Here is a 144,179-nt window from a genome sequence, read left to right on the forward strand (position 1 = left end):
ACTTGGAATTCCTTATCTTTGAATCCAGTGTTAGTTACTTTTCTGCATCACAACAAGGGTCCAGTCACTGCCAATTGATCCTGCTGAGGTAGTGGCTATCCATTGAGAGGTATTCTAAAACTTCATTGCTCGCACTAATAGAGGGAATGTTGGTCGTTCATTTGCATGGTAGGTGGAATTTTTAGATTGCCTGTTCAGATCACGAGACTTCTTTGGATACCAGATTAACATCAATGGTTCCAATACAGACTTAAAATGTCAGGTTTGTGATCTGGATGACCTCTTTGGTAAGGGAAATTGGCAGGTACTCCATTACCCAGGAACTAAAATTGAGGCAGTTGATGAAAACTACCTAGTACGGGTGTGTGGTGGAGCAAATTTTCTCATTGAAAAGTAATGAGACACTCCCACAGATATTAGGTGGAGGAAGAAGAGGGTCAGGTAAATAAAAAAGAAAATAAGTATTACCGAAAATTACATCACAAATAATATGATAAATTTAAAGGTGGACGCTCGACTTTGTGCTCTTTCACAAGCTTACCACTTTACAGTTATAATACTATCTTGTAGTTTGTTATAATGCAAATCACTTCTCCCCATATTTATTTTCAACATGCTTGATCTACTTCATGCTTTCCTAAGCATGACTGGTTATACAGGCCCTTACTTGTCAGCTCCATTTCAATCCCAAATACCCAGCATGCGCATTGATTTCATTCTGTTTACACTCTGGATTATTTGATTCTTTCAAATTGTTCACTCGTTTACTGTTTACCCCTCACTTAATGATGACGTTCATTATAGCTACATGAAATATTTGTATATATATCAGATAATATGTGTTACTCACCGATGTAAATAAACATATATCGCCGAGCTCGAGTTAGTATGTTAGTAATGTTTCGTTGAGAATCGAACACTGAGCGGCCCATTGCGGGGTAAAACAACGGACCGCTTTTTACAGATTGTTTCTATAGAATTTATAGATTGTTTTGCATGATTGTAATGCCCAAAATGACTCGTCAGATTTGGGGTTGTTTGGCGGTAACAGTAGGGATGAAAATAGGAGGAAACAAATGGTGACTTGAGGGAAGAAGGTATGGTGGGCCAGGGGAGGGCTGCAGTAGCTAAAGGGTTGGTGAACAAGCGTACAGTGTGCAGGGAAATATACAACTGGACCCTGTGAGGATGGCAGCCATAAGGGAAGGAACTTTAAATATTATGTGCATTAAATGGTATATAGCGACAGCTTAGAGACACACAAAATAATTTCTCCAATTAGCCTGGGTGATCCCCTGCATTACCATGACCCAGTGGCGGATCCAGAGCAGTCAGAGGGGGGGGGGCCCAAATTTTTGAAAAAAAAATGTAAGTAATGGCCGCGAAGCGGCCATCCCGGAGCGCTTGCGCGACGCAGGGGGGTGTCTGAGGGGGGATGTGCCCCCCTCAGAAGTTAGAAGTTTTTGGAAAATGTAGACCCATTTGAAGCCATTTGGTGGACCATTTTGTCAGTATTATTGTGTAAAATTTTAGTTTGAAAAAGCCTAAAATTTGAGAAAAACAGCCCAATTGAAGCCATTTGTGGACAAGTTTTGACTTTTATTGTGCGAATTATTGCTTTATAATTATGTACCAATAAAGTTGCAACGATGAGGGGGTGTCTGAGGGGATGTTCTCCCCCTCAGAAGTGAGAAAATTTTGTAAAATGAAGGCCTAATTGAAGCCATTTGGTGGACTATTTTGCACTATTTATTGTGTAAAATTTTATGTTTCAAAAGGCCGAAAATTTGCTAAATGAAGGCCCAATTGAAGCCATTCGTGGACAAGTTTTAACCTTTATAAATAAATTACCCGATATTGCTTTAGATGTAAACATAAAGTTGGGCACACAGGGGGGTGTCTGAGGGGGATATGCCCCCCTTAGAAGTGAGAAACTTTTGCAAAATGAAGACCTAATTGAAGCCATTTGGTGGACCATTTTACACTATCCTTGCTTTTTAAAAAAAAAAAGGGCCCGAACTCGATTTGTACAATTTTAAATGTAACACTAACACTTTATAGGGCCTAAGACTTGAGATTCATAATTAAAGCATGCATGGTGTTAAATTGAAGTCGGCTCGAGTCCGTTTTAATAGGCCTACTGACTTTGGTGACAAAATGTGACGGGCCCTACATATCGGTGGGCCCGCCGTAATTTTCACATGCTTTTAGGCAGAGGACCCGCCTTCAAGCAAAATAATCACATACCTATATAGACTGACCCGACTGCGATTTAGGCATGGGCCTACTATACGTGCAATTTAACCTTTTCCCTTCTCCTTTTCTCCCTTTTTTCTTCTTTTTTTCTCCTTTTCTCCTCTTTCTCTTCTCTTCTCTCCTTTCCTCTTTTTTTTTTGGGAGGAGGGGGGGGGCCCGGGCCCGCCGGCCCCCCCCCTGAATCCGCGCCTGCCATGACCATTTGATGAAACTGGGCAGTCGGACTGCGGCAAGTCCACAGCACTTAAAGTGTGGCATGTCTCTGTTGGGGCACACAGCCAGAATGGACAATGATGTCTTCTACTACACTCACTATCAAAGACAACAATCTCATGGGACAACCCAGAAAAGACAGATGATATAAAAGCTATTGTAATGGCCACATACTGTAGATATATGGAAAGAGAACAATGAAAAGCGCGGATGTGCCCCTCTGCACACCAATCATTATAATTAACCAGGAGATGAGTGAATCATGTCTAGAATGACCATTCCCATTCTTTACATCATTTGAGAGACTCTTTCAATTTTTTTACGTAAGAAGTGAGATTTATTTTCAGAATCTTGCAATTGTTGTTTGGAAAATTAAAAGTGAGAATGCATGCGGTGAAGAAAGCAATATCATTCATGTTGGTATCAGCAGCACCAGGTGATCGACATTTGCTATGGAAGGAAATTGAGCTCTTGCTCTATATGATTATCGGTAATTTTGGGACAAGACTTTTGTGAACACTCATTTAAGAACTGGATATACATCACCCTCCCATGTCTCACCTACAAAATCCACCATAATTGGAAAGGAATGCGGGCAAAAAGTATAGAAGGGGAGTTTTCTCCCCAGATCTGTGTCATTACCTGTATAGAATCTCATTTATCAACTAGTGTGTAGCATATCTGAAATGGCTTGCTAGAGAAATAAAAGATGGCCGTTTGGTCGTCTGAGGATTGGAATTGTATTATATGTCTGCCTTAATTTGTTTGTGTCTATTGTCCACTAACCATGTTCAACTAATACTTCATCGTAAATCAACCTGCCGGAACACTAATTTACAGCAGTACAACAAATTTTACACGTCTGGAACAGTCTTCATTTCTTCAATTCCACCGAACATTCATCATTTTACTTCACTTTTGGATCACCGATGCATGCAACATTTTAAATTCATCTTAACTTTCGGACATATTTTACTTCCCTTTTGGATACCACCAGCGCATCCAGCACGTCAAATTCATCATAACTTTGGACATATTTTATTCTACTTTTGGACATCATCAACACCTACATAACAAGAAGTGTATAAATATAACATGCCCACCTACATGATTGTATGTAGTTCACATGCTTTTCTCCACATTGCCGTTGACAGGAACAAAAGTTCAGTTTTAAATACCGAGTATGCTTTTTTTATGGGAAGAGATGTAGGGTTAAAGGCTTCTTTACTGTTGGATTGCAGCATATGTACCATCCGGTGCCAGTGTAAGAGGTACAAACCTATCAAAATAGTATTATTAGATAATCCCATAACGAGTAACTGTCCAAATACTATTAATATGTTAACATGTTTTATGTCAACAATACCTACCAACACCCATTAAGTCTCAATCAACAGGATCTTTAAGTGCTTAAGTAAACATATTTTCTCTTATCCTCCCAAAGTTACCCCATTTAAGTACTCTCTTTAATTTACTCAAGGTTGTGTTTGTATAAATGAATTCAGTTATACAAACACAGCCTCATGACTTAGCTCATCCCCTTTGTAATTATTGCGATCATGTTTGGATAACACAATCGGGTTGTCAAAACATGATCCTCATTTCTATTGTATTTTCCCTTAAAAATTGCTAAAAATACCAAAAGCCCCAAGACTTTTCACACCCGCATCCTGACCAGAACAATAGGTTCTGGAAAGGAATGCGGGCAAAAACTATAAAGGGAGTTGTCTCCCCAGATCTTGGTCAGTACTTGTACCGAATAACTAGTGTATGAATACCATTAAGATGGCTTGCTAAGGAAATAAAAGATGGCCGTTTGGCCGTCCGAGGCTTGGAACTGTTCTAAATGTCTGTGTGAATTCGTCTACGTGTATTAATATTATCTACTAACCATGTTTTAAATAGTCATCGTAAATCAACCTACAAGGGAACATAGTTTACACTGGTTCCCACACCGGGAATCGAACCCGGGCCATAATTTACACCAGTATGGACATAGATGCGGAGGAGAACACCAACAATCAAATTGTTTTCTATGTTGTTGAATGAAGCCATCGAGGAAGCAACTTGTGGAAAAGTGAGGGCTGTTAACCCAACAGGATTTGTTTGTGATGAGAATGGAGCAAACTTCAAGGGGCTACACATGTATGTATCAAAACGACAGTTTTGGGAATTTTCCATCTCCCAAGAAAAATCATGCATATGGGGCAGAAATGACACCCCATTTTATCTGGCATTGGGATCTCCTTAAAGGCTTCTTCACTGTTGGATTGCAGCATATATGTACCATCCAGTGCTTATGAAAATGGTGAGAATTGCCAGTACGGACATAGATGTGGAGGAGAACACCTCTACAATCAAATTATTTTCTATGTTGTTAAATGAAGCCATCGAGGAAGCGACTTGTGGAAAAGTGAGTGTTTTTAACCCAACAAGAGTTTGTTTGTGATGAGAATGGAGCGAACTTCATTTCATCCATATTTCAGGAGACAGTGGTCAGCAAATATGGAGATGTACATTTTGCAATGAAACAAGGGAGTTTTGTCCTTTGCAAAGCAAGGAAAATTGTTGAATTTCACAACCACCAAGTTTTAGTTAAGCATGTGGGGAAAACATATGTACAGCCATCAAGGTCCATAGTGAGGCAGAGCAATTCATAAGCCAAACCAAGGGTTGTACAGCATCAGATTTTCCTGTATGCCTTGCGCTCAGGTAAGAAGGTAACAAAGGAAATTCTTATCAACTTGGCTACAAAGTTACTTGATCCTGTTCCAATTAGGAACAAAAAAATGAAGGCAATATGGGTTCAATTCTATTTTGGTATTTAAGCAGGAAATTAGTGTGTTGGCAAATGGTGAGAATTGCCAGTATCGACATAGATGCGGTAGAAAACATCGCTACAATAAAATTATTTTCTACATTGTTGAATAGAGCCATTGCGGAAGCAACTTGTGGAAAAGTGAGGGTTTTTAACCCAACAGGATTTGTTTGTGATGAGAATGGAGCAAACTTCATGGGGCTACACATTTTTAGGCATCCATTTTGAATACATGTGATATCATAATGAGGCATCAATTTTGATATTTTGTCTTTTACTGGATATATATTGAAAGGTGTGACGATTTTAACCCGAATAACATGTGTTTTCCACTTTAAGCAATCTGTTTATCTACATACTCGTATAGATAGCAATCACATTGAGCATGCAGATGAAGAATCCACTGAATTCATCCGCCTTGCTGCTCATCAGGTTGCGGCAACTGTCCCTCAATATGACTCAACCTACCACTTGATGTGGGACTTCGTACACAGCAAGGAATACAGATTAACCTGCTGAAACATTAGCAATGTTTCAACCCATTACCGAGAAATCCTGTGCACGACTTTTGTACTTGGACATATGCCTGTGATTAATGGAGCCGTTGATTACCAATCTTTCCTAGCATTGTTTGGTCAGAAAAGCCATTCTAAACTTTACTCAAATTTGTCAGCAAAATTACTTCCAACTTGGAGTGAGAAACACGATTGTGAAACAAAAAAAGCCAAACCAAGGGTTGAGCAGCGTCAGATTTTCCTGCATGCCTTGTGCTCAGGTAAGAAGGTAACAAAGGAAATTCTTATCAACTTGGCTACAAAGTTAGTTGATCCCGTTCCAATTAGGAACAAAAAAAATATGGGTTCAATTCAATCAATTTAAATCAGAAATGGAGAGTGCTGACAAATTTTTTATTTATTATGTCAATGACAAAAAATGTAATAACATGCCCACCTATGTCTTTAAAAGTTCACATGCTCTTCTCCACATTGCAGCTGAAATGGACAGGAAAAACAGTAGGGTATTAAGGTATTAAGGCTTCCTCACTGTTGGCTTGCATATTTATGGTACATTACCATCCAGTGCTTATGAAAATTGTAAAAATTGCCAGTATGGACATAGATGCGAAGGAGAACATTTTTCTACATTGTTGAATGAAGCCATCGAGGAAGCAACTTGTGGGAAGTATGGGTTGTTAACCCAACAGGATTTGTTTGTGATGCGAATGGGGCAAACTTCAAGGGGCTACACATTTTTAGGCATCCATTTTGAATACATGTGATATCATAATGAGGCATCAATTTTGATATTTTGTCTTTTACTGGATATATATTGAAAAGGTGTGACGATTTAAACCCAGATAACATGTGTTTTCCACTTTAAGCAATCTATTCACCTAGCAATCATATACCTGGGAAATTACATTGAGCATGCAGCTGAAGAATCCACTGAATTCACCAGCCTTGCCCATCAGCTTGTCAATGCGACACCTGTCCCTCAATATGATTTGACCTATACCACTTGATGTGGGACTTTGTACACAGCAAGGAATACAGATCAAATCTGCTGAAACATTAGCCATGTTTCAACCCATTACCGAGAAATCCTGCACGCAACTTTTGTACTTGGACATATGCCTGTGATTAATGGAGCCGTTGATTACCAATCTTTCCTACTGTAGCATTGTTTTGTCATAAAAGCCATTCTAAACTTTGCTCAAATTTGACAGCAAAATTACTTCAACTTGGAGTGAGAAACACGATTGTGAAACAAACAAAAAAGAAACCCAAAAGCCAAACCAAGGGTTGAGCAGCTTCATATTTTCCTGCATGCCTTGCGCTCAGGTAAGAAGGTAACAAAGGAAATTCTTATCAACTTGGCTACAAAGTTAGTTGATCCCGTTCCAATTAGGAACAAAAAAAATGAAGGCAATATGGGTTCAATTCAATCAATTTAAATCAGAAATGGAGAGTGTTGACAAATTTTTTATTTATTATGTCAATGACAAAAGTGTAATAACATGCCCATCTATGTTTTTAAAAGTTTCCTTTTTTGGTAAGAGATGTAGGCTTGCATATGTACATTACCCATCCAGTGCTTATGAAAATTGTGAAAATTGCCAGTATGGACATAGATTCGTAGAAGAACACCTCAACAATCAAATTATTTTCTACATTGTTGAATGAAGCCATCGAGGAAGTATCTTGTGGGAAGTATGGGTTGTTAACCTAACAGGATTTGTTTGTGATGCGAATGGAGCAAACTTCAAGGGGCTACACATTTTTAGGCATCCATTTTGAATACATGTGATAGTCTGTGATATCATAATGAGGCATCAATTTTGATATTGTCTTTTACTGGATATATATTGAAAAGGTGTGACCATTTAAACCCAGATAACATGTGTTTTCCACTTTAAGCAATCTATTCACCTAGCAATCATATACCTGGGAAATTACATTGAGCATGCAGATGAAGAATCCACTGAATTAATCCACCTTGCCCATCTGCTTGTCAATGCGACAACTGTCCCTCAATATGACTTGACCTACCACTTGATGTGGGACTTTGTACACAGCAAGGAATACAGATCAAATCTGCTGAAACATTAGCCATGTTTCAACCCATTACCGAGAAATCCTGCACGCAACTTTTGTACTTGGACATATGCCTGTGATTAATGGAGCCGTTGATTACCAATCTTTCCTACTGTAGCATTGTTTTGTCATAAAAGCCATTCTAAACTTTGCTCAAATTTGACAGCAAAATTACTTCAACTTGGAGTGAGAAACACGATTGTGAAACAAACAAAAAAGAAACCCAAAAGCCAAACCAAGGGTTGAGCAGCTTCATATTTTCCTGCATGCCTTGCGCTCAGGTAAGAAGGTAACAAAGGAAATTCTTATCAACTTGGCTACAAAGTTAGTTGATCCCGTTCCAATTAGGAACAAAAAAAATGAAGGCAATATGGGTTCAATTCAATCAATTTAAATCAGAAATGGAGAGTGTTGACAAATTTTTTATTTATTATGTCAATGACAAAAAGTGTAATAACATGCCCATCTATGTTTTTAAAAGTTTCCTTTTTTGGTAAGAGATGTAGGCTTGCATATGTACATTACCCATCCAGTGCTTATGAAAATTGTGAAAATTGCCAGTATGGACATAGATGCGAAGAAGAACACCTCAACAATCAAATTATTTTCTACATTGTTGAATGAAGCCATCGAGGAAGTATCTTGTGGGAAGTATGGGTTGTTAACCTAACAGGATTTGTTTGTGATGCGAATGGAGCAAACTTCAAGGGCTACACATTTTAGGCATCCATTTTGAATACATGTGATAGTCTGTGATATCATAATGAGGCATCAATTTTGATATTGTCTTTTACTGGATATATATTGAAAAGGTGTGACCATTTAAACCCAGATAACATGTGTTTTCCACTTTAAGCAATCTATTCACCTAGCAATCATATACCTGGGAAATTACATTGAGCATGCAGATGAAGAATCCACTGAATTAATCCACCTTGCCCATCTGCTTGTCAATGCGACAACTGTCCCTCAATATGACTTGACCTACCACTTGATGTGGGACTTTGTACACAGCAAGGAATACAGATCAAATCTGCTGAAACATTAGCCATGTTTCAACCCATTACCGAGAAATCCTGCACGCAACTTTTGTACATATGCCTGTGATTAATAGAGCCGTTGATTACCAATCTTTCCTACTGTAGCATTGTTTTGTCATAAAAGCCATTCTAAACTTTGCTCAAATTCGACAGCAAAATTACTTCAACTTGGAGTGAGAAACACGATTGTGAAACAAACAAAAAAGAAACCCAAAAGCCAAACCAAGGGTTGAGCAGTGTCAGATTTTCCTGCATGCCTTGCGCTCAGGTAAGAAGGTAACAAAGGAAATTCTTATCAACTTGGCTACAAAGTTAGTTGATCCTGTTCCAATTAGGAACAAAAAAGGAAGGCAATATGGGTTCAATTCAATCAATTTAAATCAGAAATGGAGAGTGTTGACAAATTTTTTATTTATTATGTCAATGACAAAAAGTGTAATAACATGCCCACCTATGTTTTTAAAAGTTCACATGCTCTTCTCCACATTGTCGCTGATATATGGACAGAAACAGTAGTTGTTTTAAACATATGCTTTTTTATGGTAAGAGATTAAAGGCTGCCTCACCATTGGATTGCATATGTACCATCCAGTGCTTATGAAAATTGTGAAAATTGCCAGTATGGACATAGATGCGAAGGAGAACACCTCAACAATCAAATTATTTTCTACATTGTTGAATGAAGCCATCGAGGAAGCAACTTGTGGGAAGTATGGGTTGTTAACATAACAGGATTTGTTTGTGATGCGAATGGAGCAAACTTCAAGGGGCTACACATTTTTAGGCATCCATTTTGAATACATGTGATAGTCTGTGATATCATAATGAGGCATCAATTTTGATATTTTTTCTTTTACTGGATATATATTGAAAAGGTGTGACGATTTAAACCCAGATAATATGTGTTTTCCACTTTAAGCAATCTATTCACCTAGCAATCATATACCTGGGAAATTACATCGAGTATGCAGATGAAGAATCCACTGAATTAATCCACCTTGCCCATCTGCTTGTCAATGCGACAACTGTCCCTCAATATGATTTGACCTACCACTTGATGTGGGACTTCGTACACAGAAAGGAATACAGATCAACCAATTACCGAGAAATCCTGCGCACGACTTTCCTCTGAAAAAAAAAACAACCAAAAACATAATGGCCATGTTGCTCCAACTTCCCAACCGACACATTCAATTACTTCAACTTGGGAGTGAGAAACACTATTGTGAAACACAAAAATGTATCTGTGCATTCAGCAAGTTTGGCTCTTCGTCCTCTTTTATGCAAATCATTGACAATTGGGAAGAGTTTGGTAACACGGGTGCTCAGTGGCATTTCCCCTCCAATTCAATTACAACTATGCTCTACATGACTCAAAGAGCCGAAAAACAGACAGACACCTGAACAAGATATCACTTACATCAGCTCGGAAGATGAGTTACCACCGATTCCACTGGAGCCAGCAGTCATCATACAAAAGAGACCAATACAAGGGCTCAACACGCCTCCAGACCCTACACAGTTCAAAGAACCACTACCATTTTACAAAGAAAATCCGGCCTAAATCAGCACCAACAGCACGGAGAGATACCTGCAAGACGTTGCCAAAGACTTTGACCAAGCAACGACCTCAACACCAATCAGACAAGACTCTCAACCAATCGAATCACTCTCTGCACAAGAGACAAGAACAAAGACTCCACCAAAGCCAAAAAGATTCGTCAAATACAAGAAACCTGAAGACGACATTAACATACTCTCCTCTACGCCACCAACATCAATGAACGAAAGAAACAAGGAGTCAGACAGCGATGAGGATGTTTCAATCATCAGCTCTACTAGAAAGCGAGTAAGTCCACTACCCAAATCTACAATACCTACCAGCACAAAGTCTAGCCCAACTTTTCCAAAGATGCCAAGTACAAAAAGATCCACTAAACAACCTGCACTCTCACGAGCGTACATGTTCACAATACAAAGCAACATGGAAGCAAACCACCAACGACTCCAGACTGTCAAACCCAGGGAACATGATGTAGAATTCCTACACTACCAAGAAGAGGTTGGAAAGAAAGCAGGACGCACTCACTTCCAAGGTTTTGGGAAATTCACGAAACAAAAAACGCATTCTCGCCACAAGAAACCTTCTCGGCTCCCAAGCATACATCGAGGCCTGCAGGGTAGAGGAAGCAGGGAAAAAATAGCACTACCAGAAGGAAGATCTCATACCCTCGGCAAATGGTCGAGCATAAACCAAAGAAAAGGTGCAGCAAAGGCGGCAAAACGAGCAAACCAAAGCCTATTTGAATTCACAGCCAACATGTCAGCAGACGACTCAGTAACAGACGAAAGAATAAACATGCTAGCGGACGGACAGACACTAAGCCAGATCTACGAAGTCGATTCTGGGATAGCAACCTGCAAAAGCCTAAGGCAGATAGAAAGAGTAGCAAAATCGAAGAGAGAAGCACAAAGAAAACAAGAACGCAAAGACCGCGCAGAAGACCACCTGGCCCGCGGCCTGGGTCCATGGCAGAGGGAGTTGTACCAAGAACTGCAGCAGATGCCTCACCAACGTAAAATCATCTGCTACATCGATAGCAACGGAGGCGCAGGCAAAAGTTACTTCACTCATCTACTGCAGGACTTGAACCCAGTCACAACCCTCACCATGGACACAGGCAAAAGCAAAGACATGTTCCGCATCGCAAGCAAGTGCGAATCGCCGCAGCTCGTCGTTTGCGACTGCCCAAAGGCGCAACAAAGTTATATAAACCTAGGCGCCCTAGAGAAACCCAAGAACGGCAAATTCAGTAGTACAAAGTACGATTCTTCAACCATAATCTGGGACACAAGACCTCACCTTCTCATATTCACAAACAACGAGCTGCGGTGGAGCGACATGAATGCTGACCGTTGGTCGATACGAGAGATCAGTAAAAATGCCAGAAACCAATGGGTAGCACAAATTGTCACAGACAAATACATAACGAAGAAGAATTAAATTCTAATTAAAGCATATATTAATCATAATGCAATGCAAATTAATAAATGCCAAAGAACTTGAAAAGGTACATAAAGTACAAACCAAATAAAAATACTGCAAATAAAAGTGTTGATAGTTCAAGCAGAACGCATCATGAGATGCTGGTTCAAATCCAGCTCAACACCACACTTGCAGAAATAAAAATAAAGTAGAGGCCTATGATTTGATTAATTTAATGTTTTGATGTTTTGATGTGTGCATGGTTAAGCATATCTGTCTGGTTTATGATTCAATTGCTCCTAATGATTTAATGTGTTAGTATCAAGCGGCTTTATTGCCCTGCGGGGCCCTATAAAAACAAACTCGCTTACGGCGGTCCGGCGGAGATGGGAGCTACCGGCCTCAGTCCTTCGGACCTGCGGCCTTGCAGTAGAAGGTCGCCACCATCAAATACAATTGGTAATTCTAACAGAGAAACTATAAAGCTGTGGGGAAATCCAGTATGAGGTTGGCACACTCCTTGACCAAACTGATGACCAGTACTATCATGCTTCCAACAGATACGCCCACTGGGTATGCAATTGACCCAGTGTGATTGGTGCAAATGCTACAACAACTCTACTATTTCTTGCCTTACGAGGAATGGTGACGTACATGGGGTGATGGCAGAGAAGTACATTGAAGAAAAACAACATTCTATTGAAATATCTTGCATGAATAATGAAATATGCGTTTGCATAAATATAACTACTACTTCCCAAAGAACATCTTTCCCATCTAAGTTTTTACGGGCAAGACTCGAGAGAAAGATGTTCTGGTACGTGCAGGAAAACTGAATTATAATTTTAGACAATAACTTGTGTGCTCAAATAAAATATGTGCGAGACCGCCCATTCAAAGTAAATGAGAAATCACCCTATTTAGCCGCTTAACAGTACAATAGGATACCACAATGGTGGTTGGACTGTTCTAATCAAATTAGTGATTTCCATGTTATATTGCTCATTTTCCTTGATTTCAGTACATGAAATTGAGCACTTTTGAATAGTTTTGCTTCATTCAAATTGGACCTTGATCAAAATGGCAACAATGGGTCATTTTTGGAGGAAAAAAGTACTGTAGTTTTACTAGTTCAACTTTACGACATTGATATCATCTTTTCATTTCCCTCTTTTTGTGCATGTAGGTCTTTTGGAAAAGAGGTGCCGGACGCGAAAAATTGCCAAACCCCAGGGGTTTCAGCTTAAACGAATACCTGTGGAATAGGAATGAGGTGTCGAAGATGTTATGGGCCAATAAGGGCACAGCAGCCTTTGTTGCAGGAATGAACACATACCTGAAAGGGACAAGTAACCAAGATGCACAAGTGTCAGTGGAACCTTGTTTTTTCTTGTTTTTAACTTGTTTAATATTATTCATGCATTGTGGCTTGTGTCATTATTAGTTTTACTTGACTGGACTTGCATAGTGACTCAGGGTGGTGGAGTGGTCTGCAGTTTGCTGGTTCCTTATTTGTGACCGTACACCACGAATGAGCCGTAAATGTCCTCAATTGTATTCTGAGTTACATTGTAAAATGGGCATGAAGGTCTTATTCATAGGTACCTCAATTTGGTGCTACGTGTATCTCATTTAATAAGATACACGTAGCACCAAATTGAAATACTATGAATATGACCTTCATGCCCATTTTACACTGTAACTCAGAATACAATTGAGGACATTTACGGCTCATTCGTGGTGTACGGTCACTTTTGCAATCAACTTTCAATGGCCAAGTTATATTAAGGTTAAACAAAGAAATACATAATAAAGTTGTTCTCTAAAATCAAGTTTTCTCAGCAATTAAATATCGCTGTGAGAGAAATGTTGGTACGTTGGATGTAGCTTTACATTATTTTTGGGTGTTTATACAAAGTTTTAGAATCCATTTGAAAATCCTTCATTTATATCCTTTTTACGCACCATGTAAAAGACACCAAAAATGTGTTCTATGCTATTTTTTCAAATGTGTGCCCCGTATAAAACCATGCCAAGTAATTGCTTTCTCCTTTTTTGTATTGTGCTACAAACCGATCAAAGAAATAATGTCATTATTTACTGATTCAATTGTAGAAGCTCATTTTGGGGGAACATTTTGGAGAATCTTGCATGAGAAAAAAATGGTTTGTTAAATTATCGATATCATAATGACGGCACATTATTTTGACATCTAAGTACCTACATTAGTCCAAAAAATAGTTACAGTTGGGGTTTAGGGCATTTTAGGTTAGGAGAGGTCTAGAAAGACTTTCTTTCCGACAACAGTCAAAGAGTGGAACAAACTTCCTCCATCGGCAGTTAATTATACCAGTTTAGAGAGTTTCAAACATGCAGTCAAGGAGCACTACAACCAGGCCAAAAGCAAAAATTATATTGCAAGCATCATTCAGAGTTTTACGCAGTTTGAAGATGTCTTGCTGAATATACCAGATGAGATGAGATGAGAAATGTTCCCAGACGAAGAACTAATAAGTACATGTACATTGTAGAAGGGGTTTCTTGATGGGAATTCATAATAAGTTAACGAGTATCTCTATGAGTGCACACCAGAATACTGGTGCTGCCAACTGGTCCCTGTGCAAGTGGTCAAGCTTTCGTCAGATGCGTCTCTGACTTCACCAGGACTATAACTATAACTTTTAGTAAGAACTATGCATCTTGTTCAGAAGCCATGAAGTAGGTGATACATAGCATTTGTACTGTTGGAACTTGATCTTTATTACAAAAACATAATTTTTAGTTATATTTACATACATATTTTCATTATTGTTATTGCAATTTTAGTTTTTACATTATGCACAAATTTAACAATGAAAACTGAAGATATTAGGATGTTGCTGTATCTTTGGTTTGAAACCTTTTCACAGAATTTTTTGTTTGTTTTATCAAGTGGCTGAGAAAGTTCATTTTTATTCCAAGTTGTTTAGAGGCGTAAAAGGTTTCTTGCAATTTAGTTATTTAGGTCCCTACTGTACAAAATGTACACTGCCCAAATGCTCCACAAATTGATAAAGTACATGCATCACAAATTTGCATATTTTACCACGGCAACTCATGATTTTCAGTAAAACTTTGCACAACTTAAGTTATATAAAAGAATTGACAACTATATTCCGTTGTTGACTCCTCACATTTGTATGTTAACAAAGTGACAGTGAATGAGATTTAGGTGAAGATTATATAATATAAACATGATAAGTAGAATTAAGCAGTATTTGGCCGGCCCATGTCAGATTATCCATAAATGTCTTGCTGTTGCTTTTCAAACAGTTTTTGGTGGTTGCGAGTTGTAGCACAATGAAAAGTTTACATTCATTTTGATTTTGATTTTACATTCTGAGTACAGTCTCATTAGTATATCATCTTGAAAACCTAATGCCAATGTAATAATGCCAATGTAATAGGTTTGCCATAGTATACAGTAGTGCACAATGCACGTTGTGCCAAATGTAACTTGTCAGCATTTTCTACCTGTAGACTAATGAAAGCATATTACAAAAGTGTTTTACGTAACATAATTGAAGGCCAAACTGTTGATGGCCAATTATCTACCAAGATGGTTTCCAGTTTCAAAGACTGCAGTTCTAAACAGGGTTCGCAGGTTTTTGCCGCAGGTGGAAAAAACCGCGGTTTCAACTGCTTGGCAAACAGTTTTTGCCGGCAAAAATGGCAAAAACTAAAAAAAGTGATTTATAGTTCAGTTTTTTCATCTCAAAACAAATTATTAAGTTACAAATATAATTTCCTGAGTGTAACAAGCCAGATTTTGTAATTAAGTAACATGAGAAATTAAAGGCAGCGGCGTTTTCATTGCTCAAGTGCATGTAACCGAAACGTGGCATATATCAAATTCAAAACTTTTTCATTTTAAGGAATTGATGAGACAAATAATATGTTGAATGATTCATTAAAAGTTGTGTGTTACTGTTTATGAGCTTTCTGTGTTACTTTTTAATATTTGAGTGACAATATGCAAGTTTTTGCCATTTTTGCCGGTTTAAACCGGGCAAAAACTGGCAAAAACAGTTTTTGCCAGTTTTTGCCACCGAACCCTGGTTCTAAACTCCCGTCTCTCAAAAGTAATTGAAAGGTGATGAGAGTTGATGATTCTAACATAATAAAGCAGCACACCTCCTTCAACCCATCAAGTTTCATTATGTAAATCAAATCTTAACTGAATAGGGGCATATAAGTATTATTCAGCTACTGAAAACTTGAGAAGGTTCAATGTGTGATAGCACAAGGGTGAAATAACATTTAACAGCTGCATGCAAAATTCTTGCTGAACAAGTCACATCACAACAGGGAACTTAACTGCTTTTCAATATATATATGAAATTGTGCTTGAAAAAAGAAATTATAAAAATCATGATTTGTTTTCACTTAGTATGGGAGTATTTTCTCAACCTTGGTTTTTTTTATCTTGCAAAGTTCACCATTTGTGATGTGACTGGTCAACAAATTGTTTCATGTTGATGTAATACATGTAGACCATCTCAAGTTATTAATTTCACATGCAACACAATCCAGAATAAAGGGAGTATCAATATGAAAGTTAATATTTGAATTGATATCACCTAGGTTTCATTATCATTGAGGTATAGAACTTTTTATTTTTTTGGAGAAGAGCAGGTAGGGCAACTACTTGATTATATTTCTACATGTTCATACTACATACTCTGACAATTTTAGAAAATTCGCACAAGTCCGTTTTTTTTTATCACATTTTTGTTCCTAAAATGGGGGTTATAGCGCCCTCAACGGGCACTCTCTCCATAGGGCTACATGTAAAGACAAGTTATAGACAAATGGCCCTAAAATAAAACGGACTCGTGCGAATTTCCTCAAATTTTGCATATGATGTAGATTTAACATCTGGAATGTAATGCAAGTGATATCGTTGCTGCTCTTCTAAATTCATTTTTAAAATGTCCGCCCCAGACCAAGGTGTGATATATAGGGAACATATCAACATATATACATGCATGAACCTTTGGTCATGACCAAAATATAGGTAGCCGATACAGATACCCTTTGTATCAATTCAAATTTCTCATTTTGTAGTATGCTGGTCCAAACCTCATCACAACAAATTGGGCAACATTATCATCATTGTCTTCATCAAGTCCCATACAATTGGACCTTCAGTATGTTATCAATAAAAAGAACAAGCTTCATTGAAAAAACACCGTAGTGAATTATAGTACTCCATGCCAGGCCCACAAGGCCTCTGCACACCTTAAGCTGATGGTAATGGTACCTAATGCATGTATGAGCACATTATCATCCTGCAGTCACACAACAAATGAATGCTTATTTAGCACTTGTTTACAATATTAGTGTTAGTAGTAAAATGTTTAATCAACATGTTAGTGAAATTGGTCCATACTCCCTGAGTTGCCATGCTCAATTCTCTGCAGCCATGCCGCTTCTGGCGCGTATCCTCATGATCCAGTTGAAGAGCGACGGTGTTAGTACTCGTAGATAAACCGATAGTTTGTGATGTATGGGTGCCATCATGATGTCTTGTTCTTTCCCGACTATAGCCTTCAGTATCCTCCTAGCAACATAATCAGGTGACATCCCTCTGGCTGTTGTTGAGTCCATAACTGGAGAAATGAAAATAAAATTTAGTGAACACAATTTCTGAATTTCACCATATTTTTAGTCTGTGTTTGACTGTGCACATTGAAGTATACACACTGAACTTATCATAAAGGAGCAACATTGTTTGGAGAAATCAATATGAGATGTGTTCCTGCAAAACAAAAATAAAGTTACAAATGTCATTTCTGACTTGTGACAAAATTTATATTCTCCAGTTAGGCTTTAGCAAACAGAGAACTTCAGGCTCTGTCCTAAGTGTAGCCTGGACTGACAGCTGATGCAATTAATCCAAAGCACTATGTGATAAAGCAGTCTTGATGTACATATAGCCTGAACAGACACTGAGTTCAAAGGCTCCTTAGTCCGAAGGTTCGCTAATCCAAACACTTAATTTACAATTCACTAGTCCGAATTCTGAAAAAGGTTCGCTAGTTGGAATATCGGGTTCGCAAATCCGAATAATGAATAAGGTTCCTTAGTCCGAATATAGAATAAGGTTCGCTAACCCTAACCATAACCCTAAACTTGAACCCTAATGCCCCTACCAGACTTTCCTGCCACTTGCCACTGTGGCAAGCGGTATGACGTATCAACCAATGATTGCCTTGATTGCGTCCGTTTGTCTGCAATGCGCATGCATCACACATTCGCACTGCTCAGCGGCAAGCGCCATGGTAGTATGAAACCAGCATTACCCTTATTCTATATTCGGACTAGAGAAAATTCGGACGTGCAACTTACCTCCGTGTTTGGAACCATCTGCCAAGACAGCACTAAGAGACAAAGCAGTTTTGATGTAACCTGGGCTGACAACTAATACATTGATGCCCAGGTCTGCGACTTCTGCTCTCAGTGAATCAAAGAATGCTTGCATAGCAAATTTAGATGCCGTATCTGAAAAACAAACAAATAAGTATTGACATATTTAGGACAACTGGTGTTGATGTAAAGAAGTAATCGATGTAGGCACCAGAAATAAATTTGTGCGATCTTTGGATTGACCGTTGATGCTGCGTCAATGCTTGTTATTAATGAACTAATTAATCAGAATTAATGCTAAATTTAAATTTTTATAAGTTATCACAATTAATAATAATAATGGTCAATTAATTGATTTCATAAATAGTAAGTATCAACCAAGTATCGATGGTCGATCGAAAGATTGAACTAATTTGGTTCTATTGCCTTATAGTTATGATATGTGTTCAACCATATATACGAGCATGTATATATAGATGTAAGTGGTCGGGCTGACATCACACAAAAGTAGAAAGCACAGAAAATCCACTGTACACATGTGCAGTCTTGCCACGTTCCCCCATGATGCACTGGTTGTGTGCAGATTCAATCTGGTCCAAAATTAGGGTGGCCTATTTTTAGCCAACTTTGGGTTTGAGCTGGTCCAATCAGTAGCTGTGCAAGAAAGGCAGTAGTAGTGCCTATGGTGTTACTTACATGCTGTCCTGTAAGGTATGGCCATTTTTCCCTGAATGCTACTGACTGCAACAATAAATCCATTCTTTCTTGACACCATACTTGGAAGTAAAGCTGAAAGGAGATCAAAATAAATTTAAAAAAAAATTTGCATTCAATGTTTTAAGAATAGTCTTCAAATATCAGTTTGAAGTTTTCTTCCCAGTTACACAGAGATCCCAGCATTTCACAAAATATATTTTTCTGACAAATGTCGACATTCAAATGAGAAATATTTCCACTTTACCATGGGCACATTCTCTGATAAAGTGTTCAAAAAGCCAAATCTGTGTCGCCCATAGTTTCAAGTCGTATTCAGACTTGTTTCGTTAGAAAAAAATGACTTTTATTAATAGAACTAATACTTAGGAGTTGCTTCATAAAATGTGTGGAGCTTAAGGTTGTAACATGCCTAGAAAGTATAAAACAATAAAGCTGATTATGCATATCCATTGTTTTCCTCCATGTCGCCAGCCAAGGTGCGTTCCGTATAATGTGTCCCTGTTCGCTATACATGCGCGCATAATGGATTATACAGGGTGTCCAAAAAAAAAGAGGCCCCTCATTGCGCCATCTTTTTCTCCTATTTCTGACAAGTTGATTAAATATATTTGGTATGTAAAGAAACCTTTCATCGTTAGCTTTTATAAACCAAAACAATAATTTCAATCGGCTCACAACTTTTGAAGATATGCTCTTTTGAATAGAAGTACCCGTTTTGCACTCTGTCCACGGATAGCAAACAGAGTGGTTGGGATGGCTCATGCTGTGTAGTGGCCTGCACGATATCCAGACCTCACACCACTTGATCTTTTTTCCTTTGTGGCAAAATCCAAGATCTTTGCAAACGTATTACTGAATGAATTCGCAAGTATCCGGCACACAAGGATGGTACGCAACGCAATTGATGCAATGAGGACCAGGGCTGAAACCTGTATTCGCCAAGGAGGCAACCTGGTAAAGGGCAGAGCAGCACAGTAAACTCACTTCAGAAGAACCAAAGACAAACCAAACAGCCTTTTAGGGCTACCTTTTATCCTAAAAAGAGAAATGACTTATGTTGTAAATAAAAAACAGAAAGCAAGAAACAACAAAGTAAGAAAGTAAGAAACATAATAAAACAAAAAGGCCAAGAAAAATAAGTAATTGCAAGTAAAGCAAAAGAAGTCCCATTCGCATCCATTTTACCCACAAATTAATGACACTATTAACAAAATCCATTGCCCATAAACCCACCAGTAAAGCCCATTCCATAAATAAAGTTATTTTATAAAGTTATCATTAAGGAATGTTTGATATTCATGCATGGTATGTGTACTCCTTTTCAATCTTGAAGTAGCCAAACCTTCTCCGTGGACAGAGTGAAAAACGGGTACATTTCTTTAAAAAAGAGCATATCTTCAAAAGTTGTGAGCCGATTGAGATAATTGTTTTGGTTTATTAAAGCTAACAACTCAAGGTTTCTTTACATACCAAAATATATTTGATAAACTTTTCAGAAATAGGAGAAAAAGAGGGCGCAATGAGGGGCCTCTTTTTTTTGGGGACACCCTGTAGGTACTTTTCATTAGCTGGTATCATGCCTTAATTATAAAGTATAAAACATCACAACGCAGGTTATTAAATTTTTCCAACAGGTCTTTGAGACTATGTCGCCAATAATATTGTTCACAGATATGTTACCATATTTTTAATGGATAGCAATCTGTCAAAATAACTAGCTATATGAATGTTCTCATATGTGATGGATCAAGCAGGCTCCATAGTTATATTATATGTGGTACATAACACAATGGTTTCAAAGTAAAAAAAATCAGGTCTATTAATGGCAAAAAATCCTGACGTTACGTTCATGTCGTCACAGATATGTTACCTAAATTCTACTCCACTCGGAAAAAACGCTGTGATAAATGAAGCCAAATACCATAACAGACTTTAGTACATTGGGTGATGACTGATCAAGTATGGGTATTAAGTCGGTAAGTTTTTACACTTGCATGATTAAGACAAAAGTGTGAGGGGGCTTCACAGATACGTTACCACTGATACATTACCTCCAATGGGCTATTCCAGAAATTAACGGCACCTACCCTAAAGAAGACATGGGATTCCCAATAAGTTTGAGTTTTCCCATGTCTTCTTTAGGGGAAAAAGCTTTAAATCCTCAGCAATTGCGAGCACCAACATGCGAGGGGGGTATACACCCCCCCACACACACACACACTTGAACATGAGAGTCCGTGATCATTATTTTTAGAATCCAATTAAATATTCATAGCTGATTGATCATTGATTATCGGTTATCGACTATCGATTAACACCATCTCAAACGCTGCTTACCAGCGTGCTAAGGTAAGACTGTGATGAAATCCGTGAGGCATGATACTCTATGTACTACTGCTGGCTATGATCTCTCCTTTGTTTTTTTCTTATTTCATTTGTCTTATGATTTACGAGGTCAGATCTTAAAAAAGATTAAGATTTTCCCATGTCTTCTTTAGGGGGTGAGCCAAAAATATCTGGATGCGCCCAATGCGTACAAGCAATATTGCTCAAAAATTAAGTATTGTTGAAAAATCACCCATGCATTGTTTTGTGCTCTGAAACTATTAAAGTTTATTGATTCTGAATGATTTTCATGAATTCTTCGTGGTTGGAATTTTGCAATTCCAGAGAACAAACTTGAACGCTTTATCGGAGAATGTGCCCATGGTTAATAATATCGCAGTTCATTGGCTAATTTACATACATTGTACTACGAGAGAGCTTTGAAAATGACAATTGCAACAGATATGGATATACAGGTGGCTAGTAAATGTACAACCTGATTTTTTTATTCTTGAATCACCCACCATGCATTGGATGTGAAAGATTGACATTTTCTACATGCATACAAATGCTGTAAGGGGGTACTACACCCCTGGTAATTTTGTGCCTATTTTTGCATTTTTCTGAAAAATTATAGTGCATCGGTGACAAGTAAGATACATATATTATAGGGGCAAGGACTACAACTACTGCACTGAAAATTCAGCAACTCAAGGCAAGTAGTTATTGATTTATTGATCAAATATTGGTTTCCCCTCATTTTTGACTGTAACTCCACAACTGTTGTCTGTGCTGAAATAAAATTTCCAGTGCAGTAGTTGTAGTCCTTGCCCCTATAATATACATACTCTTACTTGTCACCAATGTGCTATAATTTTTGAGAAAAATGCAAAAACAGGCAGAAAATTGGTCAGGGGTGTAGTACCCTTAAGGTTATCAACTATTTTTAACTATTGCAATTTGGTAGTTCACAGCATCTTGCAAATGGTAGTGAGCTTTGGCAAAAATTACATTGATCATTTCATAGCGAGTGTGTAGAAGAATTCAAAAATCAGACATACTTTTATAAGTCTTGTGGTTCTTGAGTTATGTTGTAAAGAGGGCTGCAACAACAACACTTTTGTAAAATTTACATAACTCATTCACAACAATAAATCAAGTTTTCAAAGTATATGATTTGTAGTATTTGCAAAACACCAAAGTGTTATTTTTCAATATTATATTGATTTAGAAATTAGATAATGAAAATCATTTTTTTTTTGGCTGCTTTCGAACAACAATACCTAGTCTACCTTAAGATCAAATTGATCTTCCAATTTCAAGCCATCACCAGAAAATGCTGTGGAATGCTATTTTAGTCCCAAGGTGTGACAATCCAGTGCAAAGTTGATGGCCATTTAGATCAATATTTTCACATCTGTTTATTCCATTGAATAAGAAAGTAAATCACAAATAAAAAGTTTCCAAAAAAGCTTTCAACTCACCTTTGGTCATGGCAACAGAACCAAAATAATTAACGGTCATAAGCCTCTGGTCAACTTCCAAAGTGGTTTCCATAGCAACACCCGGTAACTGATGCCACCATTGTTGATGAGTATATCTACACTCCCATGTAAGGAGAGGGCTTCCTCCGCTTTGCCTGGTATACTATCAAGGTCTGCGAGATCTAATGGAAATACTCTGGGTGGGTAGGTCTTCGTTTTCTGAAATTGAGATTAAATGAGGAGCAGATACAATGTAAACTAATTTCCAATTACATTCTGTAATGTGGTGCTTTAGCTATAGTTAGTGCACCTCAATTGCCTACCTCTACCCAGGGGTGAAATGGGTAGTTGTTATGAATATTGTCCACTACGTGCCGCCCAAAGGTATGAGCATGCCTTCTAGACAAAAGCGGAATAAATGTACATGTAGAGCGCTTTGATACATGCGAAAGGCACTGAATAAATGCCAACATTTATTTTTTTATTATTTATTTTATCTTTTGGGGTAAATCTATTTTTATTTTATCTAGTGGTGGCAATCTTGGACATCCTGAAAAATGCCTACGCTATCCATAACCTATCCAATGAAAATCCAGTTGAGACAAGTGTATAGTTTATTAACCCTAACACCAGTAAAAACCACAAAATACCATGATGAAAAATTCATAACATGCATGCATCCCAGGGTCTGCAATGACACAATCACCCGAAGTGTGATATGCTCACGGAATTGCTGGCCGGGCAGCAATAACCCGTGCAGCTACCGGTCCGCGACCGTGTGCTTGGCATGCGAGGGGTCAAAGGTTCAAATCCCGGGGGTGCCAAGTCAAAAATTCTTCTTCTTCTTGAAAAATTCGGATCTTCTTTTGACTTCCGACACCAAAAAGCATGGGTAGGTAAGATGTATTTTTCCAGATTAGAGTGTCTTCTAACCCTAACACCAGTAAAAACCACAAAATACCATGATGAAAAATTCATAACATGCATGCATCCCAGGGTCTGCAATGACACAATCACCCGAAGTGTGATATGCTCACGGAATTGCTGGCCGGGCAGCAATAACCCGTGCAGCTACCGGTCCGCGACCGTGTGCTTGGCATGCGAGGGTCAAAGGTTCAAATCGGGGGTGCCAAGTCAAAATTCTTCTTCTTCTTGAAAAATTCGGATCTTCTTTTGACTTCCGACACCAAAAAGCATGGGTCAGTGTTAAGGTTAGGTAAGATGTATTTTTCCAGATTAGAGTGTCTTCTAACCCTAACACCAGTAAAAACCACAAAATACCATGATGAAAAATTCATAACTTGCATGCATCCCAGGGTCTGCAATGACACAATCACCCGAAGTGTGATATGCTCACGGAATTGCTGGCCGGGCAGCAATAACCCGTGCAGCTACCGGTCCGCGACCGTGTGCTTGGCATGCAGGGGGTCAAAGGTTTGAATCCCGGGGGTGCCAAGTCAAAAATTCTTCTTCTTGAAAAATTCGGATCTTCTTTGACTTCCGATACCAAAAAGCATGGGTCAGTGTTAGGGTTAAAGGAAATCTCTGGCAATCATAACATTATGCCTTATATATACAAGAAAAAAAAATTATCAAGCACGAATCACATGGTTTTATTTATAGCAACCTAATATTAACCATAAAAAGAAAGACCAAATTATAACAGCCATCTCTCAACTCGCGATATTCAATATTCCAGGGCGCAGACTGTCCAGGGCAATGTTGTCATGAAAGTTTCAGATCTTCTAAAGTTGGGATATAAGAACTGTCAAAGTCTTGAACTCTTATAACTTTATTACTAATTTTTTCTTCAATTTCATAAAGTCAAGAAGAAGAACATCGTAACAAGTCTTGGGGTATTCTTTTCAAGTGTGGAATGTGAAATTTTGCCAAGAAAATGGCAATCTCAGCATCCCCAATCCTAACCCTAACAGCAGTAATTAGTCTTGTCCTATAAGTTTGAAAGTTTAACAGTAAATTTTGCTTGGCCCAGGTAGGCCCCCTATATGCACTTTTGATTTCGTTTTTACATGCGTACTCACCGTCTTAGTAACACAGCAATCTTTTTTGACCCGTTCCAATTCATCAACTCTCCTTGCACATAGGATTACTTTACAACCAGCTTTATAGAAGGCATGAGCACAAGCTAGGTGAATAAAACAAAATTGCAAAAGTTTAAACATCTTTTGAAACACATAGCCTATACATTTGACTGAGCTCTTTTGAGATAAATAAAAAAAACTAATCCAAAAGTCAAACTAGCTCATTTTCTTAGACCCATTTTCTTAGAGAGTAGAGGTTGGAATTTGCCGAGGTTTGCAGCATCTGGACTGTCACCAAAAGACCCTATTTTTTCAAATCATACGATATGCATAAAGTTGGCAAATTGCATAAGAGATTGAAATACCACAACCAATAAACAGATAAATTAAGAAAATCCAAAAATTGTAACAGTGATAGAGGATAAAGCCTCATAATTCAAAAGATTACAATTAAAGAAATATGAAGACAAAACAAAACCAGTAACACTGACAGAACTGAGTAGGAGAGGGGGGCGATAGAAAGGTGTCACATTAATATGGACCAATGTGACATCAAATTTGTGTTCAATCCTAGGCCTTTCCTGCCTACTAAAATTATTAAGACGAGAGACAAAGAGTACGAGGGTAAATATGGCAGAGTAGGGCCCGGATGTCCTATCTTGCCAACATTAATTTTCTCTACCAGCACAGCGATACAAACAGCAAGAGTCTATATATATGCATCATGTTCAAACTTGTGTTCTGAGATGAAGAGTGTGACTACTGGAATAGGGCATTTCATTTGTCCAAATCTGCCTCCAGAAGACATGATGCTCGCATAAAGCACAAAAGAAATCCCCAGTTGAAGTGATATTGATTGACTCGTTTGCTTTGAACTTGTTCCATGCATCATGCGTGTATGACTGCATCAGGAGTGTTTTATGCAGCATCACTTCAGATTCAGATTCATGTCTTCTGAAGGCAGATTGAATTAATGACCTTTTCTGAAATTGCCCCATACACGTAGTGCATGATGGGACAGGGAAAGAGGGACATTCTACTAACCTTCTCCTACTCCAGAGCTAGCACCTGTAATAAGCACCACTTTATCCTGTAGTTTAGCAATCCCACGATGCATCATTAATCGGCGATACAGCCACAGTAGACCAAGACTGCCAAATGCAGCTGCTACTGCTACAGATGTTGTACTCATGTCTGCCATCACTCTTTATTCTGCAATCAATCAAGAAAGTAAGCAATCAATCAATAATTCACATAAAAATCAATCAATAATTATCTTTCAAAAAAATAATTGCTGGGTTGGGTTGCTCGAGAAGTTTAGCCACGAATTTGCTCACCGATGGGAGCTTCACATTTGAGGCTAGAGACCCTTGCATTTGAAATCTAGTAAGATTAGTCGACACGGTGTAAAGCAATGGAAGCTTCAGAAGTTTCACAGTTGATCATGATGGGCAATTGATCGCTTCAAAAATGTTGCTAAAATTGCACTTCAAAAAAATTTTGGACTGTTCAAAATAGGTAATCTTTACTCAAAAGATAGACTTATCAAAATAACTTTCTTCAAAATTTCAACATGGAACAGAATAAATTGTAACATCTGTTGCAAAAATTGCCACCGCTGACCGACAAAAACGATAGCAACATACTCCAGCAGTATGCGTAACTATTGTGTGCAAATTTGAAGCTAGAGTTCTCGAGTAAGGATGACCATATAATTACAAGTATACATGAAGAGCTTAGTTTCAAAACCCCTTACATCCACTTCAGAAATTTGAAAGGGATCTAGGATGAGCGTTTATTTGCGTTTCGACAGTATTTTTGAGGGACATGAGAGCACCTTCAGACCTATCGAATTGCATTCTGAATACGAAGCATGTCTTTCTGATATCAAATAATTTTCATTTTTTGAAAATCACAATATAATACAAATTTTATGACAAATTATAAAAATTTTATATTTTTCAAATTTTTGATATATAACAGTCCTTGAAGTAAATTATATAAATCTAATGATATATTCTTAAAGTGTATGTAGCTGGGAGGAAAAGCCGACGATCAATTGAAAATTTTGACCTTTCAAATTGAAGATATGGATTTTTTTCCCAAAAGACCTATTTTTTTTGGGGTTTTGGGAAAAAAAATCCATATCTCCAATCTGAAAGGTCAAAATTTTCAATTGATCGTCGGGTTTTTCATCCCACCTACATACACTTTAAGTATAAATCATCAGATTTGTAAAGTTTACTTCGAGTACTGTTAAATATCAAAAATATCAATTTTTAATGATTTGCAATAAAATGTGTATTAAATTGCGAATTTAAAAAAATCAAAATTATTTGATATCATTAGGACATTCTTCGTATTCAGAATGCAATTCGATATGTCTGATGTGCTCTAATGTCCCAAAATAAATACTGTCCAAACGTTCATACCCCAGCCCTTAATAAATCATCAAAAAAATCATTGATATAAGGGGGTATGCAACAAAAGCAGTTTTTGGCGGGATGCCTGGGTAGGATGAGCATCCGCCAAAAACTGCTTTTGTTGCAAACCTCTTATATGTATCGGTGATTTTTAGATGATTTTTTATGTTTTCTCAAAATTGCTGAAGTGGATGTAAGGGGTTTTGAATCTAAGCTCGTACATGCTGATCATTATCCAATATGATGAGGGAGGTTGGTGCCATTTTCATGATTAAACTTAGTGCCGTACTATTACGCTGACTTTCGTATTCGGTGAGGAGGACGATTTCGACCTCCTGGTTTGTTTACAAACAGAGAGGTAGACAAAAAACCGTTCAGCGTGTCCAAACACTCAAGTATCAGAAGGATGGTCCACAATAGCGTGATTCACGTAACCTGAATAGGGATTAAAAAGCTGTCACGTAGAACCATGTGCTTCTATTGTCCAATTTGCCATCAAGATTTCATATGGAAACAGTTCAGACCCAGTGCAAGATCATGTCAGAAATTAATATTTTGTACTGGGTCTGATTATTCGGACTAGATTAAACTTACATCTTCATCATTATGTACTTCATCATCCAGAGGTTTCTTGCATGCACATTTCATAATCAGGAAATTTTCCTAGACATAATCATGATGCCTCAACCATCTACATGTACTGCATACCATGTTGAGTACGGTGTCATCAGAACAGGAGCAACAAGCCTGAGTGCCTGGTCATCCCATGTATGAAGAGTGTGTGTGTGTGTACAGAGCACTGACCCACTCCCTGACTTCCCTTGTTACAACCACCTGTGTGCAGTCTTGCATGGAATTGACAAAAGCTGATAATCACTTGCCTTTTACACCTCTTGCATATTGCATATTGATCATGTAAGCAAGATCACCTTTTCATGCTATTCAACTTGCTCATGTTAGTTTGATCTGATTACATAAGAATTTCTGTAAATCTAGTTTTCAAATCTGGGCCATTATAATCAGGGACAATAAATAGCCTCTAGAGATGCTTTTATTTAGGGATGAACAACCCAATATCTCGCACATTCCACTTCCCACAATGCATTTCTTCCATTTCAAGTTATGTCCTGATTTACTATCATGGGTCGATACAGGGCTGTCAACTTTTTGGAATTGCTTGGCGTGAGACAGAGCCGTACTGGGATTTGCCGACTCCAATGGGGGTAGGAGCAACAAATTATTCATGACGATGCGTGAGATTTTACTCATTTTCCAGCTTTTTGTGTGAGATTTACTACCTCGGCATGAGATTATACTACCTTGGCGTGAGACCGTGAGAAAGTGACCCAATGCATGAGACTCACGGCCAATGCGTGAGAGTTGACAGCCCTGCGATATAGCTCTCGACAAAAAGGTGCGGGAGGGTCTTTTGAGATGCTTGCATTTCACATGAATTGTCGCTTAAATTAGGAATTATACCCTATAGTTATGAATAATACCCTATAATTATGAATTTCAGCTTAAAATTATGAATTTTTCTCCATGAATTATTGGGGGCCCTGGGTACAACACTAATTATTGGGGTCAACCTCCTACCCCCCAGCCACTGATAGATTACATTCCAGATTTCCAAAACTTGTTTAGGCCAAAAATATTGTGGTATTCCTTACTCATGTTTACTGATGCAAATGGTGCAGACAATGACAGATTTGGCACATTTTGTTTGAGACCTCCTTGCTTTCAAAGACAGTTACTCAACAATGGAATAAGTTAAGGTCACAACTTTGGTGTCATTTTTGACAGGAAAGAACAATGCTTGTATTGATATGAAACAATATGGAAATATGGAAATAGATTTCAAATAATTCTGATATAAAGCCGTTTTGGTAAGTTTCCAAACTTTTTTTGAGGAAGTTAGTTGTGAATTGGGATATAAAGCCATTTTGGTAAGTTTCCAAACTTTTTTTCAGGAGTTTAATTGTGAATTGGGATATTTCTCTACTGTATTCCCGTTCATTCATGTTTTCAAAACAATTTAGAAGTGTGTAGAAACTTTCAAAAATGTTGCAAAAAAAAAACTTTTTCTGGAATTTCCAAAATAGGGTCAGTATTCATTTGTACAGATTTTCCAGATTTGGGTCGGTCGTTGGAGTACAAGCAAACAATCTTATTTTTTTGGCCTTATTTCTTGACTATCCCCCCTATATTTAACCAGTCTATTCTCAACATGAAAACAAAGAAAAACTGTACAGTCATTTAGTGGATGAGATGATGCATCATGTTGCAAAGGATTCTGGGAAGGCTAAGGTATCTTCTCTAGTGACAAGTATTAACAAATGACCATAAAGGGATGTGTCACAAACATTGGTTGCATATTTGGCCATTGTTAAACCAAACAAAAACAAACAAATCCTAATCCTGAGCCAACAGCCCCCCTTAAAGTTGGTGTAATCATCTGTAATGCTCTTCCTTAAAATATAGTCATTTTCTAAAGGACTGGTATTTGAAGGATTTAAAGTAAATATTCTAAGATAAATGTTCATTATATTGGTTACACAAAGCCTAAACTTAGGCCAAGTAAAAAATGAAACAAGTTTCTCGTCCCCACTTTTTCAAAAAAGGAGGAGGCAGGGCTTTACTATTTTTCAATTTTTTGCTATTTTTTCCAAGATAGCCGCCATGCTAAATATGGCTGTTCAATATATTTTAATCACCGATATTGTGCTATTTGAGTATACTGATGCAATGTATGACAAACAAATGATTTGTATCATTTTAGTCCACTTGCTAAGCATGTTTCAAAATCCAAAAACAGTGAAAATGTATATTTGTTCAGCTTGACAATAGGCATATTCGATATACCCAATTTCCTGGTTTATACGGGTTTGAAATCAATGCCGAACTTAAACCGATACCGAACATTGTTTTTAATTTTTGAACATTTTTTTAAATGTTTTCCTACCAAACTCTTACACAAACTCGAAACCATCCCCAATTATACACCCACCCAAGCCAAACTAACCCAAAACCTATTCCAAAACCCTTGCCCTTACCACCAAAAGGGAACTAGGGGAGAAATTGATTTCACCTGAAAATCAGACCTATATTTAATGTTTTAAAATGCATGAATGTGTTAAAATTTTTTTAAATTACTTTATTTTGCCTTAATTCATCGAAATTGTTATTTTAATCGCTAACAAAATAAAAGAGAAACCTTTCATATTATTTTGGAAATTTAAATTTTTTTCTAAATTTCTAAAAATACCAAAATAATACATTCGAGCGCAAAAGCTTATTTCTTCTGGGTAAGAATTTTTTTTCTTACATGCAACAGCTTTTTTATTGCATGTTAGATATTTGATAAATAGGTCATCATCTACAAAATGCATGCATGGGCCTATTTATCAAATTTCTAACCAACAAGAAAAAAGCTGTTGCACTATAAGAAAAAATTCTTATCCAGAAGAAAACGCTTTTGCACTTTTGGAGTATTTTTAGAATTTTAGAATTTTTTTCAATTTCCAAAATTATGTGACAGGTTTCTCCTTCCTATAATTAGCCATAAAAAATTGTCGCTTAAATTAGGAATTATACCCTATAGTTATGAATAATACCCTATAATTATGAATTTCAGCTTAAAATTATGAATTTTTCTCCATGAATTATTGGGGGCCCTGGGGTACAACACTAATTATTGGGGTCAACCTCCTACCCCCCCCCCCAGCCACTGATAGATTACATTCCAGATTTCCAAAACTTGTTTAGGCCAAAAATATTGTGGTATTCCTTACTCATGTTTACTGATGCAAATGGTGCAGACAATGACAGATTTGGCACATTTTGTTTGAGACCTCCTTGCTTTCAAAGACAGTTACTCAACAATGGAATAAGTTAAGGTCACAACTTTGGTGTCATTTTTGACAGGAAAGAACAATGCTTGTATTGATATGAAACAATATGGAAATATGGAAATAGATTTCAAATAATTCTGATATAAAGCCGTTTTGGTAAGTTTCCAAACTTTTTTTGAGGAAGTTAGTTGTGAATTGGGATATAAAGCCATTTTGGTAAGTTTCCAAACTTTTTTTCAGGAGTTTAATTGTGAATTGGGATATTTCTCTACTGTATTCCCGTTCATTCATGTTTTCAAAACAATTTAGAAGTGTGTAGAAACTTTCAAAAATGTTGCAAAAAAAAAACTTTTTCTGGAATTTCCAAAATAGGGTCAGTATTCATTTGTACAGATTTTCCAGATTTGGGTCGGTCGTTGGAGTACAAGCAAACAATCTTATTTTTTGGCCTTATTTCTTGACTATCCCCCTATATTTAACCAGTCTATTCTCAACATGAAAACAAAGAAAACTGTACAGTCATTTAGTGGATGAGATGATGCATCATGTTGCAAAGGATTCTGGGAAGGCTAAGGTATCTTCTCTAGTGACAAGTATTAACAAATGACCATAAAGGGATGTGTCACAAACATTGGTTGCATATTTGGCCATTGTTAAACCAAACAAAAACAAACAAATCCTAATCCTGAGCCAACAGCCCCTTTTTAAAGTTGGTGTAATCATCTGTAATGCTCTTCCTTAAAATATAGTCATTTTCTAAAGGACTGGTATTTGAAGGATTTAAAGTAAATATTCTAAGATAAATGTTCATTATATTGGTTACACAAAGCCTAAACTTAGGCCAAGTAAAAAATGAAACAAGTTTCTCGTCCCCACTTTTTCAAAAAAGGAGGAGGCAGGGCTTTACTATTTTTCAATTTTTTGCTATTTTTTCCAAGATGGCCGCCATGCTAAATATGGCTGTTCAATAGTATTTTAATCACCGATATTGTGCTATTTGAGTATACTGATGCAATGTATGACAAACAAATGATTTGTATCATTTTAGTCCACTTGCTAAGCATGTTTCAAAATCCAAAAACAGTGAAAATGTATATTTGTTCAGCTTGACAATAGGCATATTCGATATACCCAATTTCCTGGTTTATACGGGTTTGAAATCAATGCCGAACTTAAACCGATATCGAACATTGTTTTTAATTTTTGAACATTTTTTTAAATGTTTTCCTACCAAACTCTTACACAAACTCGAAACCATCCCCAATTATACACCCACCCAAGCCAAACTAACCCAAAACCTATTCCAAAACCCTTGCCCTTACCACCAAAAGGGAACTAGGGGAGAAATTGATTTCACCTGAAAATCAGACCTATATTTAATGTTTTAAAATGCATGAATGTGTTAAAATTTTTTTAAATTACTTTATTTTGCCTTAATTCATCGAAATTGTTATTTTAATCGCTAACAAAATAAAAGAGAAACCTTTCATATTATTTTGGAAATTTAAATTTTTTTCTAAATTTCTAAAAATACCAAAATAATACATTCGAGCGCAAAAGCTTATTTCTTCTGGGTAAGAATTTTTTTTCTTACATGCAACAGCTTTTTTATTGCATGTTAGATATTTGATAAATAGGTCATCATATACAAAATGCATGCATGGGCCTATTTATCAAATTTCTAACCAACAAGAAAAAAGCTGTTGCACATAAGAAAAAAATTCTTATCCAGAAGAAAAACGCTTTTGCACTTTTGGAGTATTTTTAGAATTTTAGAATTTTTTTTCAATTTCCAAAATTATGTGACAGGTTTCTCCTTCCTATAATTAGCCATAAAAAATTGCCATGAGATGAGGGTAAATAAAGTAATTGAAACTATTAATATATTCATGCATTTACTAAGTTTAAAAGCTAAATATAGGTCTGATTTTGGGGTGAAATCAATTTCACCCATAATTCCCTTTTGGGGGGTTGGGTCAGAGTTTGTGCAAGGGTAAGAAAAACAGTTAAAAACTTTTTCAAAAAAACAACAACAAAAATCGATTTTTTTTTTTTTTTTTTTTGAATTTTTTTTAATAGTAAATAGTAAAAAAAGGAGGCGGCGGCCAAAAGGAGGCGGGCGGGGACGAGAAACTTGTATTTTATTTTACTTGGCCTTACAAATAAATTCAGCTTTCTGGGTGCTCAGGTGTAGCATTTACAGATGAGAGAGCTCACCCATACAATCTACTCTGACACCACCAAGTAAGGCCGAATTAAAAAAAAATACATGTTTGTTTAGCATTCTGGTTTTTAAAAAATTCGGAAGGAGGAGGGGCTTTTTCTTTTTGGAAAATCCCTAGATTTGGTCCGTTTTTGAATGCACTACGATACCTGGTAGGTTAGGCCTGGCCCTCTACTGATCACAAAACTTTACTGAAGTGTGTACATTTATAAAGCTACAGAAGGCAATAGAACTTTTCAAACAAAGTTATAACTGAAATTTTAGAAAATAAAAAGAAAATTTAAGAATCTTCAAAAAAGGAAGCGGGAGGGGACACACTAAACATATTTGTTTTTTTACTTGGCCTCTTTTTTACTTTACCGGTAATTTAAAGTTAATCTCACCATAGTACGTCCATGATCTCACAGTCCTTTCTAAAGAACTAAATAATAGAGCTGACAGTACTTGAGTAGTATAAGTTTATTTTTTTGTCTTGAATGGCATAGATTTCTTTTTGACATGGGGGTGGGTGGGTTGGACTTTTTTTTAATATGTTTATCAGCAACAGCATAAGTGTATCCATGCGTGCTGCAAAGTGCTGGGAAAATGTTGCCTTTCTTCTAAAATGGGGAAATATGATGCAAAAGTGACAAATTTGTAGAGAGGGCAAAAAATAGGCCAAATATGACTTATGAGGATAATGCAGGCATCAACTTTTTTGGGGGGTGTTATAGTGGACCATACCCCCTTGTCAAAATATTGGAGGATTTATCTCCCCCAGGACTCGTATATGCCTGAGACCGCTGTGTAATCACTGAATGAGTGATCACATCTGTCACTATAGTAACTCAGGCACACACCTTTTTGCATATTTGTTGCAGATTTATATATCTATATGTTTTGACTGGGCAGCATTGATTTTTCATTATTCATTATTTTCAAGGTTTTATTATATTTGTGACATGATCAAGGGGAATGAGTCCCATGTCGGCAATTTTCAATAAGAAGTTTTTTACATCATTTTCTGGCAGTTTACAAATGCTACATTTTGATGCAAACCCCATCAAAATTGGACATTTGGTTACCGAGTTATGAGCAGGGACAGGCGATTTGCGCGGAAAAAAATAGCAAATTGCGCGGAACTCTTTTTTCAGTGCAAATCATGTATCCCTGCCCATAGGGAAAAAAATAGCCAATTGCGCGGAATTACGCGGAAAAAAAGTTCCGCGCAAATCGCCTGTCCCTGGTTATCAATGGCTGAAAACAATATAAAACAAAAGAATTTGAACACTGTTTTTGCCAATATATCAAAAACAATATTAGTGATCATGTCACATTTATAAATAAGCAGCCTTTTTTACCATTGCTTATGCACTTTTGTTCATTCTATTTGGGTATCTCTCTAGCCCCAATATAATGTCACAAACACACATAACATTCATTAAAGTATAATTATCTTGCTTTTTGTTTTTAATCAAGTTTTAACATAATCATAATTATGTATTCCAAAGTATCAGTCTTCTTCACTCCACTTTCACTGACTTCTCTGTATACATTTGAGGGTATGGGTAATATGGGGGTGGGGTGACCCCCCCCCCCTTTGACCTGGCAAAAATCTTTGGGCCATACTATTCACCACCCTTTATAAAAGACTTGATATCATTTCCAGATTTGTTTCCCTTTTCAGTGGCATAGCATGGGTCACCATATCGGGGGGGGGGGCATCGACCATGATTGAGGGGACACCGGGTCTGATTAGGGGGCACAAGCCGGTTTTCGGTCATTTTCCTATGGGATTTTAAAAAAATTCAGATAGATTGGGGGCACATGCCCCCCCCCCCTGTACCACAGGCCTTCATCTTTGAAAATTGCGGAAGCTCTGTTAATCACTCTTCTGAGTTTTCTTAGGAGCTCAATCTTTTAATATCTGTAAAAATTAAAACAGGATTTCAAGCAGTGAGGAGCTCAGTAAATTGTACTCCTGAAATGTTGTTGAGGAGAGCTGTAGGAGCTCTGGTGCAATTGAGCTCAAAAACACCGCTCTGTGCCCCTATGACACTACGCCACTGTACCTTTTTGTTTGAAATTAAAATGAGAGGTTAAAGCTCTACTTCTAAATTCTAAACATTTGCTGGGAGTAGTATTCACTCTGCTACTTATAAGGCAAAAAAAAAAAAAAGGTTTGTCTCAAAGCTCACGAGAAATTTAAAAACAAATGCTAAATGCGATATTTTTTTTTTTAAATTGTTATTCCCGATTTTTTTTCATGGTATTTTGAGAAAAAAATCTGATTTTCGCTGATTTTTTGTGGAAAAAACAAAAAAAAATTTTTTTTTTGAAATAAAAAAATTTCTGCATTTGTTTTTTGTCAAATTGTTGGGATTTTACAAACGCGCGCGCAAGCTTTGAGACAATATGGATCAGGAGTATTACATAATAATACCCTGCTATGACAATAGCTGCACTAGGTTAATCGTATAATCTCCTTATGTGGTTAGCATGGCTGGGCCAAGAAATCCACAAGGTCAGCCAATGTATGTACATGTATTCGGTACATGTGTCATATCTTTTACAATGGGTGATAAATTTCTGGTTTGTTTTATTTCAAAACGCAACATTCGATATTCTAAAGCTTGGTCCAAATCCAAGAGAAGAACCAACTCTAGTAATTTATGTGGTTTCAAATTATATCAGACGTTGCCTTTTTGATAGAAATGGTGTTTGTTGATGTGCACAGTTTCCCATTAGATCATAACATGCTGTTGTACATCCAAGGTCAAAGGTCTTTTAATCCATATTTGGCGTTGTTCTGGGACTGATCTGGGTGGATATCTTCCAAGCCGTTGAGAATTTTGAAGACCTCGATCAAGTCACCTCTCAGTCGCCTGATCTCCAAGGGATACAGGTTCAGTTCTTCAAGTCTTTCTTGGTAGGGCTTCTCCCTCAGGCTTGGAACCATAAACGGTATTTATGACCAGCAAAAAAGGGCGCAAATCCAATCAGAAACGTCGTTATATTGTGAGTATGTATGAACATGGGTGCATTCATGAACATGCATGCATGTGTCATGAAATTAATTCAGAATTTGGTTCCACTTTCATGACATTTCAAGCATCCCGCCACTAAAAATCAAAACGCTATAGTAAAAGCCACATGTGCACAAAATAGAGAGAAAGATATACATGTATAGTATGTATATACAGAGTGTATATTTCTGAACTTACACATTAATGGGTGAAACTTGCAAGTAATTTATTATTCTTCTGCTGACTTCGTATTCGTGCCTGCTCCTCTTCAATGTAAACAAATGCGCCCCATGGCCAGGGCATCGACCCCGGAAGTTCAACTTTTTAATTGTCCGCGCGTGCGTCGTGACCATCGATCGAAATCTCGAGGTCAGCTGTTTGCTGCCCGTTGCCATATTGTACTTACAGGTTCTTGTTGTGCTAAATTAAGAGATTTTTTAATCACGCGTGCCCTTCTTCACCATGCTGTATTTTATATGTTCAGAAACTTCAACTTGTACATGATTGTAATGTTCAGAAACTTGGCAAGAAAGAAAAGTACAGAAAAAAAGAAAGAAAGAAAGAAAGAAAGAAAGAAAGAAAGAAAGAAAAAAGAAAGAAAGAAAGAAAGAAAGAAAGAAAGAAAGAAAGAAAGAAAGAAAGAAAGAAAGAAAGAAAGAAAGAAAGAAAGAAAGAAAGAAGAATGAAAGAAAGAAAGAAAGAAAGAAAGAAAGAAAGACAGAATGAAAGAAAGAAAGAAAGAAAGAAAGAAAGAAAGAGAGAAAGAAAGAAAGAAAGAAAGAAAGAAACAAACAAACAAACAAAGAAAGAAAAAAGAAAGAAAGAAAGCCAAGAAAGTCAGTATATACGATGCTACCTAGCATGTAATTTTCCTATACCATGCTATCTTCAGTAGATCAAAAAAAATCCCAATAGAAGTAAAAATAAATAACAAATACACGACAATACCATCTTCAATAGATAGCAAATTCACTACAATGCTATACCTAAACTGTAGCAAGTTCAGAAAAGTCACAACCATACTATCTTCAGTTGATTGCAAATTTATATCCATGCTATCTTCAGTAGATAGCAAATTCACAACCATGTTATATATTATCTTCAGAAGATAGCAATTTTACTACCATGCTATCTTCAGTAGATGTCAATTTCACCACTATTATTTCACTACCATGTGCCATAAAAAAATCACTATCATGCTATCATCAGTGCAAAGTAAATTCACTACCATTCACCTTCAGTAGATAACAAATTTATTGCCATGCATGCTATCTTCAATATCGTGAGATATAGCAAATTCACTACCATGCTAGGAGTCGAGTAGGTGATCTTCAGTGGATAGCAAATTCACTATCATCGCAGCAAACACATGTGTTTTTAAAACGTTAAATATTCAAAACGTTTTAATAACACTATTAAAATTGATTTGTCAATATATTAACTACTATAGTTAAATAATTTTCTGTTCGAATATTTTGCTTCACGGCAAAAATATTTTCTGAATGTTATGAAAACGTTTATACCCTTTATATCCCGAGTTTTAAACATTTTCTGTAAAATGTTGTGTGTTTGCTGGGCTACTATCTTCAGTAGCATCACCACATATGCCTATGGTATAACTACACTGTAAAAGTCATAGAACACTGACACTAGTGTTCTGTCTCTGTTTCCAAGATAAGTCATGAAAAGATGTCTGCATATCCATACTAAAATTTGCCTTAAATAGTTTCTCCTTACCTAGCACTATCACAAAAAGGAAACATTGTTACATTAATATTTGATTTTGAAAAATAAGGCAACATTTTCAAAACTTAGAACATATATGGATAACACCTTTTGAACACTTGACACTCCAGCAAACACAAAAACGTTTTAAAAACGTTTTAAATAAGTTATATTTTGGCTTTTGGTTTAGGTAAAACGTTTTAATAACATTAAAATGTCGGGTTATATAAAGGTCATGATAACGTTTTAAAACGTTTTGTATGAAAACACACTACAACAATATTTTTAAATGTTTTCAAAAAATGTTATTGTAAACTATTTTTGCAAACATTTTTGCCAAATATTGTGTCAATACTTAAATAACATTATGTTAAAATATTTGAACACAGCAAACACAGAAATGTTCTTAAAATGTTTTTTTTTCAAAACCTTTTAATAACATTTAAATGTCGGTTAAAATACAAGTCCTGAAAACGTTTTTAAAACGTTTACATTTTTCGCAAAATATTTTTTCAACCTCAAAATAACATTTTGTTTAGAATGTTTTGTATCAAGTTTTCAAGAATGTTTTTGGAATTTTATTAAAACGTTTTTATAACCTTTATATAACCCGACATTTAAACGTTTTCTGTAAAACATTTTGTTTGCTGAGCAGTAGATTATCAAACAATGTTTTTTAAGTTTATGAAAACATTTTATACTCTATACCCTTTATATAACCCGACATTTAAACGTTTTCTGATAACCTTTTATAACCTTTTGCGAATGATGTCGAAAACGTTTTGTGTTTGCTGGGACGTGTTCTTATTTCCTTATGTCTTTCTTTGTTTCATTTTAACACTGGTGTTCTTGTAGTTTGAACACTGATGTTCTGAAATATTTACGAACACGTATTACACATGTGTCATGTGTTCAACTGTATCTTATGAACACGTCTCAGGTGTTCACCCCCAGTGTTCTCTAAATAAGTTGAACACGTGTCATTTGTTTTTAAAAAAACCGTTACATTAATGAACGCGTTCCATGTGTTCTGGCCAATTGACAGTGTAGCAGATGTAGTAAAGTCACTATATACTATAAGTACTATATGCATGCTATCTTCGGTAAATAGCAAATTCACTACCATGCTACCTAGGCTGTAGCAGGTACAGAAATGTCCCTACCATACTATCTTCAGTAGATAGCAAATTAACATCCATGCTATCTTCAGTGCTTAGCAAATTCACAGCCATGCTATCTTCAGTAAATTTACTACCATCATACTACCTAGACTGTATCAGGTTCAGAAAAGTTCCTACCATTCTATCTTCAGTATAGCAAATTATTACATGTACATGCTATCTTCAGTAGATAGCAAATTCACTACCATGCTATCTTCAGTAGATAGCAAATTCACTACCATGTTATCTTCTATAGATAGCAAATTCACTACAATGCTATACCTAAACTGTAGTAAATTCAGAAAAGTCACTACCATGCTATCTTCAGTAGATAGCCAATTCACTACCATGCTATCTTTTAATTGTGCGCAAGCAAGTGCACAATGATTCGGGCCACATAATAAGCTGATTAAATGGGGCCCGGATGGAACTAGTGGAGACATTTTAATTTGGCTGTGTTTAGATATAGCAAATTCACTACCATTAAAACGTTTATTAAAAACGTTTTAATCCGGGGTTTTAATAACACTATTAAAATTATTATTTTGTCAATAGTTACATAATATTATTCTGTTAGAAAGTTTTGCATCACGTTTTCAAAACTATTTTCTGAATGTTATGAAAACGTTTATCGTCAGTAGCTTCACCACCATATGCTATAACTAGCAGATGTAGTAAAGTCACTACTATGCATGCTATCTTCAGTAAATAGCAAATAATATTCACAACAACGCTATCTTCAGTAGATAGCAAATTCACTACCATGCTACCTATAGACTGTAGCAGGTTCAGAAAAGTCCCTACCATACTATCTTCAGTAGATAGCAAATTAACATCCATGCTATCTTCAGTAGATAGCAAATTAACATCCATGCTATCTTCAGTAGATAGCAAATTAACATCCATGCTATTTTCAGTTGAGATAGCAAATGCACTACCATGCTATCGTCAGTAGATAACAAATTCACTACCATGCTATCTTCAGTACATATGTAGCAATATCTCTAGTCTGTAGCAAGTTCACGACCACGCTATAACCATAGGCGGCGGAAACGTGAGGGGCCAGTGGCAGGGGCTGGGGGCACTCCCATTTATTAACATACCCATGTGCCCATTGGCAAATCGTACACCAAAAAAAAATGACCCCGTTTTTCAGTAGCCTACACTGAATGACCCACTTTTTTGAACAATTAGCCCTCAAAATTGAAATTTCAGCGCGCCTCGCACGCATTTTGAACAAAATAAATGCGTTTTTGTCTATTTTGTACGGTACTGTAAAATTGGATAAAAATCCCATACAAAATCACCATATTTTTGACATTGCCAACACCGAATGACCCTTTTTTTCTGAAAATTTCTACAGGTTTCATTGTCGAGTGCCCCGGCCCCACTGGGAGGGGGGGGGGGGCAGGGGACATGCTATCATCGGTAGATAACAATTTCACTACCGTGCTATATAGCAAATTCCGGCACTATGTCATACTATTTTCAGAAGATAGCAACTTTACTACATGCCATAACAATTTCACCACCATGCTATCTTCAGGAGGTTCAGTAGATAGCAATTTTACTACAAATGCTACATTCAGTATAGATATCAATTTCACTATACCATGCTATCTAGGCTGTAGCAATTTCACTTCCATGCTAACTTTAGATTATATCTTCAGGACATTATAGCAAATTAACTGCCATAGTACCATACTATCTATCTTCAGTAGATAGTAATTTCACTACCGTGTTATAACATGTTCACCACCATGCTATCTTCAAGACTTCTTCAATAGAAGCATGTATAGCAAAGTCACTACCATGCGCCCGGAGGGGGGGGGGGGGATATCAATTTGTAAGCGCTCTTTATCAAATTCATCTTCTATTCTGCTATCTGCAGCTTATTGAGTCATGTAAGCTGTGAAGGACTTAAAGGTGGATTTGCATGTAGTGCATGAACATGATGAAGGAATAGCCCATGATCATAAACTGAATCATCAAAATTCAGATTTTGGTACCTTTGTCATTGTCATACATGTGCCCAGTAACATAGCCTGCTGGTGACTGCAGCCGAAATACTGACAGCATTTAAAATAGCTAAGTATATTATGTATATGGCTTCAACTTCATCAATACTGCTGTTTTCTTTTTTGCCAAATTTTTCATCATAAAATACCAAAATGACAATTTGTTTGAACCAAAAAAATGCAAGAAAAAAAAATTGTTTTTGATGTATTAAAGTTCTGGTTCTGGTTGTTTTTGATGTATTTCAGTTCTGGTATCTTTATTGCCCACACATGGTGCTTTGTGAACATGGTGCTTTTCTGTGAAAAGACTGACTCATAGGCCTAAAAATAAAACGGTAAATCTGATGATTCACTTTTTTACACAAGTGCTGCTAGACACTTTCAATAAAAAACGAATCAACTTGGTTCAAACATAAAAATAGAATCTTTGCCCACTGCATTTTTTTTACTAACCTCGTGCCCTTTAAAAATTATGTATGGTGTTAGATCACGAACGAACTCTAACATAATTTTTAAGTGTCACAAAATGTAGGCCTAACTTGGTTTACGAATAATGATTATAACATTGTTTGTTTGTTTGTTTGAACAAACAAACAGAACATTTTCAGGGATAAGATGGGACGGTAAAGAGTAAAGTGTCATTAAAATGACTGAAAATTGGATAAAAAATTGATGGGGACGACAATGAGTTGGCTATGCACTACAGCACAGTAAAAGGCTGGCTACGCCTCTGGGTTTCATATTTTTTCAGCATGCTTTTTCATCCCTTTTGTAAATCTTGATTTGAAAAAAAAAAAAAGCACCAAATGCCAAATGGCGAAAATTATGAATTATATTTTTGTGCTTTTTTATGTAGGCCTACAGCTAAACCCTCTTTAGTTCCCTAAATCGATTTTATTTGCCTTGTTTCAGTGTCATAATAAGGCACTGGCAACCCTTAAAATCACATTGTACTCAATCGAATATCGAAAATCCCCGTAAACGCTGAACCAAAATACAGCTGCGAATGGTGGTTTGTGATACAAAAAGTAGATCGTTCAAGCAAACTTTCAAGACGGGAACTGACGCTGTTTTAGAGCTGTTAGACACCCACAGAATGAGCCTTTCGGGGTGTGAACACGTGGGTGTCTTCAAGGCTCTCAAAGGAACGCAACCGTACCGTATAGTTTTAACCCATTTTGTTTGGAACAGTACGGGAGAGAGTGCAAAGAGAAAGGTAAAGCACAACTGCCCTAACGCTAAAGTCTGTAACAGCACCCCTAAAACGTCCTTTATTTATGGTTACAAAGTTACCAAGAGGGTTTTTGCATGTAAGATAAGTATTATAGAGAGTTGATTAGCTATTTCATGATTTAGGTAAGCCTTCAATGACAATGTGTAAAGTTATAAACATGAGGAGAGAGCCTCCTTTAACATTTAGGAGCTAGGAGGTCATTTAAATTTGTTTGTACCTGTATCATGTGTATGGGCCTGACCTTGTTTTCCCCTGTGCCTGTACGGCGTTGTGTGGTCATGTGTTCATGCAGGCCGGCTCACAGAGCAGCCCTGCATTCATGATTCTTGGTACAAACAATGGATGTACACTTTGTACCATGCATGCCATACTATTTTTACTTTGCTATAATATAAATAATAAAGTTCATGCATTCAACATGCACATGTGCATATTATTATTAATTAATTCTGCACATCATGCATTTGTCATTGATCAGACTGGTCATGTGTTGTGAACTCATTTGTGGAAAGCTCCCGGGAAAGCTGGGAATAAAAGTTTTCATTGCATGAATATGTTGCAAGCATGACTTCATGTTTTCATGACCATGTTTAATAATAAATCTAAATCATGAAATGCCAATTAATGAAATCTTGTCAGCAGAGATCAGTACCGGTATTCATGAAACTGCATACAACATGACATTTACATATGTGTTGCGTACCGTATATTTAGAGAATAGGAATTTTTGTTTTTACTATCCTCTAGCGTGTGATGGACGACAGGCAGGTCCAATATTTTGAGTGGTGGATGCTGGCACAGCTGAAGTATTGGACCTGCCTGTCGTCTATCGTACATGTGCAGGGTAGAGGATATAGTAAAAACCAAAATTCCTATCGTTTATTCTCATTCTTTATAGTCAGTTAAATATTATTTTAATATTAACTGTAAATTATTTTTAAAAGCAAAAACAAGGTTACCGTCATAAAAACTCCCCTTATTATAAAATGAACAAAACTTGCTTACAACTTATACACATGTCACTTGTATGACCCACCCTAGGACCCCCGGGGGATGTGCGTCATGGTTGGGTCATTTACCAACCAATTAGTGACGCAGGGTACGGTCATTTACTCAATATGTGCGTTACAACATACCCCGAGGGGTGCGTCAGTGTCAGTCACTTTACCTAGGTGCGTCAATGGTTAGGCGCATCAGTGTCAGTCAAAATACCTAAATGCCTAAAATGGTGAGTCAAATTTGCGTCATGAGGACAGTCATAATCCTTAACATGTGCGTCACAATTTTGACCAGGGGCTCAGTCATTGTCGGCAAATGTCAGTCATTGTTTAGACGCACATGTGGGTCATGGTATAGTTAAATCCGACGCACCTATGTAAAGTGACTCACCACTCCCGGGGGTCATAGGGTGGGTCATACAAGTGACATGTGTATTAACATATTCTGATGCGAGTACTGCTAGCATGTTCGCGTATCCTGCACTATTCTACACACAAGTCTACGCATACAAGCGTGTTACGTGTTATCAACGCTCATGATGACGTGGGGTCGTCTACGGCTTGATAGACGGCATTGATAGACGGCACCCGAAATCTTGCGATTGTCCAATCAGATTACCTGTATCTACGAACTAAACCACTCCCACTGACTAAGAATGGGGAATCCCGGTTTATTTTTGGTACCGGTACATTGACATTGATATCCACCAACATACCATTCAGCAAATTACTTCAGTGGTGTTAATCAGCTCTGTCTGATTATCACGTAAGAAGAACTGAAATCAAATTAAGTATTTCTTGACCAAACTGGGACATGCGCGTTGCGTCCATAAGCATGTATACTTTCTTCTGTACCGCGCTATGTGCGCGTGTGTTTATCGCGGAGCCACTAGCGTTCACAGTGTTCCAGTTTGGCCAAGAAATGGTCAATTCCAAGCAACCTCGCCCAAATTGTCAAAATTTAAAAATCAAGTCAAGTATGTGATTTTGGTCTCATATTGTGGCTAAAAAGCTATATTTTCTGAAAACATACTTTTTTAGGAGGAAATGGTGTCCATTGTTAGAAAAACATCCTAATTCGCATAAATTTGCATATTCTTGACTGGTAAAAGCAGCAAAACTAAAAACACAGCAACTGCTCTGTACTGTAAAATTTTGGAAACAAATTATGCATGTGAATATAAAGTTTATAAGTACCGTAGCTCAAAATATAAACACCAGAAATTTTCAAATTTTATAACGTGTAGCTTTGTCAGCATTGTTTGAGTACCAATTTTACGATTAAAAGCATCATTCCGCAACGCAATTTAAGTATCATTTATTACCACTGCAATTTTAAAATAAGGTTGATTTTCATTGAAACTAGAATGCAAAGCAAATTTATTCATCCCTATCCAAAGAAACAAAAATTATTTTCAAAAAGTCTAATTTATGCGGTAACGACCAATTAAAGTTGCATCATTCCGCAACGCTATGAATGATGCATAATTCATAATGTGCCCGTTTGAAAAAATATTCACAATTTTGGGTTAAAACTTTCTGAAATGCATTGCACAGAACTATCTTTACAGTAATTGATGTTTCAGCATTGTCTGAACCATTGTAAGTGACATTTCTCCACAAAACCCCCTGCATCATTCCGCAACGCCATAAGGATTCATGGATTGCAAGGATTTTTTCTTTAAATTTACTGATTATTTCTTGATAGATGGTGATAGTTGTTATGTTACATCCTATGGCTAACATCCAGTGCTAAATTTCACTTCCAAGAATTTTAGACTAGCAGAATGTTGACATAATTTTAGTTTCAAAATGTGACCATGCAACACAAGTTATCGGATTAAAAAAAATCGGTGATAAATATTTTTGGATAAATATTGATATTTGTCAGCTAACATAAGTAGCCAGCGTTCGAAATTTTGGTTGTCCGGTTGCCCGGGACAACTAAAAAAGTCGCCGGACAACCAAAAATACTGATTCGGTTGTCCCCCGGACAACCATAAATCTGTAGCCAAAACTCACCTTTGTACGTGTATGAGTACACATGTGGTTGTGGGGAACTTTGTTCCAAGTACGGACAACCAAAAACTTAGACGGACAACCAGAAATTTTAACCTGGTTGTCCGTGGGACAACCATTTATTTTTCCTTAATTCGAACACTGTAAGTAGCTAAGTATATAAAACACAGTTTACTCAAATTTATTGATATATTTATTTTTATTTTCAAACATAAACTACTTTTCATTTTCTATGGATTTTACACACAGCATCATTCCGCAACGCTCCTTGCATCATTCCGCAACGTGACCTAGTGTCGGCAAATTTGGCATAAAGAGACAATGCCCAAATTTTTTTTAAATCGATACAGACAATTGTCAGTTTACATCCTAAGCTTTACATTAAGTGGCAAATTTAATATCTCAGATTACTAAACTCACAGAGTTTGTCAAAAATGTTTTAGTGCAAAAAATACTGCTCCCGTGCGCATCATTCTGCAACGCGAACTTTGCATATGCAAATTAGGAAATTAGGGTGGTTTGGAAAAGTTTCTCCTACCTTAATCATTCACTTACCAAAAATACTTTAACATTATGCTATTCACCTTATGCTATACATATTTGGCTGCTGCATCAAAAAGAAATTTGTACGAAGGCAGTTTGCATCATTCCGCAACGCTTGGAATTGCCCAAATACCTAATTTGATGATCACATATTGCTTCACACCAGCTTGACCTGCGAATGAGGTGCTGATGTGATAATGATGTGATTCAGTTTTAACCAATCAGAACCACACTTCGGTACGTATAGTTACGCCATAAACTGCGCCAAATCCATCAGTCGTCTACAATACTGCTATGTATGTATTTGTATGCTTCGTAGCACGACAACTGATTCATAACTTACAGTTCATGCAAAACATGTAACATAATCAAAAGTAGTGTTCAAAGGGATTAGGCTAATAATGAAAGTTGATTCCAAGTTTATTGTTGACCCACATCATTTTTCATGATTAAGACAATTACCGGTACTGCTATCTGAAAATTGAGATGAAATATCAAAAGGTCAGACATGCCTTGCTGATGATTTCAGCAGTTTGTCTTAGTTTTGGGGGCAGTGATTGGATGTAGTCAATATTATTTAACTTAAGGATCCCTTGACATCATGTTCCTGGTGATTACAAAAATAGTAATCTATCAATGCCATGTAAGTTTTAAATTATGGATTAAATACTGAAAGTGAAACAACCTGCAACTAAAGGAAATGATAAAAAAAACTAATTTTACTTTTTCTTGTTTTAAATTATGTATCATATCTCTGTTCTTCCTCTGATGTTACCAGGCTTGTTGTTCCACGCTTCAGGCGTACGGCTGGTGACAAAGCATTTCATGTGGTTGGCCCATATCTTTGGAACCAGCTTCCTGTTTGCATCAGAGAGACGGCGTCCGTCCACATCTTCAAACGCCATCTCAAAACACATTTATTCCTTAAAGTTGAGGGATTTGTTTATTATATTTGTGCTTCTTTTTGATTTTTGCTTCTTGGTTTTTTTGTAATTTTGTAGATCGCCATTATAAAAGTATTTGTTAATAATAATAATAAATAAATAATATCAAACCATTGTATACATTAACTACTAGGCACAGACCTGTGTATGCTACACCTGCAGACAACATGACAATCGACTCCATTCCTGCCTGTACTGTGTGTTCTTTGGTTGCTACAACGCTAGGCATATCCACGAACATGTGCTATCAACGAGACATAATTTAGGTAAGATGAAAGGGATATCACTGCAAGTTCGGTAGTGATTGTCATTGCTTTTTCGCGGACCTTGTGCCGCAAGTGTGCTGGCAACTTTAACGTATGTGTGTGTAGGCCTACACTCTGCACGATGTGATCAGCGAATTACGCATGTACGTCGCTACCGAACTTTAGGTGAAGTTGAAGAATACATAGTCTGCCTTCCCAAAGGTCGACATGTAGTACGGGTATCTGTAAACAAGGAATGTATCAGGTACTCTTTGTTTTGCCATTTTTTAATCAATATGCTGTACTAAAGTTTGTTCGGCTTATATAAGGCGGAAATTATTCGGCTTTTGTTACTGCGCGCCTCAGTTAAGTCCCAATTCACGCTTGTGTAAATTCACATAAGTGTTTGCCAGTCACGCATTACGCAATGCACAACTAGCGTAAGTGCCATGGCAAAATTAATTAGAATTGCATGACCTCCGCAACTTGAGGTCATGCCATTCTATATCAATACACGGTGTTATAAGTCTTATTTTTTCTGCCTTATATAAACCGAAGAAACTGTAAGTACATACATGTACCAGTTGGTAAGTTCATGCGGTACCTCTGCATTGAACCATATGCTGATCACTCGCACCAGTAAGATTAGTATCTTTGAAAATACCAGTATCAGTATGCATCGTGGCTGCCCCTACCCCGGGGCTGAAGAAAATTCAATTTTGCCGCCCTTCCTCAACAGCCGAAAAGCTTGACTCACAATTTTTTCGTGGTTTGAAAAAGTGAAGAGCAAAAAAAAAAAGAAAAGAAAGGATTATCAGCGTATAGCACCCTAAAAGCAACACATTTTGTTGTATAGTACATTTTTTCCAAAATTTTTAATACTTTTTTCCGCCTTTTTTTCTTTACTAATTCTTTTTGCTCCCCTTCATTTGCCGCCTTCTTCTTCTTCCGCCCCTTCGCTTTTTGCCCTCCTGCTTTTACGGGAGGCTGGCTCCCAAAGCCCCCCAAAAAATATGCGCATGAGTATTGTATTCAATCTATGATTGCAGACATATACAGGTGATGAGTGCAACCTGCAAGTAGTGCATTCAAAAATTATTTTTACCTATTGCTACATGGTAGTTAATCTGATTATTACACCACTTCGCCAGCGTATGAGCATACCAGTTTGAAATGGTGTACCATATTTGTTCCATTAACCACCCATGCCCCTACACCCACCCAGTTCACCCACTCAAGATCATCCATCATTATATGCCACATGATCCAAGTGCAAGATCCAACTATACATTGTATCATACATGTAACCATGAAATCCATATTTAGAGCCATGTAATTATGTAAACAATATAAAAAATAATGCCCATCCAAAATGATGTAGTTAAGTGCCCTGGGATTGTTAATGGAAGGAATATGGTACCGTACATAACTAGTGGGCCTACATATTATATCAGGTAATGGTATTGATGAACATGTGATTACTAGCTACATGTATGAGTTCACATTGATCAACAGGTGCTTCATAAATAATTTGCCACTAATTAGCCATACTTAATCATGGATTTTCCTCTTTTTTTGATGTGTTTGTAGCTGTTGACCTTTCATATGGTGCCATCTACTGTTTTGCGTGTATGGACTATGTCTACGATGCAGAGTTAGAAAGAATAGCTCATGAGGAGAGGTGTAAAGCGGCCAGATACCAAGGTAGGTCCGTGAGGCCTAATTTTAAAAAGACTATTCCACATTTTACATACACAAGTGCACAAAAATGATGGCACTAAAAATGTTTGCCAGCTGTATTTAACAATTGGTGCTACCCCTTTTTCCAGCCACAGGGGCAAATCCCTAAATTGCCCACTAATTATTTCCATTTTAAAGGCATCATAAAGTATGTGTCAAAAGTATTCCTTCTAATGTGTATGCTAATACCATGATGTACACCATGTGCATTAGTTTACAGCTGCGGAGTGTCATTATTGAGTCCATTCGGTAAATGCATTCAGTGTCAGTATACAATCAGTGGTGCTGCCACAAGAATTTTGTGGTTGAGGTGCTGAAAAGCTGAAAATGTGCATAAAATCTTAAAATTGAGCATTTTCCCCCCATAAAGTGTAAATTTCCTGATTTCTTATTTTGAAAGGGCAAAAGAGGATCTTTTTACTCCCATTTTTCAATATTAATGTATGCACAAAACATTAAGTTGCTCAGACAAAATGAACCTTGTCACAGACAAATCCAGACATATGCTACACACTCGGCAGTCCACGCTTTATAATGCGTGCCGGTTCGAAATTCTGAAAATTGGTAAAAGCGTGGGGGTTTAAACTTTTTGGGTAAAAAGCGTGGACTGATATAAAGCGTGGGATTAAAATAAAAAGCGTGGCGCTTCTTCCAACTTACAGTATATTTTTATTGAATGATAAAATAATCATAGTTCCAAGAAAAATCACCAAAACTTGCACACTATGTCGCAAGATAAAATTCCATTTGATGCAGGCTCGCGCTTGTTTACGTGAATCCAGTGCAATGTACACAATATCCTCCCCGAAGCCCTGCCAAAACACCTACGTCATATGCAAATGTCCGATTTTCCATGACGTGTTATTTTTCTTTACATTGATCGATATGAGTGACGTCATTATCATGCATAATTGATTGAGCAAAGCAGCACGGAAGAAGTAGGATATAGTCGCTGAACATAGCGTACGTCAAGTTTCATGACAAGAACAACATTTGAACGCCATAAAAGTACAGTTATTCATTAAAATGCTTATTTTACAGTACAGTAGTAGTTTTTCACATATAATTTGCATTGTTCACGTAATGTATCAACTTAATGGAGAGAAAAACATCGGACTCGCACGTGCGTGTGAAATAGGTGCAGAATTCGGCGTACTTGATACTTCAAACCAAATTGCGTGTGACTTTGTCAGTTTACAAATAGCGGAAAAAGCAAAAACTGGTGGGTGTCAAGAATTTACAGTATAAAGGGTGCCTCAGTAAAAAGCGTGGGGGTCAGGAATTTTCAGTATAAAGGGTGCCTCAATAAAAAGGGTGGGGGTAAAATAAAAAGGGTGGGAGTCAAACCTCACTGCCGAGTATGGCTACATGTATGCCGATATTCTCCTAGTAATAGTCTGCAATTGATGGGAAAATGTTTAGTTCATGAGAAAACAGGTCATTGAATGAAATATTATATTCTACTTGTGCTTTCGAACATCATAATCATCAGTTGACTGCTATGCAGCCAGGCGACCACACATTTCCTCCATTTACATGAGTTCATCAATGTTGTTGGACTGGAGCAGATTATTCTGGTCTCCTAACATTATGTCTATGCAGATGCACACAAGATCATTTTCCCTGTGGGCCAGGTTTAACTTGAGATTATGGCAGACAGTACTTTTTGCAAACACCTCTATTCAAAAAGGTCAATGTTCAGTCCTAAAAAATTAATATCAAATCCAATATTTGAAGAAAAGGAATGTAAAATTTGAACATTTTGTGGTTGGTGTAAAAATACTAAATTATGCAAAATATTTTGATTAGGAATGCTTATTTCAGAATGGTCCTTGAGGCATTTTCGATGCTCAATGATATGGCATGCTGGATACACTGTACATATTACATGTATGTTGTGTGGAATTACAAGCCTTTTGAGACTTTATTTTCCACATCTGTTATTTAAAGGGATTCTTGGTGATGATGTGCTAGTTCAGAACACTCTAAGATTCATCAACCTGTTAAAGATTTATGGAACAAGCACAGCTGTGCTAATTAGTTATTGACCCATTGCATGGTCATTTCAAAATGAGGTTCTCCCCGCAAAGTGTGTGTTGTGTGTGCGTATGCCTGTCTTACGCGTGATTTAATTACTGTGTAGGCTTTGAAAAAGTATTCTGACGCATTCCAGAAAAGCGCGAAAAAATAATGCACTTTTTTGCGCATGCGTTTGCGGGGAGGACTTCGGTTTGATAGCAAGATAGCGGATCCGTGCATAAGGCGAATTAAACAAATTGATATATTATGATCAAATTGGCCTGTTTATCATTTGGTGGAGTAGTTATATACAAAATATTTTGTACGGAAATCTGATGATTTTATGTCTTTTTTCACAGGTTGCAGTATACAGTCGTTCTCATCATGGGAGGCATCACAAAGCGAGGTAGAACTCCTTCAGTTAAATCCAAAAAGAAGAAAAATTACAACAAATTCAACAATAGGTAAGAGTTACATTTATAATTGCTTGTAAAAAAAAATTTATGGATATATTTCAATATTACCCTCTAACTGGTGACACAAACACTTTTCTGTTCAGCCATCTAAATTGGCTCCCCCACACACAGTGTAATGTTTCCATAGAGGCAATAAAAAAACATCTGTCCACCTGTAGCACAGGACGGACGTATTTTGGTCGCCTATGCCAAATTTCCTACAAAAGCAGTGTAATATTTTCCATGTATTTATTTATTTAGTCAGGAAAGCGAAATTTCCCTCCCAAGTGTCCAAACATTCCAGACAGGAGCTTCCTTGAATTCCTATTTGAACTTCCAGCCCTGATGATCACTTCTTACCCAGACAAAGTGCAGAGTAGGCCCATATATGTGATGTGATCAAGCAAAATCAGTCGGAACTCGGAAATATTAGATTTTCAGTTTCTTATAGGATAGTAAAAAGCATTTATAAAGTTGGATTTTGCATGAAATTGAACAACCAGTTCCAAAGATATGAGCAATGAAAGAGTTTCCAAAACAACAGGAAACAAAAGGAAAAAGATCCTTTGTTTGGCTATATCTCAAAATCAATATTTCCGAGTTTTGACTGATTTTGCTTGATCGTATCACATATTGTGTTTGTTTGGAAGATAGACACTTTTTTCAGCTCCTGCTTTAAATTATATAGTCTTGTCCTAAAAACAAATGATGTGTTGAAAGTCGGTCAACCACAGAATGAGAACCTAGACAGATTGCGTACTAGATCACATGAACCATTGGGCTATTCCAGTTGAAATTCGTACACCACCTATGGAAGACATGCCCTTAATCTCCCACACAGGGAGTATAAAATTCAAATGGGCTTACACCTGGGTGACTCCATTTGAAATCTACACTCCCTGTGTGGAAGATTAAGGTTATGTCTTCCATAGAGGGTGTATGGATTTCAACCGGAAGAGTCCATTTTCATTCTAGTCCAATTAAACCATTTTAATGTGTTGCTGGAACTAGCAGACCATGATGATGCTGAACATTAAATGAAGAAGACATGTATAGAGCTCGTAAATAGCACACTTGATTTAGTGTAAACAGAATAATGGGTGATTTAGAATGCTAATGTTAAAGTCATAAGGGGAAAGGAGGCCATGGTGTTAAACTGAAGTGTGTTTGTTGGTAAAGTTTCAGTTGGTATCAGCTGGTGTCTTATGAAATGGGTTATTCCAGTTTTTATTCATACACCCCCTATGGAACATGTGACCTTAAAGGCCCAATCATTGATTTGCTCATCCGGACGATCGTAAAAGTCATCAAAATTCAGACGTTGGTACCTTGTCGTTGTCTTAGATGAGCTAACATAGCCTGCTAGTGGTTCAGCCAAAAAGACATTTATTTTAGACAAAATAAGGTATTTACGTGTAATCTGTAATTTAAATCTGTCAGTATATTAGCTACATGAATTTGAATGGGGCTTCAACTTCGTAATACTGCTGTTTTCTTTGTTTTTTGCCAAATTTTCATTTCAAAATACCAAATGATAATTTGAATGACTTGTCCTTCATTCAGTAAGCAATTTATGAACAATTTCATTTTTTTACCACTTGGTGCTGGGATTGGTCACTGAATGGGTCTTTAATCTCACACAGGGGGTGTTAATTTCAAATGGAGTCACCCATTTAGGTATCCATTTTGAAAATTATACTCCCTGTGTGGAAGATTTTTAAAGGCCAATGTCTTCCATAGGGGTGTATGGATCAACTGTAATAGCTCAATTATAGAATTTGAGAAGTATGGTACTATTGTGAGGAAGAGTGTGATAATGGATAGAGGGGTAAAGAATGTGGAAGGGAAGGAGGAAGGGGGAAGGATGATTGTGAATCAGATGTCGTCGCATTGAGCTCAGATACTTCGAAATAAGGAAAGTAGGCCTATACCTCTGACGAATATGGAACATACTTTCTGATTGTGATAAAACAGGGATAATTACATAGAAATGATGGCACTGTTAGTTTTCCACTCACAAATGTCCTGTAATTGGTTAGAAATTATAATCCAATGGCTGTGGGTAAGACAGTAATTTAAGTCAGACTTGGAAGATCCTTTACTGAGTAGGTGGCAGGCGAAACTCATGCTTCTCGATGAGCTTACTCATCGGACCAGTTTCTTTGGCCAAAAGAGTAAAATTATTATGTTTCCTTCAGGTGAACATTAGGCTCACCCCCATAGTGGTACATACCACCCATATTGTTCTATGGGCTACATGTGGTGAGACACATTTTGCTTATGAATTAAAAAATTAATTCAACATTTGGAATTGGATTGTTTTGGTAATGAGCACACACCAGAATGCATTTCTTCCCTGTACTGATTTGCTCTTCAGTGCAACATGGGTCGATACTGACAAAAAACACCTCATTCAGGACAGGAAAAAGTGCATTGTAGGAATTTTAGGAAAACACCATATGAAAAAAACCAGACCATGTACCTTTAATGGGCCTATATGTATACGTGAGATTTTGTTTAAATGGCTAAAATGTGTAACTTGCCCGGGGGACAAGTGCCAAATTTGAGCCCTGGGTAGGAGGTGGGAAGGACATGATGCATTGAACATTGTTGCTGGATTGAGGGATGCAATAAACCTGGCTCAAAACCTCTGTTAATCACTATATTAATTGCATTGTATCTTATGATAACAGCTTAATATTTATGTCAAGGTGCATGTTTATAATGCAGAAACTAATATTGCAGTGAGCTCAGTCAAGCTACCATAAAATGTAAATGACTGGCAAATGGCAATGATGCCCAGGCAACCAAGGGGAAAATTGGGTATTTAGAATCATTCCAATTTCCTGAATTACATTTCTGATGACAACTATTAAAGTACTGTTTTCAGAAACTCAATATGTACCATATATCAACTTATTCATGATTGCAGACAATTGAGGTTTCCCAAATAGATTTTTTTGGCGGGATTAGTCTACCAAAGAGATTAGGTCTTTTAAAAAGAATCTGAACTCGGAATAGCCAAATATTCCAGTTGAAATCCATACATCTTCAGTGACTTTAGTATCTCTTAGAAACACCTTCCTAACTTTCAACTTTGACATTAATTATGTCTACAGACTTACTTATTCAGGGCATTTTCTTACTCCGAAATTTCTTTTCAGCCCATTTTGAGGCTTTATTATATCAGTCCTTATGTTATAATTTTTCTCCAACACTGGGACTGATTTTCTTGTGATGGGGCTTGTGATCCCTCTCACTCCCAGACTGGTTAAGTGCCAGATTGTAAAAGCACTTTATTAAAACGGCAATGTCCTGTCTAAACATTTCTCATTTGAAATTGCACAGTTAAATCAAATAAGTATATTTTGACAGGTTGTGAGTCACAATTTTCTTACAGACAAGTACATGATTGTGTAGGCTCAACATAATGTACATGAATGTGGAAGTGGATGGTGAAACAATGTAATGGATTACCTTGGGTATAAAAACATCATTTCAATTGACAAGGTGGCATTTGATATACTGTGGATTAAAGCAATTATTGGACAGTATCTGACAGATCGTTTCATTAAATCAATTTGCTCACATTGTGATTAATGTTCCTCAATATAACTTCAGAAAATACACTTTAAAATTACTGGAAGAAATGTTGTCTTCAGTAGATAGCAGTCAAGTGGCAGAATATTGTAATTTGTGACCTGTCTTTTTTAATTATTTTTCATTACCAAAGAAACACAGAATCACATCAAACAAAAAAGTAAATAGACTGTACATTTAAACAAAGTGTGAAGTTTATTCTTTGATTGTGGAATACATCAAATAAATTTAAAACAAAGATCTAATTTTGGGGAATTAAAATAAAATACTATCTTCAGTAGATACATGTAGCAGTCAAATGGCATAATTTGTGTTAGTGTTGAGGAATACATGGAACAAATTTGAAACTAAAATAAAATAAAAAAATAAAAAAATTGAAATTTATGTTGAACTGTCTTGAATTTTTGTAATAAAAGTTTATTCTTTGAGGAATATATGGAACAAATTTGAAACCAAGTTATATGTAATTGCAAACAAAAAATAAAAAATTGCATGCATGGAAGAAATACTATCTTCAGTAGATAACAGTCAAATTGCAGAATTTTGTAATATGTGCTGTCTTGAATTATTGGCAAAAAGTTAATTCTTTGAGGAATACAAAGCAAATTTGAAACTAAGACATAAGTTTAAAAGAGAAAATAAAACTGCATGCAAATGCTATCTTCAGTAAATAGCAGTCAAATGGCAGAACTTTGTAATTTATGACTGTCTTTCAAGAATTATTGGTAATTATTAAGTTTATTCTTCAACCTGCATTCAACTTGAAGAAATGCTATCTTCGGTTGATAGCATTTTATTATTTGAGGAGTAGAGAGCAAATTTGTAACTAAGCTATAACCTTTGCACTCCAGATAGCAGTCAAATGACAGAATTTGTGTTCTGTCTTGAATTGTTGGTAATAAGTTTCTTTAATAAGATTCTTTAAGAAATGTATGGAGACAAGTTTGAAACTAAGATAGATATAATTGTGGGGGGGGGGGGGGACCCTGCATGGGAAAATGCTATCTTCAGTAGATAGCAGTCAAATGGCAGAACTTTGTAATTTGTGACTATCTTGAAATTATTAATTTTATTCGGTGGAGCACATGGATGGAATAAATTATAATGAAATGAAGATTATAATCATCACAAAAAACAAATAGAAGAAATGCTATCTTCAGTAGATAGCAGTCAAAAGGTGGAACTTTTTCGTAAGAAGTTTTTTCTTTGAGGAATACATGGAATAAATTTGAAATTAAAATATACCGGTACTGTAATAAAATTATAATTGATAAAATAGCATGTCTAAATTACATGCAGTACATGTACTAAAGATAGCAATGTTTGGGCAAAGTTTGATTAAAATCCCATTCTGTTTTGATAAATTTAGCTTATTCATGATAGCTGTTTGGTTATGTGAATGTTCCCTGAAGCTGCTGATTACATTGGCTGTGGTTTAATTTGCAAATTTATGTTTTTCAGTGGTTTTACTCTCAATTGTGTTCAATTATACATATTTCCATTTTGTTTGACAAAACCAAGTGAATTTTTACAACTACAATATTTCATCTTAAGTTCTTAACATCGGAGGACTTCATCAGGTATGACTGATATGGTCATCTGATTCACTTTCATGGGAAACTGGTTTCCGGTACTTCTTATAGTCTCTTTTCCAATCTTTAAAAGCGGATCGTAAATGTGGCCCAGAAAATATGTTCCCTCCTCTCTGTTCATGGTCTTGCTCTCTCTTCTTATTTCCATAGCTTCCCGCACTTCTAGACGTTTTATTTTGTAAATATGTATAAACAAACCTGATGAATCTATTCAATGGTATACAAGTATACCATTGAATAGATGGTATACAAGTATATTATATTCTCACTATGATTCATGGTGATCTTGTGCTGTTATGCATACACTGGGAATTGAATATGTGATATATTGGAAGACAATGCAATTCAATGCAAATGTGAGTGATAATCTTTGCATTGATTTTGGTGTAAATTATGAGATGGTTGATGTTCTCCATATAAATTGCTTTTGAACAGAATTTTTTTATCAGGCATAATTTTTTATCAGGCATGGGAATTTTTCTGCTCTAAAGCAGGAACTTCTACTTTTTTGTTGCTCAAATTTCTGGTTTTTTATTTATTTCAGCCAGTTTTGGAGCATTTGTGCCACACGTTACATGCTTGTTTACTGCTTTTTGAGAATTTTTCTGATTTTTTTTTCATGGAAATTTGTTTTCATGCCTGAATTATTGATGTATTAATACTGACCTTTAAATTATCAAAAATGCAATTATCACACAATTATCATCAAAAAGCAGAAAATTTTGATGTTTTTAAAATAATTTTGATAGACATGATTACCTCTAGCAAAATTATTTTTATTGGAATTAGCAAAAATAGCTCTGTGTCATTTTTTTATCTGTTTGTGGTACTCAATCTAATAGATTCTATATGACATCCTTATTTGAATCGATGACAGAAAGTAATTAAAAACTAGAGTCAACAGACTCTGTGTACAAGCCGCCGCAGTTGACCTTTGACCCCTAAACTTTGACCTTTGGGGTCATAAATATTATTATATTTTTAACATGTTTAGAATGTCGTAAGAATAATTCCTGTTGAATTTGAGCTTGATTGGACCAATTTCGAAATTTGACCTTTGACCCCTATAACTTGACCCTTGGGTCACGGATGGGGTCAACTGCTCTTGCATTGTGCTTAGGATGTCATAAGAAAGATTCCTGGTGAATTTCAGCTTAATCGGAACTTATACATGGATTTTGATTTTTTAAATTTTGATTGACCTTTTGACCCCCTTAATGACCTTTGACCTCAATGAAAAAAAAAAACCTTATGTACACCGACAAAATGCATTGTTCCAATTTTAATTAAAAAATTCTAACATGTTTAGTTCTTGAGATAAAATTCTTAAAGTTATTCAGCTAAAAACAGGAAGTGACCCCTTAATGACCTTTGCCCCCCAAAATAAAAATACCATGCATACATCAGGGAACACTGATTCATGTGTGATGGTTATATTATTCTGGTCTGTTTATCTTTTGAGATAAAATTTTTTGAACATTTTGATAATTTTGGTTTTTGACCGAAGTAACCCCTTAATGACATTTGACCCCAAAACTGTAGACATCCTAAAGACCCTGGCTAGTAGCAATGCATGTGTGTTAATGGCGACTCTCTGCTATGTAATTTGTAAAGACAGTGATTTTTTGAATATTTTTTAGACTTTGACCGGAAATGACCCCTTAATGACCTTTGACCTCAATTCTTTTTAGGAAGTTTTAAGCACTGCCACATGTTGATTCATATGCATGAGTCACATGATCATTGCATGTAATTTGTGGAAGGAGTAGCATTTTTTTGTGTTTTTAACATTTTTGGTCATAAGGTCAAGGTCAAAGGTCACAGTCAGGTCAAAGTCAAATGTAAGGTTTGGCCTAGTCCGGTGGTCATTTGGCTCAAGTATGGTTGAAATCTGTCAATGCCTGGCGGAGCTAGAGCATTTTGATTGGTTGCCAGAAGAAAGAAAGAAGAAGAAAGAACTAGAGTCAACAGACGCTGAATACAAGCCATAATTTGACCCCTATAACTTGACCCCTGGGTTACGGATGGGGTCAACTGCTCTTGCATTGTGCTTAGGATGTCATAAGAAATATTCCTGGTGAATTTCAGCTTAATCGGAACTTAAACATGGATTTTGATTTTTTTAAATTTTTGATTGACCTTTTGACCCCTTAATGACCTTTGACCTCAATGAAAAAAACAACCTATGTACACAGACAAAATGCATTGTTCTAATTTTAATTTAAAAATTCTACTATGTTTAGTTGTTGAGATAAAAATTCTTGAAGTTATTTAGTTAAAAACAGGAAGTGACCCCTTAATGACCTTTGACCCCCCAAAATAAAAATACTATGCATACATCAGGTAACACTGATTCATGTATGATGGTTATATTACTCTGGTCTGTTTACATTTTGAGATAAAAAAATTTTGAACTTTTTGGTTTTTGACCGAAGTAACCCCTTAATGACCTTTGACCCCAAAACTGTAGGCATCCTAAAGACCCTGGCTAGTAGCAATGCATGTGTGCTAATGGCGCTCTCTGCTATATAATTTGTAAAGACAGTGATTTTTTTAATATTTTTAGCTTTCAGACCGGAAATGACCCCCTTAATGACCTTTGACCTCAATTCTTTTTAGGAAGTTTTAAGCACTGCCACATGTTGATTCATATGCATGAGTCACATGATCATTGCATGAAATTTGTGGAAGGAGTAGCATTTTTGTGAAATCACATTTTGTACCATTATAGCTAGGTCAAAGGTCACAGCAAGGTCAAAGTGAAATGGAAGGTTCGGCCTAGTCCAGTGGTCATTTGGTTCAAGTATGGTTGAAATCTGTCGAAGCATAAGAGAGCTAGGCGTAAACGTGGCAAGTCACATAAAATGTCACGAGTTGCCAGAAGAAAGAAGAAAGAAGAAGAATTGAGAAGAGACAGAACAAGCCGACATCCGTCGTCGGCTTGTAAGAATTAGAAGAAGACAGAACAAGCCGACATTCGTCGTCGGCTTGTAACAATCAATGTGCAATGACTTTCAGTCGGAGGAAATCTGTAATACATTTGTGAAAATTAAAAGCAACAAAAGTCAACAAACCAATATTAAACAAATTGCATCCAAGCAAACACAAAAAGTTCCTTTTAAAAACGTTTATATTTTGCACAATTTTTTCTCAAATGTTTTCTGAATGTTATTAAAACCCTTTATATAACCCGGCATTTAAATCTTTATTGTTGTGCGTTTGCTGGGATACCAGTTCAAGAGCCACCTTTTATTTGAAATAATTTTCACTTGCATGAAAAAGGAACATTTTAGAAAGCCAAATTATGAATGTTACTGTGTGGAAAACTTCAATACATAAATTTCTGCTGAAAATTAATGTATGAACCTCTTGCTGACCCTATAATCTGTGTCATTGAAATGCCAACTGGTTGACTCCGTAAATCACATCTTGGAACACAAATCCTTAATATGGTACTCCAACACCTACTACATGTATGTGCCAGAGGATGATGTTCATCAATCCCAGCATTCATTGTAACTGTCAACCCTGCAGTGAATTTCTGCATTACTTATAAAGCAGTCCTTCAGATCAGCTTCTGATTCCATTTTTAAGTTGGTTTGTGTGGAAAAATGGGAATTTACCATCTGTGGGGACATAAATTTAGTTTCAAAAACTGTGTGTACCACACATATGTGACATGAAAAGGAATAAACAACAACAAAATACAATTTAGTAGGCAAAGTACTGACGCAAAGAAGATATTAAAAAAAACAGCAAAAATATGACACAACATCCAATGGGTAAAAACAAATAAATACCAAAGTTAAAAACCCAACTTGTCATATATGTATTGAAAGATAAAACCTTTCTTTATCAAGGGAGTATTAGTCCAGCTCTATATAATGTAGAGACCAGCTCTTAGTTGTAAATGAAGGGATAAGAAAGCCATTAGAATTGGCAGACAGCATAAAATAAAATAAATCGGAATAACACAAGCAACTAGATCAGGTGTGCAAAACTGTGCTAGTAGAAAATGTATGGACGGCCAACAGTGAAAAACTTGTCCAAAAAAGAGGCAAACAAATATGGATGGCCATTCAGGTCACAACTAGAAGATATTCACAGTGTTCCACAAACATCAGTTGAGCCAACACTGATTTCTTGCAAGCACCCATTCAAACCAACACAGAGCGAGCTGCTGCATTATTAATGGAGTTGGTAGGGTGTTTAACTGAATTTAGTATCTGGTGACCTCTTGTACTTATGTTCAAAATCTTAAGAGCTCCCTGGAGAGCTCCATTTTAGGCAATATTGGGTCTTGAAATTAGGTTTTAAAAAATGGGAATCGGGCACTTATTCTGGGCATACTATATTAAAGCCCTCTCTAATTAAAAAGCTCTAAATTGTTCCATTAATGTTGTCAAAATACCACACAGTACCCATATTTTCGAAAATGCGACTGCAAATTTCTCCATATCCTTGTGTGCGGCCATTACTATCGACAGTGTTTACAGCATTTAGAAATTGCTTATTGTTTGTGGAACACTCCATTGTTTTCACTGGGAATCGCCCTCCCTTTTGGAAAAAGCAATGCCCTGGGGACATTGATTAAAGCTAGTACTGTAATTTGATAACAGTAAATCATGGAGTGAACGATTCCCAATGATTGATCTGCACCAGTATTTGATCCAATTTCTGAACCATAATGCACTGTGGGATAGATAGAATTGCTCATCTGCCTGTACAGGCAAGGATGGCTAGTAGTGGATCATCCAGACAGTATGCAATTACAAGTCACTCAGTTTGGGAGATCATACTTAGTTTCACCTCAACTTTGTTTGTGACGTCAGTACTTTAACAAGGTTGCCCCACACATGCCTCAAGTTTGTTAGTGAAGTTGGCGCTTGCCCCACAAGCGTGCCAACAAAACACACTTGTATGCATGTGTATACACTTTGCGCTATCTGGTATTAAAAGAGAGGATGGCCTAAATGGTTAGGCACTTGCCTTTAGTGCATGAGGTCCTGGGTTCAATTCCCGGCGGTGGAGATTTGCTGGGATATTGACTTCAGGAAAAAATGTCTGAAATTATATGACAACCTCTGTGGATTAAATTCAGGCTTCCACTGTCCACACTCCCCATGGTTCATATAGAATTGGGTAAATGAGTCGTGAAAGTACCCCGTCCTTTTTGGATGCCGTGAGTCCCGTGTACAGAGAACCATACCTGTACATCTCACAGCCAGTTTTGAAAAGAATAGGGTGGTAACCCCTGACTGTTCCCAACTTGTCCTGGTGTTAAAATGGACCCCAATGGAAACAAGCTTCGATAGAGGCTTTCAAATGAGTTATCCAGGGTTATCAAAATCTGAACAAATGAAATCAAATCAAATGCAAGATTCAAAGTTGAGATGGAACAAATTTGCAGTACTTTTCCAAAATATGTTTTAGGATTTGGATATGACAGCTAAATTTTATGTATTTTTTACTCTTTTTTTTTACAGGTCTACGAGGGTTAATCAATTTAGGCAACACTTGTTTCATGAACTGTATAGTGCAGGCACTAACACATACACCTCTTCTACGAGACTACTTCCTATCAGACAAGCACACATGCCACATGGAGCAAGGGAAAGATCAGTGTCTTGTGTGTGAGATGTCTAGGCTATTTCAAGAGGTAAGTGATACATTTGAAGAAGCCGTTCTTACTTTCTTTCTTTCTTTCTTTTTTTGGCTCAATTCATCCATTCTTTTTGTGTTGCCTGAACAATGGTTAATCGTGATGCATGCCAGTCCTGTATGTATGGAGGGGTGGGGTGTGTGTAGGGGATGCATTGGTTTCCAATATGAACCATGAACGCACTCATGACTAAAACTTAAGACCTTTGTTCAATAGAGGGCAAAAGACATTGTGCATACATGTACATGATACATACAAGACCATGTTAAAAAACTGTTTATTTTTAATGCGAACTGTGATATGAGTGATGCAAGCAGGAAATATTGTACTGGGTGTTTTTGTCATGGTAGGGTGTATTTTTTGAAAAAGGTGCCCCCACAATGTTTGCCAAAATTGCCCCCCCTGTGGTTTACCAAAATACCTTTATTTTGTATCTTATGTTATTATACCTTACATGGACTGCCCTGGTCTGACCTGTGTTTCTTCATTGCACTCAAGTGTATGTCCTATGACCGATTCGGTAAATAAGCAAACAAATAAAAACAAGGCGCTGTTTTCATTTATTCATAGAATCCATCAATATTATGATTGAATAATGGAGAATAAATTAAGTAGAAAAAGGCAATTTCCACAGTCAGTTTGCCTCATCCAATATCACTTTAAGACGACATCAACGTGCAAAAAGAGCACTTGACATGCCTCTTGGGCCTTCCCTGGGAGTTTTATCACATTTTGAAGAGCATCTTGTGATGCACTAATGATGAGTGAATTGCTGCTTGCCTGCCAGCCAGGTTTGACAACATCATAGGATGCAATGTCATTTATGACCTTCCACCACGAATGGGTTTTTATTGTCGGCAGAGCTGTTTTTGAGTGTGGGTCATTTAACTTTTCAAAATAACAAAAGAAAACAAAGGATTTCTAAACTGTGAAACTGTCTTATTTTTGTCTGTTTTGTACTCTTTTGCAAACAAACAACAGGGACATGTAATATCATTGTAAAGCTTATTATGAGGAGAATTTCAAAAAAATCCAATATCTATAAAAGTGAAAACGCTGACATGCCCATTTGTGGTGAACGGGTACATTATAAACTTGATGTTCAGAAATATAAGATTTAGTTGATTTTAGTTTTCTTTTAAAATTTTACACTGTTAATATATGAAATAATTGTACTGAAAACAATAATTTAAAAATAGACTTCAACACTACTTATTTATTTCACTTACCGGGAGCGCTATTGAGGAACTTCCTCTTTGTCAGCCGATATTGTTAGCTCGGATGTTTTCTTGGAAATGTCTAGAGACCAACCTGATCAGATGACAATAAATTGTATTTTACCTCGCGTTCTTTTTGTCGCATATTTTAGATATTTTTGGATCACAAACCGCACATTATAATACAAGATGTAGTTTTCAATGATAAATGCAAAAGTATATTTTTACAGGATCAAATGTCTTTGAAAGACTGTAAAGGGAAACAAAAACAAGGAAACAAACAAATTAACATGCAGATGAACATTGAACAACAACAACGCGCATTCAAGTAGAAACTCATACTTGTTACATTGTAGTTACATTTGATAAGGTCAGTCAGATCCCTGGATGAAAGTGAGAATGAAATATGGAGTTAAATTAAAGTGGCAATCTAATTAGTTACATGTATTACTTGGAAAAATAGACAGTGAATACAAAGTCAGTTGTTACATGACCCATTGATTGCTTATTGTGTGATTACGGTTTATTATGAGAAAAATGTAACTGTCAATGGTGGAAATAAGCCAAAATCTTCAAGGGCCATTCAGGCCTTGGGTTTGAAATCTTCAGGTCCTCAAGAATTTGTCACAGCCCTAAAGTCAAATTGTAAGATTTTATTGTTACGCTGATCCACATTTGTGACACTAAGGCACCAGAGCCAGATTTGTTCAATCTTTGAATCGGAAGATGCTTTGATGCAATGTTGTTATTAATGAACTATCAACTAATTTTAATCATAAGTAATGGTAAAATTGCACAAAATGCATTACTTACAAAGACAACAATAGAGGCCGTCAGCGTGACGTCATATGCCGCCATCTTGTGGGTACACGCTGCGATGATCATTCGATCTCCATGCGTGAACAGCAAAATCACTGCGTCGATGCGTGAAAACAGCTGCGTGGCAAGCTGCGCCCTGCGCACAGTGTCTGGCGCATGAACACGCGTATCATTTGTACCCACAAGATGGCGAAAGGCTGACGGCCTCTATTAACAATCTTGGCTAATTAATTGATATTTCATAAATAATATGGAAGATCAAACTAATTAGGTTCTATTGCCTTAGTCTCACCAATCAACAACAGGAAATACCATGAAATGATGTTGAACTCAACATTTAGTCTGTCTTGCTGACATTGGTGACAAAATTTCACTGGCTTGAAACGTATCTGAGGCAGGCCGGCAGGCTCCTAGCTTTAGTGTTAACCTTATTTTGAACACTGGTAGCCCAGTGTTATGAGAAATATTTTAAAACACAAATACTAGTCTCCACGACACTTGACAGCTAGTGAACCAATTCACTGGTATCAGTTTTATTTTATTACATAGGTGGTTGCCCAACACATAGTATCTGACTTTAATGTTGTGACATGGATTTAATTGGCCAAACCATGTCTTTCATCATTGCCCTGTGATTGACCCGTGATATATTGAGTGATCAGTGTCCGTGGAGAGCTTACATGTGAGGAATTGCTTATAATTTCATTGGGAAATCATGTAATAATGAGATTGTATATTATACCTGCAACAGTGTAGATAAAAGCTGAGGAAAATGAGATGCATGAATGGAGCAAGACGAGAAAATTGGGTGAATATTTATGATATGACAAAATTGAAAATAGGGTTAGCAAGAGACACATTGGGGAAAAAGACAAATTGCAGTGAAAAGGGGAAAAAGTGCAATTTTTACAACGGCTGAATATCTTCATTTACACACTATGAAAAGTGTTTGGTTTTTTTTACAGACGCACAATTAAAAAATTGTTTCTATGTTATTATTTATAATACATAAAATTCATGTGAAAAAAGATGTTCTGTGTAGCAAAACAGGAACATTAACTATAAAAAACCCACAAACATTCTGTAAAAAATGGATATTCAGGGGAAAAAAGTGTACAACTGCTGGAATTTACCATTTATTTTACAGAAATATTTCCAATGTTCAATGCAATTCATTCTGTGAAACAAAATTTTTTGAAAAGTCATGACTGTAATGTTAAAATCTGAGTAAATATAAAAATCAATTTTCAATTAAATGGATGTCATAATAAAGTGGACCAAAATGACGTTAAAACCCCGGATGACTTTCAAAAAGACACAAAAAAAAAGATGCTAACTAAAACCCCTCACACTCGAATACACTGGTTGTTTGTCAGGTGGTCAAACCCCCACCCTTTATATTTTTCCCCCACGCTTTTTAGACAGACACCCTTTTTATCAAAAATTGAACCCCCACCCTTTTGCAGTGTTTGTGACCAAAGCTTACATTACTTTATCAAATTCGGAAGACTGAACATCGGCACTACCGCAGTTTCATACAGTCACTCAAACACTCATGATTTTCTTATTCATCTGAAACATTTGCGACATTATTGGCACAACTGAATCACGGCAACCATCTTTCAAAAATACAACTTTCGCCATTAGATTGTTTATCGTGAAACACATGGGCGAATGGAAAAGGGCTGACATCCTGAATCAATTGCGGTAATGTCAGTCTCTACACAGCTGCTGTGGTTCGGCTCCCTCCACTTCTAGTGTGGAGCGAGCGGACCAAAGAGGCTGTGTAGAGACTGGCTAATCATGGCCATTCATAAAATTTGTGGATCGTCGATTCTATATGGGTAATGTTCACGAGCTGAAAACATCAGCAAATTAATTTCTATTCGAAATTTACAAACAATTATTACAATTTAATTATAATATATTTTTTCAATTGGTAGCTTTACCAACATGCTTTATATATTGCTCACACACTTTTTAGAAACCCACCCTTTATACAGCACAATTTTAACCCCCACCCTTTTTACTGATTTTCGGAATTCCAAACCCCCACGCTGTAGAAAGCGTGCCGGACAAACAATGCACATTGCACACCCCACCCCACTCCAATGCCATCAGGTACTAGGTTAATTACTTTGCCATTTTATGTTCCAAATAGTTTTCAAATGGGTTCCAAAATGTTCCCATTTAAGCCAAAATATTCCTAGGGCCTGTGTGTGTGAATTGCATGTGAAGACAGATACAGACATGTAAAAGTGTGTCTAGTATGCTCATCTTAGCTTGTGCAGTTTGGGCATAACTACACAATACCCACCACACCATGGGCACAGCCCTGAGCTGCTTCAAAGGGAATAGCCCCCTCAATTTGATATTTTCTTGTATTTTGACAAATAATCCCCCTATAGTCACATCATAATTTCTTTTACATTTTGGTTCTTGGACAAATGTCTTCAACGAAGCGCCATCTATCTAGTAGTTGGACAAATAATCCCCCTACAGTCACGACATGGCTTTTGGGATTTTGGTATTTGGACAAATAATTTCAGACAGAGAGGGCGTGTTGGTTGAAAACAGCCCGACGGTGTTGGTCGGCGTAGACTCAGTTGAAAACTCATTATTTGAGTACGTCCAAGGTTCCACACCATGGGCCATTAACCAAGTGCGTCCATGTCCAAATAGGATATGCACGCAATTCTTGGTTTTATGTTGGCATGAGTCGGCGCATGAGCGTAGTTCTGAATTCGATAGCGGGCTTATAGGTGTTGGTTTTATGTTGGCGCAGTCGGCGTAGACGTATAGTTCTGAATTCGATATGGGGCTGTGAAAACAGCATGCTTCTTAACAGGACATAGACACACTTGCGTGTAGGTCTTGGTTTTATGTTGGCGCAGTCGGGCAGACGTAGTTCTCAATTCGATAGAGGGCTTATAGGTCTTGGTTTTATGTTGGCTTAGTCGGCGAGACGTAGTTCTGAATTCGATATGGGGCTTTGAAAACAGCATGCTTCTTAACAGGACATAGACACACTTGCGTAAACACAATGCACGACTAAACATAATGTATGAGGGAATGCCTCGTTCTAACAAGAAAGCCCGACTCATGCGTTGGGACGAGAGACCTTATTTTTGTAGTATATTTAGAATCAATCGTATCAAATTTTTACTTGAGTTGTAAAAACCATAAAAAGAGTCTCAATCAGTCTCATTAATTTTTATGTATTTTGCTGTTTGTTGGTATAAGAAAATATGTAATAGTAAGTGCAATGCATCGCAACAAGACCAAAGTCATATAATTTGGATTCTATTATTTTTTAGAATGTAGTTCAGCCATCAATTCATGGGAGAATTTTCCCAATTTTAACGTGATAAAATGGACTTTACAATCCATACCCGATGACCCCCCTTTTTTTTTTTAGTTTTAGTTGCGGCTACCCAATGAACCCCTTTCTTTGGTTGCAGCTACCCATAACCCCTTTGTTCTATAATAGCATCATCTAAATGCAACTAAACAATGCAGAAACTGTCCAATTTTGCTTCATTTTTTCACAATTATGCGAAAGTTTCAAAATTTTGCTACATTTTGTCACAATTTTCTACCCGATGACCCTTTCTTTAAATCTTATACTCGATGACCCCTTTTTTATTTTGTTTGTACCCAATGACCCCCGTAGTTTTAAAAATAACGCTTTGTACCCGATATGCCCCTACTTGCGACTCCGGTAGGCACATACCGTCACTTCCAAAATTGAGTGCCCCCCTCCCCGAGGTTCAAGTTGGATATGGTATACAAATGTGACTCAAAGACAGAGATATACCATATACACAATTATTGTTTAATTCTTGATGGTTTATTGATAGTAATAACAAAATATACTTACAAAATTGGATGCAAATATAAGTGATGATTGTAGTCATACAGTTATAACAAGATTAGAATGTACACAAATTTGTTTGCCTTATTAAGAAATACAGAAAGGTGTACAATAGAGTTGATAATGGTAATCATGGCTATGTGTCATTCTTTTGAAAATATGCAAGCTTCATAAGCATGTAATTGAAGATTCCGCATGTTTTGAAGGTGATAATGATACTTTTTGATAATTTTGGCTATGGAGCACGGGCCCAAATCGGGGAGGCTGTATATTGCACGTCCCACGGCTGGTATACCAGAGGATGATTTAAGCACTTCCCAGCAAGTCTTGCGGTTAGCATAGCTGTGGGGGTGAACATGACACCACTGCCCGCCCACTGCATACACACGCATTACGCGTGCATGGTTAAATTTGAATTTGGACAGATATATTTACAATAAAAACACCTTCAAAAAGTTGGCCGATTTCACATTTTATGTTATCTTATCTACCGAAGGTGTGATTTATCCTTCGTGCATACATCACTTTACATCTGAAATCGACCAAGTAATAATGACACACGGACAATTCTTAAACAACATCTTTTGCACAGAGTTCAATGGGATTTGAAAATATAGTGGCAGTTGAAACTCAGAGGATGATTTTTAAAAGCACTTCCCAGCAAGTCTTGCGGTTAGCACAGCTGTGTGAGTGAACATGACACCACTGCCCGCCCACTGCATACACATGTGCATGGTTAAATTTGAATTTTGACAGATATATTTACAATAAAAACACCTTCAAAAAGTTGGTCGATTTCACATTTTATGTTATCTACAGAAGGTGTGAATTATCCTTCATGCATACATCACTTTAGATCTGAAATCGACCAAGTAATAATGACACACGGGCAATTCTAAAACAACATCTTTTGCACAGAGTTCAATGGGATTTGAAAAGTAAAGTGGCAGTTGAAACTCTAGTGATAACACTTTAACAATGCATCATGGGGCTTCCTTAAATCATCCTCTGGTTGAAACTCTAGTGATAACACTTTTACAGTGCATGATGGGGCTTCCTTAAATCATCCTCTGGGCTGGTACGTTCAATCTCAGCCCATTGTCATTTTGACAATTCAACAGGAAGGCCTGTTTCCATTGCTACATTCTTGATGTCTTATATTAAACGAAAGTACGATTGCGGATTCGAATGATATTGTTGATTGTAACACATAATAAGTTCTATGTTAAAGCTTTGTTTTACATTACCTAATTACAATTGGGTGAACAATGTGTTCAGTATGTTTACTGCGCTCTGTACAAAATAGAAGAATAACATTACATAAAACCCTCCACCACTAAATACTTACAAATTAATACATGAAGAAAATAATATTTAAACTGGACTACTGCCTAACATTTTGTGTCTTGAGCTGTTTAAGGTGGTTATGCAGGCATTATAAAAGTGCTCTAAACAGATTAATTGAGTAGACCAAAGTACACTGATCAATATGCCTTTTCTTTGGAATCAATCGGACATAGGCCTACGGTTTTCAAAATACATCAATTTATATTTTCTTTGTATCGTATTGTCTTTATCAATAATCAATCAAGTCAATAAGCTAAAATGACTGGAGAAGCTCATTAACATATAATTTTTGCCAATATTTTGCTAAAAATCCATGCATAAATGTTCGGGGTACTTTTATTTTGCATAAATTTGCCCTGAAACTTGGTCAAAGTGTTTCTAATATGTTTTAATGTATTATATAGTGAAGGCCATAAGTTCAATAATAAACAACATGTTTTACATCCGACTTATTCAAAACAAGGTGGAGGAAAGGGCATTTTATTTTTAGAGCAGAATCGTGAATACCCATAATTATAGTTATTCTAGCATACACTATGTCTGCACAAAAGAGGAGAAATCTTTTTATTTGTTATACTGACATATAGGACCCCCTTATTTATCTCAAAACATTCCTAAAGTGTTTCTAGTTTATTAGCAAGGCTATAGGAAGAATATTTGTTTTGTTAAAATAACTGACTTTCACAAAATACAAATTTAATTGAAGAAACCTCAACAAAGGAAACAAAGAAGGCGTGAAACATGTTAATTTTGTTTATTTGGCCTAACTTAAGGGCTATATGTTTTACATCCTACAGCATTATCGTTGCTCAACAATGTAAAAACGTTTTTGTAACATTCCTAAAACATTTTTGAAAACTTGGTACAAATCATTCTAAACAGAATGTTATTTTGGAGTTGCAAAAATATTTTGAAAAACATGTTTGTCCAAGTATTTACAATCACGTTTTTAAAATGTTTTCACGACCTTTATATAACGCGACATTTAAATGTTATTAAAATGTTTTACGTTTTTATAACATTCCAAAAACATTTTTGAAAACTTGGTACAAATCATTCTAAACAGAATGTTATTTTGGAGTTGAAAAAATATTTTGAAAAAAAAAATGTTTGTCGAAGTATTTACAATCACGTTTTTAAAATGTTTTCACGACCTTTATATAATGCGACATTGAAATGTTATTAAAATGTTTTACGTTCTTATAACATTCCAAAAACATTTTTGAAAACTTTGTACAAATCATTCTAAACATAATGTTATTTTGGAGTTGAAAAAATATTTTGAAAACGATGTTTGCTCCAAATATTTCGTTTTTATAAATATTTACAAATGAAGGTAAAATGTTTCTAGTAAATGGTTGAAATTTTAAACAGGGTCAGTCCATATCAAATCAACCAATTTCTGAAAAGTTCCCAGGTGACCCTCTCAGATTTTGATGAAATTCCATCAGAATATTCTTTTGTGGCCACAATGAACCCATACAAAAATTTGGCTTCATAGGCCATGTCGTTTTTGAGAAATGGTCCTTTGAATTTTGGCCCGGACCCCCCCTTTTGGCACTCATGAGTGTCATTGGTGATTTTACCAACTTTGGTGGCTCATAACTTCTTGTTCTGAACAGATATAAAGCTGCAATCTTGGATTCTAGCTAACCTTATGTCATATTTTCAGAATCTGGCTCTAAATTTCAGATATCTGCTTTCCTTTTTAAGTTATGAGCACCCAAAGTTGGTCATTTATTCAACCGCAAGTGTGATTTTGTCATTTTGGGGGTCCCCTGGTGTCAAAAATATGTGGTCATATGACTCAAATGTCATAGATACATTGTCTATAGGTACATATCTAAGCCCACAAGCAAGTTTGAGCAAATCAAACCATTAATGGAGGAATGGGCGGTAGGCTCATACGACGTTGGGTTCGGGTGAAAATTTGCTGGAGACCCCCCCCTCTTTCAGACCAATGGTTGACCATGTTGACAGTTGAAACATGAATTGAAATTTACAGCCCTGAAACATACTTATGAGACCTACCTAGAAACAAAAAATCAGCTTTGGTACTCAACTCCATCATAGTTAGATGGCAGCTTGAAAATAGGGTGGAAAACCTACTATTTCTTGTCTAAGGGTGTTGAATTCAGCAACCATGACAACAAAATCAGCAAAATTTGACCAATTTTTTTCACAAGTGTCATATGAAATTTGTTCTGGGTGTGTTTTAGAGGCTAATAAACACATCTAGAGTGGTCTGTAATGTACGACCCAAATATATGCACATATACTAAGTAAAATTTTGCATATTTTGTTGCCATGGTTGCCGAATTCAACCCCCTTAAACAAGAAATAACAGGTTTTTCTCCCTATTTTCAAGAGCCATCTAACTATGATGGAGTTGAGTACCAAAGCTGAATTTTGGTTTCTAGGTAGGTCTCATAAGTATGTTTCAGATCTGTAAATTTCTATTCATGTTTGCTCCAAATATTTCGTTTTTATAAACATTTACAAATGAAGGTAAAATGTTTCTAGTAAATGGTTGAAATTTTAAATGTTTTTGCTTCCTAAGACTATGAATTTATTATCAATATCATGCCTTATACTCTGTTTGACCAAACTTCCTATTCAATCATGAGATGGAAATTTTTTTTTAAGATGTATCCGGGAGTTGTATAACACTTTCAATTTTCATTTCATCACGCTCTAAAACAAACGATTTCTTATGTATTACTTTGTTTCGTGATGAAAATCGTGATGTTTTATTTCATCACTCACGAAAAATTGATTTCTTATGTATTACCTACTTTGTTTCGTGATGAAAACCGTGATGTTTTATTTCATCATCACGCTCTAAAACAAACGATTTCTTATGCATTATATTTGTTTTGTGATGAAAATCGTGATGTTTTATTTCATCACGCTCTAAACAATAATTATAGTTACATGCATTTTAAGAAAAAAATCTTATTAAAACAGTATGTTGTTTAGAAAAAATGTAGAAAGTGATGATGATGATGATGATGATGATGATGATGATGATGATGATGATGATGTCTCCAAAAGTGTCCCGGTTTTTTTTCTTGCCCTAAATCGTATGCGTATATCTATCAAATAAGGCACTTCAATAATCAATAATCAGTCCCGCGACGGTATCCGCTAACTAGCTACTAACTTGGGTTATGGGCGCTGATTTTCATGTTCACTGTCACTTACTCATCAGCCAATACGACCCTTTGTCAATCACCTTCAGTACCCCATTTCGCATACTATATAAGAAACTCATCATGATGATCGAACAGAGAGTACTTTAAATGTAGCTTGTACCGTTTTCGTGTGGCATTCTTCAGAAGTGAGCGGTCCGTTTACCAAAATTTTCGGTCAAATCTCCATTCAATTAACACGGAGTTGGCTAGCTATGCCTTGCCCTCACTCACTATTTTACCAAAGTACCAAATTTCTGAACATCTAACCTATAGCTGTAATTTTAGGTCATGTACTTTTAATATTGGCCGGTTAACCCTAACCCTAACCCTACCACAATATACTGCCGGCCATTTTGAAAAAGTCCACTGAACCAATGTAGATCCATTTTATGCAAAAAAACCGGCAAAAAAGCTTTCCGGATTCGGTTTCAGCAGCCAAAATGGCTATAGAATCCACTCGTCTAATAAATGATTTGCAAAAATGCTATCATTTGCCAGGTAATGTATTGTGCAAAATTTTTACTAAACAGCAGAGTAAAATCTTTCCCTTACTCAACACCGGGTAATTTTACTCAATTCATGTGATGTTTGGTTTATAATGTGATTTTTGGTTTACATTGTGATATTTTGGATTTTAAAATGTGATTTTTGATCAATAATTTGATTTTTTTGTTGGTCAAAAATCAAAAATGTGACTTTTGGTCAAAATTAATGTGATTTTTGGGTTGGAAGGTGTTTTTACATATCTTACTTGTCACCAATGCGCTATAATTTTGGAGAAAAATGCAAAAATAGGCACAAAATTGGCCAGGGGTGTAGTACCCCCTTAAGGAAAGTTAAAAATGAGAAAGAATCTCACTTTGCAGTTTTTATGTTTCTTATTATTTTGTGATGATAAAAGTAAGGATATTTTAACACTTTAGAAATTTCTCGTTTGTTATGTTTCTTATTACTTTGTGAGGAAAAGTAAGGAATTTTTGTATTACTTTGGAAATTTTTCACTTGTTATCATCATGTTTTGTGATGACAACAGTGAGAATTATTTTCATCATTTCGCCAACTTCTCATTTGTTATGTTTAACGTTTCTTATTATTTTGTGAGGAAAAAGTGAGGATTTTTTAATCACTTTGGAATGTTTTCATTTGTTATATTTCTTATTATTTTGTGATGAAAAAAGTTGTTCATTACGACGCCAATTTTTCATTCATTTTTTAAAATTATTTTGTGATGAGATACGTGAGGATTTCTATCACATTGAAATATAATTAGATATGGCACGATTTGGGGAGAAATTTTGGCACCTATTTTTTGGACATCATAATAATTCATCACTTTTTCATCACTTTGAAAACAATATTACAAAATGCAATCAAACAATATCAAGGCATGGAATAATAATATTAAATTTCTCAATCCATGGGCTTAAAGCAACATTGTACATTATACAGAAAATTTAAAAAAAAATTCCAAGTAATTTCAAAATCTTTTTTCCATACAAAATAATGTGAAACGTAACAAATGAAAAATTTGCGAAGTGATGAAAAAATCCTCACTTTTGTCATCACAAAATGATAGAAAACATTAAAAATCAAAAATATAAAAGTAGTAAAAATCCTCACTTTTTTCACCAGAAAAATATAAGAAACATAATAAATAAAAAATTTGCAAAGTTATGACAAAATTCTCACTTTTTTCCTCACAAAATATTAAAAGACATAAAAAATTCAAAATGTGCAAAGTGATGAAAAACTATCACTTTTCCTCACAAACTATAAATAAGAAACATAACAAATGAAAAAATTACAAAGTGATGAAAAATCCTCACTTTTGTCATCACAAAATAATAGAAAACATTAAAAATCAAAAATATAAAAGTAGTAAAAATCCTCACTTTTTTCACCAGAAAAATATAACAAACATAATAAATAAAAATTTGCAAAGTTATGACAAAATTCTCACTTTTTTCCTCACAAAATATTAAAAGACATAAATAATTCAAAATGTGCAAAGTGATGAAAAACTATCACTTTTCCTCACAAACTATAAATAAGAAACATAACAAATGAAAAAATTACAAAGTGATGAAAAATCCTCACTTTTGTCATCACAAAATATTAATAAGAAACATACCAAATGAAAATATTACAAAGTGATAAAAATTTCGGGTTGGTACAATTTGTGACCCTAACTTCTCATACCCGACTTTTCAACCTAAAAATTTCAGCCAATATGGTACATATTTTCTAATGATTTAAGCAAAATATTTTTTTTTAATTCTCAAAAACCCAACTTACCTAAATAACAAAAACTGATGCTAAACTTAAAATGTGTATCCATTATTTAAATTCAATCAATCCCGGAAATTAAGCATGTTATTAAAACCCTAAGCCACGATGGGTAGATTTGTTTTTGATTACCCAGATCAGCTATAATGCGTATAATAAAGGCTACTGCATGGAGGTGAGGTTTATGACCAAGAAATGTAAATATTGACTTTCCCTCTGTGTGTGTCATCACATGAACAATTACGTAATCGTATTGACTTTTGTTGAACCATGGTTGAACTTGTTAAAAGGTCAGTGAACTCATCATCACTCCTGTCAGAGACCATTTTCTCGGGGTGCCCTGTGCAAGGCAACATGATTCAGCTTTGGCCCTTCAGATCTGTAACCTAACTTTTCCAAGCTGTCCAAAAAATCTCTTTTCCGTGAAAATTTGCTATCAATGCTAAAATGCGAAGGGGATACCGGAGCCAGGGGCCAAAATTTCCACATCGCATCGTTAAACAAAAAAACATTAATTACCAGGACAAATGAGAACAAAAAAATTGCAATGAACAAAATAATCATGTGCCATAAAATCGTGCCAAAGCCCACCCCTATAGCCAAAGTCATCCTTAAAGAACTAATATCACTTTCAAAACATACTGAATCTTCAATTATTAGGGGGGCTGAAAAATATGTAGGGGGGTTATAAAATTTTGGAGTTCTGAATATAGGGGATTCAAAAGTTTTGGGTGTATGAAGAGGAGGTTAAAAAGTTTTTGTGCACTTAGAGGGGGGGGGCTGTAAAACTTTAGCAACATTAGTCCTGAAGCAAAAAATAAAGAATAGCCTGCAATATTTTCGTAAATGTTCCAGTATTAAAAACCAAAACAAAAGTTCATTCCAGATAAGGGTATTTATTTGATACAGTTAACATAATTTAACTACGCCCACGCCTAAAGCATAAAACCTGCTATTTTTGAACTACGTCTCTGCGCCGACTGCGCCGACATAAAAACCAAGACCTACGGTCCAAACACTGCATGTAGCAGCAAAACACTCAAACACTTCTGGTATCAAACACAAAACAACATACCATCCCAATTCAACTTCAACGGGACAAATCCCCTCCAACACTGCGTCCATGCCCCATTTATAAAATCACCCATTTTAATTACGACCACACCCAAAGCCCAAACATGCTAAATTTCGACTACGTCTGCGCCGACATTAAACCAGGACCTATACTTTGTCCAATTTACATGTACCAACAACAAATTCAAACACTATCAAACACAAAACAACATCTTGTAGGCCTACTCCTTCAACGCCATTGGGGACAAATCCCCCAATACTGCGCCCACGCTCCATTTTAAAATCACCACTTTTAACTACGCCCACGCCCAAACGCAAAATCTGCCCTTTTCAACTACGGCTGCCCCGACTGCGCCGACTTAAAAACCAAGACCTATGTCCAACATACTGTTCATGTACTGCCAGTCTGCCACCACATTCACACACAATTTAACATATTATACTAATTCAACATCATGGGCACAAATCCCCCAAACACTATGTCCCATTCATAAAATCACCAATTTTATCCACGTCCAAGCCCAAAGCCCAAACCTGTTAATTTTCAGCTACGTCTGCTTGCCGACTACGCCGACATAAAAACTAGACATAGAATTTGTCCTAGTAGGCCTATACATGTACCAACAACTAATTCAAATACAATCACACAAAAAATACCACATCTTGAACTCCTTCAACGGTATAACGGGACAAATCCCCCGCAATACTACGTCCACGCCCATTTTTAAAAACCTGTCAATTTTCAACTACGCTCTGCGCCGACTGCGCCTTGTTAAAAACCGACACCTAGGGCCTATAGGCCTACTCCCGAGTAGTACCAGCAAACATACTTCCTTTGTTTCATCTGCAACTTAAATAATGCATCTACGCTGCATTGATCAACCCGCCAATTTAAACTGCGTCCACGTCAAACGCCAACTCTGTCGGTTTTTCGACTACGTCTTGCGCCAACTGCGCTAAAAAAAAAACCAAGACCTATACTTAGTCTCCAGAATAACACACTCACAACATTACCATACACAAATCATTAAAACAGAATACCCCACTCAAGCACAAAACACCCTATTCCAATACCTACAAACATGTTACAACTTTATACAACTATACCCCCGAGAGGGGTATTCTGTAGTTACTCCGCAGTTTGTAATTCTCTTTGACCTGTTGTCTTGCTGACCGTATTAGGTTTCAAACATCAATAAATGTATCTAGGGTTGTCTTCCATGGGTTTCTGCCACACATCGGTAATTAGTTCTCAAGCATATAATGATATGGCAAGGTTTTTTAGTTTTTAGAATAGATAAATAAATTAATATCACTATAAAAAGGTTATAGTGATATTAATTTATTTATCTGTTCTAATGATGATGATGATCATGACGAGGAAGCCGACGATGAGACGATAGTGATTCCGCATAAGAACCGAATATAAAAATTTATACATTTGCAAAAAAGCAATATAAAAATGAGTAGACTGTAACATTGTTAATGCACTCAGTTCAATCTCAATTCAATTAAGAGCCTTCATGTACATGTACAAAAATGTTTGCAAGTTTTTCTTAAAATGTATAGAAAGAGTTGGAAGTTTCACAGTTTCTGGCAAGACTTTTTAGGTTTTGCAATCTGAAAACTTGTGCAGCAATGTTTTGCTGGTCTCTCCTACAAGAGATCTTGTTGTAAAGAATGCAGTCCACGATGCTTTGGGGCATAGATTTTGATAAGTTTAGTGAAATATTGTTGGTTTGTTTTTTATTTGTTCATTCATTCATTCATTCATTCATTAATCTGTTCGTTTCTTCATTTGTTTGTTCGTTCATTCATTCAATTTTAAAGGAATAAATTCAATCAAATATCAAAAAGACTGCTTATTATTGTGGGTACTTCTGTCTTCAGTCAATGCATTTTAGTTACTTCAACAATAAAACATTTATCAGCACATCTCTAGGAAATGCATTTACATATACAATCAATCTTCTTCAAATTGATAAAGGTCTGTAAGTGCATTTATTAATTTTAACAAAAAACGACAAGAATTGACAATATTTTCCTGTCAAGGAACTCCAAACGATTTCTAAAAATAGAAACTTCATAAAAAAAGATAGACTAAAACATCTAGTCAATTCTTTTAGTGATATAAAAAATGTGTTATTTAGAGAATAAAGGTATTGTTTTTAGCTGCTGCCATGCATCTATTGTCTCATATAACACAGGTGACATCATTATTTTAAGTAAAACAACAAGACGAAGCCGAGTTGTTTGATGCCAAAAATAATGATGTCGCTTGTTATACATGTATGAGATGATAGATGGAAGACAGCGGCTAAAAACAATATTATTCTCATTCTTAAACACTTCAGTTCAAATAAATATAATAAGTACCGAGTTTTAATCTAAATCCTACATTTTACAAGGAATTACCTAGGACTTAAAATCGATCAGTCCTGTTGTTATGCACCTCCGATTGTTTCAAATAGCATGTACGAGTATCGCGTCGACAAGCACACGCTAAAGTGTGATATATCGCGTCATATCACACAGGTAAGAACCAATCACAAGCCAGATCCAGTTTCTGGAATAATTTTCCTATTGATACCCATAAGCAAAAATCATGTGAAAGTAGTCCACTTCGGAGCTAGCAAACTAAGGGAGTATGGTTGCTAAAAAGATCAATTTATGGAAAATCTGTCAATTGTATGCAAATTAATACAAATTAGGGTCTATGTATAGAGTGCAAGTTGATTATATGGAAAAATTTATAAATACGGTGTAAAATTGTTGATGCATTTTAAAATTAATCCAAGCTCTAATGTAATTTGCCTTTACTACATGTATGAAAAACAAGAAGAATACTAATACTTTGCCTATTATTGCATCAATTCTTGCATTTTTAAGTAACAATATTATTTGTATTTACACACCTTTGTTTGGTGGCCACCTTAATTGCAACCACGTAATTCTAGTTTAAGTAACAACCATTCTGTTCATACAAATGTTGAGTACAATTTTCTGAGGATAGATAAATTTGTCAATGACATAATACTGGCTAGGTGTAACAGAGCTGACAGCCTTAAAAAATTGCACTTAAATAAAGGCAGTCAGTCCACTGCTGATGGCCCTTGAGAGTCAGGTCAACGACTCTATAACAGACTACAGCACGTCAGAGCCAGCTGGATTGTCTGTTTCATATCTCCTCAACAAAAAAGCGGTGTTTCACTCCAGTCCGTACAACAAGTGAATGTTCTCTTTTTGACAGTTTGTTACCTGTATACGTAGTCTTTTAAAAAAACAATAAAAAATAAAAAATAAATAAAATGATCAAACAACGACAAAAATAATAAATTGCAGGTTTGAGAATCATATACATGAATTTAATTATTTAAAATGTATTTTTATAATATCGGTTCACTATCCATTATTCAAAATTTCACACTGTGATTTGTCCGAACTTGTCATTTGAGAGAATGTTATTCTGCAGTAAAACGTGACATTCTACACTTGTAGAATATTATGTGTGGTTACGTGTCATTCTACACTTGTTGAATATTTTGTGTGTTTACACAGAAAAAAATTCCTTCAATGTGTGCTGTCACTTACACAGTGGATATGTGCACATGATATAATATTTGGACAAAAAAAATACATTTTATCTTAAAAAGTTTTGCATTAATCAATCATAGTAATAGGTTTTCAGTTATGCCTCATGTATTATTTGCAGAAAGATTTGAACCGGGTATACCAACTTGATGTGGGGAACAACACAATGATATTGATAAAGAAAGATAAAATCTAATGCAGTGTGCAAAACACTGCACTAGTACAAATCCAAAACCACATGGATAAGTAGACAAAAGTTTTCAATAATGCAATAGATTTTTGGAGCAGATAAACTGCCCTTCCTCAGGGACAAACAACAACATATATATACAAGTTTTAAACAGCAAATGAGCTCAAATGATTGAAGCTAGTTACATGAAGGTAGCCAGCACCATTATTTACATCTTAACTACCTTACATTTGGGTGTAAAGGGTTTCTGCATTACACTTTAATTCTTATTATATAATACTGCCAGTTTTTCATTTTGCAAAATCTGATGACTTGCAGTTTTTGAAGAAGAAAAGTAAATCATTATTTCTATTCAAAGTAAACAATACGAATTAATACCGAGGTTTACTGTTTTTGCTGGTTACAGTATCACATCTCATCCGAGACGCATCTTCAGGCCTAATAAGTTGGCGCTGAAATGTTGTCCCATGACCCATTTTTTTATTCAGTGCACTAAAACAATGATGATTAAAAGTTAAGTATGCAACATGAATCATTTTTAAGTTGTTGTATTATTCCACCCCTGTGTCAGAACCTTAAACATGAAGACAATTTTTGGCCAAAAACTGGGCCAAAGGAAGATGCACATCACAGCTTATTCCAACTTCCATTCTAATTTTTTTTTCATAATTGGCTTTTTCATCTCAAAATTTTGCCCCCTCCCCCCACACACACTATGATCCTAGATTGTGGCCCCTGGGTCTGGAGTCACAGTGCCCTGTTGTAAGTCCGGCCCTGCATGAAGAAAAGTTCATGTCTTTTTCTTGCTGGTGACAATTTTACTGTTTCTTTTTAATCTCACTCTTGTAAATGTAGACAATAAACAGGAAATTTTGCACAAGCTTGGGAGATAGACTTAGCCTAAATAATATGCATGCATTTATTTTAACAAACCATTATGTACACATTTGATTGTTAGGTTGCCATGGCAACTGTGTACATGTATGCAACATGACTCATCAGTCACTTTAAAAGGTAAATTTATCATGCGATTGAATAAAATGAACAAGCTTGCAAAATACTGACTTTTTAAATTTATTTATTTAGGCATATGCTATTATTAAAAGCACAATATATGTTGATTTATTTTTGGTTTTGATTATAACATGGTTTAAAACATTGGCCTGCAAAGCCAATTGATCGCTCAATTCGGACCACAAAATTGGCTATGAAAAGCACCAGCTTCCCAAATCCCCCATGTTGGTGACAGTTTGTGCCCTAGAGTTTGAGGGAAAACATTAGGCTTGTTCAAACAGGGGTGTACCTCTGTGTGAGCTAGTGCAAGGTCATCATTAAAACACTGATGCATGCATGTCCACACGGCTCCTCGTTACGGTCGTCAACTCCTGGTACTCTGTATTAATTGCAGCGATCGCTTTTTGTTTAGTGGGTAAATCTTTTGTGTTTGAAACACGATACTTGTTCGGGCGCTAACACTAAGCTACCTCAGAGGTAACTTCTGTTACCCTAACATAAACTTAACTCTAAAGCCCGTCTGAAGGCTATTACCAATAATACTCCATGTAGCAAGAAATGCTGTAATTGAAGACAGGGTTCAAAATCAAATCTTCTGAATTGATGAAGCAGGGGCAACTTTGTACTGCTGTATGTACCTGGGGAGGGGGGATCTTCAAAACAAAATTGTACAGGGATGTGCCACACAGATTTTCAGATGCTGACTTTCTCTATACCTACTTTTTGATGTTTTTGCCACCCATCATCAGTATACCAATTTGTCACCAAAAACACCCAAATTTGCCCTAATTGGGCACTTTTAGGGGCACTTTTCCTCAAATGTGCCCAATTGGGCGCATTGGTCTCCACTGAAAACCCACCCAATGATATACTAAAATCGCTGAAAAGGTACCCCAAAACTGTGGCACATCCCCACATACCTTCAACCATGGAGAAACCCCCTCCGGGGGTATGTACCAGCTCGGAGAAACTGGTTGTAACCTAAGCTTTCAAGTGATTTTCATAGATTTCAGATTGTATGTTTGGCGGCAAAATGGTTCTATTTGAATGACAGACATTGATTTCCCTGTTTGAATAGTTGGATTGAAGTCAGCAAAAAGCATGGCACATTTGAATGATGTTGGTGATGTTCACTTCAGCAGATATCTGTAACGGGCAGTCAACAAGTCTAGTAAAAGCTGACAGTATTTGTATTGATACTACAAGATGTGATGAGGGTCATTCTGAATATAATTTCAAAATCATGTAATTTGGGGGCATTTTTAGGAGCCTGTGAAAGAATATGCGCTTTATATTCCACCACATGGGAAGAGGAAACCGGGACGGCCGCGCATACTGTACTTACAGTATGTCGCATACTGTACTTACAGTATGTCCAGCACCTCCTGGGAGATACTGAAGGGATGCTGCAGCCAAACAAAATTGTTTCGCTTGCCCAAGATCGCATTAGTTGGAGAAAGCTTGTAGTCGCCTGCTCCGCAGCCGACTGATGATGATGATGATGATGATGATGAGGGATATGTGATCATTTTCGAAAATTGTCTGACACTTTTAGATCTGAGACCAAATTCTTAGGGGAAAATGGCTTTTTGTTTTGTTCCTATAATGTGGGTATTTAGAAATTAGAGCTGACCTGATCTTAGCTTTTCTTGGGCATGCAGCAAACAATTACACAATTTCTGTGATATTCCATGAATTCATATAAGGTCAATAAATAAATGATGGATCCTACTTTTTGAATATTATACAAGTGATTTTGCCAATAGAGTTCAGATCTTAATCCCAATGCTTATTAAAATATAGGTGATCAAGTATAGTTTGTCCATGGTCACATCTACGTACATTGATTTTTAAGCTTCAACAAATCACAACAAAACACATAGTGTCAGAGGCTACTTTCCTGCGAATTTGAAAGGCATGATTATACGCAATACAATGTGTGCAGTGATTACTCGTCTGCGAAAGTGAAAAAAGGCGTCTAGGTGACCACAAGTTCAAGGTTCATACATCAATTGACGGGATTGTCTGAAGCCCTGGGGAATGTTGATTTGTCTGGCTAGCTTTCCGATGAAATTGTTTGTGTACCGTCATACATGCGCTATGTGTACTCTACTCTCCATGTGAGAGAAATACAATGCTAAAATTGTTAAATTATTATAAATTTATGTTTTCGTTTTGCCAGATGAAGCAGCTTAATCCTGATCTGCTGCTATCACCTAACTGGGAATAAAAATTAAAAATAATCATCTTGGGATATATGAGCCAAAAGCTTGCATTTTTAGTGTTTTTTTGTACACAGGAACAACCAAGCACAGTAATATGCATTTATAAGATGTATGTGTCCAGGAATTTTGTCAAAACGGTTACTTTTAAATTTTATCAGTTTAAAATTGCGAGTGGAAAGAAAGAATAAGAGAGAAAAAAAAAACCACTGCAAATTCAGAAAAATCTCCAAAAAATACATGCATGATATTATTGGGTAACATTTTGGTCCAGATCTTGAGACTTCGGTCAAAACTTAAGCTTAATATTTTGATCAAAAGCTGACACACTCCCTCACAAGTCTTGCTTTTAGGTATTTTTTTTATCACTTTATGACGCAGCAAATTTTTGTTCGATGGATGGCACCCTAATCAATGTCTAATCAAAGGAAAAGAAAGTATTTTTGCTTTTCATTGGTACATGCTATACATGTAGTTAACATCTTGTATTCATACATGTAAAAAAAACAACCAGGTGATGTTTCATCACATGATGATGTGATTCATTCATTGAATCATCTTCATCTTCCCCTGTGACAGGTGGTTTAGCTACTGGATGACATGAAAACTACCATCGTGTACAATGTTAACCATATATCTTTTGCATACAATAGGGGGTATCTTTTAATCTGATAATGTTTTTGTTCTATGTGAATATATGTTTTATTGTATTCTCCACATAGTTACTTCATAAATGTAATTAAATGTAGTGTTGTGAAATTGGCTGTTTTTAATTTTCTTTTTCTAGGATTGAAATTAGCTCTGCTATCCAAGTTTTCCATCTGCATGTTTATAATCATTATCCAGTATTTTTGTGCAGAGATTGCATAATAAATAATTCAATTGTAAACAAGTTGTTTGTTGGTAGAGCTAATTTCTAGTTACAGTTAACAGTTGCATTCAGGAGCTTTTGTACCCTGTTTTCAGTCAAACAGACTGTTTGTTTTGATGTGAGGAAGCATATTTAATGCTGTCCCAAGTCCCAAGCAATAGCAATATAGATGATAAAACAGCCAATTTAATGGCACGGAAAACATAGAATTGATTTTGCTATGCAGACTAGAGATTTGCATTGTTTGATCAAACCACATTAAAATTGCCATCATTCTGAGTGCTCATAATATTTGGCCCCTGGTAAGATACACACTTAAAAGGGCATTTCTGGATATGCAGGGATGTTTTTACTCATGTTTTGTTTCCCATTGTTCCATCTTATCCCAGTCCTACTGATTGTTCCAAATATCCAACAACATATTTGATTTTCTACTGATTTATGTATTTTTTCTATATCCTATTGAATGATTGGTCACACATATATTTGTTTGACTTCTTTTCTATTGGATTGTCCCATGTGTTCCATTATATTCCCTGCATATATCTCCATTGCTATATGAATTGTCCATCATAACCTCCAAATAAGTCCCCTATACCCCACTGATTTCTTCTGCACATCAAACAGAATAATCCCACATGTCCCTTAGATTGATTTTTAGTGCTGGGTGGTATTTTATGAAAATCTTCATTATTTGGCAGTTTGTTGTTAAAATGGGCCGAATTCAACATAACTGTGCAATTTTGGACTCATGAGTGGTGGGCTCCAATGCTAAAATTGCAGCTGAGTGGTGGGCTCTAAAACTGCCCACTGTAGCTACAACCCTGGGTTTGCATATATCCCATCGACTTAATATCCCAATGATCCCATTGATTTGTCCTTCATAAGTCAAAATTATTTCTGTATATATTTTGTTGTATGTGCGAACATAATATATTGCCCTATCAGTCTCCTGAACATTAATTGTATGTTAATTTGCATGTGTTGTATTTCTTGTTCATTTCAGTTTTACTCAGGTCTGAGATCAGTTCACATTCCGTATCGGTTACTACATCTAGTATGGACCCACGCCAGGCATCTGGCAGGGTATGAACAACAAGACGCACACGAGTTCTTCATAGCGGCATTAAATGTACTACATAGACATTGTAAAGGTTAGTATTGATATGAATTAAAATATATGATATGTTGAAATCAGTCCTCGGACATTGAGAGGACATATGTGAAGTCATCAGAACTAAACAAAGAAAGAAAATAATGTAAGAATAGTTACATATTTGTAAACAAAAGGCAGCATTTAAGATGGCCAAATAAAAACAATCTGTTTCATGGCCGTGCAAGATGCCGACAAATATCAGTTCAAATGCAGGTAAAATCCTTGGTGATGAAATTGTACTCAAAAACTCCTCAAAACATGCGCTTTCGCATTGGTTTACCTTCAGGCCTGTTGACGGATCACTATATACCGGTAGCTTGTTCATCAAACAGTAAAATTCTTGGTTAGGGTAGGAACACAACTGCATAGTACTTGGTTTTGGGTCCATTTTACACTAGACAAATTCTTGTTTTGAGTATTATATATTTGCAATTTCTTCTTCGCCGGGTGATATACAACTCGAAATACATGTGCCCTCCTGGGATTTGCAAATATAACATGACATGGACCCCGTTTACACAGAGCCTGCAGTTGATTTCAAACTTGAATTTTGCAGTGTCAACGAACACTCAATTAAAAATCAACTTTATATTTAAATGTTATTTGAAGTGCCCATAAGCATGTAATGGCAGAAAAGTCAAATTCACAATTTGTTTTGAAGTCGGCGTAAACATTGTGTCAACAAATAATTTATGCTAATTCTTAGCTGCAATCTGAAATTGATGTCGCAAATTGAAGTCAACTTCTTTCTGTGTAAACGGGATTATAGCCAATTTTACATTTCAAAACTGTTTATAATTGTGACTTTCTATCTATATCATAGTGCAAACAATACACGTAATGAAACACAAATATGCAAAGGGCATCCTAATGTATAGCAATTGTTTAGATTCATTGTTTATTTTGCTATACCACAAAGCTGTACTACCTTTGCCCCTTTATAAAATAGTTCCAAGAAATTATCTACTTGCATTGTTTCCTGTTTCTGAAAAATTATAACTCTGCAATATACACCACAGAAAATGTACAGAGTGTGGGTGCATTATGATGTGTGATGCGATCAAGCAAAATCAGTTGGAACTCGGAAATACTGATTTTGAGATATAGCCAAACAAAGGATATAGTTTCTTTTCTTTCCTTTTGTTTTGGAAATTCTTTTGTTGCTCATATCTTTCGAACTGTTGTTCAATTTCAATGGGGGTTTCTGCAAAATCCAGATGATAATTGATCGCATCACATATATTTATTTCCAATAAACCAAGAATAATAAACCTGGACAAACACCTTGGTCTGGGGCGGACATTTTAAAAATGAATTTAGAAGAGCAGCAACGACACCACCTGCATTACATTCCAGATGTTAAATCTACATCATATGCAAAATTTGTGGAAAATTGAACGAGGCCGTTTTATTTTAGGGCCATTTGTCTATAACTGGTCTTTACATGTAGCCCTATGGAGAGAGTGCCCGTTGAGGGCGCTATAACCCCCATTTTAGGAACAAAAATGTGATTTTAAAAAACTGCCCCGTGTGATTTTTCTAAAATTTTCAGAGTATGTAGTATGAACATGTAGAAATATAATCAAGTAGTTGCCCTACCTGCTCTTCTCCAAGAAAATAAAAAGTCCTATACCTCAATGATAATGAAACCTACAATCAAAGAATTTAATGTTGGCACACTCGGGCATACTAAATGTAAATCGCCACCCCTCTCCCCCAGTTCAATGTTGATGACAGCACTTTTTCCATTGGGCTCTCCAGTCTCCCCAACATTGATTGAGGGGGAATGGGGGAGGGAAGGGGAAAGGAGAAGGTATGTACTTCTCATCAAACATAATTATACTAATTTCACTCAACTATCAGAGCGGCAACATATTGTCAAGGTATACCAACTATTAAATTCGTTGATTGTCCGAGGCGAACGCAAAATATGACATCTAAAATTCGTTTTTGTCTCCGAACTCAATGACAGAATATCGTATGAACTTCATATTGCACACGATGTGGGAGTTGACCATGTGCTTTAGAATGAGTATAAAATTGTTGATAAATAAATTGGTTTATTTAGGAAATGGTCACTGAAAGCATCTCCTATGCTAAATTACGTCATATTTCGTATTAGGCTCTAAACGGCAAAATATGCATCTCAATTTCGTTTTGAACTCATAATTCAACAACGGAATGTCATATGAGCTTCATATTGCACACGATATGGGAGTATACCATATGCTTTGGAATCTTAATAAAATTGTTGATAAAGAAATTGGTTTTTTTTACGGAGCGGTCAGTGAAACAGCCCATACCCTAACCTACACCAATTTCATGATTAGTTCTCTAAGCTGTCACGCGCAAAGTTATTTTTTTTGTGCTATATCTTAAAAACGGATGGTCGTATCAAACTCTTGTTACTCACAAGTTTTTGGTAGTTACTTTCCTTTTGAAATATGTTACCAAAATTGTGACGGCAAAGAAATTTGTTTGTTTAGGGAGTGGTTATTGAAAACATCCACAATGCTGAGTTTTATATAGGCCAAATAAACACGTTTTCTAACAATAGGCGTATATTAACATGCTGTTGCATATTTCTTCTTAATTATCGTAATTAATTTAGCACGAATTGCTGTAAACGAATATTTGGTTGTCCTAATTCAACGCCTAATTATTGTTGAAAACAAATAATATAACAAAGTCAGGAATTGGTCATAAATCATTCATTACATAATTATGTATTAGTTATCTTCAGTAGACAGCATGGTTCAATGCATATACGTGACCGCGTGATAAGAACTTGAACTGTTAAATGTGCACATTATACGTTGGCCTCATCTTGTTTTGTTCTTTCTTCATTTATTTCCATAAATGATTGTTAATATCATTCACAATTTTATCTTTAAATATATATATATTATAACTGTATTGATTCAGAATAAAAGGTACAGTTTCCATCCATTTCAAACATGATGAACCGGTAATTTAAGTTATCAATAAGGAAACACTGGAAATATAAATAAATCAAAAAGACAAATATATTAAATCAAAGAAAAAAAATAACAACATTGTCATTCAGGTAAGTTTGGCCAAATTAACAATTCCAATACAAGTAACCTTTTGAGTGGGAAACAAACAAAAAATTGCGCCAAGTTTTGAACCGTGGACCTCTCGATTATGAAGCGACCTCTGCTACCATTAAGCTACACGGATCGACGTGAAAATGGTCTTTCATTTTAAGTCATAATGGTTGTCATCATAAAGTTGTGCAGGGTCATTCAAGCAAACGGTATTCCAAAACAAACGCTATTGAATTCAATAGCAATTGCACGGTAATCCATTATATCATTAGAAAAAAGAATAGACAAGTTTTTTTTGGTGGATTATCGAGGCATATCGTCAGTTACTGAGTAACGCCATTATATTTTGAGCTGTTTCTGTACACAATATGAATATATATCGTGGATTACCGAGTCAATTCGCAAAACTTCATGCATAGCGCATAATTTATTCAGTTTACACAATACTTACAGAAAAAGTATTCAATACGCGTCATGGTTTAACATCTTTAACGTATTAGTACAATGATTCAAGTCTTTATCACAGTTGCACATAATAGTCCCATGGTGTGATATGTGGCCCATGACCTGGAGGTACCGGGTTCGAACCCCGGCAATTTATTTTTATCTCTTCTTGATAGAGTTCAACGCTATTCTCTCAATGATTAATACCATTAACAAAACCTTAGTATTTTGTTCGTGGTCCTTTTTTCTGTGTTGTCAAACTTTTTTGAGCTAAACTGCAAAATTTCGCCATTATGCAGCTTGTTTGGCCTTTGTCGGTTTTCACATAGCTTTACATGGTGTGCTACATAATTTGCATTGTGTTTCACGTAATTGAGTGAATATCGTACTGTACATTTGATAGAAGTGGAAACATATCATCATAACAAAATGTGTAAAATTTGGTTGTAATACATGCTTTTGTTTTAAAGATATGGACCAAAAACCAATTTTAGATGCAGTTTAGACCCATCACAAAATATGTTTAATTTAGCATAGGGGAAGATTTCAATGACCACTCCCTAAATAAAGCAATTTCTTTATTTACAAATTTATTATAATTCAAAGGCCTATAATCCACTCCCAAATTGTGTGAAATATGAAGCTCATGCGACGTTCCGTTTTTGAGTTATGAGACAAAAACGAAATTTATATGAAATATTTTACATTCGTCTTGGACAATCAAAGAATTTAATGTTGGCACACTCGGGCATACTAAATGTAAATCGCCACCCCTCTCCCCCAGTTCAATGTTGATGACAGCACTTTTTCCATTGGGCTTTCCAGTCTCCCCAACATTGATTGAGGGGGAATGGGGGAGGGAAGGGGAAAGGAGAAGGTATGTACTTCTCATCAAACATAATTATACTAATTTCACTCAACTATCAGAGCGGCAATGAAGAGTTCCAACATATTGTCAAGGTGTACCAACTATTAAATTCGTTGATTGTAGGTGCAAAATGCATAGCAACAGCAGAAAAATAATACTATACATAATTCCCATTACACATAATTGAACAAGCATGATATTTTCCCTATTTAAGTATTAATTCCTACTTTTTTATAGCCAATATTTACTAGTTTTCATTTATTTCAAGCCTGATTTGGGGCTTTTTTTAGCCCTGCTTTACACTGCTTTACACTGTTTTCCCCATATTTTTGACAAATGATCAATATCACGCCGGTTGAAGAAAGAAAAAAAATAGTATTGATAAACTATGACATTAAGCTATTTCTCCATATTGTCCGTCACCAACAGGGGTTTCCCCAAAGTGGTTGCAATATAATAAAGTAAACAACAAATCACAATTCTATTTCATTGAATACACTTTACTCATATTGACATGAATTAATATTTCAGTGGTACATTGGCAAGTCATGCGATCTTCATAAATAAGCAATCATAGATTTATATGTGTGACCTTTGTTCAACCCGATTTTGTCAAAAAAATTGGAAAAGTAAATAATACTAGTAATAGTGTGTAGTGTATAGAAGCAATGATCTAATATATCAGTTGAACTGGAAATATTGGTGATGCAATGTTTTACATAATGTGGTATTTTATGTTGTGATAAAAGTACATGGAAGTAGATATTGGTGTTTTCTTCCAGTAGCAAATAAATAGCACTCGTTTAGCATGCAGTGCTGTCGTTGATACATTAATTATGACAACATTTATTTTCACAAAATGTGCGGACATTATGTCGAACTTGGGATTTGAATTATTCTGACATGTCGATATTGAAGCAACGTCTTGACTACACCATTCTTAATCTTGCCTTTAGGTTCTAGTTAATTCATCAATTAATATAATATAATATGGATCCCGCATTGGCATTGCAGTATGCATCAACAAGACTGAATATTAAGAAATAAAGAATATAGCTTAACATCGAAAAGCAGTGTTATAATCGACAGCAATTAGATATAATAAAATGCCATCACAATTAATAAAGGAAACATTTGATCAAAAGGTGACACAAGTGATTCCGCCCAGGAATCGAACCCAGGACCTCAGGTTTACGAGTCGTGTGCCTTTATTAACCACTTGGCCATGGGAGGTTCATGATTAGGCAGGTTGAAATTCAAGCCTATAAGTGGTCAATTAATCTCATATCCTCCCTGCAAATAATCCATCCAGCTCTAGGGTCTAAATGTGAGACATAAATTTCTCATTTGTAGGTTCAAATTTTAACCTGCCTAATCATAAAGCTCCTGTGGCCAAGTGGTTAATTGATTAGAAAAGTAATTAAACCTGGACCTGGTATGCAATGATTGGTCACTGCAGTTCACATGATTAGAACATTGAGGGTGTCCTCAGCTAATGTTGTAATATTGCTTTAAAAATATTATTTGATCAAGGTTTTGAGATGGACCTACAAACAAGTGTTCCAGCTATTTCTCTGATATTTTTATTGACATTGTCAGTTTTACGTTAAATTCCAGTTTAGAATCAACAAAATTTTCTTTGAATTTTACACAATTGGCCTCGAAATCTTCCACATCTTTATGGATGAAAATGGTTGAGTGATTAAATTATTTAACTGTTAAATTTGCTTGGAATTCCAACAAACAGAGGATGCTTGCTGATCGATGCAGCAACATCTTCCTCAGTGGGGATATGGATTTCAAATGGAATAGCCCATTTTCAACATATTGCAACCTGTAAAATGCAGGTGAATATTTAATGTGGAAAAAAGCTGAGAAAATATTTTCCTAAAACTAGAGACTTGCTTTGCATGTCAGCATTACAAATGCACAACAGGTCTTCCTGTCAGGCGGGCATAATAACTGGATTGGGCTATTCCAGTTGAAGTCCATACACCCCAAATTGAAGACATGACCTTAATCTCCCACACAGTGGGTGTAGATTTCAAATGGATTTACCCATTCAGGTAACCCCATTTGAAATTAACACTCCCTGTGTGGAAGATTTAGGTCATGTCTTCCATAAGGAGTGTAGATTTCAAATGGAGTCACTCATTCAGGTAACCCCATTTGAATTTCACACTCCCTGTGTGGAAGATTAAGGTCATGTCTTCCACAGGGGGTGTATGGATTTCAACTGGAATAGTGCATTGCATAAGGATGCACACAGCCTGTCAAGAAACAAATTTATATTTAATTCAATATCGCCATTAAAATGCATCAAATTTCTCGCCAGTCAACGTCCCCACAGACATTGTCCATCCAGTGCTTTCCTGCTGATTGTCTTGTAATACTAGCAGCATAAAAAATAAGAAAATGTGTATGAACTGGATTTCTATTATGCAGGATAAGGGCTGCCTGAGCAAGCTTGCTCTGGCATTTTATTATTCAGAATTGATAGAATTATGACAAATGTTATATTGTATTGCATTCTAGAAGAGATACTAAATTTAGTTTGACCGCACAAGGATTGTGATTAATTGCAGTCAATTACTGATTTTAAACAGCAGAATACAGTATTCTTAAGAAGCATTAGCATACTGAGATATTGTGGTTTTCCTTATTCATTGTTTCTTCCTTTTTCTTTCCAATTTCCTTTTTCTTTTCTTTTTTCCTTTTTGTTTTTTCCTTTCTTTTTTTCTTTTCTTTCTTCTCTCTCCCTATTTTCTTTTGTATCTTTCTTTCTTTCTTCCTTCACCGTTTCTGTCTCTATTTCTTTTACTCTTTCTTTCTCTCTCTCACATTAAATTTAATTTGACCATGTTTTGACTTCATCTGTTAATTTATTTAGAGCCCTTATTTATCTATCTATTTTTCTATTTATTATTTTGTTTGTTTTTCTTTCAGGTCACAATGGAATAGCAGGGAATAATCCTCATCACTGTACCTGTATCATAGACCAAATTTTTACGGGAGGGCTGCAATCAGACGTCACATGCCAGGCATGCTGGTATGTTAATATTGTTAATGTTCTACCAGTAAGTTGGAAAAATGCTATTTTAGCTCTAAAAGATCTAGTCAAAAAGACTGAGCATACTAGTATAAATACGGAAGCGGCAGGTGATGCATCGCAAAAACTTCAGATTACCCATAGCTTTTCAAAGTGATGCAGCACAATCACTCGGTGATCAAGTATAAATTCAACTTAACCCTCGCATTAGCCCTAACTCATAACCCTCATTCTAACCCTAACCTATAACTTAAACCCTGAACCTAATCCTAATGCAACTACTGATTCTTACCCTATCCTCAACCAGTGGCGGTGCCATGGGGGAGGCAAATGCCCCAGTCAGAACTGTTGCCCCCCAGTAAAAACCCAAATTTCCACAAAATTTTGCACAAAATTTGTTGATCCCCCCCCCCTGAAATTTACTTTCTCCCCCAACCCTATAATACCCTAAACTTAAATTAAACCACTTTGGGACTAATAACCTTTCACTCCAATATTTCTCCCCCATTTTTAATGGATTTCATCATTTTCTTTATTAATGTATATTATTTATCTATTTTGTTGCAGTGGTGTGTCCACAACAGTGGATCCGTTTTGGGACATCTCGCTAGACCTGGGTCCCTCAGGGAGTCATTCCACAGGCAATACCTCATCTGCTGCTACATGTAGCAGTAGTAGTAATAATCATCCACCTCCTGATATAGGCAATGATAATAGTAGCTCATCAGGTGAGTCTCATTTTGTTTGTTTTATTCGGTCCTTGTAGAAACGGGTCCTTTCGTAGAGAAACAGGCATCAGTCTTGATGAGACGTTGTCCAGGTCATACTGCGGAAGGTGGGCATGTTACCTATTGGGGTCGACAATAAGCGAGGGGTGCATTAGCGAACTCAAAAGTGTATAGATAAAAAAGAGATTACGGGCGTAAGCTCTGACAAGTTGAGCACTCTGTGTGCACTCAGATGAGCGATGTCGCCAGGTCCGAATGCTGTACCGACGTCAGCTAAATTAGGCTTAGAGGGCACAGGCATGGAACATTCCAGTCTAAATGTGTTATTAATCTATGGTCCAGGTAAACAGTAGACCCACCCACCTACTTTTAAAGCTTGTTTCTTGTTCTGGCTAGTTTTAATTTGACCAACAGCTAAACACAACCCATCCAAATGATTCAAATAATTCAAATATGAATTACAAGGCCTTAAGATGAGGGAAAGGCATAATATTGCAGGCCAATATTGTTAGAAATTTTGTTGTAGCATCTGGCCTGTCATAGATTATTTAGCTTTGGGGAAGTGAATAGCGTAAGTTTCATAGGAGACGTTTTGTTTAGAATTGTTACCAATTCATGTCAATCTCTTGAAAGTTGCAATGTGCATTGCTATATTTATACCATTTTTCACCCTGATGTTGAAGCAGCATCTATGCGGCATCTTTAAGCGTGTGTGTACACCAGCGTTTTGAGCGAACGCTAGCAATTTGAGGCTACGCTCAATGAAATGCGCACTGACGTCACTACCACATCAGTTTGAAAAATGGTATAGCATCACTGAAACTTAAATGCTGTACGTGTGTGGTGAGTAACTAATTCACGAAATAAATGTATGGCATTGGCTGGATGGAATAGAGATCTAAATTGCTAGCTAGCTTTTGATTTAGTGTTTCTGTCTAAATAAACTTGAGTCAATTCCATTTTATATGTGATCATGTACTTTGCCATATTTTGTTTCAGGTTCCAGTACTAGTAGTTATAGCGTTCACAATGGGGACACCGGTCTCATGTCACCAACAGGCTTTGATGATGTTCCCTCATCATTAGATGACTGTCTTAGAAGGTAAGAGAACAAAATATCGGTTTTATATTGAGGTTGGATGAGAGGATGTTTTGTCATCACCTTGGTCTGGGGCGGACATTTTAAAAATTAATTTAGAAGAGCAGCAACGACACCACTTGCATTACATTCCAGATGTTAAATCTACATCATATGCAAAATTTGAGGAAAAATGAACGAGGCTGGTTTATTTTAGGGCCATTTGTCTATAACTGGTCTTTACATGTAGCCCTATGGAGAGAGTGCCCGTTGAAGGCGCTATAACCCCCATTTTAGGAACAAAATGTGATTAAAAAAAAAATGGCCTCGTGTGAATTTTCTAAAATTTTCAAATGAACATGTAGAAATATAATCAAGTAGTTGCCCTACCTGCTCTTCTCCGAAAAAATAAAAAGTCCTATACCTCAATGATAATGAAACCTAGGTGTCATATGAACACAAGAAAACTAAAGTAAAATGTGATGGCTGCATTCATGTTTGAATTTGGACATTACATGACAGGGACTAGTGGAGCACAGTCAAAAAGCACATTGCAAATGCAAAATCAAAAATATTCACACAGTGGAACAGTTTTAATAAAATATTAGTATTTAATAAAGTACTTGCAAATCAGCAAGGAAATAAATGGAGGAATGTTGAAAAGTGTCAAGATATCACATGGCCTGCTTCAACATGTCGGAAAGAAGCAGAGAGCTTGATGTAGATAGCACATGTTGTCTTAAAATGTCATTTCCGGGGTTTATGTAAGAAGAAAGGTTTTATAATCGTTTACAATATCATTTCAGATTTACGAGACCAGAGCATCTAGGAAGTGGTGCAAAAATCAAATGTAGTACATGCCAAAGTTACCAGGAGTCGACCAAACAGCTCACCATGAAGAAATTACCATTAGTAGCATGCTTCCATCTAAAGGTAAAGTGATTGTTGTAAACCAAATCAATACATTATATTGGTGCAACCAATATATTAACCAGATAATTATAGGCTTTTCCAATCCACACTACCCATGTGGAAGATTTAGCCAAAGACTTCCACAGAGGGAGTATGAGTTTTGAATAGAATAGACAGTTGGGTAACTTCCATTTGAAAAACGTACGTCAGTTGTGGAAGATATAGGTAAACCCATAACTGGGGGGGGGTATGGGTCTCAAAATGATTAACCCTGACCAATTACATTTGAAAACCATTCTCCCCCTGTGGAATATATTTCCAAAATCTTCCACAGGGGTAGTGTGGATTTTAACTGGAATAGCCTAATAAAGGCTCAATGCAACATTGCCTCATCTCCAATTTTGTCTAAAGTAAGATTTTGGTGCCAAAATTTGCAGAAAATAACAGGATTTCCAGTGACAACAAAGACTCCAACCCCAATAAAGCCTCAGACCAGTAAAGCATAGCCTTTATACAAAGGAATGTGAGGCCAGAATTTTTTCAAAACAAATACAGAGATGCCAACCCTCCCTATTTTTGGAAACATTTTTGTCCATTTTGATACCCGAATTTGGCAACCTCCCTATTTCTGACACGTTATGTGCCATTGAAGTTGCATGTAATTTTGAAAACCTCCACATTTTTTGTTTGGATCCACCCTATTTTCTGGATGTTAATGTTGGCATCTCTCCAAACATCTCAAAATGGAGATGAGGATTGATATACTGAGCCTTCAATTAATTTGGTAATACTCAAGATTTCAAGAGGACTCGCATAAACATCTCTGCCAGAAGCATAGAGCTTGATATATGTAAATGAGTCGGTATTCCACACAAGATTGTTTACACAATATGACTCGTCAACTTTTCATATAGATCTGTCATAAAAGTTTAGTTTGATTAACCCTAACCACCTGGAATACAACAAAACACTACAGCATAAACGGACTACAAGCGCAGACATCCTTTGTGATGCAATTGCACAATCATCCGAGCACACATATACACACGAAAACGCTGGCCGAACCAGCGCAACCCTTATGGTTTGCTGCTATTGGTTTTGTCCTCCGCACTTGAGGGTTCCGTACATATGGTAGTTTGTAACCTTAGTCTGATATATGATAAGTGTTTTTCAGCAAATGTTGCAAATAAAGGGCAAAAATATTTAATTGTTGATAACAAATAGACTCGTGTGGGTCTTAATAATGCTCACTGTAATAAGAGTATTTGTGACACGATTTGGTCCATGGGGGCCAAAGGCAGAAAATTTGAAATTGAGATAAAGGTAAAAATATGGAGTAAAAAACAAAATACATAAGAAAATAGACATCAAAAAACTTCCCAACTTTAGAACCAAGTATGCTAGACCTTTGGTGCTTTCAGTAAATGATAGCCTATTCTATGTATAATGTAATAATTACAGTAACTCAATCTTCAAAAATGCCTCCTTTGGCCCCCCATGGACCAGATTGTGTCGCATTTAGAAAACTGCTGCCAGTAAACCCCTACTGTGATGGTGTATCTTGGCTAGACTGGTGTGTCTTGACCTGGAAGTTCTCATTTCCCCTTATTTGCAGGTATGGACTAAAGTGTCTGTTTACGTGATGTAACTTTTTCCCTTTTTTTATTTGCAGAGGTTTGAACACTCCACAAGATTCCGCAAGAAAATATCGTCCATCATCTCATTCCCCCATGAGCTAGACATGACTCCATACATGTCCACTCACCGACGTGCCAACGGGTGGCGAGGGCACACGCAATCCCCAAGTATCACTTCTACCTCAGACAACAAGTGAGTATTATTGACCATTTGCACAGTCATCTCAAACGAGGCTCTACTTGCAGAGTGTTAGGGGTGTGTGTACGACTTTAACAGACATGTTTCAGTTACAGTGTACGCTTTGCAAAAAGTCTTCTGGCGTGTTGCTAGAAAAGCACGAAAAATTCAAATGCACTTTTCGTGCATGGAGAACCTCCTTTGGTGGGAGTAAGATGGAGACTCCATGTGCAGGATCAAATAGCACGATCTTTGCATAACTGAATTTAAAGCTAACCTTACTGTTGTGACATGATCATGTGCTGAATATTTTTAAAAATGTAACATCAAAAACTGTATGTGTGTGAGGCCTTTGACTATTGTGTTCTCATTTGGGAAACAAAGGCCTCACACAGTATTATTACTGTGCGTCCACGCTTGCTTTGTAATGGTGCATCTGAAATTATAATACCTATAGCATCACAACACATAGCAATATCGCACAGGTAAATCAGCAACATGGGTTTGTGAACTTAACACGGTTTGGAAATAAGCTCTTCAATACCTGTAATTGACGCAAATCTCATCAGCTGTCTTTTGGAATAACATTTTGATATTCACAGATGCGAACATTTGCATGCATTATTCTCATAAAGGTCCCCACAGTAAAGTTTGGCTTTTATAAGGCAGAAAAAATAAGACTCATAACACCGTGTATATAATTGAATGCACACAGTTGGGCACAATGTTTACGCTAGTTGTGTGTTGCGTAATGTGTGACTGGCGCACGCTTATGTGAATTTACGCGAGCGTGATTTGGAACTTATTGATGCGTGCAGTGACAAAAGTCGAATAATTTCCGCCTTATATAAGCCAAACAAACTTTAGTAGGGTACAACCATCATCAATCTTCTTGTTGCATTGAATTAACTACAATGTCATGCATCATTTTCTTTATTCTGTTTTTAGGTATTCACTATTTGCAGTAGTCAATCACCTTGGAACGCTAGAAGCAGGTCACTACACATGTTTCATTAGGCAACACAAGAATCAGTGGTTCAAATGTGATGATGCAACAATCACCAAAGCCTCTGTACATGATGTTCTACATAGTGAAGGGTGAGTATCTGGCAACATGGTACCTAATGGGGGCTGGTTCAGTCATTTATAAAATTTAAGGCAATATTCAGAGATTTTGAGGAGGTCTTGATGTAGCCAAATGGGTATAATTTACTATGATCCCAACAGGGGTCTTGGGAAGGCACTTAATGACAATAGGCTCCACAGGATGTGCCAAAATTATGTGTTTCTTATTGGAAACTTTTGAGTTGAGTATATGAAGAGCTTAGTTTCAAAACCCCTTACATCCACTTGCCCATTTTGAGAACACATCAAAAATCATCAAAAAAACACTGATATATGGGGGATTTCAACAAAAGCAGTTTTTGGCGGGTTGCTCATCCTACCCAAGCATCCCGCCAAAAACTGCTTTTGTTGCAAACATATATCAGTGACTTTTTGATGATTTTTTGATGTGTTCTCAAAATTGGGCAAGTGGATGTAAGGGGTTTTGAAACTAAGCTCTTCATATGAAGGGTCTCCATGAAGCCAAATTTGTGGAAAACTTGTTCAACTTAAAATATTGTTGTGAAACGAGAACGGTGGCTCAAATATGGGTATGCAATATTCACAAGCCAGTGTACATGCCATTCTCAACATGGCAATAGCTGGAGTTGGTTCAAGCTTCAAACTATTTGTTGGGCAGCACAAGACTAGTGAATCAAACATGCAATACATATGCACAATAGCCACTGTACACGACTTCTCCATATACAGGTACCCAAAGGCGATACACTTTTATGGATTCAGTATATCAATGCACTGAAATTATTGACTGGACTGAACAGAAAAACTTAAGCCTGTGAAGATTAGGACCTCTGTTGGGATTTGACTGTAGAATGATGTTGTGGGTAAATCACTGCGCTTTTTGGGTCATTATAGCAACAGTACATGTATACTTATTTACTTGTGATTTTCATGATATTTACTATAAATGCTTTTATTTTTCTCTTTTTTCTTTCAATACAGGTACCTATTATTCTACCATAAGCGGATATTGGAATACGAATAACGACGGTATAAATCTGTCCTATGAAAATTAAAGACACTGACTACTACATTAGAAATCAAGGAATTATGTACTCTTGATATTACTGTTCGTCAGAAACTCCAACGACGGATGCAATTTTTTTTCTACCTTGTGTGTGATACATTTAACTATATCATAGGGAAAAACTACAGTGTGTTCTGTCTTGCATGGTTCACGACCTCCTGTCCTTGGAAAAGAATTTCCAGTGTTTTCAGTGGAAATACGTTTGGGGAACCGGCCATCATGTGTTGACGCAGTTTGCTGCATCAAACAACAGGGTTTTTGCTTGTACCAGCTTGTTTTGTTTCTTGACAACATCGTTGGGCATGAAAAACTCCTATGTACTAGTGACCCTTGAACATGTTTAAAACAAAATTGCGAAGAGGTTTTGCTTTAAGCATGTTCAGGGGCTAATGACACATAGGAGTTTTTTCCTGCCCAACGATGACAATCTTCCTAGAAAATGTTTAGATGACCTTATGTATCCTTCCTATATCGCTGTCTTCTTGTGTCTTGTCTTGTTCAGTATGACACCGTATGAAATTTTGTAAGCGCCCATATTATAGGTGATGAAAAGGAAATGGAGCCGTCCGTTTCATAGCATGCAACTCCAAAACTTGTGTGGATACATACATATCCCAAAAGAAATGCTACTTTTGCCAAAAAAATGTTGTTTTTATTTTAAAATGTTATGAAATGTTATCACATTATCTTAAGCATAGGTTGTCTTTTATGTGATACAATTCAGCAGAATTCCAAGAAATTTAATACTACCGTGGTTGACTTGGGCATGGTTTTACAAAACGTGTTATTGCCCAATGCGCCATATCATATCAAAGTTTAGTATCAGGGTTTTATATCTGCTTTTTTTTTATTATTAAGGGGGACATCCTGTCAGAGATATTGTTTTGGATAGGCTTTTACGATGGGAGTTCACAACAATAAGACAGTTGTGAGGGGAAGGTCAAGGGACTACAAATTTATTAAAATGATACAAAACAAAAACCCAGGATTGGAACTAGATCCTTTGTGGGACAACCTGATTAAGAACAGAGACAGGAATTTTACAACTTGGGTGACATCACCCACTGTGATGTCTTCCAATCAGGTTGGTCAGTAGCCATTATCAAGAAACTTAAGAGCTCATTATGAGGAAGTTACTCAAAAGCGCTCTCAGTTAGCAAAATTTTGTTGGAAGTCTAATTTTAAATATTCTTTAAACAAAAACAGTCTACATAAGTGATTAAAAATTTTTTTGCAATATACTTCTGAAGGAAATTTAAGCTTATGGGATGTTAGGTGAATTAATAATTTGTTGTGCCTTTACATGGATAGGTTCCATATGGTACACTATATTCTGTGCAATGCTTGAAACACACAATGGTAATTTTACACTGATATAAAAAGTTGATCAATATTAGCTATATTGATTGATATTGGTACAATCAAAGTTGGAAACAAGAAATTAGTGTATGTTATTATCTTTCATAATATAAAAGCACAAGTTGGTATCAAAAACTTTTCTACCTGAACTCCTGAAGTCATGGTAATTTATCTCAAACTATGAAACTTGATTCATATTATTAGTAATATATGTGACAAATCTAAACATGTCGTAAAAGTAATTACTCCTTTTTATGGAAGACAATATATCTCTAAATCTGTACATCAGATCTGTGCAGCAGATTTTCAGTAAAACAGCAAAATGAAGCCTGCTTATGATCTTCACATTTGATACCTTATTTGTGACAATATTCCAAACGTTGTTGCTTTGGTGGTTTTTTGACTGAAAATGATGCAGATTCTAAAGTTTTGCTTGAACCCATTGAAAAGTCTATCATACAGAAAATATCATATTGCATAATAAGCTTTTCAATGCAACCTTCTAAACCTGCAACTTGTGCACTGCAAAGAGGCACCATGACAATAGGTGCTATTTCCACAAATATGTGCCCATCCACCACAAACTGGTCGTAAAGTCGGCATTTTCCATTTTGAGATACAATCAAAAACAGTAATTGGATTTCTATGTTGAATATACTAGGAATTTGACCTTTGCTGAACTATAACTTCACTTCCAGATGTCCGATGAAGCTGGTCGAGGTGTCATTTTGAAGCTGAAAGTAAATTCTTTCAAAAACAGAAAATGATCTAGAGCCGACTTTACCAGCACTTCGTGGTGGATGGTCACATATAAGCTCTCAAAATGTGCAAACAATTTGGTTGGTTTTGGTTTTTTGCAGCCAAGCTGAAGGGTAGTTACATGTACTTTTGGTGATGCATGTATTACATGTATATGTATATGTGATTGTACGAGAGTAAACAAACAAAAACCTGAAGTGATTTGTACTGAGCTTGATGTTTAACATATATAAATCTGAAAAATTTTCCATTTTATAGATCATCAACAAAAGTACATTGTATCAAAAACAGCAAAGTTGTACGGTTTCAGCACCTGAAAGTAACTTGCATATCAATTGTTCAATTTCATGAAAGGAAAGAGATGTTTATTATAAAGCTGTGATGTGTTCTGTGTCTATAGTATTCTCATACCAAAGCCAAAGTTCACATTATAACTGATTTTACCTAATAAGGCTGATTATACATTTTAACATGTGCATGGTTTGTTATATCAGTGATACTCTGCAGTATATTATTATACTCTAAAATAAGTCTATCCGCCGTAGAGATAGTGATGTCGTGGATTTATTAACAAAGCGATAGGTGAAAACGATTTTTAAATGTATTGCCTTGCACTTTAAGTAAGCCGCACTCATCACCTTTCATGTCTGTGCATGTATGCAATCATAGATTGAATACCGCTCTTTTCGAAGACACTAATTGTACAGGTGTGAGTGAAAAGTACATTGATGTGAAATTTCCATAGAATTACGGTCCAGGTCTTTACGCCTATCTTTGATAGTTACAGCTTACGTCTAGTGCAGGGTAATACATTCAAAATTGTTTTCACCTATTGCTATGGTAATTAACACTATACTTCTATGGCGAATTAAATATGAGTCAAAATATCTATATTTTGAAACCTAACTTCTCTTAAATTCTTTGTATTTTTGAGGAACTGGTTTACACTGTAAGCATGGTATCTAAAAATATATTTAACTGCATTCATTTCTAAATGTGTCAAAAAGAAAATATTATATATATGGGAGATGATCTGATCCGGTCAGACTGAAGTCGGCAATAATAAAATTGAGATATAAGCAAAAATAAGGTGCAAAAACAATAAGAAACAGAAATGGATGTGTAAAAAAGTTCACAACTTTAACCTTATGCCAGCTCAGGGACTTGCAAATTTTAACATCAAGAAGCACAGGTACTGAGCAATTAGTAATGGGAATAAATCATTTTTCAAAATTTCTGACTTCGATCTGATTGGATGAGATTGTGTCATATATTATGAGTAGTTTTTCTGTGACATATTATGTCTTGGTTCTTCTGCTTGAGCTCTCATGCACAACTTGCGTCCAGTCTCTTTACAGTCACAGTATGTTTGTGAGCATATATGTATATAGCCTATAGCTTGTGATACATGTAACCAACATACTGTGATGGAAAAACTGAATGTGAAACACTGAACTATTTAGGTACAAATGAAGAGTGTTGATGTAAAATTTATTGATCCAACTGCTGTCTTGTGTTTCTCTTAATATTAATTATGTTATCGAGTAAGGCTAAACAAAAAAAAATTATGTCTCAAAACACTTGGCCGTTTCAAAAATGACTCCGTAATGCGTTTTGCTGTTTTTAAGATAATTTTTAAAACTTTATTTTGAATTAAGATGTCATTTGTGAGTGCTCAAAAGTACACAGCATAAAATTGTGGTTCATTTACATAATTCCAAGTAAAATATCAATTGTTTTATACCTATAATCGAAATTTTTTTTCAAAATATTTCTCAGAATTTCATTATTTAAACGGCAAAAAAATGAAAAATAAAACTTAAATAGAAAATGAATTTGCTGTTTCAGCTGAAATTTATGTGTTAAGAAAAAACGAATGCGTGTGGGTGCTTTGAGACAATATTTTTTTGTTTAGCCTAACAAAATACCAATGTACATGTATAAATGGCTAATTAGAGAGCGACACAAGATATGGTAACTGGTATTGAAAAAGTTGATAGCCATTCAAAGCAAATGTATACTTTGGTGTAAAATAAAGATATCTATTACAACATTAATGAAGATAACACAAGACGGCATTAATTAAGTTAACATGAGGCAGCACATAGCGTTTATCGACTTTTGTGCCTGATGAACTCTTGAAATGCAAAGCTTTCATCTCAGGAAGATTGTAATTGCGATAATCTTTGCATGCTTGTAAAGTTGCTCACTTTTTTATGGCGCTGATATTTTTCTCGAAATGAATGCTTGATTGCCTGATCAATATGTTTTTATATTTATGTATATCAGGGAAATGGAATACAAAGACCTGCAGTGATTGTAGCCACACAGGGAAAGCATAGTTTGAACAAGCTACTGTTGACCAATCACAAGGCATTTACTTAGCAGATATTTTATAATTCAAACAACAAGCATTGATTAATGAATGAACTATTGAGGGAGATACCTGTGTGTCTGAAAAATATGTGCAAATTTTTTTACATTTTAAGGTTTTTTTGTAAAAAGATGTTTTATTCACAAGTTTTTGGAGATGGTGCCACTGAGAGTGCTATAACCTCAATTTTCAATCAGTTTTAGCCAAAAAAAAACCCCTTTTTATTTTGCATATTTTTGCACAATATGTTGGTAGAGTTCTGGTAGTCAATTTAATTATTCAGTACTTGTGCTCTTAACTTCATTATCCTATACCTCAATGGTTAAGAAACAAAGGTGAAGGGTGAATAATTAAGAATAAAGGGTAATGCATTATTCTTTACATCCAAATAATGTGCCCAAGGCAGTAAAAAAGTAAATAATAGGTTAGTGGCAGCTGATATTATCTGGGTGTAAAGGTTAAGGCAGCAAACGTTATTTACTCTTGCCATAAAAATTGTGCGATTTTAAAGAGAAAATACCAGTTTGTGTCCAAATATTTGAGTAGTTTACATCATTGTAAAGTGCATATGCATATCCACAGTTCAAGTGACTGTGCATCGCTGACAACTGCATTCATAAAAAAATTGCTGTGTGTAAAAAATACATGCTTTACTGTGTTCCAGATGCACTCTGGGTACATTATTTCAAATGTAGGAATCTTATGTGACACGTTTGGATAAATCACAGTGAGCGATTTTGAATAATTTAAATAACGTTTCATAACAATAATCAAAACAATATGTAGCACTATTTCAAAGCAAAGAAAGAATACAGCACATAATTTTAGAATCGCCACCAATAGGCAGGCTCCAAAACTGTGCACGCCAACACCAAACAACCCAGGCTAACGTGAATGCAGCAGGCAAAATACGTACAACACACATGACAACCTGCATGAGTACTTTTCAAACACAATAATGATGCAGTAAGCCTAAGGCAACAACTGAAAAGTAGTGATGCTTCATTTGAGCTTCAACAAGCTGCATAAACTTTTATTGTCTTTGGGGTGAATGGTAATAACATTGTGATCTCTTCTATTTGTGGTTATTATTTAATACATATGAAAAGTTATACTTAGTGGGACTTAATTCACTGTGACGTGTGAAAATATGACCGCCTGTATCCAGGGGTCTGTTTATTACAAAATGTGTAAGATTGTCCATGTAATGGGTGAATTTTTTGATAAATTCAAATATTTTGCTCCCATTTCTTAGCTCTTAATGGCAGGGTATGGCATTTTGATGATCTCGGGTACCAACATACCAGAAAAATATGTGAAGCAATAGCTTATTCCAGTTGAAATCCGTACACTCCATGGAAGACATCACCTTAATCTCCCACAGAGGGAGTAGATTTCAAATGGAATCACCCATATTGGTAGCCCTGTTTGAAATGCACACTCCCTATGTGGAAGAATAAGGTGTATGGATTTCAACTGGAATAGCCCAATACATGGGGGGGCATTATGAACAGACATTGGAATGTATTCTCTTGACCATGTATTACGTATATGACTCGCTGTTTGAAGCACACATCACACTGTGAACCTAGAAAGCCACTGTGATCAAGATAACATGCCCTGCCTTTGAGAGTTGAGAAAGGTGGATTTGTCTATCGAAATATTCACCAAAAAGTTTTTAGGTGTTCGTTACATGAAAAAGAACAATGTGCAGGATATATAAATATAACGCTGTCTTTAAAAGAAAAAGGGTTGTTACATATTCGCAGTTGAGCTCAGGATGATGGAAACACATGTTTAGACTTGCAAAAGATTAAGAGCTGTAGTTTTGACTTGTTTATCAGGGGAAATGGCCCCCTAGTTTGAGCATAGTAATACCATATTTTGTATTAGAAATGGATGCCAGTACTAGTATTAGGCAGTTTTGACTATATATTTTGCTGGCTTTAATCTCGGGCAATCAATTTCTTTGCTTGCTTGATTTTTATTTTGAGGAAAACTATAACATATGATGTTGCTATGCTTAATCTAGGCAGTATGATATGTTAAGTGTTTTATTAAAAGATAGATTGAAAAAATGTCAACAAATCATGGTAATTTGAACAAAAAATATTGTTTAACATAAAAAAAAGTCTGTCCAAATTATTTTTATGTGCTCCTATTTATGCACCATAACATAAACTATTAATGTATTGGGAGAAAAACCCTGAAAATCAAATTTAAAAAAAAAAGATATTGTGAAATATACCAATAGATATGAAAATAGATTGATGTATAATTTGGCTGAAGTAACCTTAACAGTGACATTGATGTGTCTCACTTAATGTGAATAACATATATGGTTTTGTAAGAAAAGTAATTAAAGCAAATATCGTAAAAAGAAAATTTAACAATCACCTATACTTTGTTTCACCAGTAAATTAGTAGTGACGCAAACGTGGGTATGTGGTCGCAGTTGCAAATTGTGTACACTGTCCTAAACCCCCCCAAAAAAAGTGCAGTGATTTATAGTGTGCTACGCATATGCACAACGCCTAGACGTTGATCCACAGGCCTCAGCACACTTTACAGTGTGCTGACTTTACAGTGTGCTCGGGCAACCAGCCATGTATGTATACAATTGCAAACAAGGGCACTGTGTTGGCATGCTTGTGGCTCAACTACATCAAAGCATTGACGTCACTACCAAATTCTGGGTGAAACATAGTGTATTTAATGGAAATAACAGCCTATATCCTCAAGAATCTATAACATTATTTTAGTTCAAAAGGAAGCCACAGTTGGCTGTGAGAATTGAATCATGGATAAGAATACGTATGTGGCAAGATAAAAGTAGTGAAAAAGATGTATGCATTTGTCAACAGAAATTAATATGATCCACCTTCTTATGTATGTTGTCAAATTTATGTATGAAGGTGAGAACCCAGGAATATTGATTCAAGCGGGGGGTATAAGGGTATATTTTATTATCTCATGAAATCTGGTGTATTGTAAGAGAAGGGGAAAAAAAGTACTGCTGGAAGAAGGGTTTTTTTTGACATGCATAAATTTGACATGTATCATAAAGCATGTACTGCATAAGCCAATATTTTTGCCTACAGATATTTTCACCATTGTGAGCTTCACTAACATTTTTGCGGGGTGATGATTGCATGGTTGAAGATTTCTTAGTCATTAAGCTTCGCAGTTAAGCTCCATTATCAAGCTTATTAACAGATTTTTTAATTTGTGGGTCTGGCAAACCGTGAAGTGCGGGAAAATAAAATCACAGCGAAAATTTTGGCTAATACAGTATCGTTGTGACTTGTGCTAAATACAATATTGTCATAAATCGTTCCTATATATCTTGTGAAATGCCCTCTGCGATTCGCCCAGCGTGGCATTGGCATTGCCAAAAGCGGCATTGCATCTCAAAAAAAAAATTTAAACATCAAGGGTTTGTCAGTATGCATTGATCAAGACTATATGATAAGCATGAACTTTAAATAAAGTAAGGTACATATTTTAGTAACTTATTATGATCCGTTGTGAAAACAGAAGGTAATTTGATGAGGTCCAAATGGGACAAAGGATGAATTTATTTTACTTATGGGGGGAAATTGATTAATGAATTATCAAGATAATAAGAATGTTGTCTTTGGACGAATCACACCTATGGAATATTGTGAAAACAGAGACATTAATCATATTTTTTCCAGGACTTCAGAACTACTGTGTTTGGCGTTGTAATTTTCCCAACAATTTGTATTTTGTTTAACATTTTGTTAATGTGTTTTTTCTTCTTCATTGTTAATATGTTTTGATTTTTGTATCATTTCATTTTTTTACAAAAACTGTAATATGAAATAAATTTGTGTAATGAGAATGATACTTATGAAATATTGACATCTTATATAAAAATCCATTTTTGGATCAATGCATGTCCACAGAGGGGACATAATAACTATTAATTACTCCACTTATTCGCAAAATATGAGAAAAATATTGTAGCAATCCCATATACAAAATAATACAGTCAGACCAAAAATATATCCCAGCATATATTTTCCTGTTTTTTTCGCGAAAATATGCAGAGGTTTCCAATTTTACATCCCGTCTCAGGATATTGCGTGTGATACATAGAGCATGCACATTGCCTGTCGGGTGCGCATGTAATACAGTACATATTTATTGGAAGTGGTGTTTGACAAATGGGAGTACAGAATTCATGTTCACTAAAGGATAAAAAGGTGATATATCCCAGATACACTCTACTTGGTTTAATTTTCATTTTGATATAAGCTTCAAGGTGATTTGAGCTATTCAACTTGTAGGCTATTATATCCCTGCATATACGGACCTTATAACCTTGTTTACAGTGATTTTAATACAGAAGAAAGAGTGTATTATCAGATTTTGTGTGGGTTATACAGGCTGTAGCAAAATAATTGGTACCCATCAATTATGATGTTTATGGAAAAGCTTGTCTCTTCCAAATGCAACATTGGATTAACTTGAAATGTCCAGAATGTATAGTTTATGACTTTCTGTGGCAATTAATCTACAAATGTGTTGGATCTCATTTTGAAGTTTGATGTGTCAGACTCATCCATGCAAGGAAAACTGATGGGTACCAATCATTTTGATACAGCTTGTATTCAAGATATTATGTGTGCAAATCATAGAAATAGAGAATCCAAACACTGTACCACCCTGTAAAAAGCAGCAAAAGCAATGGGCTATTGCAGATGAATTCCATACACTCCCTATGGAAGACATGGCCTTGATATCCCACACAGGGTGTACATTTGAAATGGAGTCGCGCATTCAGATAGCCCTATTTGAAATGTACTGTGTGGAAGATTAAGGTCACATTTTCCATATACATGTAAGTGTTGTATGGATTTCAACTGGAATAGCCCCTTGGCACATCAACATTAACCCTGATACAGATTACACAGAAAAGGTACATCAATATTTCTTTTTTCAATATAATGTGAAGGAAAATCAAATTGCTGTGTCAGATGAGCTGATATGTAACTGGTTGATTTTACCATATCAGGCAGAGACCTTAACTATATGGCTATGACTTAGCTATAAACATCAAATTAACCATATAATATATACATGTACTCTGTAAAAGATATACATGTTAAATTGCTAATGTATTTCCTCATGTTTGTAACTGTACAGGCTGTATCAACAGGATTGTCACCTATCTAGTTTTGATGTTTATTGAAAAGTCTGCTTCTTCCAACTGCAGCATTGGGCTCTCTTGAAATGGCTTGAATTTTTAGTTTTATAACCTCTTATAACATTAATCTTCAGATTAGGTGAATCTTGTGTTCCATTTTGATGTCGACTACTCAGTGCCAGAAGTGGGAAAGTGCAGTAGCTGCCCTGTGAACATTTGGCAATTTACACACAGTATATTATACTCATCTACGCATAGTGTGAAGAGGAAAAACCGTGGCTACCTGGAAAAAATTGGTAAAAAGCTGATTTTTGCACCAGACAAGCAGAATATATCATAGAACATCATATCCAAAATCCCCAGAAATCCTCCTTGGGGAATTCGTTTTATCTAAGATGGCCGCCAAAATGGCCGCCACAACATATAATTAGGTGTATCTTAGCTTCTAAAGGAGATGATGATGATTTTAATGTCTTTGAATAGGTTTAAGAGGTCAGAGAATTCAAATTTGTACAAATCTAACACATTGATGTCTTCAATCACACTGAAATTCAAGATGGCCGCCAAAATCCCACCACAACATATGATTAGATATATCTCTGCTTCTGAAGCAGATATGATGATGATTTTAGTGTCCTTGAATATATTTCAGAGGTCAAAGAATTCAAATTTGTACGTATCTAAAACACTGAAGTCTTCATTCACACTGGAATCCAAGATGGCCGCCAAAATGGCCGCCACCACCACGTGTTATGATTAGATATATTTTTTTTTATGAAGCAGATAATGATAATGATTTTAGTGTCTTTGAATGTATTTTAGGTGATGCAGAAGTCAATTTTGTCTTCATAAGTATATGTCTTTACTGACACTCCAATCCAACATGGCCCTCAATATGGCTAAAATCAAACATGATTAGCTAAATATCTCAGCTTCTTCAATAATGGTGATTTTAATCTTTGAATAGGTTTTTAAGAGAATGTAGGTTTTAAGGGTCAGAGAATTGTTGGAATTACTTAAAACCCGGGCTTATAACACTGAAGTGGAAGTCGCAATAGAATCCCAAATAGCTGCCACCACATAATTATATATCTCAGCTTCTGAAGCAAAAGTAGCTGTCTTCGTTCTCATCTACAGGTATAATCTCCTCAGCGTTTTGGCAATGTTCTCCTGTGTAATCTTCACAAGCTGTGACACATTTAAGTTCATTTTTGCGACAGGTTCATCCGTTATTTACACAAGAATTCCTGGAGAAAAGTTTACAATTGTATCGTACAAGCTTAACAAGCTATGTGGTGCTAGTACGATGTCAGAGTGTTTCCAGCCCTATTGCTTTAAATTGGATTCAAGTCATTGTTTGTTAGCTTTCTCCAAAGTATGACCCGTAAAACAACCCGCAGACTGTGAAAATACGCTGCTCTTTCAGTAGGGGAAAGCTTTTGTCGATAGCTGTGGATCAAATGATGCTTTATTTGATGATACCATCGCCATGGATTAAGCGAACCGTAGACTGTTTAAAGAATCTTCTTCTCTGCAACCATATAAGATAACAAATACTCTGATGCCAGCTGTACCAATCTGTTCTAATGTCGCCTCAGGATCGCTCATCTAGGATGATATCTGCTGCAATTCTTTTATCTTCTTCAACAAACTTGTCTTTCCATGTCCAAATGTTGCAGAAGTTGAGTCGCAACCACTCCATGCATGGATAAACAAGAGATGGGATATCACTACTTCACCAGCTTTGTTAACAAGGTCTTGAACTTTCCAAACCACCAACCCTTTCTTCTCTGAATGGAAGTAGATATCAGCCATAGTCTGGTCTCAGTGGTACATCAAATGGACAAGTATATCGGTGTCATCTGCTACTACAGGTACTTCTCTTGTCTTGCAAATTGAAGGGTACATTCCATTTCACTATCATAGTGTCATCATCTCCAGTACTATTGTGCACAATCTGACCATTGGTTTCCAAGTATCGACTCAGCAGCAAGATAAACTGACTGTTGTTCTTCTCATTCGAGAGGAAGGTCTGCTGGTCATGGTGAGAACCTTCATAGATTCTGTGAGCTGAATATGATAAGAACAAATGCCAGTTTATCTCGCTGCTGAGTCGATGGATGGTGCACAATAGTACCGGAGATGCTGACACATTGATAGTGGAATGTACCCTTCAAGACTCCTTCAATATTCAAGACAAGGAAGAGAAGTGCTACTGGGGACCAGAATATAGCTGATATTGGTGGGTTGGAATTCAAGACCTTATTAACAACGTTGGTGAATTATTGACATTTCATCTCAGGTCCTGTTTATCCATGCATGGAGTGGTTGTGACTCCACTTCTGCAACATTTGGACAACAAGTTTGTTGCAGAAGATAAAGAAGAATTGCAGGAGATATCATCCTAGACGAGCGATCCTGAGGCAACATTAGAACAGATTGGTACAAATGGCATCAGAGTATTTGTTGTCTTATGTGGTGGCAGAGAAGAAGATTCTTTAAACGGTCTGCGGTTCGCTTAATTCATGGCGATGGTATCATCAAATAAAGCATCACTTGATCCACAAAAGCTTCCACCTAGTTAAAAAGAACAGAATATTTTCACAGTCTGAGTGTTCTTTTGTAGGTCATACTTTGGAAAAAGCTCACAAACAATAACTTGGATCCAAATCAATGGGGTTGGAAACTCTCTGACACCGTACTAGCACCGGTCCTTACGGATGTAGATACAGCACCACAAGGCTTGCTTAAGTGTGTACGATACAAATGTAAACTATCCTCCAGGAGTCCTTGTGGAAATAATGGTTGTTCCTGTCACAAAAAGGTATTTAAATGTGTCATAGCTTGTGTAGATTGCGGAGGAGAAAATTGCCAAAACGCTGAGGCGATTATACTTGCAGATGAAGTCGAAGATAGCTACTTTTGCTTCAGAAACTGAGATATAGAAAATCATGTGGTGGCAGCTGTTTTGGATTCTATTGTTACTGAGCACTTACTTCCGTGTTTTAAGTAATTGCAACATTGAAATCTGCAACCCCTAAAACCTACATTCTCTTAAAAGCCTATTCAAAGATTAAAATCATCATTATATTGGTTTCAGAAGCTGAGATATACAGTTAAGCATGTTTGATTTTAGCCATATTGAGGATCATCTTGGATTTACAGTGTGAGTGAAGAATTGACTTAGTACTTTAGAAATATACAAAATTGACTTCTGCATCACCTAAAACACATTCAAAGACACTAAAATCATTATCATATCTGCTTCATTAGCCAAAATATACCTAAACATAACACGTGGTGGTGGTGGCCATTTTGGCGGCCATCTTGGATTCCAGTGTGAATGAAGAATTTAGTGTTTTAGATACGTACAAATTGGAATTCTTTGACCTCTGAAATGTATTCAAGGACACTAAAATCATCATCATATCTGCTTCAGAAACGGAGATATATCTAACCATATGTGGTGGTGGCCAGTTTGGCGGCCATCTTGGATTTCAGTGTAATTGAAGACACCAGTGTGTTAGATTTGTACAAATTTGAATTCTCTGACCTCTTAAACCTATTCAAAGACACTAAAATCATCATCATATCTGCTTTAGAAGCTAAGATACAGCTAATTATATGTTGTGGCGGCCATTTTGGTGCCATCTTGGATTTCAGTGTGATTGAAGACATCAGTGTGTTAGATTTGTACAAATTTGAATTCTCTGACCTCATTAAACCTATTCAAAGACACTAAAATCATCATCATATCTGCTTTAGAAGCTAAGATACAGCTAATTTTATGTTGTGGCGGCCATTTTGGCAGCCATCTTGGATAAAACGAATTCCCCAAGGAGGATTTCTGGGGATTTTGGATATGATGTTCTATGATATATTCTGCTTGTCTGGTGCAAAAATCAGCTTTTTACCAATTTTTTCCGGGTCAAAATGTCCAACGACCATACTAGCATTGCAGCTACTGCGCTTAACCCACTTCTGGCACTGAGCAGTTGATGTGGCAGTCTTGACCATAATCACTAACTGCATGGGTGACGATCATTTTGATATAGCCAGTAGTCTCTACAATTGTAACTTTGTTCTGGCGCAAGGTGTAAATGCGCTGTTCAGTTGTGACTGACTACAGCTCTCCAAGTAACCTATTACACAACCCAATCGGATAAACATTTTTGCCACTTTTGACTTGAACAGTTACTTTTTTGTGATGCATAGTTACATGTTGTTATCAGAGTGTATTTGATTTGATCACAAAACTGGAGTAATTAGTCAAAAATCGCAATTTGTGGTTCAGCCAATTACAGCACTGCTTAAGTTATCTTGTACTGACAAGCCTGTTTGTTGGCCATTCATAACTTATTGGGGACTTAAAAGTCATTATATAATTGGTGTCTGAATAGGTTGCCCAATGAACAAGTGAAGCTAATACACCAATTAAAAGTCATTAATATATTTGGTGTCTAAATTGAATAGGTTGAAAAATGAAGCTAATACACCAACTTGGCTGAAAGCCAAGTTGAATTAAATATTTTTTGTTGTTGAATTTTGAACAATATGTTATTTGTTGTCTTGCAAGTACAATTCAGATGTCTTCTTTTTGATTTACATGTGAAGAATTCAGATGCTATGCCATATACTGTAAAAGTGGAATTTTTCGCGCTACATTTATTTTCGCGATTTCTGCATTCCAAGCTGCTACCGTGAAAATAACAATATGCAAATATATTCCTTTTGTGCATAGGTCAATGTACGGAAACTTATAATGGCAAATTTAAAAACGAGGGAAACAGTTCAAAATTCGCAAAACACAAAAATAAATTGCACAAAAATTTCCACTTTTACAGTGTCCAGGCTGACTTGTATTCTTTTGTATTAATTTTGTTATTTTTTTCATTCAATGTGATACTTTGTAATTGCTAATTAGGGCCACTAATTAGTGTAAGTATGGTACTGAAAGTCTTTGATCATTATAAAAAAGATTTGAACGTAATAGAATAAGATTATCAATAACAATATTAATTTTAAAAAATTACACAAGGCAGGCAGTATGGTGTGTTTTGCGCCTGAACGTTTCATGTATACACTTTGGCAGCATGCACAAAGTTGAATTTTGTGTTGCTTGTGGGATAGGGCCCACAAGTTCCCCTGAGGACTTTTTAAAATTGATTGAAAAAAAGTTTTTATGAGATTAAAAATTATAATTAAGTTATTGTTAGCACATTTTGTTCCTGGTTCAATTTACAATGTCACATGTTGTTGGTCTCAATGAAAAGAAAAAAAATGCAGTATTGGAAGTTGTACTTCAGTCCATTCAGTTCTCACTAAACATGCCGAATTACAGTAGGCACTATTTAAGAGCTGAATGGACCAAAGTTCAACTCAACTTTTAAAACTGCATCTATACATAATTAGCCACAGTGACGAAGCACAATGTGCGACATTGTAAATTGGACCAATTATGTCAAACAAAACGTGCTACTAATTACTTTAATAATTTTAAATTTTGTAAGAAGCTTTTTGATTTATTCTAAAAAGTCTTAGGGTGAACTTGGATGTTATGGACCCAATATGTTTTGATTTGACAGTGTTGTTGCAAAGTATTTAAGAACTTGCAGCATTGCCAGCTTGCCTTGGAACTTGAGCTGAATATGTTGTGTTATACATATATATTAAGACTACATAATATATGTACTAAGGCTCTTAATGTACATAAACATCACTGTCAATTTGAGAGGAAATGGGAATTGGTATCAACACCCATTGTACAGTCTCACATAGAAAAATGATTTAGTTTATGTTAAATTATTTTATTGTTATGAATTTAATACTTTGTTTTAATTGAATTTATTTTTTGAAGTTGTTAATTTTGTTTAATTTGGCAATTATAGTAATTATAAAGAAATGGAAAGTATCCTGTAGTCTCGTCAAATATTACCGCTGAAAGTTTATGTACCTTTAATATGTGAACCTAAATGTGACAGATTAAACAAGAATATGTCAGTCAGGTGTGATTTGCGCTCTATGTCAAAATAGTGTTTCTTTCATTTCTCTGTAAGTCATCACAAATTTAATGTCCCACAGCATTGCTTTAAAATAATAAAAAGTAAAGAAAAGGTTTGTGACGACTAGGGTATTGCCCTTGTAACAAGCATTTTGTCTGCTTTACCCCACGAGAACTACCTGCCTATTGGTCAAAAAGGAGTTTTCATTATCAATTGGACCAATCAGCAACATTGTTAGAATAATTTCACCACACAAAAATTGGGGTGAATTATTTGCAAAGCTCCATTCTGATTGGTGATTAAAATGAAGATATCATGTAATTGACCAATCAAAGGCAATGTTAGAACGGCAGGTAGTGCTCAGAGGGTTAATAAAGAGATGGTAAGAAATTTCTGTACAAAATACGTTTGCTAGACCAAACACATTTTTGTTTTGTGACTGCCTTCAGAGTGGGAATGAAAGATACACTATTTGGATACATGAACATGTGTCAAAATAAGTATAGAAGAGTATGACAATATAATAACTTACAAAGTGATGTACGCAGACAGGATCTTTGCCTGTTGTAATATGTATATCTGCCTCAATATTTTGTGAGGCGTAGATTTCTTTTCAATAAAAGAATTCTGTGCAAAGTCAAGGTTTGTGATGTTATTTTAATTCAATAGTTTGTAAATAGACCATACCAAAGCTGTTTAATATGTACTGCATACAGAGAGTATCCATACACTTAAAATAAAAGCAAGTTCTTAAGGGATCTGGAAAGAGCATTTTGAGCGTTTCGACAGTATTTTTTGTGGGACATGAGAGCACAGACATATCGAATTGCATTCTGAATACGAAGAATGTCTTTCTGATATCAAATAATTTTCATTTTACATGTACTCTGCAAGCTTTCCTCATGTTCCTGGGATTTGTAGAAAATTTCAAAACAGCATTAAACATTTCTGTGTTTGAAATAGTTGATTGCAGAACCGCATGTGATTCCCGATTTTGAGAGAGTCGTTGAATACACTCTAGTGAAGTTGTATCATTGGAAAATACATCAGTAAGTTGAAGCGAACTCAAACCCATTGTGACTGTCTGATGTCTTGCCGCGCAGATATCACCAGATTGTGACCATTCTGGAATGACCGATTCGGCCTGAAATATGGTTCAGTTCCCATCCCTTGCGACAACCCCTACAAAAATATCCATAAGTAGAAGAACTCTGTAATTCTTAACAGGGCCGGATTTACCTTTTTGGGGGCCCTGGGCCAGGCTAAAATTTGGAGGGCCCCAAACGCACCGTGAGGAAGGCATGTACACTCAAGTGGCCAATTGTTTAGATTTTAGTAGAACATTTGCGCGTTAAGGAAAGGGGTATGAACGTTTGGACAGTATTTATTGTGGGACATTAGAGCACATCAGACATATCGAATTGAATTCTCAAATACGAAGAATGGCCTTCTGATATCAAATAATTTTGATTTTTTGAAATTCGCAATTTAATACACATTTTATGGCAAATCATTAAAATTGATATTTTTGATATTTAACAGTACTCGAAGTAAACTTTATAAATCTGATGATTTATACTTAAAGTGAATGTAGGTGGGATGAAAAGCCGAGGATCAATTGAAAATTTTGACCTTTCGTACTGAATATATGGATTTTTTTTCCAAAAACACCAAAAAATTAGGTCTTTTTGGGAAAAAAATCCATATCTTCTATATGAGAGATCAAAATTTTCAATTGACCGTAGGCTTTTCCTCCCAGCTACATACACATTAAGAATATATCATTAGATTTATATAATTTACTTCGAGGACTGTTATACATCAAAATTTGAAAATATCAAATTTTTATAATTTGTCATAAAATTTGTATTATATTGTGATTTTCAAAAATGAAAATTATTTGATATCAGAAAGACATACTTCGTATTCAGAATGCAATTCGATAGGTCTGAGGTGCTCTCATGTCCCACAAAAAATACTGTCGAAACGCAATAAACGCTCATTCTAGATCCCTTAAGTGCGTGAAAAAAAAATCAATTTTAGACTTATTTAGCCCCAATTGAAGCTGGATTTTGCTATTTAACAGGCCAGTGCGTGCGAAGTACGAACAATTCTGTAATTTTTGTACCCTATTTTGGCCCAAAACATGGTGTTTTTCGGCTAAAATGGAAGATGCACACTGCACAAGGCAATTTTGGGGGCCCTGGGCCCGGGCCCATCTGGCCATATGGTAAATCCGGCCCTGATTCTTAAAAGCGATCATGTAAATCTCTGGCTGCTCCAAATGGCTGTAGGGTCAAAGGTAAAAGGTACATTTCAATATTAAATATTAAAAGGCTGAAAAATAGTGATGGCACTCAGGTAAATATTTTGTTTAAGGGAAGTGTATAGTTCAATTTGAAATGTAGGCTTGGAAATACGTTTTATAGAAACATACGCTTCATATTATTGATGATATCAAATAGTTCATCAATGTCATATATAACTAGTACGCTGAGCGCAAGTAATGAACAGTTTACCAACCCAAAGTGTTACAATTAAACATGAACAAATAACATAAATCCCGACCGGCACACAACCCAACTTGAAAAAAAGCAAGGGAATGTGCCGGCATGGGAATCGAACCCACGACCTTCCGATCTCTAGACGGACGCCTTATCCTACCAGTAAGTAATTCATTAATGCGTTATCTAATGCTGATAGCAAGTAGTTCATCAAAGCGCTACTGATTACAAGCAGTTGGTCAATGCGCTATCTGCTCCTACGGTAGTTCATCAATACGCTATCTACCGCTGATAGCAAAAAGTTCATCAATGCGCTATCTACTGCTGATATCAAGTAGTTCATCAATGCACTATCTACTGTTGATAGCAAGCAGTTCATCAGTATGTCCTATCTACAGCTGATAGCAAGTAGTTCCCCGATGCCCTATCTACTGATGATGACAAGTAGTTCATCATTGCCCCTGATAGCAAGTAGTTCATCAATGCGCTTTCCATTGCTGATATCAAGTAGTTCATCAATGCCCTATCTACTCAGTGCTGATAGCAAGTAGTTCATCAATGCCCTATCTACAGCTGACAGCAAGTACAAGTAGTTCGTCAATGTGCTATTAACTGCGGATAGCAAGTAGTTCATCAATGCCCTATCTACTGCTGACAGCAATTAGTTCATCAATGCCGTATCTAGTATCAACATAAACAATGTTAAAGATAAAATCAAGAAAATAGAGAATAAAATGTCCTCAAATCAGAAAAAAAAAACATTGACAGACATCATAATCTGTCAGAAATTACTGCATGAGATTCGAACCATCAATCTTCTCCACAAGTTCTCTTTATCCTCACACTATAGTCTAATGCTCTGCTCACTGGGCCACAACGTATCAGGTGAATAATTACCGCATTATCATGAACAAGTTTGTTCGATAGGTTTCACCCTTTAACTACACGTACCCTTAATGATCAGTGATAATAGTCGGCTTTTATAGGGATGGCGCTCTCTCATTTCCATGAACTCCATAGCGCCATTAGGCGAACGTTTACGGTATAGTGATTCACTGTGCCATCTACTTATGATAGCAAGTAGTTCATCAATGCCCTATAGTTGATAGCAAGTAGTTTATCTACTGCTGATAGCAAGTTCATCAATTCGCAATCTACTACTGATGTAGTTCATCAATGCCCTATCTACAGCTGACAGCAAGTACAAGTAGTTCGTCAATGCGCTATTAACTGCTGATAGCAAGTAGTTCATCAATGCCCTATCTACTGCTGACAGCAAGTAGTTTATCAATGCCCTATCTAGTACTGCTGATCACAAAGTAGTTTATCATCAATGCGCTATTTACTGCATAGCAATTAGAAGAAGTATACGTATATAGTTCATCAATGTCCCATCAATTACTGATAGCAAGCAGTTCATCAATGCGCTTTCTATATAGTTATTCACTGTGCCATCTACTTATGATAGCAAGTAGTTCATCAATGCGCTATCCACTGCTGATAACAGATATATAGTTATTCACTGTGCCCGGGTCACTGTGTCATCTACTTATTTTTCTCTTTTCCACTGAGCACATATTTCGATGCCAGTGCTTTTATTTTGATTTGTTTATATAAACAAAAGAACAATTAAGAAGAATCACAAAAAATCATTAAAAATCACAATTGATTTTTAAAGACTGGTTTTCAGATAACATGATTCTTTGAGTATACTCTTGTATTTTGTTTAAGTTTAAAATGTAGTAACACTTTGTAATTAATGCTGCGTATGTAATTCTTTGTGTCATCTACTTATGATAGCAAGTAGTTCATCAATGCCCTATAGTTGATAGCAAGTAGTTTATCTACGGCTGATAGCAAGTTCATCAATGCCCTATCTACAGCTGACAGCAAGTACAAGTAGTTCGTCAATGCGCTATTAACTGCTGATAGCAAGTAGTTCATCAATGCCCTATCTACTGCTGACAGCAAGTAACTCATCAGTGCCCTATCTAGTATTGCTGAGTGCAAAGTAGTTTATCATTAATGCGCTATCTACTGCTGATAGCAATTAGAAGAATTATATAGTTCATCAATGTCCCATCAATTGCTGATAGCAAGCAATTCATCAATGCGCTATCTACTGCTGATAACAGATACAGGGTGTCCCAAAAGTAACTTAACATTGTGAATTGGCCATAACTTGCTTTGTTTTAATAGTGTTGTTACAAAAATTGCACAGTATGTAGATAATTCTTTTAGAAATGTTATGATACCAAACATGCCTATGTGGTCATGACCCTTTGGCATGAAATTAACGGATATGTATTGTACCATAAAACCCACTTTTATAAAGTTGAACGCAAAATAAGTCTTCGTCATTTGAGATGTGATAACGCGATATAACGTGTTATCGTTTTCAAATCTGTTTTGTTTAATTTTGCTATGTTTGTTTGATTGTTTGTTTGTTTTCAATGCGTAATCTTCATTTTCTGGATTTTATATGGAAACTGCTAAAGATCTTTTCTGAGGATTCGATGAACAATTGTACGCGGTATGTTGTTCTCCATTGAAAGTCGACGTACTGATCGTCTTGGGCTTTTCGCCACCGCTCTTCGTATGACATCGATGTTTGTAGCCAATCTTCCTGTTCTTCCACGTCCTGCCAGAGGTAGATCATGAACATATTCAGTTGATAAGAATTTCTGCACTAGTTGCTGGATTGTATTTCGATTGGGTGCATAATTTCCATTAAAATGTTCCCTAAACTTTGCTTGAGTGAGTTTGTCCGACTTTGTCTCGGCAAAGAATCTGAATCTGTTGATTTATAGGAAATTCATCTTCACTTCAACTGTTCTAAAGTAAAGTTTAATATTGTCAATATATCCTAATTATAATCAAAAACAGCAGTCACGCTTACGCTAGGTCATGTAATCCATGAATGTTCATACCTACCGTATTTCGTCAAATAGTCGCCCCCCTCAAATAAACGCCCCTACCACTTTTTTCAACCAAGATGTTTAAAAAATTCCGATATTTCCATGCTATCTTGTGTAATAAGCTTACCAAGTTGCTCACATGGTCGGTAATAGCAATAACCGACCATGCAATAAATGGCGAAAATCTGCATCAGAAACCCGGAAGTGAACCAAAAGTCAGTGTCAAAAGTTCATAGTTCGTCATTTTAGCGTGACTTTTAAGCTTACCCTAATGATTTTAACGGGAATTGTCGTGCTAAAAATGACCTCTAATACACGCCACCCCCCCTTGGGAAAATGTAACGCCCCGGGGGCGTTTATTTGACGAAATACGGTAAATGAAGCGTGTACAGTGAGTGAGCCAACTGTATTGCTCATCAGGGAAGCACATCATTCATGTGCTTGAACAAAAAACATATGAGCTTGCTTTTGTGGGTTTGATACACACATATGTACAGTCGCACAGTAAGGTCAAGGGGTCATCAATAATGCTATTTTTGGTATCAAAATAATTCTAAAAGATCAATCTATGTGAATATGTTCTCCATTTTGGTATGAAGTAGGAAGTATTTGAGATATGGCAAATTCACAATGTTAAGTTACTTTTGGGACACGCTGTATATAGTTATTCACTCTGTCATCTACTTATGATAGCAAGTAGTTCATCAATGCCCTACAGTTGATAGCAAGTAGTTTATCTACTGCTGATAGCAAGTTCATCAATTCGCTATCTACTACTGATGTAGTTCATCAATGCCCTACACATTGCATCATTTTAAATTGACCCTTAAAAGGGTCATATTTTAATGACCCTAAAAACAATCATTTTTCAACCCACGTTCCGGGGTCATTTTCTAATCGGGACCCCTGAATGAAGTAATTTCAACCATGTTAGGGGTCATTTTCTAATTGTGACCCCTGAATATAGTCATTTTTTGACACTAATATGGTTATTTTTCAACTGACTATATTAGGGGTCAAATCATTTTTTGACCCTAAATATAGTCATTTTTAACCACAATTTGGCTCAAATCTTTCACTAGACCACCGGTGCATAGTTGACTTGGTAAGCGGGGTCAAAAATGACCCTTTCGGGGTCAAATGTTCACCCCGTAGTTTTATGTGTGCTACAGCTGACAGCAAGTACAAGTACTTCGTCAATGCGCTATTAACTACTGATAGAAAGTAGTTCATCAATGCCCTATCTACTGCTGACAGCAAATAGTTTATCAATGCCCTATCTAGTAGGCCTACTGCTGAGCGCAAAGTAGTTTATCGTCAATGCGCTATCTACTGCTGATAGCAATTAGAAGAAGTATATATATAGTTCGTCATTGTCCTATCAATTGCTGATAGCAAGCAGTTCATCAATGCGCTTTCTACTGCTGATAACAGATATATAGTTATTCACTGTGTCATCTACTTATGATAGCAAGTAGTTCATCAATGCCATATAGTTGATAACAAGTAGTTCATCAATGCGCTATCTACTGCTGATAGCAAGTTCATCAATTCGCTATCTACTACTGATGTAGTTCATCAATGCCCTATCTTCTGCTGATAGCAAGTATAGTTCATCAATGCCTTTATCTACGGTTGATAGCAAATAGTCCATCAATGCTCTATCTACTGCTGATAGCATGTAGTTCATCATTGCCTTATCTAGTACTGTTGAGCGCAAAGTAGTTCATCATCGATGCCCTATCTACTGCTGATTTCGTTCATCAAAGCGCTATCTACAGCTGATACGGGAAAAATAAAACGGGCTAATTTCTTAAATTAATGCGAGCCGCAAAACGAACAAACAAACAAACAAACAAACAAATGATGGTATTTTATTTTAATTTATAGTTTAATATTTTTTTAATTTAATTTAATTTAATTTAATTTAATTTAATTTAATTTAATTTAATTTAATTTAATTTAATCTTATCTTATCTTATCTTATTTTATTTTATTTTATTTTATTTTATTTTATTTTATTTTATTTCATTTTATTTTATATTATATCATATCATTTTCTTTTCTTTTATTTAATCTTATCTTATCTTATTTTATTTTATTTTATTTTATTTTATATCATTTTATTTTATTTTATTTTATTTTATTATTTTATTTTATTTTATATCATTTTATTTTATTTTATTTTATTTTATTTTATTTTATTTTATTTTATTTTATTTTATTTTATTTTGTTTTGTTCTGTTTTATTATATTTTATTTTATTTTGTTTTATTTTTTTATTTGCTACTTTAATTAATTTTAATTCAATTTAGTTTTTATTTAATTTAATTATTTGAATCTGATCGATTGATGTAGTCAAGCACGTAGTCAAGTATCCAGGTCAAGTGTAGGCCTATTCTATTATTTTGGCAGGATTTCGATTCAGCTTTTAAGCTTCTAATTGGGCTGTTGCAGTTCAAATGCATACACCCCATCTGGAAGACATGACCTTAATCTCTCACACAGGGAGTGTAGGTTTCAAATTGAGTCACCCTTTCAGGTAACCCTTCTGAAATTCATACTCCCTGTGTTGAAGATTAAGGTCATGTCTTCCATAGGGGGTGTATGGATTTCAATTGGAATTACCAATTGAGCATGCGCAGATGTGATGACGATGACGCCAAGTGACTAATTTAGACCAGTGGCGCGAAATAGGAATCAAACAGGCTGCGATGCACACAGAAGACTGTCGTCTTAACATGTCAAATTCAGATTGGTAAGTAATCTGGTTTATTTATCATTATCTGCTTTTAATTTTATTCACATACACATCAGTATTATGATAAAATTTTGAAACTCGTAATGATAGGCCCTATATACCAATAAAATGACAGTCAATTTCGGACATAGGTCCCACGGTGTGTATAAAACAAAACAATAACATGAACAAACAAAACGAGAAAATAAATCATCATCTTTATCATAATCACCCGCATCATCGTCATTTTTTGTCATCTATCATCATCGTTATCCGTCATTATCGTCAGATCATCATAGACTTAGACGACAAAGTTAATGAGTAAAATTGTGACGTTCATCATTGTTCATGATCGATTTACCTATTTCTGGCTTAGAAACATGTATATTTTTTATTTTCCAGGAACAACATGACTTTCGTATAATGTGCACCGTGGCCGCTCCTACCTGGGGGGGGGGCAGAAGAAAATTCAATTTTCCCACCCCTCCCTCAACAGCCCGAAAAGGTTGACCCAATTTTTTTTTCTTGAACAGCAAAAAAAAAAAAAAAAAAAAAAAGATTATAGGCGAAAGCAACACATTTTGATGTATAGTCCAATTTTTTCATACTTTTCAAATTTTCCGCCCTTTTTCTTTACTAATTCTTTTTGCCGCCCTTCTTCTTCCGCCCCCCCAAATACGTGCATGTACGAAGACGTTTGGAGCGACTTGATAAGATTCTGACCGGGGAAACAGAAGACTGAAATCTTGATGGACATAGCTGCAGTGTACACAATTATTCTGAAAAAGTTAAGTAGCTCTATACCATTCTTTTAAAATTTGCTATTTGTGACCCATTCCCGCAAAACAAAGTGGACTTTATATGTTAGAAAATTGTTAGAAATTATACATTTCTCAGAATTGCATGACACCAAATATCTATTGCACCCTCGATAAATTGTACCATATCATCAAAAGCATTCACAGAACAAAAACAAAATGATCATGAATTATGCGTCTATCTAAATGTCCAGATTTCGCCAGATAAATGGTAATGTGAAACTAATGACTCGGCGCTGGAATTGTTGCCTGTTTTTATCTCGGGATTTCGAAAGCTTGTTCAAAATATTGGATTCTGTCACATTTACACCAACGTAGACTTCCATTTTACATGGCGTTTTATTTTAGTATTTGAATATACATTGTAATTGTTTGAAAATTTTAATTTTCAGAAAAATAAGGGTTTTGATTTGAGCAATTTTACATTTATTAGCGCACGTGTGCAGTGTGTTCATTTTCCATTCAAGTATTTTTACGTAGAAAACCACGCTGATTCCAAACTTGATGTTCATCACATCGAACTGATGATGAAATCAAACTTTTTGACATTTTATAATATTTTGAGAATAATGAATAAGTAGGTTGAAATTCATTTCATGATACTGAAGCTCAGAATTGATTTGATGCATATATCAGACAATTCATCGTCAGGTTGTATGGCGATTTGAAGTAAGACCTTGACTATATAATTATCGTATATTCAAAATAGTCTTCCCTGAAATTTTAGTAGTTTTGATTATGAACACCGTCTTCTGGTGAATTGGTTTTGGTTAAACTTTGTAGCTGCAAAAACTAGATGTTTTTACGCCCCTTAAAATATGGTGCGTAGGCCTATTTATGCCTATACAATCAATTACATTTCTGATACAGGGTGCTGAAGTCCACAAGCGTTAATAAGTTTTATAAAATTGTGGAAATTTCAATATATATTTAAAAATCACTAACAAAATTTAGGGGACTGCCATTTTCTTTGGAGATGGGTCCAGTAAAAATAAAAATTAACGTTATAGTGACCATAATCAGTTTGTGTAAATCTCTATAAAATCTGAGGTTGATCATTTAAGAACTATCCTTGCATTCAACTTCATGAACCCATTTTCAACTGTTTTTATTTTTCATTAACAATTTTAGCAAATTTTATAAAACCTATATTTTAGTATATCAAAATATTGACTCTCTGTGATATTTGGACTCCTTTCCAAACAAAAAATGATAGTCAATTGCAAGTTAGGTTACTTATCCTATACCATACACCAAAAAGATTAATTCGTCAAAAAATGTGGTATAATTTGACAAAATAAAATTAGTCAATGTAAATAAAATTAGTCAATGTAAATGAAATATTTATCATTAAAGACAAAAATGCTGAAAATGTACTTGGAATGTTGAGAAAACAATTCATAGCATAATTAGGCCTACAAATATTTTCACGAGTTTTTAATGACGAAGTATTGATTAATTTATAAAATGACAAATTAATGACAAATATATGGTTAATGTGTCATTTTTAGTCTATGACAAATTAAATGATGAATTAAATTACTTATTTTTAGTTCATAATTCATCATAAATTTGTCATGCTAAAAAAATGTTAAGACCACTTTTTTGACGAATTAGTCTTTTTAGTCAGTGTAACCTAATTTTATATTTTCAACACTCAACCTAACCTAACCTGATCTTGCCCTACTACTACTAGTAACCCAGCAACCACAAAACGTTATTTAAACTTAAAGGGTATGAAGAGTGTACATTTTAACTTGCTGCAGAGTGATGTTTACAAAATATGTTTGTTATATTTCATATAACGTAATTTTTAAAACGTTTTAATGACTATTATACAACCCGACATTATAAATATTATTAAAATGTTTTGATTAAAATTCAAAACACGCAACTTACAAGGTTTAAAACATTTTTATGTTTGCTGGGAACACACTATTCTACATGTAAATATCAATATATTTAAAAGGGCATTTCGTGATCCACAGCATCATCACCCCACTATTCTCAAAAAAAAGTTGAGATTTTTATATCACTGGAAACCTCTGGTTACATAATGTTGCGGATTAATTCGTTTAGCAAAGATATCGTGACATTTGAATTTCGTTCTGGTGCACCAGAACGAAATTACCACACATTGTCTCGAGCAGTGTAATGCACATAATCATGCGTAACTCGCAAACGCAAAATCGGAATCAACTGAAATTTTGGGAATAACCTTTTTTCGTGGATATCTATACTGAAAATTGTCATGAAAAGAGGATGCTAGGATCACGAAATACTCCTTTAACTTATTTAAACGCACCTAGCATTAATTTACATAATCTTACCTAACAACCCTGGCATGGCACAACCTCATATAACCCTAGCATGGCACAACCTAACATAACACTGGCATGGCACAACCTAACATAACCCTAGCATGGCACAACCTATAACATAACCCTGGCATGGCACAACCTATAACATAACCCTAGCATGGCACAACCTAACATAACACTGGCATGGCACAACCTAACATAACCCTAGCATGGCACAACCTATAACATAACCCTGGCATGGCACAACCTATAACATAACCCTGGCATGGCACAACCTAACATAACACTGGCATGGCACAACCTAACATAACCCTAGCATGGCACAACCTATAACATAACCCTGGCATGGCACAACCTAACATAACACTGGCATGGCACAACCTATAACATAACCCTAGCATGGCACAACCTAACATAACCCTGGCATGGCACAACCTATAACATAACCCTGGCATGGCACAACCTAACATAACCCTAGCATGGCACAACCTAACATAACCCTAGCATGGCACAACCTATAACATAACCCTGGCATGGCACAACCTAACATAACACTGGCATGGCACAACCTATAACATAACCCTAGCATGGCACAACCTATAACATAACCCTGGCATGGCACAACCTAACATAACCATATAGCATGGCACAACCTAAGGCCTAAAAAGAAATGTTCGATTGACGTACCCGACCTACCCTAAAAATAAACCCGACCCTGACTTTTTTTAGTTGAAAAAATAAATAAATAAAAAAAATAAAATTTAATAAAAGAAAAAAGTTCCAAGGCCTTTATCAAATGCAATTTACAGCTTTAAAAGTAAAAAAAAAATCCCTACCTACCTATTCTATTTTTTGTTACGCCAATCAAACAATTTTTTAGGCCTAACATAACCTTATAGCATGGCACAACCTAACATAACCTTATCCGTTATAGCACAACCTAACCTATAACCCAAAATAACCTAACCCATTTTATCTCACCTAATATAACCATAATCCTAACCCAGCACACGGACAGATAAGCGCAGGCTTGGTCTCTAAAATGAAATTATAATATATCTTTAGTATAAACCCGTTGATAGTTGTTGATTTCATCACCCTGTGCCAGAAATATATTATATTTTCTTAAAAACCTCCTTGGTATTGGCCTAACGACAATATACAAAGACCTATTACAGAGAAGTTAATATGTCTACATTCCTGCACGATAAATATATCAAAGTCCATTTCTTTGAATCGCCCACTAACTTGTAGATGTTCATTGCCATGATACATTCACCGAATCAATGAAGAGCTTCAGTATCATAAAATGAATTTCAACAGGCTTATTAAATAATTCTTTCAAGATTATAAATATCAAATGGTTTGATTTCATTATCATTTCGATGTGATGAACATCAAGTTCGGAATCTGTGTGGCTTCCACATTAAGAAATAATTGAATGGGAAAGTTAACATACACTAATAAACGTGGAATTGCTCAAATTGGGGCCTTCGTTTTTTCTCAAAATTACGATTTTAAGACGATAGCATGGTACATTTACATACTAAAATGAAATTCCTTGTTAAATGGAAATCTACTTTGGTGTAAATGTGACAAAATCCAATATTTGGAATAAAATAACGGAATCCCGAGGTAAAAACGGTCAACAGTTCAAACGCCAAGTCATTAATTTCACATTATCATTTATCTGATAAAATCTGGACATTTAGATGGACGCATAATTTATTATCATTTGTTTTTGTACCGTGGATGCTTTTTAAGATAATGGTACAATTTTTCAAGGGTTCAATATATATCTATTTTCACGCAATTCTGAGAAAATGTACAATTAAAAACAATTTTCTAAAGTATAAGTCCACAGAAATTTTACATTATTGCTTTAAATATGCTCGACAACCACCCCTCAACCGGGATGACCGGGAATCACTCCCTACGGGGTGTACTGGTGCATGTGTGTCTTCCCTTTTTGGAGTACATTATTTTGTTTGGTAATTTTGGAATGTAAATTATGTTTCACTATATACGCCGTTGAAACTTGAATATTCAATTAGCTAGAATACTTTGGGCTTAGAGAGTAGGCAGTTTGTCTAAATTCAGTGATTAAAAAATGAATACCAATATCATGCATTCAATCATCTTTCAATTATTTTATTTTATTTTGCATTGCCGTACGGAGACTCGTAGACCCATCGGAGGACTACATAGAGAATAGTGCAAGACATGGAATTGCCGAAATCAATAGGCCTACATCAGAAAATATCAACGAAACTACATTGTTACATTAGTAGAGGCCGGTATGCAAAGAGGGACACAAAAACACTGATATCTGAATCAAGAACTGGAAACGGAGAAGCGGATGGCAAAAGAAGACGACAACAAGGGATGCACAAGATGGGCAGAAATGGAACATTATTGAAGACTTCACACCTACAGAGGATGAAAGGGTCTTATCTAGGCGAGGTGAAGTGAAAACAATAATAGCTGCACCAATATATTTTGCATCAGGTAAGTTGTCGAAGTAAACTAGGTATAGAGTTTATCAATCTAATGCTATGTAGGCCTACTTAAAGTGTATGTGGCTGGGATGAAAAGCCGACCGTCGTATGAAACTTTTGACCTTTTGTATATAGGCCTACATAAAGTTTCCCAAAATACTTTTAAAATGTAGGTCAACATTTTCATGGCGGTCAGCTTTTCTCCAAGCTACATACACTATCATTAGATTTATAAAGTTAATAGTCAAAAATGTCAATTTTTAATAATTTGCCATAAAATTTATTTGCATTATATCGTGAATTTCACAAATTATTTGATATCAGAAGGACATTTACTCGTAATCAGAATGCAATTTGATGTCTGGTGTGCTCTCGGGTTCCAAACTGTCCAAAGGTGCATGGATTACAGAACACTGTAAAGCCTTTGAAACATAATTATTAGTTGCCGCTTATTTTTTCAAACAACCCAGCAAACACACAAATGTTTTTAAAACGTTTTAAACATGTTATATTTAGGGTTTTGGTTCAGATAAAACGTTTTAGTAATATTAAATGTCGGGTTATATAAAGGTCATGGAAACGTTTTTTGAAAACATTTTTGAAATATTGTTGTAGTGTATTTTCATAAAAACGTTTTAAAACGTTTTGTATGAAAATACACTACAGCAATATTTCAAAAATGTTTTCAAAATGTTATTGTAAAATATTTTTTGCAAACATTTTTTGCCAAATATTTTGTCAACACTTAAATAAAATTATATTTGAATATTTGCAGTAGGCTATCAACAAATGTTCTCTGGCAACCTTTTTTAACCTTTTGCGAATGATGTGTTTGCTGGGAAATGTTCATTTTACATATTTAAAGTTTATGAATTCTGTTGAAGCCCTGCCTAGAAAGAGTAATGAGCTGATCGATCACCTGTACATCGGCAACTAGGGGCTGGGCTTGGGGCCTACCGATATTCGATCACATGACCAACCGGTGATCAAATCAGGCCGATTCGAATTGATTGTCATAACATCCTATACGCCGTAGAAGTGACGTCATAATCGGATTAACTACCATAGCAATTATAGATGAATACAATTTTTGAATATACCGCGCTGCACTGCAGCAGGTTGCACTCATCACCTGTCTTCAATCATGTAATAGATTGAATACAATACCGCTCTTTTCAAAAAGACTAATCTTACAGGTGTAAGTGATTAGTATTTCTTTGACATCCATGGTTCAATGCATCGGTACCGCATGAACGTTGTAGTGCGGGGCGATATAGCCAAAATTGTATTCATCTATTGCTATGGTAGTTAATCCGATTAACTACGTCACTTCTACGGCGTATAGTGACATACATTTTGGCTTTTTTTTTAGTTGATTGAATATGTAATTTTAATCTTCATTGCAAGTTAGGTCGAAGTAGTTAAGCATGGTATTAATGATTGTACTGTTTTTGGCAAAATATTTTGCATTTAAAGTAAATAGTGATGTATAATAATTGGAAGTAGTCCCCGTCCTCAATTGGTGAGACCATAGTGCTCTGGGTCTGCTCAAGTGGTGGCATTTGCAAGCCTTAAGGTTAGCAACTATTTTAAACTGTTGTCACAGTATCTACGAATGGTAGTGAGCTTTGGCAAAAATTGCATTGATCATTTCATAGCGAGTGTGTCTGAGAAGAATTCAAATAATCACAGATATACTTTTGTAAGACCTGTGGTTCTTGAGTTATGTTGTAAAGAGGGCTGAAACAACAACACTTTTGTTAAATGTACATAACTCATTAACAACAACAAATCAAGTAAGTTTTCAAAGTATATATATGATCTGTAGAATGAACTTTTGCAAAACATCGAAGTGTTATTTTTCAATAATATAGGATTGATTTAGAAAATGAAAATCGATTGTTTGGCTGCTTGACCAAAAATACCTCGTCTACCCTTAAAAGCTTTAATATACGATTTCGGTTAAATTTTAATTTGATTACTCTTTGCCAAATATTTTAAAAGATCATTCTGGCTTTAATCGTCAGCAACGTTTGCACAGTATTTTTTCTGGGACAGCACATCAGACATCGAATTGAATTCTGTATGTACGAGGAATGTCCTTTTCATATCAAATAATTTTGATCTTTTTTTTTTTTTAATTCGCGATATAATACAAATTTTGTGGCAAATTATCAAAATTTGATATATTTTCATTTTTTATATTTAACAGTTCTAGAAGTAAACTTAATTAAACATTTTGACCTTTCGTATTGAAGATATATATACATTTTTTCCCAAAAAGACCTAATACGAAAAATCAAAATTTTTAAATGATCGTCGGCTTTTCCTCCCAGCTACATACACTTTAAGTACACATCATTAGATTTATAAAGTTTACTTCGAGAACTGTTAAATATCAAAATAGGCCCCTATCAATTTTCAATAATTTGCCATAAAATGTATATTATATTGCGAATTTCACAAAATTATTTGATCAGAAGTATACCCCTCGTATTCAGAATGCAATTCGATGTCTGATGTGCTCTTATGTCCCAGAAAAAATGTGCAAACGTTGCTATCCGAGCCCTTAAATTAATTCTGATTTTTTTTTTCCAAACCTGATTCTTTTTTTTTTTTTTTTTTGGGGGGGCTTAATTAGAATCAGCCAAATTTGTTGTGTTTGTAGCTATAGGGCAACATAGGCCTATAGCAGCAATGTTGAAATTAAATGGACAAAACTTTCTTGACATTTGCTACTAATATCATTTCATAATTTTTGGCAACGAATACCAAACAGAAATTAACCAAATCGTTATATTAATTATGGCTTTAACACACAAAATTAAAGAATGTTGCAGAAATATCTAATGTTTATTCCTCTTTTCTTCGTTTCTTGATGGACAAAAAAAGTTCCACTCTGGAGGAGTTGCCGTGTTTGAGATAGCCAACGGTCCTTTTAAACAGGCAGTGCACTTCTATGACAGACGATGAATATACATAGTGCAAACTATTCCTTTTTGGATTGCTATATCAGGATAAACAATTTGAGACCATTTTGGAGGAAATCATTAGCGTATAGCCCAAATGATAACCTTTCTGAATCCTTATTACCAGAGCTGCAGAGGACTACTCTGGAGTTTGAACACATAGAGCAATTTTAAATTTTGACCTCTGGATATCTCGAAATGATCAGGGTTTGTTTGTTTTATTTCTTCTTTTGCCTGGATTACTCATTCAGTGGATGTTTTCAGGTATCTTCTGTTCTTCCATGAGGCGCAGGGCCCACTGCACACCTGATACTATTATTTAAAGCAAAATGTTTGATTGTCATACCCAAGTTTACACTTAGGGCGATACTTTATCTACTTAAACTCACTGAACACAAAATAAGGTGGTAACTATTTTTGAGGTCAAATTTACGCCCGATAGGACCAGTTTTAATATTCAAATAAATTAATACCGGTACATGTTGGTTCTTGATATAAAATTCCTTGTAAAACCATTTTCATTCACAATTAAGTGTTCTACTATCTATTATGGACAAAAGATTTTATTTTGTTTTACTGGAAAGTATATAGGCCTATATGAAAGAAAATTACTTTTAGAGGCTCTCATTTCCTTCGGAAGGGGGGGGGGTCAAAATTACAAAAAGTCGGCGTCAATAAATTGCTACCCTTAAAATATGATCCCCCATACACCTTCCCAGCAAACACAAAACGTTTTCAACATCATTCGCAAAAGGTTATAAAAGGTTGTCAGAAAACGTTTAAATGTCGGGTTATATAAAGGGTATAAAAACGTTTTAATAACATTCCAAAAACATTCTTGAAAACTTGATACAAAACATTCTAAACAAAAATGTTATTTTGGGGTTGAAAAAATATTTTGCGAAAATGTTTGCCCAAAATATTTTCAATAACGTTTTAAAAACGTTTTCATGACCTTTATATAACCAGACATTTAAATGTTATTAAAAGGTTTTGAAAAAAAAAAAACATTTAAGAACATTTCTGTGTTTGCTGGGTTCAAATATTTTAACATGTTATTTAAGTATTTAAGTAAAATAGTTTACAATAACATTTTTTGAAAACATTTTAAAATATTGTTATAGTGTGTTTTCATGACCTTTATATAACCCGACATTTTAATGTTATTAAAACGTTTTTACCTAAACCAAAAGCCAAAATATAACTTATTTAAAATGTTTTTAAAACGTTTGTGTTTGCTGGGTTACTATCGTATTGAAATCAGTCTTTTTGAATAAAATAAACACACTATCTATGGTCATCTTGTGACTCCCTACATTTTATAACCCCTCCCTCCCTATTTTTCTTTCCAAAAATGATGACACCCCCGTATATTTGGACCCCCCCCCCCTTGATAGCCCTTACATCATATGACCTAACAATATTAGGCCTACATATTTTCCAGTTTTCTTATTAAATCGCAACAATGCCTGACATTTTGTGGTGTTTATTTTGAAAATTGACCAAAATTGAATCAATTTCATATAGGCCTTATACAAAATGCTAGAAGGTCCGGGATGAAGAGGTTTTTCTTTCATACATGATAACTTAAAAACGTGATCAAGTTCAGTTTTCAAATAAACTTTATGCAAATAAGGTCATTAATATTCATAGATGTGCAAATGATATGAAAAAAACTATACTGAGCCCCAGCACATGGAGGTAACCACACTCACCAAGTCAGCTGTTATTTCAGTCAAAATTATGCGACGAAATAGCTAATATCGAGGGTTGGCAAACAGAAGGCCTTAACTCAAAAAGTGCCTTTTTAAGAAAAATGAGTAAAATAATATTTTTGCATTGAGATGTGACCAAGTATTATTGTGCTATAGATGCAATAGGAAGTTGAATTGAGTAAGGCTTATGATTTTAAGAATCTGTGGGTATTACAGATTATTTTGGTACCAAAATCTCAACATGGCCAAAAGTGAGTTAAGGCCTTCTGTTTGTCAACCCTCGATATGTAAATAGCCAAATAACATGACACAACTACACAGCACATATTAAAAGGTCACCATATTCTATCTCCAGTGTTTTGCAGACTCTTAAAAAGAAACCAAAAACTACACATATGTGACACGATCTGGTCCATGGAAGTCAAAGGAGGTATTTTTGAGTTATATTTATAATCATTACCTTATACAAACATCTGAAAACACCAAAGATCTAGCGTACTTGGTTCTAAAATGATGTGATGTCTATTTGCTTATGTAAGGGGCCTATTTTATTGTTTTTCACTTCGTATTTGTTGCCTTTTTCTCAATTTCAAATTTGCCGCCTTTGGCCACCATGGACCATCTCGTGCCACGTTTGGTTTTCAAATATCAATTCAACTTTAGCTTTGTAAGTTATAGCTTAACACGTCAGATCTTTTCGGATAGTGTTTTATAAAAACTATACCTATTCTTTGTTTAAAGGACGAGATCCACTGCTGACTACTGTCTTCTTCAGGCCATTCACGGAAACAAAGCAGTTGTTTGCCTATTGGATCGACTACCGTATCTTCAGTGGACCAAGTGGGACATCCAAAATCAGCAAGGCATCAAAAATGGGCAGAACAGATCCAGATATGAATGTTGAGACTTTCCTATTAATAAACCCTTTAAGGGGGTACTACACCCCTGCCCAATTTTGTGCCTATTTTTGCATTTTTCTCAAAAATTATAGCGCATTGGGGACAAGTAAGATATGTATAATATAGGGGCAAGGACTACAACTACTGCAATGGAAAGTTTTATTTCAGCACAGACAACAGTTGTGGAGTTACAGTCAAAAATGAGGGAAAAACAATATTTGATCAATAAATCAATACCCGGTAACTACTTGCTTTGAGTTGCTGAATTTACAGTACAGTAGTTGTAGTTCTTGCCCTATAATATACATATCTTACTTGTCACCAATGTGCTATAATTTTTGAGAAAAATGCAAAAAATAGGCACACAATTTGCCAGGGGTGTAGTACCCCCTTAAATCTGAAATTATCAGTGATTTTACTTTGAAAAAAATAAAGAAAATATATCGAAGTTACTCACAATCTCTTTCAATAAATAATAGCTTCTGCTGATGTCATCTTACGTATTTTTTTGTAAAAGTAAAATCACAGATAATTTCAGCAGTGGTCGTTTCATTTGCGCATCTTTTCTGGATGTAGTCGACACAACTGATCAAAAGTTTAATGACTTTAATGACTCTAGTAAACATGGTAAATGCTATAATTTTTTATGTAGACAGCCCAATTTGAGTGCAATTTTGTCACCACACAAGAACCTTTGTAGTGTATGAACAAACAATTTCAAAGAGCGTGTTTTTATTACATAATTATTTTTTGTGTGTGAAACGAATTTTAGGCCTATTACGGGAACTCTGACGCTGCGTGTGATCATTTTTGTTGTTGGCCTATCTGACGGTAGTCCCATTTATTAATAACCTTCACCTTAGCTTGCATTGGCAAAAATATCTACTAACTCAACACTATATACTTTGCTAACACCTCAACGTTGTAAAACGTTGTAGCAACTTTACGACGTTGTGACAATGTTAAATGACGTTGTGTGTTACTCGGTTAACCTTAATCCCTAACCATAACCTTAACAATAACCCTAACCTAACCATAAAACTGCAACTTGCAACCACCATTAGCACGACTTAAAGGGTCTATCCCACTACACTGATATGAGTTCATGTCAATGTTTTTCATTTCGTCAACACGCACATGACCAAATTATCAAATACGTCAATTTCAAATCGGAACTAATGACTAAAATGATCACGCATTTTGCGCACTTAATTGCGATTTACGCGAATAATTATGTGAATATTCATAAGATCATATAAATTGAGAATATTCATGAGGTCATGTCATAATATTCATATGAGAGCAAGTATAATAATAGTGAATGTTTTACATTAGAATATTAATCGTGACTCACGCAACACAACTTTTGTAGTGTGTGAACAAAATTTTTCAAAGAGCGTGTTTTTATTACATCATTACTTTTTTTTAAACGAATTTTAGGCCTTATTACGGGAACCCCGACGCTGCGTGTGATCATTTTTGTTGTAGGCCTATCTGACGGTAATCCAATTTATTAACACTATAACCTTCACATGTATAGGCCTATGTACTAACTCAACACTCAACGTTGTAAAACTTTGTAGCAACTGACAACTGACAACGACGTTGCGACAACGTTAAATTACGTTAACCTGTAACTAACCAATGACCATGGCACTGTAACAATAACTATTACCACCATTAGCACGACTTACAGGTCCGTATAAACAAAACAGTCAGACCTGGTCTAAGTGGAATTAAGTTTAGACCCGGTCTAAATCTTGTGCATATACGGTCTACACTTTGCAGGGCTGTGAAGTTGATGTCAACGTTTTGCACTTCACTTAATGTATTTCGTCAACCTACACGCACATTTATACGTCAATTTTAAATAGCAACTATTAATGATTAAAAAATGATCACGCATTTTGCGCACTTAATTGCGATTTACGCGAATAATTATGTGAATTTACATGAGGTCTTGTCATAATGTGAATATCCATATGAGGGCAAGTATTAGTGATATCATGTATGCAAACTGTCATCAGGTTATAATAAATATTAATCGTGATAAAGCCACGCAACTCTTCAGAAGTATATTGAACAAATGTATTTTATAGGAGTTGTGTGGTTTGTGTGACTCAATCTGTTATTGCGGTCGAACATTTAAATATTTACAAATATTTTAAAAATCTGAAAATTCAAATTTGTATGAATATTTGTATGTATATTCCAATTTTTATGAATTCATTGAATTTTACGAATTTCTTCCAAGTTTGTATGAATATTTAAATGAATATTCAAATGTAAAGGAATATTCAAATTTATATATTCAAATTTCAATGAATATTCAAATTTATTTATTCAAATGTAAATAAAAATGCCAGTTTATATATTTAAATGTATATTAAAATTTATGTATTTAAATATTTAAATTTGTGTATTCAAATTGAAATGAATATTCAAATTTAAATAATTAAATTTATATATTCAAATTTAAATGAATATTCAAATTTATATATTAAAATTTAAATGAATATTTAAATTTATATATTCAAATTTAAATGAATATTCAAATTTATATATTCAAATATGTATATTCAAATTTCAATGAAAATTCAAATTTATCAATTCAAATGTAAATAAAAATTTATATTTATATTTAAATGAATAATCAAATTTATATATTTAAATATTCAATTTATAATTTAAAATTTGAATATTCAAATAAAAATAAAAATTCAAATTTGTATATTCAAATCTAAATGAATATTCAAATTTATATTTTTATATATTCAAATTTAAATGAATATTCAAATTTATATATTCAAAGTTATTCAAATGTAAATAAATAATCAAATTTATATATTTAAGTGAATATTCAAATTTATTAAATGAATTTATTCAAATTTATATATTCAAATTTCAATGAATATTCAAATTTATTTATTCAATTGTAAATAAAAATTCCAATTTATATATTTAAAGGAATACCATTCAAATTTATATATTCAAATTTCAGTGAATATTCAAATATATTTAAATGTATATTCAAATTTAAATAATTAAATGTATATATTCATATTTAAATGAATATTCAAATCTATATAATTAAATTGATATATTCAAATTTAAATGAATATTCAAATTTATATATTCAAATATGTATATTCAAATTTCATATGAAAATTCAAATTTAAAATTTTTTAAAATATTTAAATGAATAATCAAATTTATATATTTAAATATTGAAAATTCAAATTTAAACAAAAATTCAAATTTGTATATTCAAATCTAAATGAATATTCAAATTTGTATTCAAATTAAAATTATTCAAATTTGAATGAATATTTATTCAAATTTATAAATTTATTCAAATTTATAAATTTCAATGAATATTCAAATATATTCAATTTATATTTCATTAAAATTTGCATTTACAACTTGCAAATAAATGACGTCATCCTATGATTATGCAAATTAGTGACGTCATCTCATGAATATGCAAATATGCAAATAAATAACGTCATAGACGACATCTCATAAATATGGAAAATGACGTCATCTTGAAAGTATGCAAATAAATGACGTCATCTCATGAATATGCACATAAATAACGTCATATATGAATATGCAAAAAATGTAACGCATCTCATAAATATACATTAATATGCAAATAACGTCATCTGATGAATATGCAAATAGTAAATGACGTCATCTCATGAAGATTCAAATAAATGACGTCATCCTATGCTTATGCAAATTAGTGACGTCATCTCATGAATATGCAAATGACGTCATCTCATAAATAACGTTATCTCATGAATATGGAAATAAATGACGTCATCGTGTGAATATGCAAATAAATGACGTCATCTCATGAATATGCAAATAAATGACGTCATCTCATGAATATGCAAATAATGACGTCATCCTAAAAAAAAAATTAGTGACGTCATTGCATGAATATACAAATAAATGACGTCATCTCGTGAATATGCAAATAAATGAAGTCATCTTGTAAGTATGCAAATTAATGACGTCATCTCATGAATATGCAAATAAATGACGTCATCTCATGAATATGCAAATAAATGACGTCATTGCATGAATATACAAATAAATGAGGTCATCTCGTGAATATGCAAATAATGACGTCATCCTATGATTATGCAAATTAGTGACGTCATCTCATGAATATGCAAATAAATGACGTCATTGCATGAGTATGCAAATTAGTGACGTCATCTCATGAATATACAAATAAATGACGTCATCTCATGAATATGCAAATAAATGACGTCATTGCATGAATATACAAATAAATGACGTCATCTCGTGAATATGCAAATAATGACATCATCCTATGATTATGCAAATTAGTGACGTCATCTCATGAATATACAAATAAATGACGTCATCTCATGAATATGCAAATAATAAATAACGTCATCTCATGAATATGCAAATAATAAATGACGTCATCTCATGAATAAGCAAATAAATGAAGTCATCTCATGAATATGCAAATTAGTGACGTCATCTCATGAATATGCAAATAAATGACGTTATCTCATGAATATGCAAATAATAAATGACGTCATCTGATGAATATGCAAATAAATGACGTCATCTCATGAATATGCAAATAAATGACGTCATTGCATGAATATGCAAATAAATGACGTAATCTCATGAATATGCAAATTAAAATCATTGCATGAATATGCAAATAAATGACGTAATCTCATGAATATGCAAATTATGACATCATCTCATGAATATGTAAATAATAAATGACGTCATGCAAATTAGTGACGTCATCTCATGAATATGTAAATAAATGACGTCATTGCATGAGTATGCAAATTAGTGACGTCATCTCATAAATATGGAAATAAATGACGTCATCTTGAAAGTATGCAAATAAATGACGTCATCTCATGAATATACAAATAAATGACGTCATCCAATGAATATGCAAATAATAAATGACGTCATCTCATGAATAAGCAAATAAAGAAGTCATCTCATGAATATGCAAATGACGTCTTCCTATGCTTATGCAAATTAGTCTTCCTATAATCTTCCTATGAATATACAAATAAATGACGTCATCTCATGAATATACAAATAAATGACGTCATCCAATGAATATGCAAATAATAAATGACGTCATCTCATGAATAAGCAAATAAAGAAGTCATCTCATGAATATGCAAATGACGTCTTCCTATGCTTATGCAAATTAGTCTTCCTATAATCTTCCTATGAATATACAAATAAATGACGTCATCTCATGAATATGCAAATAATAAATGACGTCTTCCTATGAATATGCAAATAAATGACGTCATCCTATGCTTATGCAAATTAGTGACGTCATCTCATGAATATGCAAATAAATGACGTTATCTCATGAATATGAAAATAATAAATGACGTCATCTGATGAATATGCAAATAATAAATGACGTCATCTCATGAATATGCAAATAAATGACGTTATCTCATGAATATGCAAATAATAAATAACGTCATCTGATGAATATGCAAATAAATGACGTCATCTCATGAATATGCAATAAATGACGTCATTGCATGAATATGCAAATAAATGACGTAATCTCATGAATATGCAAATTATGACATCATCTCATGAATATATAAATAATAAATGACGTCATGCAAATTAATGACGTCATCTCATGAATATGTAAATAAATGACGTCATTGCATGAGTATGCAAATTAGTGACGTCATCTCATAAATATGGAAATAAATGACGTCATCTTGAAAGTATGCAAATAAATGACGTCATCTCATGAATATACAAATAAATGACGTCATCCAATGAATATGCAAATAATAAATGACGTCATCTCATGAATAAGCAAATAAAGAAGTCATCTCATGAATATGCAAATGACGTCTTCCTATGCTTATGCAAATTAGTGACGTCATGAATATGCAAATAAATGACGTTATCTCATGAATATGAAAATAATAAATGACGTCATCTGATGAATATGCAAATAATAAATGACGTCATCTCATGAATATGCAAATAAATGACGTTATCTCATGAATATGCAAATAATAAATGACGTCATCTGATGAATATGCAAATAATAAATGACGTCATCTGATGAATATGCAAATAAATGACGTCATCTCATGAATATGCAAATAAATGACGTAATCTCATGAATATGCAAATTATGACATCACCTCATGAATATGTAAATAATAAATGACGTCATGCAAATTAATGACGTCATCTCATGAATATGCAAATAAATAACGTCATCTCATAAATATGCAAATAATTAACGTCATCTCATGAATATGCAAATAAATGACGTCATCTCATGAATATGCAAATAAATGACGTCATTGCATGAATATACAAATAAATGACGTCATCTCGTGAATATGCAAATAATGACGTCATCTCATGAATATGCAAATAAATGACGTCATCTCATGAATATGCAAATAATGACGTCATCTAATGAATATGCAAATAATGACGTCATCCTATGATTATGCAAATTAGTGACGTCATCTCATGAATATGCCAATAAATGACGTCATCTCATGAATATTCAAATAAATGACGTCATCCTATGCTTATGCAAATTAGTGACGTCATCTCATGAATATGCAAATAAATGACGTTATCTCATGAATCTGCAAATACTAAATGACGTCATATCATATGAATATGCAAATAAATGACGTCATCTCGTGAATATGCAAATGACGTCATCTCATGAATATGCAAATAATAAATGACGTCATCTTATGAATATGCAAATAAATGACGTCATCTCATGAATATGGAAATAATAAATGACGTCATCTCATGAATATGCAAATAAATAACGTCATCTCATGAATATGCAAATAAATGACGTCATCCTATGCTTATGCAAATTAGTGACGTCATCTCATGAATATGCAAATAAATGACGTCATCTCATGAATATGCAAATAAATGACGTCATATCATCAATATGCAAATAAATGACGTCATCTCATGAATATGCAAATTAGTGACGTCATCTTATGAATATGCTAAAGACGTCATGTCATACATATGCAAATTAGTGACGTCATCGCATGAGTATTCAAATTAGTAACGTCATCTCAGGAATATGCAAATTAGTGACGTCATCTCATTAATATGCAAATAAATGACGTCATCTTATGAATATGCAAATTAGTGACGTCACCTTATGAATATGCTAAAAAGACGTCATGTCGTACATATGCAAATAAGTGAATATAATAACGTCAGTTGATGAATATGCAAATAAATAACGTCATTTGAGGAGTATCCAAATAACGTCATCTGATTAATATGCAAATAACGTCATCTGATGGATATACAAATCTCGTTTATATGCAAATAACGTCACCTTATGAATATGCATATAAATGACGTCATCTCATGAATATGCAAATAAATGACGTCATCTATGAATATGCAAATAAGTAACGCATCTCATAAATATACATTAATATGCAAATAACGTCATCTGATGAATATACCAATCTAGTGAATATGCAAATAACGTCACCTTATGAATATGCAAATAAATGACGTCATCTCGTGAATATGCAAATAAATGACGTCATCTCATGAATATGCAAATAAATGACGTCATCTATGAATATGCAAATAAGTAACGCATCTCATAAATATGCAAATAAATAACGTCATTCTATGAATATGCAAATTAGTGACGTCATCGCATGAATATGCAAATAAATGACGTCATCTCATGAATATGCAAATAAATGACTTCATCTCATGAATCTAAATAAATGACGTCATTGCATGAATATGCAAGTAAATGACGTTATCTCATGAATATGCAAATAAATGACGTCATCTCATGAATATGCAAATAAATGACTTCATCTCATTAATATGTAAATAAATGACGTTATCGCATGAATATGCAAATAGTAAGTAAGATAGCAAGTAGTTCGTCAATGCGCTATCTACTGCTGATAACAAGTAGTTCATCAATGCGCTATCTACTGCTGATAGCAAGTAGTTCATCAATGCGCTATCTACTGCTGATAGAAAGTGTGTTTTGTGTTTCTGACCAAATTAACCTCATATTTTGCCATTTTAACCTAAAAAGTGCCAATTTTTTGCGCGCTTCGTGCGCATTTATTCCACTTTTGTACCATATTTCACCAGTTTAGCTTCAATATGGCAAATTTTTTGCGCGCTTCGAGCGCATTTGTACTATAAACTGATTTTGTTGCCAAACTGTGCCCCCCTTAAAATTTGTCTTTCCCCCTTTGCACTCCCTATAATAATTAAAAAGCACACAAGATAATTTTCAACCTGCAGCAGAATAATATACAAAGCAGGAACCAAAGTCAATGTTCAAATGATGAAGTTTGCACAAAAAATAATATTAAAATAAATCATTGTCGAACAGATATGTCTTCAAAGCCGATTTGAACTGAGATATAAAGTCTATATTGCGCGGATATGAATGGGCAGCTGATTCCATAATTTTTGAGCTGATACCGAAAAACCACGATTGCACCACGATTGCTGACGATTGCCATAATGTAGATGTGCGTGTGGAACCGAGTGGAGGTGGTTTGTGCAGACGTTGAATTGAACAACGTAGACCGTGGCTTGTAGATGGATACCAGGTCAGCAAGGTATAGAGGTGCAAGTCCGTGGATAATCTCGAATGTCAAGAGAGGAGTTTTAAACATTACCCGTTTGTGTATATCGGCAACCAATGGAGTTAACAAAGAAAGGGACTCATGTGAACGTGACCTCTAACACAGGTGACTAGCCGAGCCGCGGCGTTTTCGACTCTCTGTAACCTATCAAGTTGTAATGAGGAAGTCCGTAACAGACGCCTGGTTGAGGTAGTTTCTCAGCTTACCGATGTTGTAGAGAGCAAACGAGGCACTACGACAGATGCTGCTTACATGCTGGGACAGAATCATGTGATCATCGATGATGACGCCCAGATTCTGTGCAGTAGAAGAAGCAGATACATTTACATCACCCACACACACTGTGACGCTGTCAATATCATCATGAATCGAGAAGTGAGGTGGAAGATCCGGGAGGATCTCGGTTTTGTTGTCATTGAGCATGAGCTTGTTGGTGATCATCCAACTTTTGATGGCACTAATACAACGTTCGATGTCGGCGATACTGGTGTGTGACTCATCAGATCTGAAGGTAAGGTACTCTTGCGTGTCATCAGCGTACATCATGGCAAAAAAATTAGCTCATTTAATTTTTAGATATTTTTTTATAAATATTTTAAAATATTTTAAAAGTGTAAAAAATGCATGTGTGGGGAATAGCGAAGTTTGGGTTTGACAGATAAATGAATGTCATAAACCGTAAAAACTCGATAGTTAGCATATGTGCTTTAAAGGCCCATTCAGTGATTTGCTCATCCGGACGATCGTAAAAATCATCAAAATTCAGATTTTGGTACCTTTGTAATTGGCATAGATGTGCTAACATAGCCTGCTAGTGGTTCGGTCGAAAGCCGTGTATTTTAGACAAAATAAATCATTTGCATGATTCTGGACTTTTGATACTGACAGTACAAAAGTCCGACTCGAGATCGAAAGAAGCTCACTCTCCACATACCAACACGCGTTGCGTATTGTTTCTACTACTTATTACATCAGTAGCTACTATTTTAAACAAAATACACAATTTTAACTGTTTTTCATATTTGAATTGACCGTTAGTTTGCCTCGGGGACCTAACTGACCTTTATTGCTTATTTTGTTTTCTACTACAAAAATTAAACGTCTGTTTTAAATCAATTT

General features: G+C 35.5%; 3 protein-coding genes across 3 annotated transcripts; 1 reads left to right on the plus strand and 2 right to left on the minus strand.

The window, feature by feature from the left end:
* Positions 1–14,721: 14,721 nt before the first annotated feature.
* Positions 14,722–36,692, minus strand: LOC140164699 (dehydrogenase/reductase SDR family protein 7-like). Its single transcript, XM_072188053.1, is given in 8 exon segments — positions 14,722–17,558; positions 18,298–18,450; positions 19,012–19,104; positions 22,842–22,928; positions 22,931–23,060; positions 24,884–24,987; positions 25,928–26,095; positions 36,585–36,692. Coding segments are annotated over 7 exon segments (927 nt in total). The 5' UTR covers positions 26,085–26,095; positions 36,585–36,692; the 3' UTR covers positions 14,722–17,355.
* Positions 36,693–42,260: 5,568 nt separating this feature from the next.
* LOC140164700 (ubiquitin carboxyl-terminal hydrolase 22-like) lies at positions 42,261–100,260 on the plus strand. Its single transcript, XM_072188054.1, has 13 exons — positions 42,261–42,505; positions 47,161–47,293; positions 48,863–48,976; positions 51,391–51,495; positions 62,165–62,337; positions 85,046–85,193; positions 92,522–92,624; positions 93,192–93,352; positions 94,352–94,454; positions 95,237–95,363; positions 97,015–97,172; positions 98,106–98,255; positions 99,225–100,260. The coding sequence occupies exons 1-13, from the start codon at positions 42,296–42,298 to the stop codon at positions 99,265–99,267; spliced, it is 1,728 nt and encodes a 575-aa protein (XP_072044155.1). The 5' UTR covers positions 42,261–42,295; the 3' UTR covers positions 99,268–100,260.
* Positions 100,261–143,207: 42,947 nt separating this feature from the next.
* On the minus strand, positions 143,208–143,603 carry LOC140163620 (uncharacterized). The gene has a single exon (XM_072186935.1). It carries the CDS (start codon positions 143,601–143,603, stop codon positions 143,208–143,210), a length of 396 nt encoding a protein of 131 aa, XP_072043036.1.
* Positions 143,604–144,179: the final 576 nt, after the last annotated feature.

Source organism: Amphiura filiformis, chromosome 11 (genome assembly GCF_039555335.1).
Source record: "Amphiura filiformis chromosome 11, Afil_fr2py, whole genome shotgun sequence".
Lineage (NCBI taxonomy): Eukaryota > Metazoa > Echinodermata > Ophiuroidea > Amphilepidida > Amphiuridae > Amphiura > Amphiura filiformis.

Coding starts and splice junctions, on each gene's coding strand:
- LOC140164700 (XM_072188054.1), top strand. CDS start 42,296: ATGGTGGTTTGTGATACAAAAAGTAGATCGTTCAAGCAAACTTTCAAG. Junction 47,294..48,862: donor ATCAACGAGACATAATTTAG/GTAAGATGAAAG, acceptor ATGTGTTTGTAG/CTGTTGACCTTTCATATGGT. Junction 94,455..95,236: donor TTAGATGACTGTCTTAGAAG/GTAAGAGAACAA, acceptor ATATCATTTCAG/ATTTACGAGACCAGAGCATC.
- LOC140163620 (XM_072186935.1), bottom strand. CDS start 143,603: ATGTACGCTGATGACACGCAAGAGTACCTTACCTTCAGATCTGATGAG.